At 35.9% G+C, this 131,230-nt stretch overlaps 9 protein-coding genes across 10 annotated transcripts; 5 read left to right on the forward strand and 4 right to left on the reverse strand.

Moving 5' to 3' along the window:
* Positions 1–6,251: 6,251 nt before the first annotated feature.
* LOC136820360 (glycerophosphodiester phosphodiesterase 1-like) lies at positions 6,252–7,553 on the forward strand. Its single transcript, XM_067076547.1, has one exon. It carries the CDS (start codon positions 6,603–6,605, stop codon positions 7,551–7,553), a length of 951 nt encoding a protein of 316 aa, XP_066932648.1. The 5' UTR covers positions 6,252–6,602.
* A 1,255-nt stretch (positions 7,554–8,808) lies between these two features.
* On the forward strand, positions 8,809–100,555 carry LOC136820361 (mediator of RNA polymerase II transcription subunit 23-like). Its single transcript, XM_067076548.1, has 39 exons — positions 8,809–8,967; positions 9,630–9,661; positions 10,260–10,350; positions 10,944–11,071; positions 16,534–16,645; positions 18,200–18,301; positions 19,089–19,151; positions 19,643–19,684; positions 20,127–20,306; positions 22,542–22,637; positions 23,407–23,589; positions 24,123–24,209; positions 24,517–24,573; positions 24,753–24,836; positions 25,430–25,473; positions 25,983–26,068; positions 26,811–26,982; positions 27,784–27,944; positions 28,810–28,984; positions 29,492–29,588; positions 37,328–37,400; positions 38,146–38,215; positions 44,108–44,247; positions 45,612–45,681; positions 46,244–46,297; positions 48,742–48,859; positions 49,399–49,470; positions 50,086–50,196; positions 51,025–51,084; positions 65,319–65,438; positions 66,420–66,516; positions 74,726–74,855; positions 86,390–86,487; positions 94,427–94,592; positions 95,753–95,837; positions 96,609–96,823; positions 97,714–97,840; positions 99,201–99,289; positions 99,635–100,555. The coding sequence occupies exons 1-39, from the start codon at positions 8,902–8,904 to the stop codon at positions 100,098–100,100; spliced, it is 4,419 nt and encodes a 1,472-aa protein (XP_066932649.1). The 5' UTR covers positions 8,809–8,901; the 3' UTR covers positions 100,101–100,555.
* On the reverse strand, positions 39,831–42,254 carry LOC136820363 (uncharacterized). The gene is made up of 4 exons (XM_067076550.1): positions 41,907–42,254; positions 41,305–41,353; positions 40,247–40,694; positions 39,831–39,887 (listed from the first exon to the last, which is right to left on the reverse strand). The coding sequence occupies exons 1-3, from the start codon at positions 42,204–42,206 to the stop codon at positions 40,291–40,293; spliced, it is 753 nt and encodes a 250-aa protein (XP_066932651.1). The 5' UTR covers positions 42,207–42,254; the 3' UTR covers positions 39,831–39,887; positions 40,247–40,290.
* LOC136820364 (alpha-1B adrenergic receptor-like) lies at positions 56,593–58,220 on the reverse strand. The gene is made up of 2 exons (XM_067076551.1): positions 58,010–58,220; positions 56,593–57,053 (listed from the first exon to the last, which is right to left on the reverse strand). Exons 1-2 carry the CDS (start codon positions 58,185–58,187, stop codon positions 56,629–56,631), a joined length of 603 nt encoding a protein of 200 aa, XP_066932652.1. The 5' UTR covers positions 58,188–58,220; the 3' UTR covers positions 56,593–56,628.
* Positions 75,208–78,088, reverse strand: LOC136820362 (uncharacterized). The gene is made up of 2 exons (XM_067076549.1): positions 77,456–78,088; positions 75,208–77,302 (listed from the first exon to the last, which is right to left on the reverse strand). The coding sequence occupies exons 1-2, from the start codon at positions 78,063–78,065 to the stop codon at positions 75,624–75,626; spliced, it is 2,289 nt and encodes a 762-aa protein (XP_066932650.1). The 5' UTR covers positions 78,066–78,088; the 3' UTR covers positions 75,208–75,623.
* On the forward strand, positions 91,812–92,608 carry LOC136820365 (lactosylceramide 1,3-N-acetyl-beta-D-glucosaminyltransferase A-like). The gene has a single exon (XM_067076552.1). It carries the CDS (start codon positions 91,883–91,885, stop codon positions 92,507–92,509), a length of 627 nt encoding a protein of 208 aa, XP_066932653.1. The 5' UTR covers positions 91,812–91,882; the 3' UTR covers positions 92,510–92,608.
* Positions 100,556–103,784: 3,229 nt separating the features above from the next.
* LOC136820359 (uncharacterized) lies at positions 103,785–109,033 on the forward strand. The gene is made up of 4 exons (XM_067076545.1): positions 103,785–104,039; positions 104,989–106,263; positions 106,815–106,865; positions 107,840–109,033. The coding sequence occupies exons 1-4, from the start codon at positions 103,811–103,813 to the stop codon at positions 107,938–107,940; spliced, it is 1,656 nt and encodes a 551-aa protein (XP_066932646.1). The 5' UTR covers positions 103,785–103,810; the 3' UTR covers positions 107,941–109,033.
* Positions 109,034–109,323: 290 nt separating this feature from the next.
* On the forward strand, positions 109,324–116,107 carry LOC136820358 (uncharacterized). 2 transcript variants are annotated; one of them, XM_067076544.1, is made up of 4 exons: positions 109,324–110,336; positions 111,036–112,682; positions 113,899–113,967; positions 115,062–116,107. In XM_067076544.1, exons 2-4 carry the CDS (start codon positions 111,071–111,073, stop codon positions 115,163–115,165), a joined length of 1,785 nt encoding a protein of 594 aa, XP_066932645.1. In that variant the 5' UTR covers positions 109,324–110,336; positions 111,036–111,070; the 3' UTR covers positions 115,166–116,107. The 2 variants fall into 2 exon arrangements, with proteins under 2 accessions (XP_066932645.1, XP_066932644.1); XM_067076543.1 differs by having other exon boundaries at positions 109,325–112,682.
* A 1,678-nt stretch (positions 116,108–117,785) lies between these two features.
* On the reverse strand, positions 117,786–121,389 carry LOC136820343 (steroid 17-alpha-hydroxylase/17,20 lyase-like). The gene is made up of 4 exons (XM_067076532.1): positions 120,737–121,389; positions 120,003–120,292; positions 118,606–119,056; positions 117,786–118,371 (listed from the first exon to the last, which is right to left on the reverse strand). Exons 1-4 carry the CDS (start codon positions 121,254–121,256, stop codon positions 118,127–118,129), a joined length of 1,506 nt encoding a protein of 501 aa, XP_066932633.1. The 5' UTR covers positions 121,257–121,389; the 3' UTR covers positions 117,786–118,126.
* Between the last annotated feature and the right edge of the window lie 9,841 nt (positions 121,390–131,230).

Here is a 131,230-nt window from a genome sequence, read left to right on the forward strand (position 1 = left end):
GCAGGTAGAGGAAGGAGAAATTCCTGTAAGGGCGAGGTAAATAAATATTAATATTTTATCTATCTGCAGTGATTTGTTTCAGACTTATCAGTGTGGCTCGGGTTATTATTAAAATTGTTATTTTTGTTATTAAAAAGAATATTACAGGTTGTAGGCACTCAGTGGGCCCCTAAACTGATCTCAATTAAAAAATTTTGTGTATCGAATTTCTTTGGATGGTTTTTCCATGCTCCTTTCAACTTTTCTTTGAAGCTTTTGATGGACAGCAATTTATTCCAGGAAAAAATTTTACCGGGTGTCTCAGAAAAAAGTTCCCCTCTTTGAAGTGAATTTTCTCGAGTTCCATAAACGGTTAAAGAATCAACCCTTTTGCATTTGAAGGAGGAAGGTTAAACTTAAATTTTGAGGGGTTGTTTGTCAAATTTATTCACCTAAATCAAAAGTTATAGTCTAAATATTAAAAAACATTACTTTTCAAAAAAGTTGAAAAGAGGTGAAAGATGAGGGTCAATACCCTCATATTTACAAAGTACTATTGTTTTTTATTCATCAGGAAATGTATTTAAATTTTCACCAAAATCACTTACTTACACAATTAACCATTCCTGCAAATTCGAATTATTTCTTTGAGGGTCGAGATATTAGCTGCAACATTTCTGATTGAACCTTTCAATTGATCAAGGGCCTGGGATTGCAAATTTCTGAGTTGTTCCCAGATTTCTTGTTTCGTGTAACCCCACAAAAAGAAAAAACATACTGTGAGATCAGGCGATCTTAGGGGCACTCAACAGCTTGATTGTTGGCCATTTTTTTGGAAACTGGCCACAAAGAAGACACAGCGACTTTGATCGTTAATATATTAGTAAAAGAAGAATTTCTTTTTGATGATTAAATCAGATTTAATACCCTCGTACTTGGCTTTTTTAAAACTTTTTTGAAAAGTAATGTTTTAGCATTTAGGCCATGGCTTTTTATCTAGTTAAGACCAAATTTAACAAATGACCCCTGAAAATCTGACTTTATCTTCCGTCTTTCCAATGTCAATGGATTGATTCTTTTTAACCAGTTCATAGAATGCAAGAAAATTCACTTCAAATAAGTTTTATATTTACAATTAATTTAAAGTGTTTGAAGTGTTTCCTGTTTAAAACCTTTATTATTATTATCAGGTTTCAAGTCTGTTTTTGTTTCTGTAAAGGGCTACATACACTACACAAAATATTGTCAGGCAATATATCGATAATATATGCTGAGTGTCGGAAATATATTGAAAAGGTGTCCGCAATATATTGTCAGCTCGATTTACAATATTCCAACAATATAGGGGGATTGTTTACAGAAAGAAAATTCCTTTTTAAAGGAATTCCTTTTGTTACGATCCGCAAAAATTGTCCAATATTGCTCACCAAGATATTGTGTAGTCTAAGTAGTCCTTAATAATTTACCCTGCTTTATGAAGAGTTGAAAAGAAAACATGTCTGAAATAAATAAATTGAATCCTATGTGGCAAGAATCTTGGGACACAAATGATACTGGTTGGCAGTTCCCCGAGGTTAACGTGTCATTGCAGAAGCACTTCTCTGTATTTGAGTCTCCATCCTTTGAATCAAAAAGGATTTTTGTGCCCTTATGTGGAAAAACTCTTGACATGAAATGGCTATATGATAAAGGTTTTAAAGTGGTTGGTGTGGAGGCCATTGAGAAGGCAATATTGGAATTCTTTGAAGAACAAAAAATGGAGTATTCAGTTCAACAAATGGAAGGGTACAAGGTATATTCTTCAAAAGATTCCAAATTGAAGATCTTTCAAGGAAATCTATTTGATTTCAATGCTGACATGCTTGGAGGCCGTTTTGAGTTCTTCTGGGATCGTGGAAGTCTTGTGGCAATGGAAAAAGAAGATCAGCAAAAGTATGTTGATTTCATGGCTGGCTTATTGCATACAGGAGGATTAGGTCTTCTGGAGGTTATGGAGTATGATTCTGGTACTGAGCCTCGTCAACCATTTCCATTATATAAAGATGATGTTTCAAAGTTGTTTAAAAAGGACTTTGTACAAAAAGAAATTGATCGACATACGGCAACTCTTAATTATGTAATGACATTTGTTATTTATGAAATTCAGAAAATTTGTTCCAACAGTAAACATTAAAGCAAATAAGAATCAGTTTGTTATTCAGATGTAATTGCAATGACAATTTGTAATTCAGGTTTAGTGTACTGCTTTTGTGTAATCATTACTATATGCTTATTTTTCAAATTTTGGCCGAAAGTTCTTTCAACTCAAAGAAGTTGATCTGTATACCCAATTTGCTTTTAAAAAAGTAAAATCATTTAATTTATTTTAGTAATTTATATCATTTTGCTGTTATTATTGATTTTGGGCCTTGTTATATAAGCAGGAGAAAGTTTTGGTACATAAATTCTCCCACTTTTCCCATCAAAAACCCAAAGGTTTGGTCTAAAAAAGTTGTAAAAACCATAAAAGTTGTAAAATATCTTAATATTTTTCCCACCTCAAAAGAGGTTCCTTGAAAGTTGTGAAGATGTGAAAAATAGGACTTTTCCAAACTTTCCTAGCCAACAACAGTAATCATTTGGATTTGCAAAGTTTTGGTAATTTGGTGGGAAAATGGGATCTATATGATGTCATAATTATTCCAGACTCGGCCGAAAATTATGCGTATCATCCTCCAATAGCAATTGAATAAAGAACTTTCACTTTCGATTTCATGAAAGAATAGATTATAGCGCCATAAATTACGATTTTCCAAGGTCACCTTTACTTGAAAAAAACTATGGAAATATTTTTTATTTCATGCTACTATGTTGCAACCATGGGAAATCCCCCATTTTTACAAACATTTACAAAGTCTTGGTTAGGAAAGTTGTAAAAGTGTGAAAGATTGGAAAAGTGGTAAACTTTTTTTCCCAAAACTTTCTCCTGAAGTTTGAGTAGTGAAGTTTGTAGGGCTTGTATTGCTTTTGATTTCAAATTATTTATTATTGCTTTTCGTATATTTTAGTATTTTATAGCACAACACCATTTTGTATGATTTGTTTATTAAATAAAAATTAGATTCTATCACAAACAAAATTATAAAATTTTGCAACTGATGAAAATAAATTTTTGCTGTAATTTGCTTTTCAGTTGTTCCCAAGAACCAATTAGGTGCATTTGTGTATTCTCTAAATTGATATTATACTGTATCACAACATTCGTTTTTTGTAATGATTTACCCTGTTTTACTAAAGGGATTTAAACGGAAAATAATTATGTCTAATGGAAATAAGTTAAATCCTGTTTGGCAAGAATCTTGGGACACAAATGACACTATTTGGCAATTACCTGAGGTTAACGTGTCTTTACAAAAGCACTTCTCAGTATTTGAGTCTGCATCCTTTGAATCAAAAAGGATTTTTGTGCCTTTATGTGGAAAAACAGTTGACATGAAATGGCTGTATGATAAAGGTTTTATAGTGGTTGGTGTAGAGGCCATTGGGAAGGCAATAGTGGAATTCTTTGAAGAAAAAAAAATGGAGTATTCAGTTCAACAAATGGAAGGGTACAAGGTATATTCTTCAAAAGATTCCAAATTGAAGGTCTTCCAAGGAAATCTTTTTGATTTCAATGCTGACATGCTTGGAGGCCGTTTTGAGTTTTTCTGGGATCGTGGAAGTCTTGTGGCAATGGAAAAAGAAGATCAGCAAAAGTATGTTGATTTCATGGCTGGCGTACTGTGTACTGGTGCCATCGGTCTTCTTGAAGTCATGGAGTATGAGTCTATTGAGCCTCAACAGCCATTCCCGTTAAATCAAAAAGACCTTAACAAGTTATTTAGAAAGGACTTTGTCCAAAAAGAAATTGACCGATATGAGGCAACTTTTGATTTTGTCATGACTTTGGTCATTTATAAAGTTCAGAAAATGTGTTTCAAAGGTAAACAATGAAATAGTAATAATTCATTATTACCTAATTATTTGGTTTGTGTAACTCAAAGAAAATGATCTTTAGTATTAACGTCGCTTTAGTATCACCCATTGACGTAATTTATCTACTTATCTATTATCATCCCAATGTCATATTATTTATTTGTAATTTTTGTAGATTCTAGTATTAACTGCTCAAAGCACTGGTTTTGATTAAAAATTAGATTATAATTTAAATATTAATTATTGCAAACTCCATGCATCATAATTATAGGGACATCTGGATAGATTTTTTAGCGTTTCTGAAAACTTTATTACAAAGAGATAAAAATACTTCAAAAGTTCAAGAATACATCAGAAATGTGCATGGCTTTAAAGGGGAATTAAAATTTGAAATTTGGCTTTCAAATTTTTTTGCCTTGGTTGAAAGAAGATCAAAAATGGAATTTAAAGAAAAAAGAACTAATTAAAATTCTTGTATATTTTACTAAATTATTTTGCTCTTTTTCAGGCAAAAAAATACACCCTCCCATTTTGTGACGTAGGTTACGCGGATGAGTATACAAAATGTTTTAAGTCTGCAGTAGTAAAACAAGAAGAATCTTGAATAAATGGTATATTTTACAATATTAAAACATATTGACTCAAGGGCTATCCTTTAACATGGCTACCCTTTAACATGGCTACCCTTTAACATGGCTATATTATCTTATCTTCAAAGCTTTTATTTTACGAGACAATGAAGAAAAACCTTCAAATTTGAGCCCTCGAGCCTTAGCAACCTGGTTGCCTTTAAAAATCGTTTATTCTCTTTCATTTCTCTCTCTTTTTTATAAGTTTTGAAAATCCCTCCTGGCCTACATCATGTGCCGCGCTTAAGGGTGGGGTTTTTCTACATCCCAAAATGCACTGTAAGGGTGTGTATCTGTGAGATTGCAAATTCAAAATAAAAAGAAAGGTTTTTACTTCTCGTTTGTTTGAAAAAGTTTCTATTGTCTGATAATTACAGCTGACAAGAATAATTTTCTCAGTTTTTCTTTGAAACAGAAAATATCTGAAGCTCCTTCTCTTCATGCAGATTTATAGCTGAGAAATATAGTGCACTATAAGGGTTGGGTAAATCAAGAGAAAATGCACTGAAAGGGTACCTTTTCAGCCATATTGAACTGCACTGTAAGGGTACCATTTTGAAAAGCAGATTTTGCGCGGCACATACCGTCGTTTCAAAATCAAATGGCCCCCCCGGGAATGTAACACCCAGCATTTCTAGACCATGATTTTTGATGTAGTTGACCAAATTTGACAAATGACCTTTTATAATTTTAAGTTTATCTTCCCTCTTCCCAATGCATTAAGATTGATTGTTTAACAGTAATAGAACTCGACAAAATTCACTTTAAAGAGGGGGACTTTTTTCTGGGCCACTGGTATGATTTGTAAATTAAATTTAAATCTAATATATATTACCCTATTAAGTCTCTATTACTACACTATCACGTTTATACAACATGGCAGTATTTTTATTTAAAAAAAATGGACATCCTTATTTTTGAGGTGATTGAATCTACTAATCTACTTTATATCCTTGAACCTTGTTCAGAAAATCATTAGGATTTGTTTCTTTTTTTCTCTAGGTGCTAATAAGAATACATTTTATAAAGAATACGCAATGGGTGACCAGCCAGCAGTGAATGAAAGATGGCAAGGAAAATGGGACCGTGATGAAATTCGTTGGCATATGGATTATGTCAATGCTAATCTTCAAAAGTTTATGCCTGATTTGATAGAAGAAGGAGCCAGAGTCTTTGTACCATTGTGTGGTAAAACATTGGATATGAAATGGTTCTATGATAAAGGCTGTACTGTGGTTGGAGTAGAGGCTGTAGAAAAAGCTGTTGTTGAATATTTTGCAGAACAGCAAATAGAGTATGAAACAACCAATATTGAAGGGTTTCAGGTGTATACATCCAAAGACTCGAGAATGCAAATCTTCAAAGGCAATTTGTTCAATTTTAATGAGATCATTGCCGGTGGAAAATTTGATCACTTTTGGGACAAAAGTAGTTTAGTTGCTATTGATAAAGATACACGTGAGAAGTATGTTGATTTGTTTTCAAGAGTTATGAAATCGGGTTGCACTGGACTCCTTGAAGTATTTGAGTACGATACATCCTTTCATTCAGAGCAACCTTTTCCAATTTTTCCTGAAGATATGAATACAATGTATTCTGATTTGTTTACTTATAAGGAAATTTCTCGATTAGAAGATACCACTTGGGCGTATCCTAGAAGCACAGTGGCTTACACTGTCACTAGAAAGTGAATTGAACAATAATAATTGTCATTTTTTGTTTTGTTTGAGTTTTATTTTGTTTAGGTTACCTTTCTCATAGAGAGAATATTTTTTTTGCTTTATACCTGTTTATACTAGTTATTTTGTAAAGAACTGAAATGTCATAAAATGACCTTTATATCTATAATTTTGATATTGCTGATTTAATATAAAAACATCAATAAATGGATTTGAATTTGCCTTATATAAAATGTAATTGCGAAAATATTTTTTGTCACACTTACAACTCTTTGAAGGATAAGAATCATCCCTTTAAGCTAACTTTTACAATGCTTTGCTGTTATGTTAACGTACCATTTGATACACTTTTTATTTTTAGATGAAGTTCTTTAAGATAATTTCAGCAGTAACAGTGGCATCTGCAGCAGTGGGTTACCAATGGTTCAAGCTACCACAACAAGACATTACAAAAGTACGAAAAATGCTTTTCAAAAATGGAAAACCTGTGGTATTTGCCCACAGAGCTGGACAATTCGAGGCACCTGAAAACACATTGATTGCTATTGAAACTGCTCACAAGAATGGGGCAACTGCTGTTGAAATTGATCTTGACTTCACAAAAGATGACATTCCAGTCATCATACATGATGATACAGTGGATCGAACAACAAATGGTACTGGGCCACTTAATATGTTTAATTTTGAAGAATTGCGTAGTTTGAATGCTGCTCAAGACCACCCATTTATTATTGTTCCAAACAAAAAGATTCCACACCAATACGAACAGATTCCAACTTTAGAGGAAGCAGTTAAATCATGTATTGACAAAGGCTTAACCATTGACCTTGACGTCAAATCCAGTCCACAAAAAGTTGCAAAAGCTTTGAAAGATGTGTTACAGAAGTATCCGAATGCTCATGAAAATATTTTTGTTACGTCTTTTTATCCACAATACTTGTACACATTGCGTAGAGAATGTCCTGACTTTGCTTTTGGTATTATCTGGCGACCCCATTATTTGGCGAAAACAATATCAGGGGAACCAAGATATTCACCTTTCCATATGTTTTACATGTCGTTTTTAGATGCTGTTTTACAGTATTTGGTCCATAATTGGGCTTCACGTTTTCTTGGAATTTCAATGGCTGTCACTAACAAAAATGTTTTATCTGAATATTATTTGAAATGCTGGAGGGATCAGAATGTCGAGTTAATTGTTTGGACTGTTAATAGCCCAACACAAAAGGAATATTTTTTAAATCACCTTGGAGTGCCTATCATCACTGATTCTGTTCTGGATGATGCTAAATGCAAAGAACAAACAACTTGATTTGGCAAGAATTGTTAGAAAATAGAATTTTAGAATGCACACATACACACAATCAGTTAATTTTTGAATAATATTTAGATAATAATAGAAAACTCTACCTCTAGCTAGTGTTAAGCCATGGCTGCAACATAATGTGTTCAAGTGGCGGATCAGACAAAATGCCACATCTGACCATTATTTCACTCTCATTGGTTTGGCTCACAAAAAGCATGTTATGATATTTGCTTCAGCTTTTTGCTTTAGTTACTTGTAATTATATTTTCAAGGATAATTTTCAGATTCCAAATTCTCAGATATTAGGCTTTATGTCTAACTTAATTGAAGCTGCTCTACCAGGCTCTACTCATCTTTGAAGACCAAAAAAAAAAGTGATATAAAATTTTTTTTTCTTCATTTTTATGTTTTTTTTTTAACGAAGGGAATATTTTCTGTTATTTGTATATTTTCATAAGATAACTTTACATGCTGACACAAATTTTGTTCATTATACTCACAAATTCATAACATTCCATTTCATTGTAATTTTTTACGTAAAAGCATTTTTGCATCAGGGATCGAATTAGCGTATCGCATTTCGCAATTCGCGATGCGTTTTTGGATTACTTACAAGCTAAAAATTGAAAATTGATCCATTTTAGGATGCACAATCATGCTTATCAAAAAATTGCAATGCACTTTCTATCCCTTATTTCGATGCCTGTGCATTTGGATTTACTATATATTTCTACATGTAAATAATTAAAAAGTAAATAAATAAATAAATAAATAAAGTAAAAAAATAATTAAAACAATATTAAGTCACCAGAGTGTATTATTTATTCACTCAATTTTTCATCTCTTTCTGAATGCATCAAAATTGTTTTCTCAAACAACTCCTAGTCATTCTAGATAATACACTCTTATGTAAAAAACATTGATTAGACACATGTTTAATTTTTTTTAATTTTCCACTGACTGCCAACTAAGTTTTATTGACCGTCAATAGTTATTGACTGTAAATTTTCAAACTATTGACAGCAAATTGTTTGCATTTACAATCAATATTTCCTTTTCCACAGTCAATGTTTTTTATTGACTGTCAATTATTTTCTTGACAATAATTATAGGCAATGGACATTCGATAGAGAAAAGTGACTTTAAATCTGTTTAAATCAGAAAATATTGACGGTCAATATTATTCTTTTAGTTTACAAGAAGTTCGGTTGACAGTCGATGCAATTGTATTAATGTAATTTTATTTTTTTATTTTTTTCTTAGTACTTTTAAAAAAAAAAGAGCAACAAAATGTAACCAATAAAAAGACAAAATAAAGTTCTAACATCCCTGTATCAACCAGTGCAACCAAGATATGTTGTACAACATGACCACACTTGACCACAAATCAAACCTTCGCAAAATACTTTCAAATTCTCTGGTAAGTATCATCAACTCAAAATCTTAAGTTAGCTCTGAGGCTGGACTTGGTTTGCCATCACCCGACCGACCTTATAGTACCTTGAAACCTGCCAACCCCAAAATTTTATTGTCATTTTAAAGGAGATTTTGTTTTTGTTTTTTACTTCAAACAATGAAATTAAAACTCGTATCTTGTCTGGCTCAAGCATAAGAATTGTGAATTCTCTGCTATAATCTTTCCATTTAAAATTACCTAAATGTGAACAGACTGATTTTCATTTTCAGATAGAGCGTTTCTCTAATTATAATCTACCAGTTTGACTCTTAAAAAGTTGAATACGTCAAAAAAAACAACAACCCTTCCAAAATCTAGGGCTGGGTGAAGGCAAACCAGCATTTTTTTAAGTCCGGCCTAAATGAACCATCAGAATCAGGAATATTTACTCGTAACTAACTTATTTTGATCTATGATGCTAAGTGTTTAAACATGATTAGTAGTTTCTTTAAAGCTTGCGTAATATTCAAGCAGGTTTTTTATCCTTGAAATTGTCCGATTTCATTGAAGATAGTTGCTTTTTGATCACTGCACCCAAAGTTTAATGATCTTTTTGATAAATTTCCAAGTATACCAAAGTTAGTTGAGCATTGATGTGTTAATCATCTTTTTCTTTATCTCTACAGGTGTTCCAGTCAGTTGGTTATGCATTCTATGGGTAAAAATATTCTTTTTGTTTTTCAAGCTGGACCAGAAAAGTGTATAATTTGTATGGAGATGTGTGTTAGTAATCATATGATTTTGGGAAAATAAAATTTTGAGAATTTGGGAAAAATATCCTAAGCCTAAGGTTTATTTTGACGTTTTTTTTTTCTCAAAATGAACCAAGGGTCTATTTTTCCAAAATTACAAGAGAAAGTTATACAATTTCGTATTAATGGTATAAACATGGTGTAAGAAAGCTGCAATGGTATAAAACATGCAGCCACTCAATTTCTCAATATGTTCTTTACCGAGAAGTTTAAACCTGTTATTCTCCATCCAGTTTCGCTATTTTTACGTGTTGTAGTAGTCGAAAAAAGTTGAACCTTCAAATACATTCAAAAAATTTAAAAACATTCAGTAATCCTAAAAAAAAATCGAATCTGTGCTAAGACCTTGTTTTTTACATTGTAACAATGTAGGCCAATTTCAAATGAGCAGGCAATTACCAATTAGTGGTTGATCCGGCCTGCTGAACTCGGCGAACTTTTACACTAAGTGGAAATCAGTCATGGCGGGATTATATCAAAAAATTACTTCATTTTCTTTTTAAGACACCTGGTTGAAGATGAGGAAGAAAGTAAAGATCGAGTTGGCCAGTTCATCACTTCTTTCACTAATTTCTGGTCCCATTTGACAAGAGAGGTACCATATAGAGTTTTTTCAAAAAAGCGAAACAAATTTTTTAAATAAAGTGAAATCCTCAAAATTCATCATATTAACTGGGCTGAGAATGATTGACATATGATTAAAATTCTCTGTTTCAATCAACGGATATTCTATTCCCAAGGATGATTGAAAAGGTTTTTGAGATCAAAATATTTAGTACACATATCATGAAATTTGACAAAAGTTATGATCATTTTTTAGAATTTTCTTTATTTAAAAATTTGGCCACTTTTTTGGGGACACACTGTAGAAGTGTCTCATATTTTGTTTAGTTACGTAACTGTCATTATGGAAGCGAATGTTCGATTTGTATAAAGGATCGGCTCTACAGATTCGAACCTTTGCGTCTGTAATGGCCAAAATTACTTAACTTAACAAGGCATTACTAACCTCAATACACAAAATCTAGACTCTTGCTTTCTATAAATTGGAATTATTACCAACCTCCGTCAAGGAGAAACACTTTTTTAATTCGAATCTCTCTGTAATTCGAACAAATAAGATTCCCCGTTCGAGTTCGAATCAGAAAGAGTCAAGAGTATTTGTTTCATCTGAATTTTGTATTATAGCAACAAGAAGACGAATCAATGATAGTTGAATTTGTGGAGTTTGCAAACCAACAACGCCATCACATGAGAATCAGTTACCTCTATGAACTGTTGACCGCTACTGTTCAAAATGGCATCGTGTCTGCAAGGTATTTCAAGTTTAGACTTCTAAATTCTATCAGTTAGAGAATGATTGACGTCAAATTTAGTATACTGCAAGAAGTCTTATTTATATTAAAACACACAAAAATATATGACGTTACGTTTTAAACCAGATTTCACAGGATTTCGAACTTTAAATCGTCATATATTTTTGTGTGTTTTAGTATAAGACTTGTTGCAGTATACCTTTTTGCTCAGATTGTCATACTCCATTCGATGATAACAATCATTGAATTCGACTTTTAAAAATTGTCAGTTTTTTACTCATTTTGGGGGTTAGGAGTTTTACCTACATCGTCAGTTTTTTTGGCTATAAAAACTTTTGCCAGGCCTAATAGACCTTTTCATAAATTACTTCACGAACATCACTTGGCTCGTTTTAAAATTATTACCGAGTGATTAACTCCCAGCGGATTTTATTGAAACTACTTTATATTCAAAAACAAGAAAAGCCCGTTGGGCCCAGCAAAAGCGAAAAGTAACGTGTTGAAAACGAGCGTGCAAAACAGCAAATGTATGACCCCGTTGACATGGATCAAAGTGAAGACAGGAAAATTTTTTTCAAAACCACCGCAGTACTTCTCATTGCTTAGATGCTTGAAATTTTATTGAATGGTCTCCTACCAACCGGGCCTACAGGCGCAGGTTCACCCGGTTGAATACGAGTTTCAAAATTCGTCAATTTTTTACCCATTTTTTACCTTTACATTTTTTCCTGTAACGTCAGTCTTTGGCCAACCAATAAAATATTTTACCAGGCCTTAGCAGCGGACCCCCTTGCAAAAATGTCTTCAACTACATTCAACTTTCCAATAAAATTATAGCCTGGGTATCCAGACTCAAAATTTCAGAAAAAAATCTTACCTCACTCAACATACAAAGTCCGGTGTAACTAAAAAAGTCGGGTACAGTTTGTTTGATACTGCCTGTGAGTGAACCCTTGTTGACAGACTATCAAAACTTTGAAAACCCAAGCAGACACACATAATTAACTTACCATAAAAACTCTTTTACAAACTCAAAAAACTTTCAAAACTACTTTAAACTACATCAAAGCATCAGCCACATTTTATAAAGGCTCCTTTCCAGCGGCCATTTTGTTTAGAAATGAACCTGTGTTTTCATTTTCATTTGTTTATCTTTTTTCACAAGGTCAGCTTTTTCCATAAATTATGCGCGCCCATAGAAAAATATAAAAAAATCCCGCGAATATTCTGCTTAGTGAGTGGGCGCTTTTTAACCAATTAGGTGCACTCACATAATGCAGGGAGAAATATCCCTGCAGGCATGTTAGTTGGACCAGACCGTAAACCAGAAAAATAATCTTAAAAAAACTAGACGGTGAAATAGTTTACGTTCTGAATATCCAGGCTAATAAAATTCATGTGGTTAATGTGAGTTAACAGTTAATGTGACAGATCCAGAAATGACCATTTTCACCGTTCTTGCATTACAACCATGAAAAATGTTTCAATCTAGTTCACATTTACCCATGAGCTGCATTTTAGTGTCCATTAACAGATTCCTCGAGTTTGAAAAACCAAGCCACCAACCGTTTAATGCGACAGATCCAGAAATGACCATTTTGTTGCGTAGAATCATGAAAATGGTTCCAATCTTGTTCCAATTTACACATGAGCTCCATTTTAGTGTCCATTAACAAATTCCAGAATCAGTTTACTTGAAATAATTATGTGTCGAGTTTGAAAATCACCACATCCCACCATACCACTGTGACCGTTGTTAACAGCGACAGATCCAGAAGTGACTGTTTTCTTGTGTAGCATCATGAACATATAAACGACTGGACATCCATCTTTTATTGTCTGTTTGAAGCGAGCTTCGTTGCCGTCTGTATTTTAAAGTTGGTATGGAAGATCCGACAACATTCCGTCATAATTTTATTTTTTTGAATTATTTAGGTAAAATGATTGATAGTGCTTAAACATTACTCATAATGCACAAAATTAAATGCATTAAATTATTCTCCAATTTTTTCACAAGTTTGCAATATATTTTATCAACATTTTTCAACTCTGAAATGCAGATCTTCAACTGCGTGTATACTTTTGAATCCCTTTTGTCACTCCAATGATTTTTTTATGACTTGAAAAAATAAGTTGCCAAAGTTGAGAGCCTGTGTCATAAGAATATCAAAATTAGAATGTGACACTCTCTAAAATTATTTAAGTCAAAATTTAGAAATATTAGTCGGAGTTTTGACAAGCTGACGATGATTTTGCCTTTGTTATCTTTGTTATGATATAGATAAAAGACTTGAGAAGAGCAATTTTACAATCTATGGTGGACTGAAAAACACTTCGAAAAATACTTCACTAATACACGTATTCAAGTAATGTTACATTTGTCACGAATGATGACATGTGACTTTCCCTATCTACTTCGTGCTATACAAAGCGTAACAAGCGACGACTTACACATTCCATACTACACTTCCATGACTATTTCAAACATAATCTCACTTTATTATGAATGCGTGTCATACTATTATACTAAACTTACACATCACCCTCATGATAACACAATATAAAGTTAGTATACAATGTACCCCTCAGGCAATGGTAATTGCAGTAATTTCGGTAATCACGGTAATCACACCCTTACGCCACAATATATCGCCCTTTATAGCGCCACACCACAATAAGACAATGTATACAATGTACTCCTCAGGTAATGGTTATTACAGCAATTTCGGTAATCACGGTAATCACGCCCTTACGCCACAACATATCGCCCTTTATAGCGCCACACCATAATAAGACAATGTATACAATATACCCCTCAGGTAATGGTAATTGCAATAATTTCGGTAATCACGGTAATCACGCCCTTGTGCCACAATATATAGCCCTTTATAGCGCCACACCATAATAAGACAATGTATATAATATACCCCTCAGGTAATGGTAATTGCAGTAATTTCGGTAATCACGGTAATCACACCCTTACGCCATAACATATCGCCCTTTATAGCGCCACACCATAATAAGACAATGTATACAATATACCCCTCAGGTAATGGTAATTGCAGTAATTTCGGTAATCACGGTAATTGCGCCCTTACGCCACAATATATCGCCCTTTATAGCGCCACACCATAATAAGACAATGTATACAATATACCCCTCAGGTAATGGTAATTGCAGTAATTTCGGTAATCACGGTAATCACGCCCTTACGCCACAATATATCGCCCTTTATAGCGCCACACCACAATAAGACAATGTATACAATATACCCCTCAGGTAATGGTAATTGCAGTAATTTCGGTAATCACGGTAATCACGCCCTTAAGCCACAATATATCGCCCTTTATAGCGCCACACCACAATAAGACAATGTATACAATATACCCCTCAGGTAATGGTAATTGCAGTAATTTCGGTAATCACGGTAATCACGCCCTTAAGCCACAACATATCGCCCTTTATAGCGCCATATATGTTGTGGCGTAAGAAGGGTGTGATTACCGTGATTACCGAAATTACTGCAATTACCATTACCTGAGGGGTACATTGTATACTTTCTCTTATTGTGGCGTTATAAAGGGCGATATGTTGTGGTGTAAGGGTGTGATCACCGTGATTACCGAAATTACTGTAATTACCATTGCCTGAGGAGTACATTGTATACATTGTCTTATTATGATGTGGCGTTATAAAGGGCGATATATTGTGGCATAAGGGCGTGATTACCGTGATTACCGAAATTACTGCAATTACCATTACCTGAGGGGTATATTGTATACATTGTCTTATTATGGTGTGGCGCGTTAAAGGGCGATATATTGTGGCTTAAGGGCGTGATTACCGTGATTACCGAAATTACTGCAATTACCATTACCTGAGGAGTATATTGTATACATTGTCTTATTATGGTGTGGCGCGTTAAAGGGCGATATATTGTGGCTTAAGGGCGTGATTACCGTGATTACCGAAATTACTGCTATTACCATTACCTGAGGAGTATATTGTATACATTGTCTTATTATGATGTGGCGTTATAAAGGGCGATATGTTGTGGCGTAAGGGCGTGATTACCGTGATTACCGAAATTACTGCAATTACCCTTACCTGAGGGGTATATTGTATACATTGTCTTATTGTGGTGTGGCGCTATAAAGGGCGATATGTTGTGGCGTAAGGGTGTGATTACCGTGATTACCGAAATTACTGCAATTACCATTGCCTGAGGGGTACATTGTATACTAACTTTGTATTGTGTTATCATGGTAGAGGGTGATGTGTAAGTTTTGTATGATAGTATGACACGCATTCATAATAAAGTGAGGTATGTTTCAAATTGTCATGGAAGTGTAGTATGAAATGTGTAAGTCGTCGCTTGTTACGCTTTGTATAGCACGAAGTAGATAGGGAAAGCCACATGTCATCATTCGTGACAAATGTAACATTACTTGAATACGTGTATTAGTGAAGTATTTTTCGAAGTGTTTTTCAGTCCACCATAGATTGTAGACTTCCCAGTAGAACAACAGAGATTTTTGTCAAAGTTTTGACGTTGTTAGCAAGGTATTCCCAAGTAGTATATCATCAACAATTATTGTTTCATTTTATGCTTTTAACAAGGTGGCAACGAAGCTAGCAGCCCTTTCTACAAAAAGACAAAGGAGATGGATGTCCAGTCGTTTATATGTTCATGGTAGCATCAAGAAAAAAGTTCCAATCTTATTCAAATTTACACATAAGCTGCATTTCAGTTTATTCATTTCTATATCAGAAGCCATTATTTCCTAAAAATAAAGTCTTTTTGAAAACAAGAAACTAAAAATGAAAGTGATTGATTTAAGGTAGAATTTTCACTCATAAAACTTTATGAAAACTTGAGCAAAGACTATAAAGATATGGCAGAATGTTGAAAAAGGTTTATGAAGAAAAATCACTACAAAATTTCTTTGGTTTGAAAGTCTCTTGACCACTAAAGCAAAGAAAATGTTCAAGAAAGTATGAATCAACCTCCTCGCTTCGACCGCCATCTTGTTTTGTTTTGAAAATTGTCTTGAAGGGGCGCGGAATCAGAAAATATATCTTTTATAGCCAGTATCCGACTTTAGCAAGCTTTTCCCTCTCCAGACGGCAAAATTAAAAAGTGTTACTGGTTTTAAGCGCCGTTTCTACCAAAACGGACACACAGACGGAATCCACCCGCGGACAGACAGAAAATTGCAAATGAAAGGCCTACCGCTTAGCGCTTGGCCAAAAAATTATTTAATGTCTCAAGGGACATAATTACCATGGTAATTGTTTGAATATGAGGCAAGTGATGTTCGAGACGCAATATATGAAAATTCCTCGGAGATTTTACTTTTGAAAAAGAACTGATAACCCTCTGAAAGCAGAAACTACTGATAATCTATAATCTATAATTTCTTGAATATGAAACTGTATAATTCCTTCTTTTTATTTGTTAGGATTGCATCGGAAGCCATTTTATCATCTGAATACTTGACACTTGAGAATAGTTTGATTTGGAAGTTGAGTTTTGCATTTGTTGCCACTTTTCTACCACAAATGGATTACAAGGTAAGCTATTCCATGTTTTTGATTAAAACTGTTGTACAGTGTGTCCCAAAAAGGCGAACAAATTTTTATATATGATAAAATCCTTATGATTTATGCCAAATTTTATGACTTGAATACTAATATTTCAATCTCAAAAAAAACCCATTCAATCATCTTGGGAATTGAATATCTACATTGATTGAATAGAGAATTTGTAATCCTCTTTAAATCCCAGTTTAGATGACAAGTTTAGAAGATTTTACTTTAAATATGTATTTTCCAAAAATCAAAATGTTAAAAAACATAACTAAAAGTTTCATGCACTTACTCTCGGGTACCTAATAGCCGGGGGGGTTGGAATAAGCGGGGGGTTGGAAAAAATCTCAAAACTTAATAAGCAGGGGGGGGGTTGGAATAAAAATGTCCTGGGTGGAAAATTTTTGAAAAGGAGGCTAATACAGCTGAACAAGGACAAAAAAGGGAACTTTCAAAAACATTTTCCCAAAAATTAATAAGCGGGGGGGGGGGGGGGGTTGGAATAAGAATGTCCTGGGTGGAAAATTTTCCAAAAATTAATTAGCGGGGGGGACGGCTATTAAGTACCCAAGAGTACGTACAATCATCAGGATTTTACTTTATATAAAAATTTGTCCGCTTTCTCTGGGACACACTGTGCAATCATTCGTTTGTCACTATGGGATTGTGAAGGGTTGTCTTGAGTTCCACCAATTTCTTCTTCTCTTTGGTAATGCCCACAGATATCTTATGAAAATATCTTGATAGGGCTATTCTGTCCCTTACTGAAGCAAAATAATGTGCCATCTTTTAGAGAAGATACAGTTCGGTGCTGGTAATTTGATCAATCAAGACTATTCCGTCGCCTCCTTGTTTCCCACTCTATTTGTTGTTTGTTATGATTGAACAAATCGAAGGAATCAGAACTATAAGGTCTACTACCCAGCAAAGGTGGCGCATTAATTTGCTTCAGCCGCTGTGGCTTGAGAAAAAACAGAGTACATGTTTTTTTGTTTATAAGAACAAACTATATAAGAACATAAGGCTTCGAGGCCCAAAATTTTAAGAACATTCTAAGAACATTCTAAGGCTTTGGAGAATTAAAAACATGCATTTTCTTAAGAAATTACATCAAAATGCTCAAAAAATGCTGAAAATAAGAACATTTTTAAGAACATTTTTAGGCTTCAAATCCAAAAAACTAAGAACATCCGAAGGCTTCGAAAATTTTTGACGTTCTTATAAAAAAATAACGTGTAGCTTTATCTAGTGTTTTATATAACATGTCAGTGTCCTATAATATAGTGTAGTCCCTCTAACTCGAACCTTTACTGACAACTCGAATGTCTCCTTAACTCGAACAAGTTTTCTGTTAACAATGCCCTATGAATTACTCCAATTCTCGAAATTTCCTTAACTCGAACATATTTTTGTTTCCCGTGCGTGTTCGATTTATGGAGACTCTACTGTACATAAAAAACAAAATGGGTGAAGCAAAAGAAAGAAGTTGCAAATTATCAATTTTTAAAAGTTCTTACTTTGAGAATTATTCTATTATAGAGCGTGAGGTCAGTGTATTCAAAGTTGTTGACCAAAGTGAAAAACGAGTTGCCAGAATCGTTGTCTAATTCACAAATTGAGCTACTTCAGGATGTGAAAAAGGTAGGATATAATACAAATTTTCAAGTACCCATTTGATTTGCATTATAAATGAAACTATTCAAAATTAACTTGATGTTTTTGTGATATGTTTAATATCAAAATTTATTTTCGTCGAAAATCAAAACATACTATTATCTGGTACTCGATGTAGAAATTTTCTTCCGACACGCTAAAGCTCTGAAGGTCGGGAAGATTTTAACATCTGGAACCTTTGGGTTACCATTTTTCTTTTTTTCTGTAAGGTTTCTCAGGCAGCAGAGATTTTCATGCTAAATTCAGTCGGGTGCAACCGATAGTCAAGCAAAAAGTGTAAGGACAGCTAGACACGACTGTGATGCGGTACATCAAACGATGACTACTATAGGTCTCCGATGGTATATTGGCCCGCTCCTTCAGAGCTTTAGCGTGTACGTCATCGGAATATCAGATAAAACATACTACAGACTGTTTCAAGCTTACGCGATTTTCCAGTAAAACAACACATTCAAGTTAAATTTTGAATATAATTTTATTTAACGCAACCGAGTGCTTTTTGACAATTTTTGTTCAATTGATTGATTGCAGTGTTGGTAAATTTTTGCCTGTAGCTGTAGTCGAAGGCGACCCTTTTCTTTAATTGTCTACGCGACAGGTTGGAGATATATGGGATGAGGGAAGGCGGTACTTCTCTCCAAAGGTATCTTAACAAACAGAATGGCTTCAAATACAAACTATCATCTGGCTATGATAATAGCTAGATAGTAATATCCTGAAACATCTTGCTATCATTTTCAACATTTTATTTCAGGTTGTCCTTCTGGGTTTGAATCGTGAATCTTCTATCTTACCAAGTTATCTTGTTATTAATGATGTAAGCAATTAGTATTTTTACTTTACTTTTAAGAGCACCTGTTCGCTAATTGTTTTTCAGTCTCACTTGTTTTATTATAATTCCGATAAGTTATAAAAAACCTCTATCGATTATGTTCGCTCTATCGCCAATAAAAACAAAAGATAATTTCAGACATGTGTCTGTATTTATTTTTTTGCGAGGAACAAATTCGCGCCAAATTATATCACTTATTTTCAATTACATAAAATTTCAAAAGCTTAGGGCTATAATTGTAAAATTTGTAAAAGTCGCTATGGTAAAATTGTACTGTTATATATGCGAACCAATTCTATGCCCAATTTCTATTCTTTATGTATAGATTAAGATAAAGTTGAAGATATTAAAAGGGATTTTTTTTCAGTCCGGTAAAATAACTCATCATATTGGCCATTTTTCTTGCATCATCAGACTCGTTGTCATTACCGGCCAACCTTTGATAAACTTACATTTCTTTTAAACTCCCTTTTTAGATTTACAAACTTTATCCAGTATCCAATTTTCAACCACATTGGGTAAGAACATGCCGTCCAGGATTGCAATCTCTAGTGAAATAAACGTTCTCTATAAAAATCTACACGTCAGTTTATATCAACACTATCATTACATTGAAGCACCATTTGTGTTTTGGTTGGCAACTCATTGCCATACCAAAAAAATAAATCGGTGTCTAAAATTATTCTGTCTTACTAGGTTTCTGTCTCAGTTAAGTATAGGAGAGGCTTTTCAAGGTTCTAGTTTTATTGTGTATGGACCTTTTCCCGTCTGAGGCGAAAAACTCCGACCACTGAAAAGTATCGCACTTGCGGACTGTAGTTCTTTGAGCTGTTTGAAAGATTGTTCTGAGAAAAATAACTTGGTTTTAAACTCGGTCTTCAATTATTATAATCTCAATCGTACATAGGTTGAGAAAATGTTTTCTAACACTTTTTTTACCAAATATTTTTCATTATTTAGGTATTTGGTGAAGAATTCACAACTTTCGTCAACACGTTCCGTCCGCTAGCTCAAATGGTTTCCATAACCGGACATTCTTCTTTAGTTCCGGTGGTTGGCCATTCCGGATCATCAAATGTGTGGAACCTTGAACCGGCTACTTTGAAATTCCCATTGAAAGGACCCTTACCGTATAAAAAGGTTGAAAAACTAAATTTATCTCCTTTGAACAATAATATTTTCTTGGATGGTTAAAAAGACATCATTAAAATGTATCTCCTCATGTTTGCTCAGGGGGGCACATGTTCAGTGTAGTGACCCATGGCCGGTGGGGTGGTGGTTTTTCGAAGTTATTTCCATTTAGTACATGGTAGTAAAAAGGGTGGTCTCCTAAAAAAAATCCCAGAAAAAATTACTACCATGTACTAAATTGGGTGGTACCAAAGTAAACTTTAATTTTAAAGGATATTACAATGTAGTATATTCATAGTGTCCTCCAGGGTTTGTCCCCCCCACCAAATTCTTGATTTTTTAAAATCTCCCCCCCTCTTTTTTCCCCTATGACTTTTCATTTTTTTAGTTTCCTCCCTCTTTTTTGCTTTCCCCCCAGAAAATTCTGAAAATATCAGTTCCCCCCATGTACCCGTATTAATTTCTCAAACTTCAACCTGACAGAAAAGTAAAATTTTGCTGCAAAAGGAATACTAGACAAAATAGAACGAAAATCGGTTAATTTTTCAATCATGATCTAATCACATGATATCATGTGGACTGGCCTTGGTTGCTGAGATAAAATTGAAGTGATTTCACACTCCCCCCCACCAAATTTGCCAACTATCGATGTTTCCTCCCTCTCCCCCCCCTTTACTATTCAAATTTTCATTTTCCCCTCACCCATTCAAAATTGGAAAATTGGCCCCCCCCCTTTAGAAAGGGAGGACACTATGATATTCAGCTAGATTTGATCAAACCAAATCGAAAAACTGCCAGTTGTATTATCGTACTGCACTGTACTGCATGTGCCATAACTAAAATCTTTATTTCTTCTTTAATTTCTTTGTTTTTATTTCTCTTTCTTTCTTTCTTTTTGTTAGAAATTTCAATTTCGAAGGTTTGAAATATTCGAATTTCGAATGTTTACATAAATCAGTGCTGATTTCACCGTGACATTTAATGTTATTGAAGGACTCACTTATTCAAAACGTGAAATAGTCATTAACTCAAGAAATGATTTTCAATAGGTTTACCGTATTACTTCGAATAAACGCCCCTTAAGAATAAACGCCTCTCCTAAAAGAAAAATTATTTAATAAACGCAACCTAAAATAAACGCCCCCTTCGAATGAACGCCCTCTCTAGTAAAAGGTTGTTTATTAGGAACTTGTGACTTTAATACAGATTTTAGTCATTTCTTTTAACCAGAGCAGTTTTCGATGCAATTTTAATCGTTGAACCAAAGAAGTTTTGCACTAAAATCCTGATAAAGAACTAAAACAAAGAAAGGGCATAGTTGCTCTAAATATTAGACTTTAGACTAAAATAATAAAAAAAAAAACGCCCCCTTCTTTTAAACGCCCCCCCCCCCTGCGGTGACTGTGCTAGGTATCGATTCCACAATCCATCGTGGATGAGGTGAGAGTGCGCTGGCCTTGTTCCCTAGTGGTTCGCGCTGGACTTAACGCACTCGATCCAATAACTGTGTGTCAGTGTCTCGCAAGCTGGTCGCAGTATAAACCATCGCGTAGACGGTTCTAACGAGACGACTCCTAGACCGCTCAATACGGAACCGGGTGTCCTCTGCAAAGAGCAGCCAGTCATCATCATTTGTTATTGCTTTTCAGTACTTTTTCAAAAGAACCAGAAAGAATGGTTATTTATATTAAAAATAAAGACAAAGTAAATGGTACAGGTGTGGTTAGTTTCCTTCAGCGTATTAAAAGGGTGTTGTAATGATTCAAAATAGGTGATGCTAGCCACTACAGGGTATTAAATTTAAAAGGGTGGTATGAGGATTGAAATGGGTGGTGCTAGCTACTACAGGTTACTACAGGCGGTATAAGGGTTCGAATTGGTGGTAATAGCTACTACATGGTAGTAAAAGGGGTGGTCCCCTAAAAAGTCACAGAAAAAACTAGTACCATGTACTAAAAAAGGGTGGTGGCCCCAATTTTTTTTTAAATTACCGAAAATCAGGTTATTACCCCATAGGTTACTACACTGAACATGTACCCCCCCCTGGTTTGCTTTATACATAGCATTTTAAACAAAAGAAATTAAAGAAAATCTTTTTTTCCATGCCTGTGCCGCGCGAGCACAAATTTTGAAAAATTCTTTCCTGAGAATTTCGCCTTCCCCCTCTGCCTTGAAAACTTTAGTTACTCTTTGTAAAATTTATTTATTTAAGACCTCTTATAAATTTTCTTCTTTTATCCTTAGAACCTGATCAAGCCTCAGAAAGATCTTTTGCGTCACGTGATAGCACAGACGTATTCACGTGACATGGTTTGTTCCATGCTTGGCCTCAAAAAACAGGTAAACCACAAGATTTATTTAGCAAATTCAATATCATAAGTAGCAGATTATCTTCCAAAATAGATTTCAAAATTCAAGCGTATGTATAATTTAATTTTTTTAAAGATTTTAAATTTGATTGGTTTAACCAAGTTCATAAAGAATACACTAATTGTCTTAATCTAACCAATCGAAACAGTTTTTTTAAAGTCATTTGTCAACCTTGATGCTTACCGATAGGGCTAGATAATACCCTGGGATTGGCTGGTTTTCGAATGCTTAAAGATTACGTAATTCAAAAATAAAACGTTAGATTTCATTTGTTCCTGGATTTGAAACCATTGCATTGCAGTGTAGTTTTGTAACGTCATATTTTTTATGACGTATTGTTTTGAGAATGGGGAACTCGCATCAGCCAATACCAGGGTATTCTCTGGCGTCAGTCAGTAACGTAAATAAAGCCTGGGATGGGGGACGAGGTTAATCATTTGTAGTAAACTTGATCGAAATTTCTTCCGACTTTTCATTTATTTTAAGGATAATTGATTCTCGAATGAGTCCCTTTTTGCACATTAACCTAATTAAGTAAGTCTGCGACCGCAGTCGAATGCGACCCGAAGGTTTATCTTTCAATAGCTATATGTACATATTATTAAGTAAAGTAAAGAGATTATTATTGCTTCTCATTCTGCTGATAAAAACACCCCATAAAGTTTAGTATTTTTATGTAACCCATACTATTAAAAGCCTTGAGTTTGCATTTATATATTTTACTCCAACTTTTACCTAGCAACGTCAAAGATGTGAAGCATTGGAAGGCTTGTTGGTCGAACTCATCATTGTTGCCATGGAGAAAACAGAGAACGGAGAATCTCATCACTTGCTATGGCAACATTTGTCAAGTCAACTCATCTTTTTCATACTGTTCCAGTTTGCCAGCTTTCCACACATGGTGTTAGCTTTACATGAAAAGGTCTTACTTCAAGTCTCTTCAAATCTTTGTTTCGCCATTCGCCAGATATAAACACCCTTGATTCTATATTTAGCTTTGAGCCTCGTCTTTTTTTTTTTTCATGTGATTTAAGAATATAGCTTGCAATCTAAACTGAGAATAATGTACTTCTACTGGGTACAGTGTAAAAAACAAGAAGAAGTTAAAAAAAAATCTGGTAAAAATTCGATAGGTTACTCGATATTCAACGTTTTTGAGCAATTTTAATTTCAATCCAAATCTCAATAATCGTTTTCTCTCTTCAATGCGGAAAAAAGAATTATTCTTTATAATACACACAGAATTCCAGTAAAAGAAAAAATCTTAACGTTAAACCTGAGTGCACTTTTTACTGTACTATATTCAAATAACAGGCACAGTGTGCACTGGATACGGCAGACTTTTCACAACAACCCCAAATACTTAGCTTGGTCGGTAAAATTGTTGTTAATTTCTTAATTTTCCCTTCCGTCGTGTTTGAATTAGCTAACCTATACTTTTCTTTTCATTACCAGCTTTCCAAACGCAATTTGAATAAAGGTCGTGATCATCTGATGTGGGTGCTCCTGCAATTTATCTCTGGAAGTATTCAAAAAGGACCTGTAAGTCAAAATACTCAATATAATTTTAGTTTTTATACTTTCAGGCTATATTCTGGGCCTTATTGGACCATTTTGAACAGTTGGCTTTTGAAATACTACGGTCGTCTTAAGTCTAACATTAAAACTCTAACATTCTACCCTAAGTCAGAGCACTTACAATTCGTTTGTGGTTATAAAACTTCGTGGGGAATTTCCCTTTTTGTCTCAAATGAAAAGGATTGGCTTTTATGGACTATCTATACTGGATACAATTTCTGACACAATTTTTTTCACAGTTTTTTACTTTCACTGTTTCCTTTCATTTTAGTTATCGGCATTTTCACCAGTGATGAAGTTGTTTGAACTGCTCTACCCAGAAAAAGAGGTTTGTGGTTTACTTTACTCATGCCCCCTTCTTTGTACCCCTATGAACAAACTCTCAAATGAATAGAACTTGAATGCTATGGTGATAAATATCTTTCATTTATAACAATTATCGCTTTAAAAGTTTCCTCTTTTTCTAGTATAAAAGCTCACTCAAAAATATCTTTTTTAATTTTTCAGCCAATCAAAAGCGTGACAGAAGTTGAAAGTGATTCAAATATTTCTTTTGCAATGGCTTGTATTTGGGTACACCTCTCCAAAAAGGTATTTTTTATGCCTTCAACATATTGGTCTTCGTTTATGCATCTGTATTGGTGGATGTTATGTGGAAAGCATACTCTGGAACTGTCTTTGAGAGTCACTGTCAGTGAGGAAATATCGTTAAGAATTCACTATGCAAAGGTCCGTTTAGAGGATAAATTCATTGTGACACACCCGGTATTTTTTTGTGGGTGGTGTTGATGCCGTTGTACACAGGGTAGGATGAACATGATTCCAAATAACTGTGAGTATAGTCTGACTCCTCGCGCCACGGTGATTGAAACCTTCCGAAAAACCCAAATGAGGAGAGTTGAAGATGGGATCACTTTGTAAGAGGGAGAGTTGGGTCAATATGAATCCTACCCTGTTAGAAAATTTGTATTTTAAAGGTAAAGTTTGACCAAATTCAAAGCAATTTTAGTGTGGTTTGTGAGTGGAAAAGCGGCGTTGATTGATCATTTTCTAAACTCGAAATGCGAAAAAAAACTTTTAGGGTCGGTTTTTTAAGATTAGGGGATACCACTTTGTTGAGTTGATACCAATGTTGAATTTCAATGTTTTGTTATTTCAAATTTCAATGTTTCTTCATCTTGCAGGCAGAAACGGATAATGTTCCCGTAGCACTCAGATCACAAATTGAGTAAGTGGTTCAATCATCATTTTATGTATTGTGTAACTATATACCCTCTACACGTTTTTTTATAAGAGCAAACTATATAAGAACATAAAGGCTTCGATGGCCAAAGTTTAGTTTAGGCTTTAAATCCGTAGGCTTCAAAAATTTTGGATGTTCTTATAAAGAAAACGTGTATATAAGACCTTTCAGTCTTTTCATCAAATCGCATGCTCTTTCTCTTCTTCGCACACGTTTTTATAGCAACATCTTTTTACAATAAGATGAGCCTCAATTTTTTTGTCAAAACCTTAGAAAGAACAAATTAAGCACAATATCAGTTTCAGATCTCAAAGAGATATCACAACTAAGAAAAAGCTGATTTTAAGCCTATTTTAAGCTAATAGTTCAATGAAGTAAGCGTGTAAGAACACTTTAGGAACCTTTAAGCCTGAGAATCACAAATAAGGAATACAGCCGAGGCTCAGCCAAAATTTTTCTGTATTTCATAAAAAAAGTCGATATTTGTCTTCCAGGATGCTTGGAACAACCATAAAACAAAAAGTGGAGGAAGGCAGCTATGCATGCCCTGGTTTTGAAGTATCCTTACTATGTAACGCATGTAAGTTATATCCACTTGCCTTTGTAAACCCTGGACTTAGACCATGTTCAGACGTTACGGTTCCAAAACGAAACGGTTCCGAAGCAAGTGTGAACGTCAAAATTCGAAACGTCAAAAAAGAAGACGTTACAAAGTAAAACAGATCGAAACGATTTCGCTCCACTTTTTTCATCAGAACGGAACTGCTCCGTTTTCTTGCTCCGAAACGTTCCGAAACCAATATGAACACATTCGACCCGTAACAAAAATCATACCGGAACGAAACGGAACAGTAACGTGTGAACATGGACTTAGCTTTACCCGCAAAGAAGCCAATGCAGTGTAACAATGCCTGGTATCAAACAATGCTATTTTACTTATATTAGAACTCCGATAGCAGATTTGGAAACTGTTTCTAGGGCTTTAAATGAAGCTCAGTGAATGTACCACAATGATTTCATCATTTTAAACTTTCCCTAACTTTATCCTTTCATTGTAAGCTTAGAAGTGCGGGAGTGTAGCTAAGGAAGTGTTCTATCTGTAAATATTATATTATGTATCAATTAAGTTTTGGCGATAGCTATTTTTAAAATGTTACTTATGTCATGATTCCTTCGCATTAAGTAAAAAAAGTACGAAAAGAAGCAAGAATTATCATCTCAAATTTAGAAACAAACAACCGCGTTTTTTTACAGCAAAAATAGAGTGCTAGATTGATACAAAACTGTATACTACAAATTCTACTCTTCCATCTACTATTTAGACAGCACAAATCAAGAATCGTTCCAGATGCCCTTAAATCGTCTGTTATCCCGTTTGTATGGTGCAGGACAGAGTAATACAAAGTTAGGACCTAATGGGGTTTTAGTTGCCACAAATACAAGCCCTTTGGAAATGAAGCTACTTGATTCACTGACCATTCATGCAAAAATGAGGTATATGATCAACGCTTCACAAAGGGAACAATCAAATTTGTTTGAATAAACAAGCCCGGTCTTTGCGAGCGTCCACATGCGTGCATCGCCTTGCGGGGTGCTCAACCGATGATATTTTCTCAACCTCCTTCCCTGCGTATTATCGGCTATTTGATACTGACTGCTGATGGCGCAAGAAATATATTCTCTGACATCCTTCAGTTGCGTAAAGGAGCAATAGCAAAGTGGTCTAGCGCGTCAGCTTCTCGACCCAGGGGTTCGCGGTTCGAATCCCCGCTCCTTTCAATGTTCCGTTAAGTTCATATAGCCAAGATAGTTTAGATAGCCAAGCCGGCTGGCCATGGACCCCTTGAAACAATCGAAAGACTGTCTAAAAGTCCTAGATTACTGGGCTTTCCACGTAAAATATCGACTCTATCAGAGCCTGGGATACACGGAGATGAGGTTGTACTTGCGGTTATACTCCATATACTTGTGTCTTCCTAATGATTGGTTTCCAATAAAATACGCTCTTCTCGAAAAACAATTGCGACCTTTTCAAAGTATTGTTGCCAAGATCTTTCAAGTTTAGTGTTTGCAAGCAAAGCTGAATGACTCAAAAACAATTTTGAACGTTTGTTGAATTCCGTTCAAGTCGAAATAGACTTTCAGTTCATGATATGTCTTTTAAAACCCTCTGAATACCATAAGAATACCATAATAATGAGAAAGAATTTTAACTCTGAATACCATAAGAATGATTTTTACCACATATCAGTAGAGTATCACAGTATCACAATTATATCATCTTTTCTTTCTCAGTCTCATTCAAGGTGTAGTGAGGCGCATCATCCAAATTGCGCATGCGTATGCCAGCCAACAACCGCAAAATTCCATCCCTCTGACACCTGCACTGGTGGAAACATACAGCCGGCTGTTGGTGTACAATGAGATCGAATTGCTTGGAATCAAAGGATTTTTAAGTAAGTCTTTTTCATCATATTTACTTGATGAATTTTATTTAGGGCGAGTAGAATCCACCATCACATTTTTAAGAGAAATCCATAGTGGGCAGAGGGGTATCAAGCCTCCCTTAAAAATGGCAACCCCCTCTTTTAGCTCAACCCCCCTCTTAAAAATGAAAATTCCTCGACCCCCCTCTTTTTATTCAACCCCTTTCTTTTTCCCAGTTCAACCCCCTCTTTTTTTGACCATTTATGAAACCTTTTACAAAAGCAGCTGTCTTGCGAAGAAAAGGCAACATACTTCATCAAGAGTTGTAGAAACAGTGCTTCATTCAAATGAATGGAAATATAATAATTGTTCAGAAATTAAAAAAAAGAAGTCCCCCCCCCTTAAAAAATCAACCCCCTCATTTTGTCCAAGCCACCCCTTTTATTTGAAATTTTCACAACCCCCCCCCTTTTCAGGGGGGGGGGGTGGTGCCCACCATGAAATCCGGATTGTGGTGATGGTGCCAGACATTTTTAAGACCTAAGTTTTTGGGTAATGAATTTTAGCATTCCTCGGGAACTGTCTTACGAAGGTAAAATACAATCTTTTTCCAAGTGAGCCGACTTTCTTCCCTCTTTTGTATATGCTTGATCAGATAAAGCAAATACATTCTAAATTACAAACAGACTGTAGTCACAAAATCGAAACAAAAAATATTATCTCGTAGGAATTATGGAGGCGTAGGAAACCCGAGTTAAAAACCCGAGTTAATAAAGGTGCATAACTCTGGTTTTTCATCACGCCTTATCATGTAGCACATAATATATTACTATATTACACTCATAAAACGACTCCAGTCTAATGTATTTATGTCTGTATGACTGATTTCCCTAGGTCAACTTTTACCGATGGTTTTGAAGAGCAAAGCTTGGGGAATCTTACACACACTGGCAGAAATGTTTAGTTACCGTTTGCACCACATACAATCACACTATCGTGTTCACTTGCTGACTAACTTATATCCACTCATTGTGGTCCCTTTTACTGGCAAGCACCAGCTTTACCTTTGGTAAGTCTCTACCATCGTTTTGCATAAAATTCCACTTCCTGTGCTAAGATTCCAGTGTCACTTTTCTAGTAGAAAAAGGCCAGGACTTATGGTAGTTGAAAAATGAGCTTTGGAATTAAGGGAGTTTACTAAAATCAGTACTTTCAGAAAAAACTCTTTCCAATCTATGCCGGCTATCCCAGAAAAAAATGGTGAAAATTTCCCGGAAAAGTCAGCGGGATCTTAATCTTGAATGTGTATTATTGCCCCCAAACGAGCTTAAAATGCTATCACGACGTAACTTCGTACACACCCAAACTAAGAAAACAAATGTCAATCTCGACTTTTTGTTTTTGATTCGAGCGGGGTAAAAAAGCAGGGTGGTTCTGGGTTGTGGCCTACTGATACAAGGACCGGAAAATCGAATGATCTCATGATGTAGGTGTGACGTATTTTATGAAAAGGTCTATTAATGGGTTGATAAGAGTCATTCTCTAGATTAATATAATTTTTTTGTTGTCTTTTTAGCATTCAACATGCAGCTATTCGTTTGATGATGGGATTTGAGAATTCCGAAATCCAAATGCATTTGTCAACACAACGATATCAACAAGAACCAAAGTTGGTAAGTTACCCTGTTACAGTGTTGCAACTTTTCCGTCTGCAGGTGGAAATCCGTCCAGTTGAGATACAAGTACACCATTTCCGTCTTGTCTTTAAGGGGGTTTTGGGTGAAATGACCCACTAATTCAAAGTTTTCTTCAAGTTTTCCGTCCATGTTCGCAAAAGCTAGTTGCAACACTGCTGTTATGTTATTACACACCACATGATGATGATGTTGACTGATAGCCCAGTTAACCCAGTTATTCAACACCCCCTTCTCACAGACCCACTTGGACCCCTACCCACTGGAAAAATTGGTCAAAGTATCATCCCCGTTGGAAAGTTGTACTGAAAATAATCAAATAAAACAATTTTCACTGCAAAATATTATGCTATTTTCCCCGTTCCCACTTAATTTTCTGGCTTAAAAAGAAAACAATTGAAATCCCCAGCCATAAAAAATATAGGAATGTTAGTTTTTTCCTCACTGGCTGAAAAAATCCTACCGGGTCTGTGAGAAAGGGTTGTTATTCACTAGGCAATGTAGCGTTTTCAGTGCTTTAAAGATATTTTTTATATTTACGGATTTTAAGTTTGCCTTGGAATACTTATCTATTCAGTCATCACTTACCATCAGATTTATCCTAGTGACTGAATCAAACTAGCTTTGATTTTTAGGGTTGATAACTGGCTTCTCTTTACATAAGATGCCCGATGATTTTGTATTGAGTGGTCTAGGAGGCGTTTCGTTGGAACCGTCTTACGCTGTAGTTTATACTGCACGTCAGCCTGCGAGACGCCGCACACACCACATATAGATACGTGTAAACTGTGAATTACGCTAAGTAACGGGAGCTTATTTTCGGAAACCTCCAAACTACCTAAAAACTTTAAAACCACGGAAAGCAATCCTCAGACGCGGACAAGAATTCCCTCTCAGGATTTTGACAACATTTCTTGGCATTGGCATTCTTAGGTTTTGTTGCCAAATATGTGATTAGTTTACACGTGGTTTTTGAGAGACTCGTTTTTGATTAATGGTTGAAATGACATTGTTAGAAAAATTTTTTTGATTGAAATGTGGCACACAAGATCCTTTGTTTTTCATTGTGAGATAACATTTAACAAAAAAAATATTTTTTATGACGATTTTCATCATGACATAAGTAGTGAGCGAAAATTTTTCTTTGTTCTTTCAAATCGCTATTGTATTATAACAAAGGCTTTGGAAAAAAGTTCCCTGTTGAGTATACAATACAATACAATACTATACTATACAGTGTTCAATAAATTAAAGTCAAAACGATACAGGGCTCGAAATAGCGGTCGGACATCGGACATTGTCCGACCCAATTTGCCCCGTGTCCGACCCAAAATTGATCATTTCTAGGCCAAAAACAACATTTTGTCCGACCCAGTTGAAATCGTTATTTTGAGCCATGCGATATATTTTACATAAATAAATTCGTACTGAAAATTGTACTGTCAGAGATGTCATCGTGCTGAAGTTGTCTAAAAAATTTTGAAGCTAAGTAAAAGTTATGAATTTACAAGAAATTTCATGCACAAAGCTTTATTATTTCAAGAGCTACTAACATCCCCACGGACAGAAAAGCCTCCCCCCCCAAAAAAAATTAAAAATTCGAATACGAATAAGGTGAGAAAGAGTTCGCAACAGAACAACACACAAAACAAAAACTATTTACAAATCGATGGTAAAAATAAACGATATGAAACTCGATGGAGATTGATATTTAAAATAGCGGAATATCTCAGTGAGGATTGATTTATTTGAAAAATTTGGGAAAAATTGAAATATAATTTTCCACCGGGGATGATATTTTGTTCAATTTTTCCAGTGGGAAGAGGTCTGTGAGAAGGGGGTGTATTCTTAGCTATGTACAAATTATGAAAGAAGATCTTGCAGAATCCTGTTTTGCTCTACCTTTGGTAATACTTTTGACCTTTGCTTTTAAATATGGCTTGTTGTTACAACTCGAACCTCTTTATTCGAATTTCTCTACAATTCGAACGAAAATTTTAGTCCCTGAGCTTGAAAGTCGCATGAAATATTTTCTGTAATTCGGATCTTTCTCTAATTCGAAGAAAATTCTTAAATATCGAATAAGAGAGAGTCAACTGAAAAAACCCGAAGGTTTTACAGAAATATATTGTTTCTTTTTTAACTCAAAATGAAAATCACGGTTTCTTTCTGAACCTCATAGAGGTTGCTTTTAGCGATTCTGATTTGCCTCTGAAATTTTTCCAAAAGATAAATTTCTGATATACACCGCCCACGTTGTTACTATATTGAGCATTGGGTTGAAATCCGCCGCATTTTTCGTACCAAAAGCCGCCATTTTTATAATTGCCCGAGTCTCCTCTAAAAGCACAGTTGAACGATAATGCAAGGTCATTATCATTGTCGTATGTGGTGAATGGAGACTTATTTGTGAGCGATGCCATCGAGCCGTGTGTGAGTGCTCCTACGGATAGGAGATAGTTTGTACTTTCGTTACCAATGGAGAAGTCATCATACCTGAAGAGGGAAGAGAGTATGTTAACTCGTAGCATGAAGGTAGAGCATCCAGCTACGGTTCGCAAGGTTGTTGGTTCAACCCCCAGCCGGGTCATACCAAAGATTCCCAAAATGGTACATGATGCCTCTCTGCTTGATGCTCAGCAATTAAGAGAATAATCAAGGGTAAGTGGAGCAATCCAGGGAGAAAGAGTGGCGCCCTCCCCTACCTTCGGGTAGATAGCTATCGAAAGAGGAACCTTCGGGGCGCCTCCGACTGCGGTCGCAGACTTACTTACTATGTTAACCCAGCCGATAGGAAGAACACTTCTTTATGACTTATGAAGGTAGTGTGCCTTCTCAGTAAAATCTATAATTAACGGTCATTCTAAAAGGCGGACACAATTTTATGGACCGCTTCCTACCCATAGAAAACTTTTCAAATGGCTCTCACTCAATTAGCGGGTTCTCTAATAAGCCGACATGAGCCCTTTCCATTTCTTTGCCGCGGTTCTTTTTTTAAAGTTTATTGAAAGTTCGATTTTGAAAAAATTCAGAAAATAAAGCTAAATGTGATGGTAAACTCTGTGGTCCACATCTGGCAAATAGGTAGCACCTTCATTTTTTCCCGTGGTAAATAGGTCGAACCTTAAAAAACACGCACGGCAGTTTAGGGTTGAATCGCGAAAGTTTGTACGCATAAAGTAATGTGACTAATGTCTGGACCTTAAAAAAGCTTTACCTTGACACTTGGACGGTGCCATCGAAAGCAGTAGCTTTGAAAATCCATTCGTAAGGACCTCCGCTCTTTGTTAATTGATGTAGAGCTTCATTACCCAACCAATATTCTCCACTAGCATCACCAAAACCATTTTTGTACTCTGTCCAAGTTCGATGGAAGTCCACCGATCCGTTAAATTTCTTTTTTTTAGCGAGTTCTTAGCTGTACTAAACCTACAAAGAACTAGTATCGAAGAGTCAAAACACTAAGTTTAATGGTTTTGTTTTTACATAAGTGTTCCCGTTTCATATCAGACACATATTTCATATCAGGGCAGTGTCTGCCTATTGTCATATTGTGCTGATTTAACAAAAAATTGTTTTTTTTCTTCCTCTTTCTGACCATATTGCTTCACATCCGTGTCAATTCCATGTGAAAAAGCTTGTAAATTAAAATTGATGAGTAAGCAAACGATACCACTCTTATTTAAAAACAAAACCTTTAAGGATTTACGCCGCTCTAGGGGAGACAAATTTGATTTGTTGGTCTATGGGCCCGACCGACCCTATTTTTGCTGATATTGAAAAAATAATAATATTGAATTTCCACTGCTGTTAATCTTGCACAAAAACGATGAAAATCGCAAGCATAAAATTACGAATCCCAAGCACTTCAAATGAAAATATGAATTTCATCAAAAGAAGGGTTAAACTTTTGAACAACTGAAGAAAATGTTTTGACACTTTGCTGACCCTCAATTACAAAAAGTATATTTTTATTTTGTCGACCCATATTTTCCCGATAATCTGCCCGTAGAACAACAAATTAATTTGCTCTCGCCTAGCACAAAATCTGAAAAATCTTTTAAAAAAGTATTAAATCGACCTCCTTAACACTGAGGTTTATCAATGGATTTTTAATAACTTTGCCCGCGAAAACTTAATACAGTGGAGTCTCCATAACTCGAACATGCACGGGGGACACGGGTTATGAAAAGGAAATTTTGAGAAATGGAGGTTATAGTTAGATAAACTTGACTTAGGAAGATGTTCGAGTAATAGGGGCTCGAATAATGGAAACTCGACTGTATTGAGAAAATGTATATAATTGTCATTTTCCTATCCCGACCTGGGGACGAGTTTCCTTTTCAAAAGAACTTGGAACTTACCTTTTTTGTATATAAATCCACGAGTTCATTCCGCACCGCACCCTTTTATGACCTATTTCTGGAATGAAAATTTCGTATGCCCTGGCAGTTGTTTGCCCAGCATCTTTCCAGTCTTGACAATTTCGCTTATCGAAGATACATTCTGTTGTTGTTGTTTTTTCACTATCCTCTTCTTCAATATTATATAGGCCGTTCTCGGTATTACCAGCTCGGTAAACATCGTGACAAGATGCGAAGGACGTGAAGGTTTTCATATCTAAAAATAATAAATTTGATACATTGTAAAAAATTCTTCCGTCAAAGCAAAGTATATAAAGCGAGGCAATGTTCATAATTTGACCAAAATTTCAAGAACAACGTGTTGTTCGCTGTAAAAAAAAAACGTTTTCCGTCTCAGAGGAAACCCTTGCTTTGACCGCTGAATTTGATAGCTGAAAATATTTGTTGCAATTAGATAAAGGGGCTCTGAATAGAGATTTGCCCGAATAAAAGCAATTGTATAGCTCAGGGTTGCTATGTCTGCCAGAAATGTCTCAAATTTGGTTAAAGTCTTGAAATGTCTGAAAAGCCTGGGAAAAGTCTGGAATTGGCTTACCAGTCTGGAAAATAGTATATGAATTTGAAGGAAATAGCCCTAAATGAAGTAAACTTTCAGGAAATAGGAAACTTTCATCTCTACTATCGAAATCTTGCTTTGCTCACAACCAACCAAATTAATATGTTGTTATTCTGATATTTCTTAGTCGTTATATCCATCAAATGAAAACTGAAAACTTTCCTAAATGGATAAAATTTCTTGGAAATATTGGGTATTTTGCCAAAATTTCTTGAGAGTTTTCTACATTTTCAGGTTAAATCTGGAAAACTGTGGCTTTTGTGACTAAAAGTCTGGAATTTTTGACTTGGCATAAACCCTGTAGCAGCCCTGATAGCTATCATTGATAAAAAATCGAAGTTTAAATATGGACCTTGCAAAAAATATTGATTTTAAATTCTGAAGAAGGTCTCGTGTAATAAACCATACCGCGATAACGGCAAAATAGATAAAGTGTAGGTCTGATCATTTTTATAAGCAAGAGGAGCTAATGCTGAGCCAAATTTTAATGACTTTTAAACGAAAGGGTGTAGCTATTACTCGGGCTATTACTGATCCAAAATTTACAACACTCTTAAATCCCTCTTTTACGAAAGTTTCTCGCTGACGGTGACTTTCAATACTATAGAATATTGAAGCGTATCGAATAGTAGAATGTCGAATTAGATAGCGTCAAATGTATAACAAGTACCTTATCGGGGAAAACTTCGTCGGGGAAAATTTTCGTCGGTGAAAATTTTCGTCACTTGCTGGTAGTTGGTAAACGCATTAAGGCCGGGGAAAATCTTCGTCGGGGAAAAATATTCGTCACTTGGCCAAAATTTCGTCACTTTTCCCCGACGAAGTTTTCCCCGATAAGGTATTGAAGCGTATCGAATAGTAGAATGTCGAATTAGATAGCGTCAAATGTATAACAAGTAACTCACTTGTCATGTCGACTTTGTTGGCTTCACGTTTCGAATAAAGATATCCGTCTAAACCACTTTCACTTTCAATCTGCCCACTTGTATGCGGGGCGGTCACATTTGTACAAAAACATGAATTGTCCACCGTGTAGAATCCCTTTTTTTGAAATTGATTTTGACATTTCAAAATGCATTCGGTTGGCGATCTTGCATCAATATTTTGTGATTGTCCCTCTAACAATTGAATGCTGCTTAAGGCTTGGTTTACGTAATGCGATGCTTTGGTGCAATCGATGAAATATAAACACCAAAATATGGTGCTGAATTTGCTTTTACAGAACATCATTCATTGTCCAAACACTATTTTGAAAAATATTCTCTCCTCAAATTATCAATAAAATGGATTATATTGATATAAATTTTTCCATTTTTGATTTCTTTTGATTTTTTTTAAGTTTTTGATAATTCAATTGATAATACTTGTAGGGGTCTTAATTTTAAAACATTATTATTAAACATTTTTTTTTTTGACGGATGCCATGAAAGTATTGAATGGAAGAGCTGTCGCATCTCTTTTTTGTATTCCTCCCCAACTGACACACAACGTTGTTTCAACGTTCATCTAACGTTATATGGACGTTGTGAACGTTAGATGAACGTCGGAAAAACGTTGTGTGCCAACTGGGTCAGTCTTAGTAGTATCAAATTATCAAAAAGATACTTTTTCAAATGTTTCATACTGTTTTTAATGAATTATACTTTAGCCCTTTTAGTGTTTAAAGCCCTTTTTACATTAACTTTTAACTACTGGTCCGTCCTTTTTAAGGATTGACCTTTAAAAATTTTCAAAACTTTTGACCAGTAAGTCGTAACTAGTACTCTTGTCTCCCGAATAGACGGGGGGGGTCCCGAATAAGCAGGGGGGGTAGGAAAATTTTCTAATAATTAATTTTCTAGTAATTTGAAGACATAATTTTTTTTAACTGATATCAATATCAACAACAAAAAAAAAACTTTAACAAATAAACACGTAAAATAAGAACCAATACTAACAAAAAGGAAAATTTTAACAAGTTTAAGGTCTATTTACACTAATAAAATATTGAATTATTCGAATTTAATTAGCGGGGGGGGGGGTCTTAATAAGAGGGGGGGGGTGGATTTTTTTCTCTCTTAGCAATTAGCGGGCTGGGGGGTGTCTATTCGGGAGACAAGAGTAAGTCGTCATTAGCGTACAGTGGTCCTGATTACCCATTACGCTTTGCGACTGTGAAATGGACTATATTTAATCACTTTCAGCTTTAACTTTCTGGAGGATATCAGAAATATTTAAAGTTTCCACTATTATGAGTTGAAAAATGTATATTTGAAAAATTTAGATTTTGATCATTTTCATTCTTCAATTTTTCAATTAAGAAATATCTCGTTTAAAGTCTAAATTCCATTCGTGTTGTTTGAAATAGAGTGAAATCTCTCATGCCAGTATTTGCCGTCATTGGGAGGTGTCCATGCCCACATCGGCACTGAAAGTGTTAAAGTGAACAAACTAGTCAGGGTGTCGGGTGGTACACCAAAAATTCTAAAATTCTTCTATTATCAATAGTAGTATAGAGAAGAAAACCTGTGAAATTTTAGTCTTTTAAATCCTTTTCAAAATTTTTCATATTATTTTCAAAGAATGATTTTAGAATTTTCCCTTTCGAAAAAATTCTTTTAGTCCAAACTAGACGGTTCCCGTCATCGCAAACTCCGGTTCAGCTTGCGCATCAAAAGCTCTAAGAATATATAGTAAAGATTTGATAAAGTAGTAAAGTACATTTGATCCTCTCTAATTCTTGTTCTTCTTTTTTACAGCTTTTATCACGTGATTGCGAAGAATTGAATCGCGTTTTCGTATTGAACGTAGCAAGGGCTGTTCAAACTACATGTAAGTGGAAATATTGTAGATTTATCTATTTCTTCTGGCTCCTTTGATAAGAGATAGGGATCCTTGGCGTAGTGATAATTTTTCTGCACAGAATACAAGATAGAAAATTGAAAATATTTGAAAAATATACAAAATAAATTTGTAAAGAATAAGAATTTTTAAATTTCTTTAGAAAGATTTCATATTTTTGTGGGAATAAAAAGTTTAATGCGATAGGTAAATTATCAGACATTCAAAAAAGGCGACACTCTTTAAATAGCGGACATAACTTCTTGTTTCTATTTTAAAATATTATCTAACTCCCTGAAAAAAAATGCAAAAAAAAATTACACTTGACAATTGTTCAGCGTGAAACTGACAGTGTATATTTTTTACTTTGACAAATAGAATTATGAAATTGATTCAGCCCTTCTACATTTTGTTGGTATTGGGCACTCTTAGCAACGGAAATAACTTGCTTTATTATCAACATGAAAAATATGAGTTATCTGATTGACTAAAAAGGCGTATATAAATGCTGCATTTCATATTGTACCGTACAAATAAGCGAGGGATCATATTCACACTCTTACTCGTACAATTATGGATATATTTTTCTCGTTCAGAGTTTTCTTTATTTTTGACACCTACAGGCTCTGAAAATGCACTCGATCGGTACCTTGTGATGACTATTACTTGTTTCAAAAAAAAGAATTTATATATCTAAAATATCTTAATATAGTATTTCTTGAATCTTCTTTCATAGCTGCTGACAGTTTACCATTCGCATGGTGTGAGGCTGTATTGAAAGAAACCATTCAAATGACACCTCACAGGTAAACATGTCAACTTTATTTAACTCCGCCGTTATTCCGCTAGCACAGAAAAGTCATAACAACGCCCATCCAACGTCTTGTAGAACGTCAGATGGACGTTAAGGCAAACAAATTTAATTTATTGTTCTACGGGTAGACCTTCTGAAAAATATGGGTCGGTCGGTCGCCCTCTTACCCTTTCTAACTCTCGCCCTTTCTAACTCTCGCGTGTACCTCATCCTTCAAAGCTCCTCTCCCTGTCTCTTCCTTTCCACTATCACGATCCCCTCTCCGAAAAAATAGCTCTCACCTGCCATGTCTCACATCACTCTAGAGTTACCCATAATCACCCTCTTCCACTATTACCCTTGCTCGCAATCACCTTTTCCCATTATCACTTTCTCCCACAATCACCCTCTCCCACCATCTCCCTCTCCCACAATCACCCTCTCCCACCATCTCCCTCACCCACAATCACCCTCACCCACCATCTCACTCACCCACAATCTCCCTCTCCCACAATCTTCCTCTCCCACAATTACCCTCTCCCACAATCACCTTCTCCCACAAAAACCCTCTCCCATAATCTCCCTCGCCTACCATCTCCCTCTCCCACCATCTTCCTCTCCCACCATCTACCTCTCCCACCATCTCCCTCTCCCACAATCACCCTCTCCCACAATCACCCTCTCCCACCATCTCCCTCACCCACCATCTCCCTCTCCCACCATCTCCCTCTCCCACAATCACCCTCTCCCACAATCACCCTCTCCCACCATCTCCCTCTCCCACAATCACCCACCCTCACCACCACCATCTCCCTCTCCCACCATCTCCCTCTCCCACAATCACCCTCTCCCACAATCACCCTCTCCCCATCACCCTCTCCCACAATCACCCTCTCCCACCATCACCCTCACCCACCATCTCCCTCACCCACAATCACCCTCTCCCACAATCACCTTCTCCCACAATCACCCTCACCCACCATCTCTCTCACCCACCATCTCCCTCTCCAAACATTGGTGACCTTTCACTATGTCTCTTTAACTCACTACATTTCTTTAACTCACTACACCCCCTCCTCTGTCCCCACCCTGTCCCGACAGAAATGATTTTTTTGTGAAGAAGAGCCTTGAGTAATGTTATCAACGTTAATACGGCAACACATACACTGCAGCCAATACATCTTATCATTCTTCAATACCTCCATATAACAGATTGGAAACTTCGAACGCCTTGTCACTTCTATGATTTGTATTAAGGCCACCATAATGATACTCCATGTTGACAAATTCATCTGCTGGTCCAGGAAGCTCCTTGTTAACATGACCTACCCCATTTATCCAGACCAAGAAGTAAAATTTGCCATCCGAAAACAAGCTCAGTTCCATTTCCACGTCATATTTAACACCTTTGGTAACGCCATTTGAGTACGCAACTATATTTGGGGAACTTGGCGGCATGTAGTAGGAGAATTCCAATCTCTTCGTAGATTTATTATATTTAACGCATGGCTGGCGACGACCGTAACTTTTAACGGGTGATTTTGAGAAGCTGAACTGTAAAATACCAGGCCAATTTGCTGTGATTGTTACGTTTTGTAAGATTTTCATGGAAAATTTGATAACCCATGATTTGTGCCACCGAGGAATGATACCTCCAAGAATGGGCCAGTCGAATGTTATGGGAACTGAATGAAAATTGTAAAAATAAAGATTAATAATTGGCAGCAAAGATGCCGAAAAGATGAACAACTGTTATGGATATCATCCTAGCTGGTCTTGAAAAAAAACACATCTAAAAAGGGGTGCTTGGTGCCCCTTGATTCTAAAAAGGAACAAGAGTCGGTAACGAAATTCAGGGAAATGAGTGCCTCCTTCCCCTAACTAGATTAAAAGAAAAGGGAGCCTTCGGGTCCACCAAGATTGCGTTTGAAAACTTTATTAACTTGCATACTTCGTTTCAGGTGATGCCAAAATATTTCTTCAAATCCCAAACTAAAACTTTGTATAATGAGAGATAAACGAAACAGTGAATTTTTTGCTGTACCTGATTTTTGGAAAAGCATGTCTTTGATTTTGCCATGTGTGATTCTACCATCTTTCTTTGGACGCCTCAACTTTCACATCTGTGAAAATGTCCCATCCTTGAACAGTGTGTTCTGTCTGCACAACATCATCTATAGTCCAATATAACATCCATTTCCCAAGAAATGAACATAAACTGACTTTGATCCACATCCATTCTCCAAATCTAACATCTTTCTTTCCTGTCAGACTTTCTCGGCCGAAAGTCGGAGTTGTGATCGAAATGTACAGTTTTCTATGGTGTCGCATCCCGATAGAAAACAAAAAATCGTAGCTACTACTTTCGAAGTGCAGAAGAGGTGACATTTTACTGTAGTCATCATTTTTGACCAACACTTTCAATGACAATTTCCATTCTTTTGGAAAGACGTGTATCTTGTGAATCACCTTTCCTTTGGCTGTATGAAATTCTGAAAAATTACGATATTAATTTTTTTTTAACTTTTTAAGGGTAGCATTTTTACATGTTTATCATTTTGCGTACTTAGTGGATTGGCACCAAAGTTCTAAAGAAGCGGGCTAATTTCCCATCGGCGAAGAATTATAGTCAATATCCCCATGGGATCAACAGGCCTTGTTCTTAAGCCTAAAAATATTAAGGTTGGAACCGAGAAACTTCAAAAACAAGGGCTGTTTTCAGACGGTGTCATGGATTTTGTAGTAGGTGGTCACTGCCAAAATTCCTGACACTGTCTGGCGAAATTCTGTAATTTAAGTTTTCATGATGTTGAAATTTTTCCCGACATTCAGAGCTTTGGCGTTTCGAAAGAGAATTTATACATCGATTGCCGGATAAATGCCCCGCTCGTTTTTTTTTGAATTAGTGCTGGCGGTCAATTGTAATACCAGTAGAGTTTCTTTAACTCGAACCTTTATAACTTGAATGTCTCCTTAACTCGAACAAATGTTTGTTCCCGGTGTGGGTTCGAGTTATGGAGAATCAACTTTAGTCATTTTTGCATAATGTTTGGTATTTCTTGTTGTCAAAATTTCAAAAAAAGTCGACCATTGTTTACTAACCTTCTGTTTTGTTGATATAATCGCCTTCTGGAATGATGGATTGATCGGGCTGGTGTAAAGAAACAATGCTTTGGTAGTTTTCAAATTGAAAATGTTTTGCTCCAGATTCTGGCAAGTGAAATATCAACCGGAGGTATGGGATGGCCCAAGAAAGAAATTTACGAAAAAGGGTCAAAAGAAATATGCCCAAATTCTGGGCCAAAAGGATTTGTAAAAATTTTACGAGAAAGGATTTGATCGTAATCATAGTTCATGATAATATAGTATGTAATAAATGTTGTAGCAAAGGGCTACTTTACTTAGACTACACAATATATTGGTGAGCAATATTCGACAATATAGTTTTCGAATCGTAATGTACGGAGTAAACAACAGGTGATCTATTATAAAGAGGAATTTTCTTTCTGCAAACAGTCCCCCTATATTGTCGGAATATTGCAAATCGAGCTGACAATATATTGCAGACACCTTTTCAATATATTGCCGGCATTCAACAATATACTATCAATATATTGCCTGACAATATATTGTGTAGTGTATGTAGCCCTCGATCATTTAAAATGACCTTACTGGTAATTTTTTGTGACGTATTCTTGCATTACCTTTGATTTCTCGAAATGAATCCATCCTTTTGCTTCCACTATGAGATGTTCACCGTCATTTGAAGAAGACTGCTCAAGAAGTTCACACGTCTGACTTCCTCCATGATAATTTACAGATCTGCATTTTATGCTGGCAGCACAATTGATCACACATTGACTTGCTGATATACCGTTTTTCACTAACAAGATTGAAGAATCATCTAAAAGTTTTCTGTCTTTCAAAGGATCGACAAATTTATAGTCTTCAAGTTTAGTTTGAGCATAGTGAAAGCAATATGCTATCAGAAACAAGAATTTCATGATTGTCCAAAACTGATATTCCAAATAAATTAATCTGTTTTTGACTATACAATTTCCTCAGACAAAGTTCTATAGCTACAACAAATCGTTAATATTTATCCCTTATTTTTAGAATTACATTTCAAAACTGACAGCAAATCTTCAGGAGACCTTGAAATCGTCTTTTTCTCTTTAGTATGTCAATTCATGAAAATGTATTAATACCTTTGTATTAATTAACCTATGTTTCAATTTGTTCGAAATGTAATGGATTGAAATGTCACTATTTCGAGTAAACCGAGTAAACCAAATAATTGACCCGTTTTTGACTATTCAATTTTCTCAGACAAACACCGTTTTGAAAATGAATTCTTATTTTTAAGATTATTTTTCGAAACTGACAACAAAATCTCCAGGAGGCCTTGAGAAATCATCTTTCCTCTTTAGTGTGTCAATTCATGAAATTGATTAATATTTCAACTATACTTAAATTTTTTTGGATTGAAATGTCAGTATTTCGAGAAAACAAAACCTCATGGCGTATACCTTATCGGGGAAAACTTCGTCGGGGAAAATTTTCGTCGGGGAAACATTCGTCACTTGCTGGTAGTTGGTAAACGCATTAAGGCCGGGGAAAATTTTTGTCGGGGAAAATATTCGTCACTTGTCCAAAATTTCGTCACTTTTCCCCGACGAAGTTTTCCCCGATAAGGTATACGTTTTGTATGTACCCAAGTGTCAACTCAATTAACAGTGCATACCGAGTTTAGAGTTCTAAATCTGTAATTTGATATTTACTATGCTCATTTGACGTCCAACGAAAATTCGATCATTAGCCGTTTTGAGAGAGAGCTTGATATATCAGTGAAAATACAGTAGAGAGTCTATCAACGACCCCCTATGCGACCGTATCATAAAGGTTGAGCATCCAGCTACGGTGTGCAAGGTTGTGAGGTTCGACCCCTAGCCGGGTCATACCAAAGATTCCTAAAATGGTACTTGATGCCTCTCTGCTTGATGCTCAGCAATTAAAGAGACGGGTCAAGAGGTAAGTGGAGAAATCCAAGGAAAGGAGTGGCACCCTCCCCTACCCTCGGGTAGACAGCTAGACAGTAGACAGCTAGAGAAAAGGGAGCCTTCGGGTCGCCCTCGACTGCTGTTGCAAACATTACTCTACGACCAACGGTATGGTCCAATCATACACTGGGTCATGTTCCGGCCAAAATAGCAAAACATTCTTTTGCCCGAGCATTATTACAAATTTGGATTTTCACCTCCGAAACCTGACCCACACACCCGGAACATGCACTGGCCAGTTCGGGTCATGTTCTAAAGTTCAAAATCGCTAAGTGACCCGGAAAAGTTCGGGTCGATTCGGTTCGACTCGGTTCGATTCGGTTCGAACATACGTCGCGGTACAAGTCTGTGATCGAAACGTTCAGACTCCAAACTAGCTAACACGCAACAATGTTCTTATTTTTTGAAATTTCCAGGCGTAAATGTTCTTAGAATGTTCTCATTGTAATATGGCTGTAGAACATTCCATTCGTTTTTAGCCGGCAATGTTCTTGCTTCACAATGTTCCATCTGTAATGCTTTCATCAACCTCTGGACTTTTTCGTCAATAAAAATTTTATTTTAACCTGAATCGCAGACCGCTACAAAATCCAGCAATATCAATTCCAGATCAATTCCAGCAATAAAATGTTGTTCATACTCAATGTATAGGTTGATCTGGTTCGGCCCCTGACTAGTAAAATGGTCTATAAATCCTTAAAAGATCCAGCAGCCTAATATCATCTTTTTAAAAGTAGTACTTTGATGAGAAAAAAGAACTTATCTAAAATCTTGTCTAAGTACTGCTTCCTAGCAACAACTCGTGTCTTTAACTTATTGAAGAATATTTTGAACTCTCCTTTCAGATGGTCATCATCGACTTTAGCAGCTTTCCCGTCATCTATACAACGTTTTTACGCTGCAAACACCAACCCACAGCTCATGCAAAACAAAACTGGAAAACCACTTCATGATAAAGTCGAATTGCATTATCGAAAATTAAAAAGTAAGTCGTTTTTCGCAGTGTCATGCCTTATCGGGGAAAAGATTGTACCTTATACATCTAGAAAAGCCGAAAATTACCCATTTTATGGGGTAGTGTACCCGTTTTTTGAGCACTGAGAACAGATACTTCACATTGGAGTAAGTGTTGGTGGTGGTGATGTGACAAAGATTTTTCCGAAATGGCAGTTTCTCATCTTAATATCATGGAGCAACTGCATGAACATCCCCTCCCTCCCTGTCAGCTTTTCACGTCTTTTGTCAATAAACTATTTTGTTTTATCTGTTACCCAAGGCATAAAAATTGAAATTGGAAATTTTCTATCACGAAACATAGAGGCCAGAAAAAGTACAAAGAAAGTCTGATTAAAATTTGAAATGAAGTAAAAATAGCTAAGTTCCGCGAATTGACGAGTTAATAATATACGATTCCTTGAAACGACTTCCAAAGTAATTATCTCATCAAGACCCTAACCCCATCTGTCCCTAGAATACCCTGGAATTTTTAACAAAACTTAAAAACTTAACCAATGGAATTTTGGTGTTTCTTGTATACAGCCCCTATGCTATGATTTACCGTCGCACATAATTGACCAAATTCTTTTGGACGGCTATTTGACGCGGTTCTTTTATCTAACAAAGCGCAAATTTTACATTAATGAAACGCTTAAGTATAAATTGTGACATTAAATTATTATCATAAATCAACTCTCCTCAGGAGTTTTTGGAAATCACAATCATCAAAATTCAATTCAATTTTCCGTACTCGTTGGCCCAGCTAGCTTTAGCGTAGTGGGCCTTTCATTAGCATTCTGCCCGGTGTCAGTGTGTAACAATTTACTAGGCGATACGCGTTTTATTCCAAGCACAGGCTAGAACATATTGTGAAAAATTTGATTGGCTGAAACATGTCTCTTTTAGAACATGATTGGCAGAATAAAAACAATTGCAATCGTCTTTATTGGTTTAAAACATAAAAGGAGAAAATACAATTAACTACTAAAACTATAAGAATATAACAGATGTAGTACGTTTTAAGAAAAACAATGTGATTTACACAGAGTAACAAACCTTCTTCTCTTTAGGAATATGTTCTTTTAAAAAAGTTGTTTTTACATTCTCTATCATGTGAACAGTTCAGTGAACAGTTCAGTTGTTCACGTGCTAGGAACAAAACACTTCTGTATATAAGATTAAATATTTTGATTTATTTCTCATTGTTACTAATAAGAGATAGGCGAGTGGTTTAAGGCGTCTTTGGCTTGTACTAGCGACTTTAGGTTCAAATCCTCTCTGTTACTTAAGTCTTGTTCAGTTCATATTTTTATTCGCTGGGCCTTCATGCCCTCTGGGCTTCTTGTTTTCTAGCATTTGCGAAAGAAGAAGATATGGTAACTTATTGTGCAGAAACTGCCGATGTCCACGAAATCTTCCTATGGTAAGAATCTGTTTCTTCCCTTTTTCTAAATAACTATGCTATTTCGTCTCTGCGAGGTACAAAAAGAGGCTTTTTCATCTCCAAATTCGTCTCCAAATTTAGCGGCATTTGAAGAACCTTGCTTGACATGTGTTTAAAGTTCATTTTCGTCTGAGACAACAGGGCTTCCCCGTATCTTACCCCCATCCCCCCGTTTTTACCTTATCTTTGAGGCTTTCAGAGGTTTCGGACCCCCTTCTATTCGAGACCTTAAGTATGGCAGCGGAATGACAAAGGAACACACCATGCTATACTCTAATACACCTGTCATGCCCAGGCGGTGTTGTCAGCTTTTGAGAAAACTGGTAACGAAAATACATGGAAAACAACTGAATCGATAAATATGTAAATTGAGTGTGATTTAATGAGCAGCAACGGATTTGCCTGGAAAATAATAAGATGTTGAATTCTCGGTGTTGTCGCTTTCTCTTTAGCTTATGCACGGAGTGATCGGGATCTGCTTGTAGATTTAAAGAACATATTTCTCTTTAACCAGAAAATTTGTATTTCTTTAATTTTTTAGTATTATATGGAAAGTGTTGAACGAGCAAAATATGGTCACTGCTTTCTGTCATCAGTAAGTATTATTATACGAGCTTTTGAGATATGCCGGGTGTCCCAAAAAAACTTTACATGATTTCAAACAGGTATGAACTGACGTTTTGACTTCCAATCAACACAATACACCTGAAATTTCACACAAAGATATAAATATGAATTCTTGAGAAACCTTTAAAATTTCGAAGTGTTTTAACAAAAAAAAACGTCAAAATATTAGCATTTAAAGACATGTAAAGTTTTTTTTGGGACACCTAGTACGACACCCATTTCAGGATATCGCAACATTTTCAGCTATGACCGGCCGTAGTGAAAAAGTAGAGTATTCGGCTACAGAGCGCAAGATCATGTGTTCGGTCCCCATTTGGACTATACCAAAGACTTCGTAATTATTATGAAAAGTGGTACATGATGCCTCTCTTCTTGATGTTCAGCGAATGAGAAGGATCAAGGATGAGTAGAGCAATCCAGGGGAAAAGGGCAGCATCTTCTCGTACTTTTGGGAAGACAGTAGCGAGTTTTTGTATTTGCACTTTTGAGAACAGCGGAGTGACTAAACGATTTGGAATAATCCGCATCTTTGACGTGCAAATCAAGGACGGTAAAAGCACTTATTTACCGTCGTCCTCAGTCATTCAGGATCTATTCAAATTAAAATTTTACTGTCTCCACCGCAGAAAAACACATACATAAACTCGCTACAGTATATTATGGCCCCCAAAACGGAGACGGCCCCAAAAACGGAGGTTTTCATTAAAATGAAGATTCTGACTTGTAGATTTATCAGAATTAAACGATTTTTGTTTATTTTGAAAGAATGATGGTTATACTTAAAAATGAGCATGTTTTTGCTGGTTTGAGACGGATTCAAAATAACATATTTGCGTCTAAAGGAAATATTTTAACACCAAAATTAGATAAAAATTGCATATAACTCACTCTAGCTCCTTGGATATTGAAAATAAGTTATGAAAACGGGGTATAGGAAACTTTATACACCTAAATGCCGTTCAGAAAATGCAAATACATCTGTGACTTTAGAGGCTGGGTAAAAGATATAGCTTCTTGAAGGTCAACCAGTATTTTGGAGCCCTAGAAGAGCATTGAAAAACCGAAAATTCTAAATAGAAAAGCAAAAATCTTGGATTCTATTCTAATCCCTTGAGTTTAATTTATAACAAAAAATTAACATTATATATAAAATTTTTCGCTGAATCAGCAAAAACGGCAAGTTCTATCATTTTTTTTCAAAATATAGGAGAAAAATATCTTTAAAGCTTAATATTTTCAGTTTCAGTTAAGCTTTCTTTCTAAAATTTTCACAGCTTATTCCATCCATGAATGGAACTATTTTCAAAAGAGATTCGTTTTCAAAAACTTGATTAAGACGTTGTTAAATCAAAATTGTCATTTTGAAAATTTCTAAATTTTTCAGTTTGGACTTTGCAATATTGAAAATCTTGAAATATTTCAGAAAAATCATAAATTTTACATCGGGTCGTAAATTCAAGGGAAAACACAAATATGTTCATAGTTTTTCCCCCTTTTACCACGGGCTTAAATAATTTGATTTTAGCTACACCTCCGTTTGGGGCCCAAAACCTGCATTTTGACAACAGGGTATACTGTAAAAATTTTATCAAATAAATTTATGCCCAAACCCTCTAAATCATATTTCAAAACTATGGTCAAAATCTTGTATTCATATCTTAAAGATATCTCGAAAAATCGCTAAAATTTCAAACCTCCGTTTTGGGGGCCATTAGAAAAAGCTACCTATCTCTAGGCTGCATGCATCCCCAAATTAGTTTTTGATATAGGGGATGCGAATCGGGCCTGATATCGCTTCCGAGAAATTACCGAATAGCTATGTATTTGTGCAGAATTTTGGCGACTTGTATTTTTCAAAAAACTCGATGTGTATTGTTTTGAGTTACTTGATGACGTAAATAGAATCAAATAAGATTCAATAAAAAACATATGGCTAGAAATCTCTCTTTTTCCTCTATTTTCTTTTGTTTATCGAAATTAATTGAATTAGCAAACAAAACTCTCAAGATAACAAAAGACGACAAACTGTCAATCAAAGTTCTCTATCATTCAACTCTTTTTTTGGTTAGCAGATTTTTTGCTAAGTTCGGAACGGTTTTGTGAGCCTGATTCGCATCCCCTATATCAAAACTTATCAGAGGGGATGTGTGCAGCCTACCTATCTTCAAGCGATTGAAAAATATTGTTGAAATTGAAAATTTTGAAAAAGAACTTCCAGGAAATAAAGTCGAGATGTTAAAGGTTTTCATGCAGCAAAAATTTTTGTAAAATCTCTTTTCCTCTAGATTTGAGAGAAGTTTCAAATTTGATCGCCGTTTTGGGGGCCACATACTGTAGTATCGATAGAGGAGCCTCTGACTGGTCGCAGGATTACTTACTTAACATGATGTTTTGTTTATTATTAATCTCTAGTGTTATCATGCGACTATCGCACAAACCATTGATCAATTATCTTTCCATCTTTTGCGACTACATCATTCACGAATTGAAGTCATGCATGGGAAACATGGGAAATAATCAATTGAAACGGGTAATTATGATTTTCTCCCGTTAGGAATCAAAGCCTGTGCATTCAAGGGGTATACACCTTATCAACCCTTAAAGCTTGAAGGGGTTGGGTTCTACATTACCAAGAAGGAATGACATCAAAATGTCTGCAAATCGCTACATTAACATTTTCATAGACAAAAAGTGTGACGTTTTTTCTTCGTAAATTCATTACCCTCTCAAAAGCCAATCGCGTCGTTAAGGGTTGATAGGCGTAGTCAAACGTCTTCCTGATGTCGTCATTGAAGCTATAGATCAGACTATCACTTGCACTGGTATAAAAAAATGTAGAAAAAGGTCGATAAACTATGAAAATAAAATCTCCGTTTAGATGCCTCCAGAAAATTACGGTTCTCTGACGACCTTCTCGGATTATTATAAATCTCGCTTTCAACGAGGCTCGAAAAAATCAGACTATCTAATAAATTTTAGGTGATTGTTTTTGGTTTGTTTTCAAAACTATGGCTGAAAAGAATTTAACATTTAGCTATTATTAAAAACGTACATCTTTTAACATTTTAGATATTTTCGTTGATCAATGATATGGTTTGGAAATATGATATTCTGCCACTCGACAGATTCCTCCTCAGTTTGGTAAGTCACATCTACTACTACATATAGATCGGTTATGGACGCCCTAGTAAGCAAGTTTGCAATCACATTCTAGGGTAACCCTAAGGCTTCCTTTTTAGCTATCTATGTTTTTCCGTTCGTCTGTTACCAACTTTTCTCGGGATTGAATCATAGGAATTTCGTGATTTACAAAGGTGCAAATACCAAAATGTGAAGGAGCCCGATTTTCGAAAAAAAAAATTTAGGGCTAATTTGGGCCCAAAAAATGTCCCAAAAATAGGGTTTTTTGGACTTTGTTAAAAATCTGTTCGTTAGTTTTTCCTAATTTTTTGTACACAGACGTAGAATTACAGTGTGCTAAATATGAATAAGCTCATTTTTCGAAAAAAAATTCTTGGCCCCAAAAATGCCCAAAAATAGGGTGTTTTTGGACTTAGTGAAAAAATTTTATTAGTTTTTCCTAATTTTTTTGTACACAGACGGGGAATTACAGTGTGCTAAATATGAAAAAGTTCATTTTTCGAATTTTTTTTTAAATTTAAAAAAAGTTTTTATTTCTACATTGCCTTCATTAAACTTTTATTATTCGTTTTATAAACAGGTAGGTCCATAAAAGTATCACTTGTTATTCTTCAGATTCTTCGGCCATTGGAAGACAAAGAAGTCCATTTTGCTCACCTTCTGATCAATTATCTGTTAATCCAACTCCAAGAGTTCAAAACGAGAGTGAATAAATTCGTTTCAGAGGTATAATAGCTACACACTTTTTTTATATAAGAACAAACTATATAAGAACATAAGACTTCAATGGCCGAAATGTTAATGACATGTTAAGAACATTTTTCAGGCTTTGGGGACTATTCGATACGGTACAAAAAAAGAAATAAGTTTATACCTAAACTACGGTACATTACTCGTGAATTTTGAAAGTCACCGTCAACATGAAACTCATTATACGCTCCCTTATTCGATGGAAATTAGATTCCCCTTGAAATTCGAATTAGAGAGCGTCAACTGTAATCATTAAACGACAAAACGATTTGAATCAGTTTTTAAGGCGCACACTTTATTACCTGTCTTTTCATTCGTTTGAGTATATGTTCGAGGAAAGAAGCAAACGTAGGATTATTTGTTTACAACTTTTAAAGCGTAAGATGACGGGACGAGATGGAGTTTTTACAAGCTCTTTTTTGATTTGAACGCGGCATTTTTATTACTTCAAATGACCAATTATTAAAACTCCATCTCATCTGAAGAAGACTGGACTTGATTTTACTAGAAAGAATGACTTCAACATGTTTGAATTTGTTCTCTGTATTTTCTGCGATGGAGATGGTGAGCTTCTGATTTGTCTAAATTCTGATTGACTAAGGATGATGGTTAATTAGCACAGTACAGTCTTCGATTTTCTGGGTCAAAACTGTTGTTTATACCGAATCGATTTCGTCACTCCGCCGTGCGTCCTCAAAAGTGAAATTACGTTAACAGTCCCCTTAGACCCCGACCGCGCAGTTAAGGGTTGATAGGTTTGTTGCACGGATGAATAAGTCACTTTCTTTTGTTTTGTTTTCACAGAATCATTCACAGCATTGGGACCAATCGAATTGGCATGAAAAACACAAACAATACCATGAGGTAATTATCTTCAGGTTAAAACAACTACAACATTCATTTAACTCCCATGACATCTGAAGAGCTCCCCACCTTCCCTAGCGGCATCACTTCGTCACGTCATCGTGTACATTTTATTCCCCGTTACACCTCAGGAAAATCACTATAATTTCTATTCTGATCACTCACAAAATAGCGAAAAATAGTCTAAAACGCCTCAAATTTTTGCTCCATCACCGATCATACGAAAAAATTTCGAATCACACCATCACGCAAACCGCTGGGAGGTTCTTTAAATAACGTCTATTTTCATCTAAATAACGTTCAGCGTTAAAACAAAGTTGTTTGCCAGCTTGGTAGCTGAGCTACACGCTTTTTCTATTATAAGAACGGTGTAAATCCATTTCATCATGGATATTCTTAACTTTTTTGGGAAAATCATCCTTAAACATTCTTACAGCATTCTTAGGTTAGGATCCTAATTCAGACTAGATTTAACATTTAGTACACACGTCTCAAGCATAAAATGGCATTTTTGTGAAAGGAGTGAGCCTTACTTGGGGGTAATTGACAATTTATAATTGAAAATGCTCTAAAAATGGCATTCTTAGCTTGAGTAGCAAAATTCCATGATGGTGATATTCTTAGCATTATTCTCATTTTTTTGGCTATTTTCATCAACTCTTATTTCTGTTCGATGTTGATTTTAGTGTAACGTCAGAAAAAAGGGGATGAATTATTTTTCTAACATAACTTATGAACCGTTTAAAGGTTGCAGACTTTCACTGTACGTGACTTTAGTAGGGTTAGTGAGTTTTTTAGATACCAAAATACACCTGCTTCAATCTTTGTTCAGCTTCAATTTCATATCAATCGATCATTCATAAAATCTTTGTCTGTTATAAGCTGAATAATTATGGATTCCATGATATCAAGTTCTTCAATTTCAATAAAAAAATTTTTTTTCATTTGCATTGGTGTTATCTGACAACTTATCTGATCATGAAACCTATGTATCATAATTGGTATCATGATCTTCATATTTCTATCAAGAATATCTCGTTGCGATTTTTTTTATAATAAAAAACAGACTTTGTTTGGACCTAAACCTTAAAAAGATTTCCTTATAAAAAACTGCCATATGCGGGAGTAAATCTTAGTCCACGGGTTTGATTTGATGCTTGTCAAGTGGCAAAGCATTTATCTATGCGGTGAAAAATCCAAATGTCCAGGGTTAAATCATTGAAAAATCACATATCCTCCATCCCTCCCCCTTCACGAGCAGATTTTTCTGGGGGAGCCTATTTAGGACTTATTTTCAAAGACTTTATCGTCCAAATCTGAAGTCTATGTGATTTGATGCTTGTCCAGGCGTAAAGCACGTGTCTAGTGAGGTGAAAAATCTAAATGTCCAGGAGTAAATTATTGAAAAATAACATATGCTTCACCCCCCCCCCTTTCACGAGCAGATCTTTTCTGGAGGGCTGGATTCGATGCTTGTTCAGGGCTAAAGAAAGCACTTATCTAGGAAGTGCAAAATATAAATGGTCAGGGGGGTAAAAGCAATAAAAATTCTCAAACAATACCTCCCCCCCCCCCACCAACAGGTTTTTTTCTGGAAGGGCACACTTTGGGCTTCGTTCAAAGACATTATCTGGTTCTTATAAAAAATAAAAAACATATTTTAAATAGATATCGCCCTTAGATAACAAATATTTATTGTTTCGATTGATAAGGAACCCCAAAAATTTTTATATTAAATTTTGTTTGACACATAGATTAGACCTGGTTCGACTTGGTTCTAAAAATAGCCTTTCATTTATTCTCAGGTCTCCATTTAATTTGAAAAAAAGTTATCTTTAGTTAGTAAAAGGCTTTTCATAAGTAATCTAAAAGAAGGTTTTCATTTCAATTTCCTATATCCTTCCTAAGAGAAACATATCAACAGTCCTTTTGTATATAGGGCCATTCTAAGAAATTGTCAATCACGATTGCAGAGAGTCTTTGCTGGATTGAACCGCCTCTATGGGTGCTACCAAAATGGTGCAAAATCAAAGCGGTGCCTAATTTTGACTAGACTCAATACAAAAGGGTCCTTAAGTCCCTACTGGTCACGTGGCATAACGAACCCTTTATTTTTGAATGGCCGTTTAATGCAACAACAAAGGGGATTGGTTCGAAGTTACCTACGAGGGTAGAACGAAGTTACTACATTTAAACCGCTCACAAATACAACCTCGGGTCCGATCCCCTCGTGTTAAATCACTGATACTAATGTGAAAATGTTATTTGATCCATTCCTAGCCACTGGATCTGTATTAAAAACCCTGAGCTGTCTCATAATCGCTCCATCTTTGATTGGAGTTTTTTTTAAAGTTTCAGTTTGCATTTAAAGAGTTTTGACCTGCATCAAGACGTGAAATTTTCATTAATCTTCAATCAAGGATTTTGCTATCCATCCATAAACTTTTTCAGTTTTCCTTACTGTAACCTATATATCCTCCAAGAAAAAGACTTCTGATTTATTTCATTTTTCTTCGTTCTATCATATTTACAAGTATTTCACAAAATTGTTTCAAAGGTTTTCAGGGTTTTTCGAATAATTTTCAATTTTGCCGGTAATTTTTTTGCGCAAAATACAAGATGATTGGAAAGTCATTTGTGTGTTTCGGTCTTAGAATCAATTTCGAATTATAGCAAGATTTTTTAATAATAAAAGAGAGTGTGCCATTGTAACATTGTTTGACTCTCAAGCCAATGTATGCCTTTCATCATCCCTTCATTTAAAACTTGTTGTATACATTTCCGTCAACAATCTGTTTCCTGGTCATATTTAAAGAGCCAATGTCCATCATCAAGAAAACCCTTATCCTAGGAATGTTAGTTGACCCAGCTGGTACACAACGTTGTTTCAACGTTTATTTAACATTCATAACGTCAATATAACGTTAGATGAACGTTGAAATAACGTTGTGTGCCAGCTGGGGATTTATTCTCATAATAGTCCGGTGGCGAAATACTACTTGTCAGGGTCAACCAATACCGCTATTGGACTATATTTCTGTATATTTTTGTCCAGCTTTTTTTTGATTTTACGCTTAGTGTATCTTCCCCGCAGGCACAGATTTGACGTCAAATCAGCGTCCATCTAATGTTCATAACATCCGCTAACGTTGAAACGATGTCCGTTAATATATTCCTTATCGTTTTTACATTTATTTGCGTACCATCATTTCTCTTTTACCAAGAAGTGCAAGAGCGAGGTCTGTGACTACTATTCTCATCTTTAATCTCAGCCACATCTTGTTTCTTCAATACTTTCCTCCAAAACTTATCAAACTCCCTCCGAAAGTCATTATGGAAGTAACAGTAAATGATGGGTGTGAAAATCGCATCAAAAAACGTAATAAACTTAATGAAGAACGTTACGTAACTCTCCGCCGGTGACGTGTTATATTCCTCCGTGAAGATTGACGGCGCGACTTTGAGTAATATGTAATAGAAGATGGATGGTGCCCACGTTAAACCGTACGTTAGAATGATCATGAAGGTCAGTTTGGTGACTTTGCGAATGTTTTTTGTACGTTCGCGTTCGGCTTCGCTTTCTTTATCTTTGTGTTTGTTGATGACGAATAAGTTGAAGGTGCTGATAGCTCTGGAACGCTTCTTTACTGGCTTGTTGTCGCCGTCTACTGGATTGTAACTGAAAGTCGTTAATTGATTAAATTGAAAGTTTATCAATTATAAGCATGTTAGCTCTAGTTTAGACGGCCGACTTTCTGCCCTGCCTATTCTAATTTTTTGAGTAGGCCAAAAGTGGGCGCAAAGTAGGTAGGTAAAATTATTGCTTGGAAAAGATTGAAAGAAGACATTCCATTGGCGCCAAAAGAGGGCAAAGCATTGACTTTAGACAACCAACTATCAGTCTACTTTAAATTCACAATTAGAATAGGCAGGGGGGGAGTGGTCCGTCTAAACTAGAGCTTACACAATTGGCACAATGTTCATGTAACCTACATAAAGCATGCATATGATATGATATTAGATGAGTTAAGGAAACTCATTGTGGATAACGCCCCGCAAGGCAAAAACAAGCTTGTAGGGGGTACACGCCTGTAGGGGGACACCTTTTTCCGCCGCAACGATTTTAAGGTCAGAGCCTTTATATCCCACGCAGGTATCATGACCAATGTATGATTACTAAGTTGAAAGGGGTTAATTCAAAATAAATATCTAAATGATTAAAAATAACAGGCAAGGATCAATTATTTTTAGTCTGTCATTGAAGGAAAAGAAAACTGGATGGATAGAGTCGATAATTTACGTGGATAGCCCAGTAATCTATGACTTTCGACTGTTTTTCGATTGTTTTCACGGGATTCACGGCCCGCTGGCTATCTATGAACTGTAGCGGGGGATTCTAACTAGGGACCCCTGTTTTCGGCGCTTGTACTCTGATTACTTGGTCATTGCTCCCTTAAAATGCTAATATAGTTGGCTCTCTCTTATACGAATTCTTCAAAGGAGTAATAAAGATCTTCCGATTATAGAAACATTCGAATTACGGAGAAGAATTTATGGTACTCTTCAGCTGAGAGGTTTTAAATAGTTTACATTTCAATATTTGTTTGGCTTGAATGACAGAAAGATTCAATTAAAGCCAGATTGACATTATGTTTTCTGAGGTCTGGGTCGCTGCTTCAAAAACGCTGAGCTTGCATAAAGATTATCAAACTAATCATCAAAACAAAAGATAGCGCGTGACGTAACTTAATTGTTCGATTCAACACTGCAATGTCTTCATTTTAATATAACATTTTAATGACCAGAGAGTTTGCAATGTTTTGACTGCAAACTGTCGAATAAGAATTGGAATGAATCGTTTGCGTTTTTAATGGAGCTGTGGAATGTTTTTGCAGAATAACAGGAGAAAGTTTTGGTACATAATTCTCCTAATTCTCCCAGTTCTCCCGCTGGGAACTCAAAGTTTTGGCCAGAAAAGTTGGAGAGTTTGTAAAAATTGTAAAATTATACCTTCCCATTTTTCCCATCTCAAAAAAGCATCCTTGAAAGTTGTGAAGATGTGAAAAATAGGACTTTTCCAAACTTTCCCAGCAAACAACAGCAATCATTTGGATTTGCAAAGTTTTGGTATTTTGGTGGTAAAATGGGATCTATGATGTCATAATTATTCCAGACTCGACTGAAAATTATGCATATCATCCTCCAATAGCAATCGAATAAAGAACTTTCACTTTCGATTTCATCAAAGAATAAATTATAGCGGGCATAAATTACGATTTTCCAAGGTCACATTTACTTGAAAAAAATTATGGAAATATTCTCTATTTCGTGCTACCATGTTGCAACCATGGAAAATCCCCCATTTTTATAAACATTTACAAAGTTTTGGTTAGGAAAGTTGTAAAAGTGTGAAAGATTGGAAAAGTGGTAAGTTTTTTTCCCAAAACTTTCTCCTGTAAGCAAACAGACTCATGAATATATATACTGGCTTTAATAGAGGTTCGAATAAGGAATAAGACGAGAGTTGACTGTAAATGGTGAGACTTACGCTTGCGTTTTCTGTTGTATCTCATCCAGTTTGACAGTAATATACATATAGCTGACAATCACAAATATGTACGGTAACAGTGTATTGAAAAACAACATGAACGTCGTCCACTCATCCTGTTGATTGTAACGGCAAAACTTTTCAGACTCTGGTGGTACGAACGGTATTAAACATAAAACCAACACATAAGTCCACAGGCTAATGGTAGCTATTATGGCACGCCGTCTAGTCACTACTAGCTTGTACGACGTCATTAGCCTGATAGCCAGCAAACGATCTCCACCGATGAGAAGGACGTTGATACATGCTCCATAGAAAGTGATCATATAACTGAATCGGAAACCATCGCAAATGAATTTCTTAGATTCAATGCTGTCGATTTTTGATTTCTTGGCAGCGTAGAAAGGGATAACAAAACAGCCTAAAACATTAAAGTACCATAGTTTAACCCTTTCAGTCCAAGAGCTTTGCACATTCAGAATTTCTCTTGCTTTACGAGACATCGCTGAAGGGGAAGGGCCAGCTCAAAACGGGCCAGCTCAAAACGGGCCAGCTCAAAACGGGCCAGCTCAAAACGGGCCGGCTTCTTTCTTGCTCCTTCCAAGAGAAGATACGAAAGCTCAAGAGACTCCTTCATTTAGAAGATGTAGACCGTCAGTGATAGGCCTATCTGGGGACTGCCCCAGCGGAGCTGTAGGGCGAAAAGGGTTAAAGAGGGATAGTTATATAGTACGGAGGTTAATTTTTTGAAGACTAAATAAAATTAAAAAACACAGACAGACATGCTAACTCAAGCATGAGATAAATTCGAATAACGATAGTTTAACCCCTAAAAATCATGAGTACAGTCTGCTCCACGAAACTCCGAGTATCGGAAAATAAATTTGTCTCTATTCTTGACTGATATATCGTATAGAGCACTTTCTTGATTCGCAAGTCAGATTTGCAAATATTTACGCTAATCAATACACTGCTTGCTAAGAATTCGCCGGCCTAGAATCTAGAAATCGCTAGAATTAATTTTTCATTCGCCAGCCTACCAAAAACAAAGCAAAACCCCTGACTCTATCATTTTGAACCTCTATCATTTGAATATCTCTTTAATTCGAACTAAAAGATTGATCCGCTCAACCTTGAAATCGTAAAACTTTTTGTTCTAATCTGTAATCTCCTTCTATAATTCTATAATTGAAGGCCCTTAATCCAATATCGAACTAGAGAAAGTTAACTGTAATTTCTATTGTACTTTATTTCTTTCGTAATTTGACTAATCTATTGACATAATCATTTGTAATCATTTTGGCTGTTTTTCATTTGGCACACTTTGACTGTTTCCACAAAAATATAGATGAAAGTGAGGAAAGGCCCTTTATTTACCTTGCAGTAAATGTAGCGTCAATATACTGTAGACAAAGATACTAGCCGTTTTTTGACGGAGAACTGAAGACCATTGGATGATGTAAATACATCCAGCATTTATAATGATAATGATTGCACTCATTAATGACATTACAACCACCATCGCTTCAGCGAATGTTTCATCTAGACCTCCCATCTTGGTTGTGCTAATATTATTTTTGATTAATTTTTTTTTGTTGTTGATTTTACCTGCAGAAGTAGAAAATAAGAAATAATACAGTAACCTCTCACCCTATTTCTAACTTCTATTATTCGAATCTTTCTATAATTCGAACTTTTCTCCATTTCCCGTCAAGGAGAAACCCTCTTGAAATACCTTCTATAATTCGAATCTCTCTGTAATTCGAACGAATGTGATCCCCTGTTCGAATTCGAGTTAGCGAAAGTCAACTGTGTTGTAATCAATCTTATCACATCCATCCTCCCATCGCCACAGATGCTGGAGATTTGATTTGAGAGTTTATACCACCTTAAAAATCTTTTTTGCACTGTAAGGATCATTAAAAGCACTTTGATTGGCTAAAAGTAAAACAATGGCACCGCAGATTGACCACAAATTAAAAATAACACAGCCAAGTTTTTTTCCCGTTATAACTTAACGTGGCTATTTTCTATTATCTATTATCTCTATTGAATTGTGGGAGACCCTTCTGTGCGAAACTCTGTGAAGCAAGCAGGATTTACTTTAAGATTAGACACATTGAATACACTTTCTCAAAACTAAAATCTGGTTTCCATTTCTTTTTAATATATAAATCTTCGTTTGAAACATGAAACTTCATGTTTATCATAAATATGGAGAAAAAAATCAAAATTATGAATTTATACGATTTCACGTAAAACGATGAAAACACACATCAAACGGTTCGGGTCATTTTTTGTAATCCCTATGTTACAAATGGTGTCAAATTGTCTAGCTCTGAGAATCGAAAAATTTAGCGAAAGATTTTTCATTATGCGATCCTAGGGACTGGACCATATCTGGTCACGTATCAGAATTCGAACCCCTTAATACTGTTTGTTTTACATACTGTAAACTTTCTATCATTCAAATCTCTCTGTAATTCGAATAAATTAAACATTTCTTTCGAGCTCGAATTTGTGAGGGTTAAGTGATCTTTATTAAAATTATAAATTATTCTTCCCAAAACACATGTATTTCAGCCACTCCCACAAAATTCGCTATCCTTGATTAAATCAACTCTCTTGGCTCCGATAAGATGAAATATTCAGCCCCCACGTTGAATGATGAGATTTCAGCTCCCCCATTAGGTCCCCCCAAATATTTGAAACATCTTTAGCCCCCATGGTTTCAGCCCCCCCTTAAAATAAGGGGTGATTTAAAATTTAGAGAAAAACACAAGGGGCAAAAATGTTAAAAACTGAGAAATAAGGGGGGACTTGGTCTCAAGGGTCAAATGGAAGCCCTTTACTTGAGGGGGAGTAATCTTGTTCCTTTCTTGCAATTTTTTTCGATCGCTTCGCTCGCAATACAGTTCATTGGTAACTTCTTTGCAATCTAGCTAATTTAGAAGTTTTTTGTGTACAATATAGCATTATTAAATGAAAATCTAACTGCGCCCCAAGACCAATATGCTGACAACAATATTAAAGACATTCAATTTGGAATATTTTTCTGTTCTGCTTCTATATGGAATAGTTTTGTTCAAATGCTATCAGTTTGAGGAGAAAACGATTCTAGAAAAGTGTATTGTAGGGATTTTTATACCAGGTATATTGTTTATTGCAGTTTATCATTCTCTACTAATATTTTAAATTTGCTGGTTTAGAAAAGTATATAATGATAAAAAACTTTTTCACAAAAGAAAGAAAGAAATATCAGTAGAAGAGCTTAAGGACTAATTTCTCGCTTGTCTCTACACCCCAAAAATTAAGGGCATGTATACATCAGAGTCTTGCAAATTTAAGGGGGCAGTAAGACTTAATGGGCACCTCAAAACCATCTTTAAGCTTTAAGGGGGGATAAATTGATAAGGGGTGATTTGTGTTTTAAGGGGGGACTCAAAATCATGGATGAAACCATCCCCCACCTTTTTTTGGCCTTTTGGAAGGTGTAACCCGGGGGGGGGCTGACGCTATGTATGCCTTGGGCTTATCAACAAATTTTTGTCTTCTCAAATGCACTTACATACTATTACATCAAAAGCCAATAAATTAAAAACATTTCCAAAATCGTCGTTATAGAACTTGTCATAACCTAAAATATTGGGTTCGAAACGGATCTTTGTTTTTTTTGCTATAGAGGTTTTTCATGATTTCTTGAGTTGTGGATTTTCCACCATAATGGTAGCAAAGAGGTGATCCCTTACCCAGATCGAACGCTTTCTTCATAATGGTGGAAGTTACGTAACTTAATAAAATATGAAAGACCTCGATATAGAGAAATGCTATATCCCAGCTGGCACACAACGTTGTTTCGACGTTCACCTAACGTTATATGGACGTCGTGTGCCATCTGGGATGTGTAATATACAGTAATTTGCAATAAAGTGTATCATAGAAAATATAGAATTTTCAAATGAACCAAACGCTGTTTGTTCCTTCGGGTTCCCTTTCCTACTCACACGCACTTGTTTGCTAGCCTTCAACAAAAACATGAAAGTTCTCGTACCATTATGTTGTTATTGATATATAAAAGTCTATTCCAATAATAATTTTCAAAATTTTCGCTTTTCGGATGCTTTTCCATTTTGATAGGAAATCTCTCACGACTATGTTAATAAAATTTGTTTCCTATCTCACTGTACTAATATTATTTTACCAATTTCATACATTTAGGGCCAGAAGCCTTTAATGTATAAGGCCAAGAAATAGCTTTCTCTTTCTCAATATAACTTTACTAAAGCTCTGCAGAGGTTCGAAAATTAAGTCTTTATTAATTGCATAGGAGAAATATATCATTCCCATATAGCCGAAATACGTCTATATTTTTGTTCAAAATAGAAAAAAGTTCCAACGCTTCTTTAAACATCTAAAAACACTGAAAGCCTTTCCTTGTTGTTTTTAGTGCACCAGGGTTATATATGCTCAAAAACTCAAATCGATTCACTCGAAAACTGCTGGAGATTCGAGAGTAAATTAACTTTGTCAATTATACACCCCATTATCAGGAGCATAATATTTAAAAAATTCCCAGATCTAAGCGGTGCTTTTTAAATTCACTAAAGATCTATGACTCTAAAAGCACTATGAAACTCTAAGTTTGAAATCAGAATTTTAGTCAACCTTTACAGTAATATTGTGATGTGTTCGATAAAGATATTCTAAGTTCTTCGAGGTGCCTGAATCTAACTGGAAATATAATCGACTTCGCTTCGCTTCGGACCCCATTTCTATCGAAGATACATTATCCGGACCCAAATAAATGACTACACAAAATTGTCATATACTTCCCTTCCAAACATAAAGGTTCTCTTGTGTTTTAAAGTTTAGTCTATCATTGCTGGTGCTTTAAAGTTTTGTCATTGCTGATTTAATCTTCAAAATACATCTTCTGGACCCAAATAAGTGACTCCAAAAAATCATGGAATTTTTTCAAAATCTCACTTTTTATAGTTTTTGAATCGATATATCTTTCAGACGCCATCTTGAAACTTTTATCAAAAGCTCAATTTCACCAATGTCCCAGATAGATTAGAAAGATGAATATAGGAAAAACTTTATGTTTCAATATTTTTAAACAAACAATGGAAAAAATAATTTCAATAAATTTCATTATTACTTTTCCAATCATTCTTTATAGATTTAGCTCTTCCCCTCTAAAAATTCACCTGTCTTTTAGGATCTCAAGTATTTCCCAATAAATTCCGCTGGAATATTGAATTATCTTTTTAAGAAAAATCTGCCTCTTCACAATGACCTCATATTCTCCTTGTTTTAACGTCACACAGTGTCAAATTACAGTGTCAAAGTTTCAGCTAATAGTTGAATTTCGGAATTCTCTTTCACACCTTTTAATCTGACCTTTATATATCCCTGGACCAAGCTATATCCGCCATCTTTGATCGCAGTTTTTTTGGAATTGGTACCCGAGAAGAAGCCATTGCAATGTTAAAAATTAACGTTTAACGGCGCTACATCATCAACAGTATTCGAGGAAAAGTAGATCTAGCGTTCTCGATGCATTTTCAACAACATTGAGTAGTGCTCCCATTAGGGTACCACTTTTCAAAAAACTCCGATCAAAGATTTTACTTGGCCGGGATTGAGAAACTTGGTCCATGGTAAATATAAAAGTTAGTGTATCAGTCAATAATAGAGACTAGTTTATTTTCTGATATTCGGAGTTTCGTGCCGTTTCAGGCAGTCTTCAGTCAGATTTTAAATGAGAACATAAGATGGCTAAAATGTTAAGAAAACCTCCACCTTAACACTTTAATGCTTTGTGGACTTGCGTAAACATTCCATTCCTTAGCAATATTGCAGAAAAATACTCTCAAAGTGGTTAAGAACATTTTTTAATAACATTTTTAGACTTAAAACACAAAACTTTATCCGAATATCCGAAGACTGAAAATTTTGAATATCCTTATATAAAACGTGTGCTGTATCCTTTCAAGAAGGACTTTAAAAACGGTACTTGATTTTACTTGCTCCAAAAGATCCCCATAGTCTTGTCTTTCATGTCAATTCACTGGCTCTCAGAAAAGATATTCTCTGAAATCGTAACAGACACGGTAAAACTCTCTCTTCCCACGCATTTAGATTGTTTCTAAAGGTTCATATGAGACTTCTTTCTTGCCATTTTACGCCCACCTTTTACCTATGGAACCCCCGGTTTACGAAGTTTTTCTTACTTTGTTGGCTTTACAATACTCCCTTCTTACACCCACCTTGTAAATAGTAACATCCATGTTAAACACAAGAAAAACATGATAACTTATGACGTCACCGAGAGGGATTTTAATTACCGTTTTTTCCACTCTTATCTCCGGTAAATATTAAAACAATCTAGAGTTTTCACAAAATCCCTTGTACCCTTTTGGTTTTAATTGTTAAAAAGGACGCAAATAAGGTCATCATTTTCGAATGATATTTTCGAGAGCTTCTATTTAGTTTTTCCGGCTTTGAATCCTGCTGTTAGCCTCTAATCGGTTTTCTGTCGTCTTTTTTGTTTGAAAAACAGAACTAGCTGATTTCTTGTACTGTACTGATTTCCTGAGCTAATGGGCTTTTCCAGAAATAGTCCTGCCCCCCCTGTTGAGGATATCGGATATCCAGGGGGTTAACGATTTTTGTTCAAAAGTGGATATCCAGGGGGTTAAATATTTACAAGGGAGCGGATATCCAAGGAGTAAAGTGTCTTTTCAAGTAAAAAAATACGATAAGCATCTTTTTAAGAGAGGATATTCAGGGGGTCTTTACTAATAAAGTAGGATATCCAGGGGGTTTGATACTTCGAAAAATCAATATCCTCAACAGTGGGGGTAAAACAATTTTCTGGAAAAGCCCAATCCGTTTTACTACGAAAGTTCCATGAAAGGAACCGGCGGTAACGCTTAAGTCTCACAAAAAACAGTCGCATCAAAAAATACGTCGACCAGAAATCCTTACCATAGAGCCCAGTCGCTAACGTTTCATCGTGTTACGCGAAATCGTACCAATTCATAATTTTGATACATATTTTTTTCCATATGCATTACATTTTCACGTTTTCGCAAGCAGGTTAGATCATCACATTCGTTGAATTGAAACCAAGACAAAAGCATCGCGAGTTGCTTTTTGAACTGGTGATCTGTTACGAGATTAATACTATACTATAAGGGGGGGGCGTACGGGGTTTGTGATTTCCGAAATACCGGACAATTTTGCCAAAATTTCCGAAATTCCGTAAAAAAATACTTGCAATTCCGATACCTATTTTTGGGGTTTTTTCCCCCGTTTTGACTAATTTTTTATTTTTCATGTATGAATTCCGATAAAAGGGGATAAAAACTTCATAATACCGAAATTTCGAAGCAAAAATTCACGGATTTCCGATACCGAAACAATTTCAGAATTCCGAAATACCGAAGGAATTTTGCCTGATTTCCGAAATTCCGAAGAAAAAAGGGTCGATTTCCGCAATTCCGTAAAACCGTACGCCCCCCACCTATAAGGCAACTATCTAAGAACTAAACACTTCTTTTAATTCGAACGTCTGTATTTCGGCTGTGACTTGATGTGCTGATTTTTTTTTGACAATTTTGAGTCCAACATAATTTTATTGGTGTTTCTTGAAATGCAATTCACCTAAATATACAGAATTACCTTAAATTAAAAAAGATTGAAAAAATAATCAAACCTGATTATGATCTTCTTATTTTTTTCTAAATTACAGTCTTGATTTTCTTACAAACTAGCTTCTAACAAAAAAGTGTTTATCAAACTCTTCTAGCATACCATATGGTTCATCTCTCCACCCGTAAACTTTTTCATACACCAACTTAACTTTATGAAGAGCTTCAGAATTTCCTTCGCTGTTTAATTATATACGTTTTTGAACGAATTTTTCACATTTGTAAAATATTTATTCAAGCTTTTCGATATTGTATGTCATAATGTTGACTTTGTTTTTGATTACTATAAACAAGTTTCAAGTGTTCTCAAAATGGCGCAGTTTAAAAAAATCTTGCCTGGCCTTTTTTAAAGGAGAATTTTAGGCCTTTCCCCTTTTGCGAAATTTAAAACTTCTGTTCAATATCATCTCTTTCAACCATTTTCAATCTCTTGTACACGTTTTTTATATGAACAAACTGTATGAGAACATGAAGCTTCGCGGCAGTTTAAATGTAGTAGTTTCGATGCAAGATACTTCCTCATACATAAGAGTATGAGCTAAATTTGGTATTTTACACCAAATCCTATTTGACGCTTTATTGGGTTTTCCAGAAAAAAAGCTTACCCCCACTGTTAAGGATATTAATTTTTCGAAGTATCGAACCCCCTGGATATCCTACTTAATTAGTAAAGACCCCCTAAATATCCTCTCTTAAAAATATGCTCAACCCCTGGATATCCTCTCTTATAAAGATGCTTAACCCCGAATATCGTATTTTTTACTTGAAAAGACACTTTACCCCCTGGATATCCACCCTTTGAACAAAACTCGTCAACCCCCTGGATATCCGATATCCTCAACATGGGGGGGGGGGCACAGACTATTTCTGGAAAAGCCCATTTAGCCATTATGTCTAACTTACGTTACTGTTTTCATTGAGTAAACCTAAATCTGAACATCTCAGTGTTTTTCTTCTTTATTTTGTAGCAATTCCCAGAAAATTTCTTTTACGAAGGCATCTTGAAAGCTAACAACATGACGCCGGCGCCAGGGTCATTAGAATATCTACCGACGTATTTTGGAAACATCTGTCTACGCTTCATACCTGTAAGTACCTGGAAATTTTTGTTAACTGTTTCATTTAGAAATACATTTAACACTCTCAAATTTGACGTTCTACGACGTACTTACTACTAATGCCCTTTCCCTCCAGGGGAGCAGTCACTCTATTAAGATAAGATGTTTCTCAACATCAGAAAAGCGCTCAAGAAAGCCATTTGATACCTTCTGAAAACTAGCAAAACAAAATTAAACAAAACGATTTTAGTAATCTCATTCGCTGCTAACTCTTCCAGTACCGGCGAACGCAAATATGACTTACCTTAAGAGAAGAAATTTTGGCGAATGAGCCCATTCGCCAATTTTGGTGCAATTTGGCGGGATTTATTTTGGCGGTTTAATAAAATTTCTAAATTTGGCAAGAAGAAATTTTGGCGAACGACCCATTTTTGTTCAATATTTTAGCTAAAAAAAGAGGAAAAAAAGGTTTTTTAGGAGAAATAGAGACTAAATAGAAAGATTAAATTTGGCGAGAATTTATTTTGGCAATTGAACTATAAATTTAAATCTGGCGGAAAGAAATTTTGGCGAATCTGGCGAAATTCTTAGACAATTCGCCCAACTGCAACCTCGTTTTCAAAATATTGCTGTATGGTAATTGATTCCAAAAAGAGTTCATAAGAAGTTTACTCTATTTAAAAATTCACATTTGAAGGGATTTAATCACCTCGGTAATGGTTTCAAAACTAGGCAGTCATTGCACTGAAAATAATTTGTGAAAAGGCCTATTAAAAAACGCTTTTCAATACACCTTTTCGACCGTAGCCGCCAATTGCCGCGCGGGCATTTTTTTGTCCGCTTTATCCCACTTAAACCGTCCCAGTCCTTTTTTAGCACCTATAGACAATAGAAAAATGTGTCAAAATAGGATTGGATCGAGTTTAGGGTGATAATTAAGTAATAAAGTGCCACGCGTCTGACCGTGCGACTACGGTCGAAAAGGTGTATATTTTATTTATTGTTTTTCAGGTATTTGGCATCATCATTCACCGGCTGATTGAAACCAAAGACTTGACTTTATTAGAATCATTGCTAAACGAGTATGGCCAACTTTTCAAATTTCATGGTAAGGGAAAAAACCTATTCTTTAGATACGGTTAAGTCTCCCTAAATCGAAGTCGAACGGGAAGTCTAATTTGTTCGAATTACAGAGAGATTTGAATTATAGAAAGCAGTTAACGAGATTCTCCCTTTGATGGGGAATGACTCGAATTATAGGATGATTCGAATAATAGTGGTTCGAACTAGCGAGAGTTCTCTGTACCTATATTATTTGGCAGATTGAAAAATAAATAATGAATATTATTATATACCTGTAGGCAAAAACAGCCATTGAATAATTCCTGATATACCATGGCTATTATATCACGGTAGATTTTTTCTTCTTCAAATTTTGCTATCAAAGTTTGAGTTTTTTTGTCGCTCTTGTTGTTATCAAAGAAATTCATTAAAATAAATTTATTGTCAATTTCATGAACAAATTTTATGACTCAAAGTAATTAAAAAATCATTAAAAAAAGAAAAACATTCGAACGTCCGATTATGGGAGTGTTTTAAGTGAAATGTTTGACTATTGACATAATTAATGTATTGTTTTTGCCTCTAGGTATATAATAAAACATATATTCAATAGGTTTTCGTTGGTTATCTATACAGGGTGTCCCTAATTAAAGTATCGAGTTTGAACATGCGATTGAGTAGAAAGTTTTAAGTGTGTATTCACAAAATTGTATTTTAAGCTCTCCCTCTTTTTTCTTCGTCATTACGATTAATTTATACGTTGTAACTACCTTTTGTAATAAGCCTGTGTGATGGAGAACGTTCTTATGTTTTAGCTATAACACACACAAACTTTTTTACTCAATCGCATGTTCAAACTCGATACTTTAATTAGGGACACCCTGTATATTAATAGCGGTAGTCTGTATGTCGTTTTGTCTGTCTTCTGTCTTTGTTTCTTTCTGTCTGTGCTACTTTCGTTTTCGCACGCAATGTTTTTGTTCTTCCAAAAGATGACTTTTATTTTGTTCTTGCTCCACAAATTTGTTTAACGATATTCGCGCCGTTTTATAAAGACTTTGTTTTGATTGATAGATTAGACTTTTTTATTTTTTTTTCTTTCTCTCTTTTTTTTATGTTTTCGAATGTAATTAACGACCTTATTTGATTTTAGACATTCGAATTCTTTTCAAAACAAAAGAAATCTTTTAAACAGAATCTGTTAAAGAAAAGAACAAATATAAAATAAAACACAATACAAGAATCACATAACAAGTTTGTTAGAACAACAGCAACATTAAAAATACATTCAAAAGGCGGTAAAAACTAGAATTCTTTCTTCGTAAAAAAGGACCTTTAAACATGTATGTCGATAATTATTTTGCTGTAAATCCAAGTCATTGTTGAATTTGAAAAGTTATTGAAGTTATGACGAAGTTATTTTATAAAAAGCAACATAAAATTGCGCTATCTATCACGCTTTTTTGTCTGCGTGTCCTAGCTGCCTTCCGGGGGGACTATGGTTGCGAGCTGACTTTCGGCCCTGCCCCTCGGACCCTTAGCAGAATAAAGAGGAGAAGAAACAAGGGAAATTTAATTTAATTCACTTTTTGGAACTAATTTGACCAAATTTCTATCTTTCTGGGGGCAAAAAGTTGAAATTTTCCTATTTTTCCAATTCTTAGTGGGACTGAAGTTTGATTTTCCTATTTTTCAAACTGCCATGTTTCAAAAAAGACACCCTTAAGGCCGGCACATACCCATACCCATACCCTTCTCTTGCCTAAGTACCCCCTCCCCCGGGCTGCCTTTTTTCGACGAATCGCATGTCATGTCTATTATTTCACTCCGCTTATCTTGACATCAAAGTTTTCCTAAACATCAAGAACTACGGCAAATATAATTGCAGAGCCGTCTCGGACGTCGCTGGTCGCTGGTATTGTGTAATTTGGGAATGACGCCCTTTCTGTTTTCTGATCATTTTTGCCACAAAAATCTTTTTCAAAATATGGTTAAAAGATACATCACCCGGGAGGGATAGAGTCAAACTTTGAAGAGAATTCTTCCCTTTAATTTTGATTTCATCGTGTTTAAGTCACCTTCCCAACATCTCAAAGGACTTTAAATGCGTTCAGCAGACAGCTAAACCGGCGTGCGGCGCCGGGTACCGGCTAGTTTGATTTATTAACCCTCGGTGATGTATATTCAACTCGGCTTCGCCTCGTTGAATATTATTACATCACCTCGGGTTAATAAAACTCCATAACCAACTTTTACCCATTGAATATCTGCTTATAATTAAATTGATTGCTCGATCCTCCTGAATATTTTCAACGTAAAGTTCAAGCACATAAGCGTTTTCATTTTATTTGAATAAAATTTAAAACATATATTTAGACGTTTCGGTGTCATCCGATCACCATCATCAGTAAAAATTGAAATGAAATTCTCTAAGTTAAAATGTTCACAAACTGAAAAAAATTGAGTGCTTAAAAAGAGGAGATAATTGCTTAATCGATGATAAAATTTGCGTAAAAGAATCAATACAATAAAATTAACAATGAAATAGTTAAAAGAAGAAAGTTCTCAAGTAATTTCACTTGAGAGTTTTCTACAGGTCAAATGGGTCATTAAGTACTAATTAATTAAATAATAAAATCGGTTTTGAAATAATGAATATGCTTCTTTTCCGAACAGGATTTTTACTGGCTTTTATACAGGGTGTCCCAAAAAAAAGTATCGAGTTCGAACATGATTCTGAGTAGAAGGTTGTTGCGTGTGTTTGACAAAATGTAAGAAAGTATATACCAACACAATAATTGTTTTTACAACAGTCATTATGATTAAAAAGAACTAGCCGGTACCCGGCGTCGCACGCCGGTTTAGCTGTTTGCTGAACGCATTTAAAGTCCTTTTGGATGTTGGGAAGGTGGCTTAAACACGATGAAATCAAAATTAAAGGAAGGAATTCTCTACGAAGTTTGACTTTATCCCTCCCGGGTGACGTATGTTTTAACCATATTTTGAAAAAGATTTTTGTGGCAAAAATGATCAGAAAGCAGATCTCGCTTCGCTCGCGTTATATTTGCCGTAGTTCTTGATGTTTAGGAAAACTTTGATGTCAAGATAAGCGGAGTGAAATAATAGACATGACACGAGATTCGTCGAAAAAAGGCAGCCCGGGGGGGGGTGGTACTTAAGCAAGAGAAGGGTATGGTATGTGCCGGCCTTAAAGGTGCTTTTTTTGAAACATGGCAGTTTGAAAAATCAGAAAATCAAACTTCAGTCCCACTAAGAATCGGAAAAATAGGAAAATTTCAACTTTTTGCCCCCAGAAAGATAGCAATTTGGTCAAATTAGTTCCAAAAAGTTAATTAAAATTCACACAATTTCCCTTGTTTCTTCTCCTCTTTATTCTGCTAAGGGTCCGAGGGGCAGGGTCGAAAGTCAGCTCTCAACCATAGTCCCCCCGGAAGGCAGCTAGGACACGCAGACAAAAAAGCGTGTTAGCGCAATTTTATGTTGCTTTTTATAAAATAACTTCGTCATAACTTCGATAATTTTTTCAAATCAGCAATGATATAGATTTATAGCAAAATAATTATCGATATAGATGAGATGTTTAAAGGTCCCCTTTTACGAAGAAAGAACTTGAATGTATTTTCAATGTTGCTGTTGTTCTAACAAACTTGTCTTGTGATTCTTATGTTTTATTTTGTATTTGTTCTTTTCTTTAACAGATTCTGTTTAAAAGATTTTCTTTTGTTTTGAAAAGAATTCGAATGTCTCAAATCAAATAAGGTCGTTAATTACATTCGAAAACATAAAACAAAAGAAAAGAAAGAAAGAAAAAAAAAGTCTAATCTATCAATCAAAACAAAGTCTTTATAAAACGGCGCGAATCTGATTTAACACATTTGTGGAGCAAGAAGCAAAAGTCATCTTTTAAAAGAACAAAACATTGCTTGCGAAAACGAAAGTGACACACAAAAAACAAACCAACAAACACACATACAGACTACGGCTATTAATATATAGACTAGCCGGTACCCGGCGTCGCACGCCGGTTTAGCTGTGTTTGCTGAACGCATTTAAAGTCTTTTGATATGTTGGGAAGGTGGCTTAAAACACGATGAAATCAAAATTAAAGGGAATAATTATCTTCAAAGTTTGGACTCTATCCCTCCCGGCTGACGTATCTTTTAACCATATTTTGAAAAAGATTTTTTGTGGTAAAATGAGCAGAAAACAGAAAGGGCGTCATTCCCAAATTACACCGGACCGGCGACCAGCGACGTCCGAGACGGCTCTGTAATTAGATTTTTTTTCTTGCTTCGCTCGCGTTATATTTGCCGTAGTTCTTGATGTTTAAGAAAACTTTGATGTCAAGATAAGCAGAGTGAAATTTGAATAGACATGACACGCGATTCCTCGAAAAAAGGCAGCCCGGGGGGGGGGCAAGAGAAGGCTATGGGTATGGGTATGTGCCGGCCTTAAGGGTGCCTTTTTTGAAACATTGCAGTTTGAAAAATCGGAAAATCAAACTTCAGTCCCACTAAGGATTAGAAAAAATAGGAAAATTTCAACTTTTTGCCCCCAGAAAATAGAAATTTGGTCAAATTAGTTCCAAAAAGTGAATTAAAAAATTCACACAAATTCCCTTGTTTCTTCTCCTCTTTGTTAACTGCTAAGGGTCCGAGGGGCAGGGCCGAAAGTCAGCTCGCAACCATAGTCCCTCCGGAAGGCAGCTAGGACACGCAGACAAAAAAGCGTGATAGCGCAATTTTATGTTGCTTTTTATAAAATAACACCGTCATAACTTCAATAATTTTTCAAATTCAACAATGACTTAGATTTACAGCAAAATAATTATCGACATACATGTTTAAAGGTCCCATTTTACGAAGAAAGAATTCTAGTTTTTACTGCCTTTTGAATATTATCTATATATTAATAGCCGTAGTCTGTATGTGTGTTTGTTTTTTGTGTGTCACTTTCGTTTTCGCAAGCAATGTTTCGTTCTTTTAAAAGATGACTTTTGCTTCTTGCTCCACAAATGTGTTAAATCAGATTCGCTCCGTTTTATAAAGACTTTGTTTTGATTGATAGATTAGACTTTTTTCTTTTTTTTTATTTCTTTTCTTTTGTTTTATGTTTCGAATGTAATTAACGACCTTATTTGATTTGGAGACATTCGAATTCTTTTCAAAACAAAAGAAAATCTTTTAAACAGAATCTGTTAAAGAAAAGAACAAATATAAAATAAAAACATAAGAATCACAAGACAAGTTTGTTAGAACAACAGCAACATTCAATATACATTCAAAAGGCGGTAAAAACTAGAGTTCTTTCTTCGTAAAAGGGACCTTTAAACATCTATGTCGATAATTATTTGCTGTAAATCTAAGTCATTGTTGAATTTGAAAAGTTATCGACGTTATGACGAAGTTATTTTATAAAAAGCACCATAAAATTTCTGCCTTCCGGGGGGACTATGGTTGCGAGCTGACTTTCGGCCCTGCCCCTTGGACCCTTAGCAGAATAAAGAGGAGAAGAAACAAGGAAATTGTGTGAATTTTTAATTCACTTTTTTGGGACTAATTTCAACCAAATTTCTATCTTTCTGGGGGAAAAAAGTTGAAATTTTCCTATTTTTCCGATTCTTAGTGGGACTGAAGTTTGATTTTCCGATTTTTCAAACTGCCATGTTTCAAAAAAGGCACCTTTAAGGCCGGGTACAATACCCCATACCCTTCTCTTGCCTAAGTACCCCCCCCCAGGGCTGCCTTTTTTTCGACGAATCGCGTGTCATGTCTATTATTTCACTCCGCTTATCTTGACATCAAAGTTTTCCTAAACATCAAGAACTACGGCAATATAACGCGAGCGAAGCGAGAAAAAAAATCTAATTGCAGAGCCGTCTCGGACGTCGCTGGTCGCCGGTATGGTGTAATTTGGGAATGGCGCCCTTTCTGCTTTCTGATCATTTTGGCCACAAAAATCTTTTTCAAAATATGGTTAAAAGATACGTCACCCGGGAGGGATAAAGTCAAACTTTGAAGAGAATTCTTCCCTTTAATTTTGATTTCATCGTGTTTAAGGGGTGTTTAAGCCACCTTCCCAACATCCAAAGGACTTTAAATGCGTTCAGCAAACAGCTAAACCGGCGTGCGACGCCGGGTACCGGCTAGTATATTTATAATGTTGCTATTGTTCTAACAAACTTGTTATGTGATTCTTGTGTTTTATTTCAAATTTGTTCTTTTCTTTAATAGATTATGTTTAAAAGATTTCTTTTGTTTTGAAAAGAATTCGAATGTCTCAAATCAAATAGGGTCGTTAATTACATTCGAAAACATAAAACAAAAGAAAAGAAAGAAAAAAAAAGAAAAAGTCTAATCCATCTATCAATCAAAACAAAGTCTTTATAAAACGGCGCGAATATTGTTAAACAAATTTGTGGAGCAAGAACAAAATAAAAGTCATCTTTTAAAAGAACAAAACATTGCTTGCGAAAACGAAAGTGACACACAAAAAACAAACAAACCAACAAACACACATACAGACTACGGCTATTAATATATAGATTAACTCTCTTTACAATTTTCATGACGTTAAAGTTATTGAGAATTACTTTTTGTAAAAGTTATTCATAAAAGATGTCTCATGACAATAGACGATATCGGATTTAGATAAATGCAATGCATTCTGGTTTCTAGGGACTCTCAAAGGAATTATAATCTGTTATAATTGATCTATTATAATTCCTTTGAGAGTCCCTAGAAACCAGAATGCATTGCATTTATCTAAATCCGATATCGTCTATTAATATGACACAGAAAGAAACTTTGATAAACATTGCAAATTTAGTGAAACGTGTGTTTCAAGAACAAGAACTTTCTTTCTATAGAAGTGGTTGGACTGGATACTTTTTTTCGGGACACCCTGTACTTTTATATCGGATACCCTATCAAGGAGTCGTGGGCGAGTGACCAATTCTTTGGGTGCTGACTTGAATTTTCCTTGGTCAATTTGCTGCTCAAAATGACTAAATTATTATCGAACTCTAGAACCAAAAGTTTTCCTGTGTTAAATAGATTCCAGACTCTTTTTCTCCGATAAGGTATGGGTACGTTTTTTTTTCCCGAGAAAAATCCTAAAGCCAATGATTGAAGCTCCAAAGACAGCCTAGAGTTGTGTCTGTTTTTCTTGATGCTATACGAAGTGTTCCTATTTTCGTCATTAAGTATTCTCATTTAATTTCCCTACGGAATTACATGTTTTAGCCTTTGCAAAGTTATGTTCTTACATACTTTTTGGTCCTACCCCGGTAAAGGTCCTATAAATTAACTGTTGTCCGTTCCGTCGTTCGTCCGTCCGTTCGTTATGAGTTTTTCAAATTTGGCCAAAAAATGCCCAATAATATGTGTTTCTCTCGAGGTTTTATCATTATCATTCAAAAAATAATTTCTAGCTATAAAAGAATTACTATTTACAAGCATAGATCAATTAGTAGGGGGAATTTTGTTCGATTTTTTGGAATCGCTTGACTTTTTTGTTAGAAGCACTTGTTATACATTTTTGGAAAGCTAAGGGGTAGGGGAATCGAAATTACTATGTTTCCAATTTTTTTTCGGACACTTTGGTGTGATTTTCGGACAAATATGACGGTCTCAGGCAAAAGTCATATGGTTAAAAATTAATGAAAATTTTAGCTGGAGAAAACGGAGACCTGTTGTATATTTTTGGAAAGCTCTCAAAAAATTAAGATTAGAGATATATTGCAAGTATAGGTGATTTCTGTACCTAACTTGAGATATTAACCCTTGAAAACCGTGTTTAGCCAGAAACAGCTATTTTGTCCAGTTTTTGCGCTTTTTGAAGCTCAATATCTCGAGTTAGGTACTGAAATCACCTATACTTGCAATATATCTCTAATCCTAATTTTTTGAGAGCTTTCCAAAAATATACAACAGGTCTCCGTTTTCTCCAGCTAAAATTTTCATTAATTTTTAACCATATGACTTTTGCCTGAGACCGTCATATTTGTCCGAAAATCACACCAAAGTGTCCGAAAAAAAATTGGAAACATAGTAATTTCGATTCCCCTACCCCTTAGCTTTCCAAAAATGTATAACAAGTGCTTCTAACAAAACAGTCGAGCGATTTTACAAAATGCCCTCTACTAAATTTCTATCTTATATAAATTACCCAAACGCCCAAACAAATTTTTCACTTGTTTCTTTTATAAAATTAATGGTGTGTTAATTTTACAGATCGTCCGATCACATATCTGTACAACACTTTGTATTTCTACGAGAAGCAACTACGCGATCAAAATCACATCAAAAAGTTATTAGCCTCTGTCATCATCAATGCTCAATCGGAAAATCAACCTAAAGACTGGTAAGTTGGTTCGTGTTGCTTTGTTTTGTTTTTATTACAGTTTTTCTTAAAGGCTTAATCACATGAAGAAAAAAAAATCACAAGATATTTGGCTTGCAGTCCCGAGTAAAACCTTCAAGTATTTGTCTCTAACTATTTTCCAAATTCGCGATATCACAATTTCAAATTTCTGAAAACGGATTTTCACACGGTTTTTACGTTGAAATTCTATTGTTTTCTCGCTGAATAAGTAAAAAACTACTAACTTAAAAATCTCGGCTTTGGAGAATAGCTGGAGAATAGATTTTCTGAGATCTTGCTCAGGTCAATAGTCAATAATAATCAATCTGATTACCCCTTCAATAAAGCCGTTGTTTTTCGACTGCTTCTTGTCGTTTTTCAATTGCATCTCGTTGGTTTTCGTCTGCTCCTCGATGCTTTTCATCGGCTGCTCGTTGTTTCTCATCCGCTTCTAGTTGTTTTTCGTTTGCTTCAAGTTGAATTCTATCTGCACAATTTAAACGACCATCAATATTGATTTTGAATGATTCTGGATTTGTATCGTAATTATGTCTCCCGAATCTTATTTGTTCTTCATTTCCACGTCGTCTTTCACAATTTGCCCGACGTTGGCAATCATCAGCCTCCCTTTGAATGCGATCTGCTTCTCTTTGTATTCGACTAACTTCGCGTTGCTTTATGTGCGATTCACTTGTGGTAACATTTGTTTCCTCTTCTTTGTCGGCGTCCTTTTGTTTTTCATCCGCATTCTTTTGTATTGGGTATACGTCACTTTGTTTTTCGTCTGCATGCCGTTGTTTGTCGGTCTGCTTGTTGTTGTCTTATGCGATATTCACGGTCTTTTTTCATACCGTTAAGATTTCTCTCCCAGCTTGTGAACCATTGAAGTGACTTCCAATTTTCCTGGTCATTTATTTCAGATTGTTCCTCCGGAGTCCAATCTTGTTGAATTGCTTCCCAGTGTCTTTGAACGATCTCCCTTTGATTCAGATCAGCCTTTTCTTGTGCAAGGTCTGCTTCGAGTTTTTTTTGGTCAGCTTCTTGTTGCGCCTGGGTTGCCTCGATTTGTTTATCAGATTCCCATGGTCCAATTTCTTCCTCTCTTTTTGCCATGTCAAACATTCGCTGGTCTCGTTGTGACATGCGCTGTATTTTTTCATTGTGGCGTCGTTTTTCATCCATTTCATATTTTTTAGATAGAGCCTCTCGAAACTCTCGATTCTCCTTTTGATACTGTTGTCGTTGATTGAGTTCTGATTTTATTCGTTCATCCTCGCGTAGTTGATTCTGAACCATTTGATTGACACGTTGAATGTGTTGCTTTAAATGTATTTCGTACAGGGTTTGGAAGATTTCGACCGGAGTTCTTATGGTCTTTTCAGTAAAAGTCATCTGTTTTCCAGCATCTGAACAAAGGCAGTTGTACCCACTACGAGTAGCTATATATTCACCGTCGAAGTTGGTTTCATACCGTGCTATATCTTCCTTGATCTCAGAATGGATCTCATTAAATAATTTCGTTATATCGCTATTTTGGAGCTGTTTCATCTCTTCCTGATCGAGTTGCAAATCAACCATAATTTTGGTATTAATTTTTTCATCAGGGCAAGGCATGTTCTGTAAATTCCAAAATCTGTCCAAGTATTCTGCTAAAAGTTTTGATAGCGAAAACACTTTAGATTCTAGACCAACTAGTCCAAATTTCACCATAGCTAGATGATAAAATGACCTGTTTATCGGTTGAATGTTGCACGTTGAAATATAATGCAAACCACGAAACTTAGAGTGAAACAGATCGTTGAAGAATGTCAAAAAGCTATTCATACAATCTTTGAAAAAGGACATCAAGTAGCTACTTCTTGATTCTCCAAAACGATACCCATCTGGAACTTTCTTGAGCATCGAAAGTGCTCCTTCGGAGATTGATAATTTAAAACAGCGCATTTTTACATCATCGCTCTGAGAAAGATCAGGGGGTTCTCTAAGAGTCATTGAAAATGCTTTAAGCATTATTCTAAGTTCATTTATTTGTGTTGAATCAGTCAATGAGTTAATGCTCAAAAGATTCTGCTTTGGAATGAAGTAATTAGGGAGATTTAATTCATCAATAGCTTGCAACAGACGGTCAAAAATTAGTTGCAGTAAACCTATAATATCATTTTGGTCGAAGTCTGGTTGTTCTTCGTTTAACCACATTAAAACAGTTTTAATGTGATAACTCTTCAATAGACTTTCTTTGTATGATTGCTGACCTTTCAATGAAAAATTTCCCATATAATCATTGTAAAATGTACGATATGCACTCTTTGCAATCTGGTAAGCCTTTCGCCAGGATATCGGCAGATTCAAAAGTATTTCTTTTTCAACCAATGAAAATGACAATCGCCATTCAACTTCTGGACTTTTGCTTTCTGGGTGACTTTTTGGTACCAAAAGTAATGGAATTTCTAAAAAAATGATTAAGAAAAGTAATTAACTTTTGTATACGTTGATTACATGGCGTTCTAAATTTAGATCGATTTCATCATTATCATTTGATCGTTCCACTATCAAAAAGAGACGTTTGGAAAAAAGCTTTTTTTAAATAACGGTCACTATACCTGTACAACGTTCGAGATTGGGATTTCTTTGGAGGAAACTTTGTTGGATCTCATCCGGCCACTGGTCCAAGCGTAGAGCAATGACTTTATCTCTTTTTGCCGTACATATAGATGGATTTGGGTTACTTTTTGAATCTACACTAAGGTTATTTTCAAGAACATTAGCTTTCTGTTCCGGATCATTGATTTTTAGTTGATGGTAAAGTGCTCTTTGAATAAGGATCGGGTATAGAAAATCCCCATCTTGATCTTCAATCTGGTAAAACCCCTTATGTTCCGTTTCCACGTAATATAACGCCCTTTTAACAGTGTCCGATTTGCTCTTGACTTTGTTTCGGACAACTCCTGGTCCAATTTCGTATATGTTATCAAGATCTGAATATGTTGTATTCAGTTTCTCAGCCACACTTCCGCTTGTGTATGTTCGCATGATACTCGGGAATAGTGAATGACTCGGTGGGTATCGTTCATCGTAGTGACAGATCATGTCAAGTATATTGCCTTTCTTGACTTCAAGGCCAACAAAATCGAGCTCCGCTTCGGTTATATTTTTTAATATCATTTCCCAATGGTGGTAATCCCGTTTTACTTTATTTATTTCTTCATCCATTGCTTTTTGATTTGTTTTGTATCTGTATAGAATAATAAATATTATTATCATCAACATGAAAAATACAAGCAATCTGATTGGCTAAAAACGCGTACATAAATGCTGTATTTCATATTGTATCGTACAAATACAAGACCGCGTTCAAAAAACTGTTAAGTGAGAGATCATATTTTGCACAATTTTATGATTAGAAAGGTTTTCTTTTTGCTTCCAATACACAACAACATATCAAAAGAGTTCATGAAAAGAATCTTTCGATCTTTTTAATGACCATTCGATAATTTTTTCGAATGTTTTGATGTTAATTTCATCTAAATAAAACTAAAAGAATAAAATATTGGAAGAGAAAAACAAACCAAAGAGAGACACAAATGAAGAGAGAAAAGTTTGTTGATATTTTTCAAGTTGATGATAAGCCAGTTTTCACACTTTCACTCGTACAATATAGGATATATTTTTCTCGTTCAGACACACCCCTGGGTCAGTGGCCCGGTCAGATCAGCCCCGGTGAGTAGCCCGGTGAAAAAAATGCTCAAAAACAGCCCAAAATTAAGCCCCGCTGGAAAATAAGTCAACCCGGGCAAAAAGGCAAAAGGTTTTGGAAACCCAGGCTGAGGCATGAAAGTTTCTGTTTACCCCGCTGGAAATACTGAAAATTTTGATTCCCCCGGTTGAAATCAAGGAAAGCTTGGGTTACCCCGCTGTTGAAATTAAAAAGTAGAAATCTTAAAAAATAGAAAATGTATGAAATAGAAAAGTAAAACTTGAGCTGAAAACTTACTGTGTTCCATCCAGTTCGAAAAAAATGTAAACAAACTATGTAACTGAGCTACCATCTTGCGTGTATTTACCTAAGTTTAATCGCCCTCGATACTATGGCAGCCATTTATTGGAGCATTTTGATTGCGTGCAGTTCGCGCGGCAATGGAATATTCTTACAGGCAAGCTCAAATAAAAAAGAATAACAAAACTCAAAACTCTCTCAACAAAAATATTCTTACACAGGAAAAGTGTATTATGTTCCCGAGCATATTACACATTGGATTCTAAAAAAAGGTTTTTGCTCTCTCTCTTCAATGTTTACTTTAAACATCATGAATAATTTAGTAGTACCTTCCATTATTTAGAAAAAGCGCGGGAAATTTTCATTCTATTTTTTCTGTCTGTTTTTCTCTCTCTTTTATTTTTATTAGAACTTTTTGATGGGTTTTTGATTGAGTTATTCTTTTTCTTTTTTTTACTATCTCGTATTTTCTTATAATAAAACATTAGTAACTTCAGATGGCTAAAAGCGATGCCGGCGGTTGTTTCAGTGTGATTTCCACACTGTGACCTAGTATATATATATACCTTAAGGGAACACTTATTTTGGCGGGAACTAATTTGGGCGTTGCGATTTGAGCTAAAAACCTTCATATTATATACTAATCGATCAGAAACTTTCCCCAAAATCAGGTCTCTAAAATCAGACGCTTACAGTACAAGATAAATTTGGCTGAAAATCGACCCTTACAGTGCAATTTCTCTAAATTTTTTGCCCTTTTCAGGGCAAATTTCTCAAATCTTGCCTGAAAATTTGGAATATATCCAAATTTTACAGCCTTACAGTGCATTTTTTCCCACTTGCTCAAAAATCGACCCTTACAGTGCACTTTCCAAAGTTCAAAAAACTTACCCTTAAAGGGCCGCACGTCCGGTAGGTCACTTACCTGGAGTGCCCCCCCCCCCCGGGAAACTTTATGCTGATTTAAGATTAAGAAAAAGGTCAATATCATGGTTTGAAAATTTTGCTATCTCGAGCTATGAAGCACTTTCGTTTTCAAAACTTAGAAAGCGAAAGTACTTCGTATCTCTTGGTTGCGAAATTTTCAGACCATGGTTTTATTTGTTGTGCGGAATTTTTGGATAATTCATTTTGCCCAGATGCTGCATGACCTCGTGGCCCGCAAAATATAACAGTAGCAGAAGCACATGATATATGGGTTTTCTAGTGACCACTGAAATTGTTGAATCAATTCAAATACAGTATACATGTATAAACAGACTTTCAAGACCATGCAATTAATGAGGCCCCTCCAGCGGCACCCCTAATCACGCCATCACGCCAAAAAATTTTCTCCATCACGCATCACGAAAATCGCTAAAATTTGTCATCACCACGCAAAAAATAGCGAAAAATAGCCCAAATCACGCATCACGCCTCAAATTTTTGCCCTATCACGCATCACGCCAAAATCTTGAACACGCCATCACGCCAAAAAAAAATCTCTTATCACGCCATCACGCAAGAAAAAAGTCCCAATCACGCTATCACGCAAACCGCTGGGGGGGCCTCATTAATGTGATTTTTATTATCAAAATTATGAATCGGTTAATGGTTAGGGATAATTTGATGTGCTTTGCTTCTTCCCAAACTCAGAGCTCAAACGACGTTTCTTGAACTAGCTTGGGAATATATAATGTTTTAAATTCATTTTTGATGGATTATATTCCCAAATTCGGCTATCATCCTGAGCTGACATGCAATGTATGTACGAAGTAAAGATACCAAGAAACCCAAGCTATGATTTAAAACAATGTGACACTGCCAAGAATTCATTTGCTTGATACCCTGGTCAGCCCCCCGACCTAATAATTAATACCCTGGGGAATGTTAAATGTTTCCATCAAAAATGTATATTTCTTCAAAAAATCAAAATCAACACGTTGTTTTATTCTCCCCCTTTGTGAGGCTTGGATGGTTTCATGTTTTTAAAAGAAAAAGTGTGGACATTATTATTGTAGTTAGTAAGATGGATGCCTATTCATTCAAAAAGTTAATAGACTTTAAAAGAAATTGTGGGATCTTTTTAGCCTAGAAATCTAAGCTAGTTTGATTCAGTCACTTGGATAAATCTGATGGTTAAGTTGTGACTGAATAACTAGCTTAGGGACAGTAAACTCGGTAGCTTATCAACTGACAACAACGACAATTCAAATTTTGCGGCGAGGGATAACGTAAACTCACATAATTTGCATAATTCTTCGTCGTTGACTTAATTCGTTTCATATCAAAAATATGAAATCACACTAGCCTAGAAATCTAAGCTAGTTTGATTCAGTCACTTGGATAAATCTGATGGTTAAGTTGTGACTGAATAACTAGCTTAGGGACAGTAAACTCGGTAGCTTATCAACTGACAACAACGACAATTCAAATTTCGCGGCGAGGGATAACGTAAACTCACATAATTTGTATAATTATTCGTCGTTGACTTAATTCGTTTCATATCAAAAATATGAAATCACACCACACACAGAACATAATATCAAAACATTATTTAGAATTTTTTTATTTTGTCTTTTTTTCTATCTTCTGATTGGCTCTTATTGTAAGATTAGATAAACAAACTCTCCGTCTTACAGTTTATGCGCTCCTTTTGTAAAATATTGTTCATTTTTTTCAAAAAGTTATGTTTTATGGAAAAGTCAACAAGAGACAAATTCGTTCCTTGAGTGATAATTTTGTGATTTGACATAAAAGTATTTTGTATGATTTTTACAAAGCTCATCTTAAAAATAACCTTCAACAAAATACTGTAAATAAAAATTACTTTAGACTAGCAGGCTAAAATACCGTATACAAAACAATGTATGTAATCAATCCCCCCCCCCCAAAAAAACATTTTCTTGAGTCTTGAATTCGTATAGCTGTCACTGAAAATAAGCACCGACAGTTTTATGTTCTTCGAAAACAAAAGATGTCATTGTCTGTAAAATCGAGCATAAAGTCTCAAATTCATAAAACAACAAGAAACCACAACCAGTCAAAAACCAAGAACTGTCTATCATCTATCCATTACAGTATGATACAATATCATGTCATGCAATCCAATCAGAATACAGAACTACAGCATAGGATCTGTACAAGTACTCTCTCTTATATATTGCCACATACGATAGTCAATGTTCAATCACAAATCTTTACTTTATTATTTGCCATTCTGGAAACAAGCAACTTTTGCTGTCTTTACGACAAAATAGCATTATTTTTTTCTTCATCAGTTCAATTCTTCCCAAAAACAAGAGGAGCACTATCAGGTCGGGATCAGGTCTTGAAAACTTTTTCTGATACAGTATTCCAAATATCCATCATAATATAATCGAAGAAAGATCTTGCATTCAATGAGTCCCATCCTCTTCTACTTCGTTTTCTGATAAAATAATTATAAAAATTCTATCGCTCACGAAAACTCCCGATTTTTTACCACGTGACCCACTCTGACCAATCAGAAGCTCACCGAATCCTGCGTTCATATTATGAACGCACCCTTTCCCTAAGCCAGTATTCCAAGGCAAACTTAAAATCCGTAAATATAAAAAACGTAATAAATATAATAAAAACGCTATATTGCCATAAGCCGTGTGTCCTAGCCTTGTGAATACGGGCTTAGTTAACTAGGCTAAAATCACACGACACACAGAACACAATATTATTTAGAATTTTTTTATTTTGTCTTTTTTTCTATCTTCTGATTGGCTCTTATTGTAAGATTAGATAAACAAACTCTCTGTCTTACAGTTTATGCGCTCCTTTTGTAAAATATAAAATGAAATTCTATTGTAAAGTGTGCCGATGGAGAGTGAAGGAAAAATTTGTTCACTTTTTTCAAAAAGTTATGTTCGTATTTTATGGAAAAGTCAACAAGAGACAAATTCGTTTCTTGAGTGATAATTTTGTGATTTGACATAAAAGTATTTTGTATGATTTTTACAAAGCTCATCATAAAAATAACCTTCAACAAAATAAATAAAAATTACTTTAGAATAGCAGGCTAAAATACCGTATACAAAACAATGTAATCAATCCCCCCCAAAAAAATTTTCTTGAGTCTTGAATTCGTATAGCTGTCACTGAAAATAAGCACCGACAATTTTATGATCTTCGAAAATGAAAAATGTCATTGTCTGTAAAATCGAGCATAAAGTCTCAATTCATAAAACAACAAGAAACCACAACCAGTCAAAGACCAAGAACTGTCTATCATCTATCCATTACAGTATAATAAAATATCATATCATGCAATCCAATCAGAATACAGAACTACAGCATAGGATCTGTACAAGTACTCTCTCTTATTTATTGCCACATACGATAGTCAATGTTCAATCACAAATCTTTACTTTATTATTTACCTTTCTGGAAATCAGAAGCTCACCGAATCCTGCGTTCATATTATGAACGTGCCCTTTCCCTAAGCCAGTATTCCAAGGCAAACTTAAAATCCGTAAATATAAAAAAATCTTCAAGCGCCGAAAACGCTATATCGCCATAAGCCGTGTGTCCTAGCCTTGTGAATACGGGCTTAGTTAACTAGGCTAGGATCTTTTCTTCTTCTATCATAGCTTTTTAGCTTCACACTTTTTATACGCAGCGCAGTGAAGGGCTCAGGCCTCAAAATGGCCAAAAAAGCAAGTTGGCTTAGGCCCTTAGGAACCCTAAACCTATAAGGATGAAAAAAATTTTAAATAAGGAAACCCATTTTTTTCTTTTTCCACTCTGAAAAGAATGAAATTTTGCTATATTACGACCAAAAAAACTGCTGTTTTACTTTCAACAATTTGAAATTTGAGGCCGTTTTTAGCCCATCTAGAGGGTCCTATTTTCAAAAATTTTCTTAACCGTCGGCGCCAACCATGGTGGCGCCTCCTCACACACTGATGTAGCCGTTACGTCATAATAGCAAATATACACGTTTTTCTTTTTTTAAGAGACTAGTTTTATCAAGCAGCCTCAATGTTTCTTAAGAAATCGGCCTTTTGAGCCTTAAATGTTTCTTACATGTTTCTAAACTTTTTGACATAATCAGCCTTATAAAGGCTGGATTGGAAGGTTCTTAAAAGAAACCGAATTTAAAAATGTTATTTTCTCATTCTCAGCCTCAGTCAAAATTACTCAAAAATATACTAAAGTTGTTTTTTTTCACATAATTCTCTTTTTGTTAAATTTGGCGGGGATTTAATTTGGCGAATTGCCGAATTTGGAAATTTTGGCGAGGGCTTGATTTGGCTAATTTTGGCAAAATTCGCCAAATTCGCCAATTTTAATCCCCGCCAAAATTTATCCACTTAAGGTATTCGGTACCGTGTGATACAACTACCCGATAACTATTACATATATTCAATAGGTTTTCGTTTAACTTTTATCTATTGAATATCTGCTTAGTTTTTTAAGAAAACCTCAAACTAACCCTCGTCTATTTGCGACATTGGAATAAGGGTACTATGTTTGCCGAATGACGGATGGGTTCCGCCCGACTTTGGGTAAAGAAAAACGAGGAAAAAAAGCCTAAAATATGGGAATTCTTGAACCCTATAATATATGCTATAATGATTTTACAGTTTTAAAAGCCTGATGTTGCGATCATGGCCGGCCTAGGTCTAGTTAGGCCATATATTTTCACGGAAGAAAAAATCACTGTTTTCGTCGGATATCAGACAAGAAATCTGGCGTAAAGTTCAGACTGAATTATAGTCTAGCAAGCTAGACGACTAATTCAGACATATTAGAAATAAAGCAAAAAAGTAAATTTTAGTCGTCTAGAAACCTTTGTGCACTAACTCCAAACAAAAAAAAAGGTGTCAATATCGCAATTAAATTCTTGAAAGTAAGATGTGTGTGGATTTGTGTGTTAAAAATGTTTCATTTGAGTTGATTTTATTTTGAGAGTTTGTTGTTGCTTAATAAATTGTTTTCTCGCTACGCAAGTTTCTGCGTAGCTAGGCCCGGTATCTATAAGGCTGGAACACCGGATTCTTCCAGTCGTTTATACAAACTAAATCCCGTATCAATATTTGTGTTTATTATTAGTATTACATGCATTATAAACGACTCCAGTCTAACTGAATTATTATTATACGTATTAGACGATGGAAATATTTGAAAAAGTTCCTGCTTTTGAGCCCATCCTAAACTCGAATTGAAATTTAGAAAACATTTTGCAGTTATAAAACCTACGAGTTCTTACCTTCAAAATTCTAAAATCCTCTTTAAAAATAAAAAAACCTACACCAAATGCCACAAGAAAGTCTATACATTATACAAAATACTGTCTATATAGCATAACAGTCATAGATAAATCAACAAAAAGGATATTAAAACTGCTTACTGTTGTTTTTATAGTGCAAAATTTTAAGGTGTCGAAATTCAAAAGAAAAAAAAACTTAACAATTGAGAGAGTTGTTCCAAACTCTCCTTCGTGGGCGTTCGGAGTGGTATTCTTGATATACACCCTAAAAAAGCCAGGATTTGACCTCTCTCTGTTACGAAAAATAGAAACACAGAGGTCAAAAACCGGCTTTTTTGGGTGCTTCCGTTAAAAAATATGACGTCATCTTGACTTACGCATATCAAGAATAGGCTAAAGTGGTTGAGGGATGAAGATTCATTTCCATTGAGTTTAAAGCCCCCCCCCCCTAAAGCAGGGCTAGAGATGAAACTTTCGGGAAGTGAGGGGACTAATTTCCCATCCAAAACGCGTGACCCTTGTGCTTTTCACATAAATGCTGGATTGGAAGTTAACAAGATCATTTTATGAACCTAATGACGATGGTGGCGGTCCGAAACTTAGGGTTTTTTTCTTGCTTGAGAAAGCTTGAAGATTCCTCGCTAGCCCTTCGTGCTTTAAACCCAATATTTATCTCCATCATCACTCAGTATTTCGTGGAAATTTTGAAAATCTTGCTTGCAATTTTAAAGGATTGTTTAAATGAAACTGGCTCAAAACCTTTTAAAAACCGCCAGACCTGTGGAGACGCGTACGAATGATCAGGGCTTTGAATGAGAATCGTCTTGAACAATGGTTTAATTATTCATTACAGTAGACTCGCCGTTATTCTAACCGCCATCTATTCGATGTTTCTTTCTATTTAAAGTAAAATGGATTTCTTAAAATACCTACTAAATCAGACAAAACTTCCCTCAGTTTTCGCGAAGTTCATCTTGATTAGGGACCATTAGGGGACTAAGCCAAATGGGGGGACTTCAACATTTAATGCGAAATGGGGGAAGTGGGAAAGAAAGTGCAAATACTGGGTACAATATTTCAAATAGTGATAAAAATTTCTATATTTGTATGCTCCCTGCAGTGACATGATAGAGGATGCATTGAATTGATTCCTCGAAAAAATTCTTTATCCGCGTAAAATGAGGGTTTTGGGCCCCAGATGAGGGGGGGGGGACTGAAAACCTGCAGGACATCATATTCCTCCTTGTATTATCGAAAAAGTTGAGCTCTTATCTACGTTCTTTTCCTAAACAGTTGTATTTTTTACGTTCATTTCAGGGCATCAAGAGAATTTCAAGAGTACGTCAAAGACACAAACAGTATTTGGTCACCCAACACGCAGTACCTAAGCAACCTGATTGAACGTTTTGTCAACAGTATCCTTTTCTTCACTCTAGTCTTTGACTCTCTAGTTCAAGGAATCTTTTATTATTATTACAGTTGACTCTCTCTAATTCGATCTTCAAGTGACCAAGAAATTTTTTCGACTTTGGGAAAGATTCGAATTACAGCGAGAATTTAACACGACCTTCAAGCTGAGGGGTCCAATAATTTATTTCGAGCTACATTCTAATTAAAGAGTTTTGGATAGAGACAGTTGACTGTATATAATTATACATTGGGTTTAGCCTGTATCAAACTCTTCTTTGCTGAGTACACGCTTTTGTTTTTATAAGAATACACTTTATAAGAATGTCCATGATGAAAATGGCCAAAAAATTAAGAATATGCTAAGAATATCACCATCATGGAATTTAGCAACTGAACCTAGAAATGCCATTTTTAATGCATTTTAACCTGTAGATTGCCAATTTCGATCTTAACCTAAGAATACCGTAAGAATATTTTTGGATGATTTTCGCCAAAAAGTTAAGAATATCCACGATGGAATGAAAATACACCATTCTTATAAAAAAAAAGCGTATATAATGTGAAGTATGTCATTCAAAAACCGAAAATTGAAATGGTACAGGCTATAATGTATCTTTCAGCTATAAAGCCACGGTCGAATAAAGGATGACGGGTAAAACTTTCAAGGCGTTTTGACTGGCTATAATACAATACATCAATACATGATAGGTCTAGACTGGAGTCGTTTACAATGCGTGTAATACAGTAGTATAGGCCTTATATGATAATACGATTGTTGTTACGGGGTTTAGTTTGTATAAACTAAATTTGTTCCCTCCATTACTTTTTGCTTTGTTTGTACTATGACTGAATTAGTCGTCTAGCTTGCTAAACCAACATAGGTCAGGTCAATAACAACCTTTTACATCTTGTTTACGTTTAATTATAGGAATCTTAATTAAGAGATTAATTAGGTCGGAAATTAATTACAGGAAAACACTCATTTCTTTGTTATGTTTTTGTGTGTATTGATTTTCTTCCTGTATATCAAATTTCCGAACATTTCCTCTTCTCTTTTTGTGGAAACAAGCAAACATCCTAAGCTATAAGCGTATTGACAAATGAGTATGATTTGTAGGTGTGTAATTTTAAAACTTGGGGTTTTCATTTTAATTAAAGTACAGTTGAAGCTCTGTAATTCGATTGTCACGGGAATTTGAATTTGAATTTTCATCGAATAAGGGAGCGTACCGAATAGTAGAACGTCGAAAAAGATAGTTACAACTGTATTTTATGAAGCAAATCTTTGCCGTATGGTCATCGAGATATAGAGATAAAGAAGAGACTTTTATTACTGGTAGAGCGTGTCATTCCCACATAAGCTTTGCTGGCAATGATCAACAGAACTACGGCAGTTCACCATTTGGGACACTCGTACATTTTTTATGTAGCAGAAGAAATAAACTTGGAATTTCCTCAACGAACATTAAGAGATTGATTTTAAAGAAAAATGCTTCTCCAAGGTAAGTTCTTTCAAACTATCTCGATATTATCATTGCTGCCTCTTATGCCTAAATCCCCTCGGAGAGGAATGAGTGCTAGTCGCACTTTGATGCGCCAACAAATCGATAGGCCTTTTCACAAATTATTTTATATGCAACAACTGCCTCATTTTGAAACCATTACCAAGGCGATTGAAAAATCCCTAGAGTCTTTCGTGTTACCTTTTTAAATAGAATAAACTTCTTATGAACTTATTTGGGAATCAATTACCATAGCAATATTTTGAAAACGAGTTAAGCGTTGCTCGTGACGTAATTTATGAAAAGGTTTCGGGCTCATCTTTATCTTTTATTTTCCAAGACCGAATATTCCTAATTACCAGACCCCCTTACAGCTAATTTCGAGTTAAAAAGTGTTGGAAGGAAATCGGATATCATGTAGATAAGTTAACACCCCCTTCTCACAGACCCACTGGAAAAATTTGCTAAAATGTCGTCCCCGGTGGAAAATCCTCCAATTTTTGTCCCCACTGAGAATAATTTGGCCCCACTGGCTGAAAAATGTTTGTGAGAAAGGAATATGTAAGTTAGAAAGTTTGAAAGCTAACGTAGAGGACTTTGATATTTTCTATGATGACCCAAAGGGAAAGAGTGACTTGAGAAGCATGGTTAAAATAAACACGGAGTAAGTAAAACTGTCTCTGATGTTTACTCATTAAATAGCCTTAAAGACGAGAGAGTTAATCTAACGAGAACTCATCAATCATAAATGTCTAGCTGCCTAGCAAAATGAGTTTAGAATAACTGCTTTCCTTTAGTAACTTTGGAGAGTTGTTTGGGAATTTATTCCGTAGTTTTGGTCATGATCATATTTTAATGGAATTAAATGAGTTGTTGGTTTCAAAGTGAGATTTCTTTAATTTGCCAGGGTAGATTCAGAGCAGTTCCAGAGCATATACCAATACCATACACCCTTTTTCATCTTTTTTTTATGAGACTCGGCTGTTCTTATTTTTTTTGGCACTGTACAAGGTTTTTTATACCACAGGCCCGACGGAAGACTTGGGAGACTTCAGCCTCCCCACTTTTAAGCAAATGAGATTTTTTTCTTAAACTCTAGCAAATTTTTATCGCATTTTGAGCCTTCAGCCTCCCCCACTTTAACAGTTATTTCGCCGGGCCTGATACGTGGAGGTTTTAAAATATGTATACAAGAATTGTTGTTTTTGATTGGATCGATTTCCTCTGACTTATATTGTTTCTTATAAGTAAACGAGAAAATTTTGTAATTGCATAGCTTTTAATGTAAAATGTAATAATATGCTTTCTATTGACAAAACTACGCATCGGGGGTATATAAAACAAATCAGAAAAATAGAGAGAGGCTTTCGTTTTCTCTTCATAAGAAATAATACAGTAGCATAAAAACATCATATCATGTAGCTCATAAAAAGCATTAAAAAGTCCCTTGTGTGTGAGCTGATTAGATTTAATAATCGAGCGAGACTGTGTTTTGTATAGGGGTGTAGGAAGGTATTAAAAAAGCGCATTTCGAATTGATTAAAGATTGTAAATAAATGCTCTGATGATAAAAAAGTATGATGTTTTTAGTTTAAGTTAAAGTTTTGTGTATTGTCAAACAGAAAAAGTTGTTGGCTGGTAAGAAGTAGTTATAATGAAGTGGCAAGGAAATGCAATATATCTGCTTGTGTAATATATTTTTACAAACTCTTATCGCAAGTTATATATAAGCTTGGCCTACATTAATGAAAAACAGAGTATTTCTTTAAAGTATTTTTTAAAGCTCTTCACAATCATCAGTTGATTTGAAAATATGACAATACGAAACGAAAATAATCTACAGTTTTTGAAATTCAATATAATGTCTTCATATAAAACTGGACGTCAGAGTCAATCCTTTGAATCGAAAGTTTGATTTATTAGGCATACCGGCATTTTGAGATCTCGAGTTCAATAAATTGTTTTTAACTTAGCCTACAGTATCATTAAGAATTATAGAAGACAGAGTTTCATTGACGAAGTTATGGTGTAATTGAGCGAAATTAACCAATAAGTGGTCAGTAAAGCGATTTGAAAGTTAGAAAGAATCTTTGAAAGTAGAACGCGGTAGCGGTAGTAGGGTTAGAGTAGAATCTCTAAAATTTCCCAGGCAAGAAAAAATGGAGCCACTTATTTCCCATCCAAAACGCGCCTAGAACGCGCTGTAATCATGACGACGGATTGTATCTAGTGGTTCCTTTGTGTTTGAGGACTGCATCTTTTGAAATCTAGCTTTTAGATAGATTTTAGATTCAATCCGGCGTTTGTGTGAAAACAACGCGCGGGCGTTCTGGATGGGCAATAAGTGGTTTTATTTCCCATCCAGGAGTCTCGAGTCTAGCCCTTCGGGCTTGGAAGCCTTGGAAGTCAAAGTACGGTGCCGTGGTTTTGTATAAGATTCCCATTCCCGCACTAACTAAGATTCCACTTTTCCATCGGAAAAAGACCAGGATGAGATTCGGAAAGCTAGGTTAGTTTAACTCAACACAAGATTTTCCGTGCTTTTAGAAAAAATTCTTTCCAATCTCATGCCGGTCCTTCCGGGAAAAATCCCGGAAAAGTCAGGAAAATCTTTGTGTGGGAATGGAAATTTAATGCAAAACGATGGTAGCGGTTCTGCGGTAGTTGATTGATTTCACTCCCAAAAGAATTTTTTGTTTTTTATTTTCACTGTTTTATCCAAGTAAATTCAGTCAGATTCAATCTCAAGTAAAGTCATTGACCGTGTTGTGTGCTTGTGTGCTATGATACTCTGAAGAGCAGGGCGTTTGGAACAACACTAGAAATACTATGTGTCTGCGGGTAATCTTTCCATGCTAACTGACACACGGCGCTGTCTTAAGCTCATCTATTGTTATTTAGATACATTAGAGTCTCTTTAACGTTAAAATAAGGTTTATCTAACGTTCGTGATGGAATGGAGTCTCCATAACTCAAACACTCTAAGGACAAGTTAAGGAGATTTATGGAGTAAGGTTTATAAGGCATTGTTATCTGAAGGGACGAGAAAACTTGATCAAGTTAAGGAGACATTCGTGTTATAACTCAAACAAATTTGTGTTCCCCGTGATTTTTCGAGTTATGGAGACTCCACTGTATCAAGAACGTTAGGTGAACCTTATTCTGACGCTTTGTGCAAACCGGATCCCATAATAGATATTTCAATAAAGGCTGGCGTAATAATGCAAGTTTTTCATATTTTTCATGTATTTTTTCTCAGAAGATGGAAGAATAAAACCAAGACCACCCGGCAAAACACAAACACACCACCCACAACTTTACTGACCATCAACCTGAAGAAAAGTATTTTTTATACAACAGTACCATCACACGACGTTCTTCAATGAAAAATAATAGAGAAAATAGAGTCATGCGTACAAGCTACATTAAAGTGATATTCGCTTTCTTGTTTCCTTTTCTCATCATTTTCACCGTCTTACAGCACATCGGTCCTTTCAAATTCTCTTCTTACAAAGAAATCACGTACGATGAGAAGAATCGTGAAATCGATGCATGGAGTCTTGAACGAGGTGACGTCATCGATCGGTTGGACACCATCTCGGAGAATATACACAAAGATCGAACTGAGTTTAATAAGACACTAAAATTAATACATTCGAAATTAACAGATTTAATGAAATCAGAGAAAAATAGTGTTCTTCAAAATGTTGCACCTAGAGTTGACGGGAAGAAAAAGACACGAGTACGTTGCCCGAAAACGTATAAAAATCCTAGCGGTTACGTTATCAAAGACTCCGTTAGGGCGCCGTGCATCCACACGCTTATCTCCTTGTTATTTTAATTTCAACTCACGTATCACATTACGATCGACGTGGCACGATACGGGAGACGTGGGCCGATGCTTCACGTTGGAACATACGAGGTGATTTACCGTGGACAGGTAGTTTTCAACGTAGGATACGTGAACAAAACGCATAAAATATCTCACAAGTTACGTGAAGAGATGAAACATCACGGTGATCTGATTGTTGGTGACGTCAAAGAAAGTTTTTATACGCTGTCAAAAAAATTATCGATTGGAATCGATTGGCTACATCGAAATCTGGTCTTCGATTTTGTTCTAAAAACGGACGATGACGTTTTTATAAACATTCCTAAGGTTTTGAAAGCGTTAAATACGTTACCCAGTCACATTCAATATTTCGGCCACGTAATGTGGCGTCAACCTGTTGAACGCAAGGGGCGTTATAAACTCACGCCCGATGAATTCAAACACGACCGATTCGACCCGTACTGTTCTGGGGGTGGATTCATAGTCAGACAGGGCGTTATCGAGAAAATTGCTTGGTACCTTGTCTTTAATAGACCTTTGAAATACGAGGACGCCTATTTCGGATCGTTGGCGTTTAAAGCGGGCGTTGTACCATCCAAGGCGTATGATAAATATTTTTTGATGAGGAACCATAAATGCATCTATCACGGAAGAGATGTTTCTATCGCACAGGAGTGGACCCTCGGTGTATGAAGTCTTTAATGATCAGATCAAGCACTCAAATAGATCACTTTTGATTTTGAAAATACCTTGAGTGGGAACCAGAAACATTTATGTGTACCGTATTACTTCGAACAAACCCCCTCGAATAAACACCTCCCTCTACTTTCACTTTCCTGAAATGACACAGTTGTACGAAACGGCAAAACAAGGTTCCCATTCATTTTATTAAAGTGACCTTGGTTAAAAATTATTTGATAAACGCCCACTTCTTTTAACCTCCCCCCTCCCCCCTTGAATAAACACCCCTCTCAAAATCCAAGAGATTTAGACCACGTTCACACGCTACGGTTCCGTTTCGCTCGAAAACGAAATGAAGCCATTCTATTGGTTTAATTCGAGTTTTACGTCACTCCTAACCAATAGAATGGCTTCTTTTCGTTCCGTAGCGAAACGAAACCGTAGTGTGCGAACATGGTCTTATTGAACGCCCGGGGTGCTCATTCGAATTAATATGGTAGCCAAAAAAAGCAAACGTAACAGAGTCGGAAGATAATCCCTACTTGGTTTCTAACTTTATTTATCATTTTTCGTGTTATATTATTTATTATATATTTATATACAAGGGAGGAATATTTTTTGATTCCGGAAATAATCAATCGCGTTGAACATTCGTTTGAATTTCGGCTTTTATGTCGCTTTGCAGTGGTAAGTAGCACTGAGTTTATTCGAAATACCACCATAGTAGTCTACACAATGAACAGCTCCAGGCTTTTAGCCCTTAGTAGGAGTAGGAATTCTACGCTCTGAGGAAGATATGACATAACCTAAAACAATGGGGAATTCAAAATAACCAATTTCAGCCAACAAATTTCACGTTGACACTTAATTAAAGTCCTGAAGTTTTCTGAATGTGTATCGGATACCGTAAACTGTATTCACAACATCGAGTTTATGTATGTGTGTTTTTCTGCGACGGAGACGGTAAGGTTCTAATTTTTCTAGATCCTGACCAACTGAGGACGACGGTAAATCAGCACTTTTACTGTCCTCGATTTTGCGGTCAAAAGCGCAAATACATAACCTCGCTAACGTTGAAGCCGGACGAACAAACATGACATCGCACTTACGGGGAGTAGTCCAAAAGGTCAGACTCGTTGTTGGAGACCCACAATAGGTGAGTGTTGAATTCCCGGGGGGTGGGGGGGTACTAGGGTTGCGAGCTGACGGGGGGGGGGTGCAGCGCCCGACTTTCGAACTTTGGACCTTTACCGGAACTAAAAAGGAGAAAACAAAGGAAAATTTTTGGAATTTAACGACCCTTAGCGGGACAAATTTGACCAATTTTGACCAAATTTCGATCTTTCAGGGGGTAAAAAGTTGAAATTTTCCTAGTTTTCCGACCCTTAGTGGGACTGAAATTTGATTTTCTGATTTTTCCGACCCTTAGCGGGACTTTGGAAGTTCAAAAAAGGTACCCTTAAGGGCGGCACATACCGTACCCTCCATTTGCCTAAGTACCCCCCCCCCCGGGTTGAAATCTCCTCTCGGACCAACTGCGTGTTTTAACTACATACTTAAAATTTAAACTTTGGAAGTGTAGATCAGTCGGTAGAGCATTTACCTTACAATCTAAGGGTTTGTAGGTTAGATCTCCGGTCACCGCCAACTCAGCAAATTAGTAATTCCGATTAGGTGATCTGGTCTAAGCGGTAACTTAGTGAGAGCTGAGCATTCGACCTCCCAGGTCTAGTTAAAGTAGAAAAGGGGATGTACTCCCTCACTCTCAACTCAGCTGACAGCTACCAGATGAATATAATTCTTATTTACTTTAAAACATTTGAATTCAAATCTACTTTTAAATTGTTTTCTGTTTTTATTCTGTGTAAAACGTATTTTATAAGGATCTATAGTTTCCTTAACCTGCACAAATTATCAACATAATAACAGCAATTTTAGATCGCAATCCGCCACAATTTGCATCATGTGATTGGAGGTTCAACGAGTTTTCAAACCCGTCATCTCACGTGTTGCACGCGACGTGCGTCGAATTAATGACGTTACCGATGCACGGCGACGCCATCGGAAAGTCACTTATCGAAGTCATCTGCAAAAGGTTGGAGTTTCTAAACATGATTTCATTTCTCTTCGCTTTTGAACTCTCGTTCTTAAAAACCTACATGCGTGGATACAAATCCCAACCCATTAGGGCCAGGGCAAACCAGTCCAACATTTCATCCAACATGATTTTCCAATATTGGATTAAATGTTTGATGGAAAAACTTGCGTTGGATGAAGCGAAATCAAGGCCGGGGCAAACCGATCCAACATTTCATCCGACATTACTTGGAAAACAATGAAAATTCAAAAAAATAAAGAAAAAAGTACCACCAAACCAATCCAACACGAAAAATTACACAATTCAATGAGAGAACTTCTTTGATCTCGCCGCAAATGTTGGATGAAATGTTTGATGGCGATCAAACTTCATCCAACACCGTCCAACACGATTTTTTTTTTCTTTTTTTGAATTTTCATCTTTTTCCAAAAATTTGAATTGACGCAAACCGGTCCAACATTTCATCCAACATCAGAAAAAAGGCATGTTGGATGAAATGTTGGATCGGTTTGCCCTGGCCTTTAGGGAGCAAAAACCTCCGCACACTTTTCAGCCAAATAACGACATCTAGCCCTTCGGGATTTATAAAACTATGCTATCAACCCTTAAAGCATGATTGTATCATGCTAGAGTCCAGTTTACCAGTCAGGAATGACGTCAAAATATTTAAACTCATTTCCTTGTAAGTTTATTACCAGTCCCTTTAGAAGCCGACTGTGCTGCTAAAGGGTTTGACTTCTTCAAATGGTGAAGGGGATTACGTAACGGTAGTGGGTTTACTTCTGCTATAATAGCACCGGAAGATATCCTAAATCATAATCTGAACTATGCCTTTGACTAATTGACCAGCAAAGTTTCTCCAGTGCGGGTAAGCTTCGGAGTCTGTTGTCTAGATTTTGTTAGCAAAGACTATAACTACGATGGTAAGTTCTTGAGGAACAAAAAGAGTCTTTTCCGTCTCCAAATCCAACAAATTCTGAAAAGTTCGAAGAAATCCTAATCGATATTTATAATTAATATATTATAATTATGATTAATATATTATAATTATGATTACTAATTATAATCGAAATTATTATTCGAAATAATTTTCAACTGAGATTAAAAAACTTTGCTCCGACCACTGGACTTAACATTTTCTTTTATTTACTTCGCAGCGGTAATGCCAACAACTCCACATTTCTTCATTCGGACATCATGTCATGGATCAACGCTACAGCTCTCATACTCACATCCTTACCGGTAAGTCGGAAATTTTACAATTCTTGATATTCATCACCAGCCTGGGTATCCATGCTTAGAATTTTAGAAAAAAAATTCTTTCTCATGATTCTGATCAGCGATTGGATGTGCATTGGCCAGTAAGATACACTTGCATATACAGGGACAAATTTCCCTGCAGTTGGACCAGTGATCAGAGTATAAAAATCTAGACGGGGAAATCGTTTACAATCTGAATATCAAGGTTGTTTCACAACGGCTCCTTGTTCGAAAGCTATCTACCCGAAGGTAGGGGAGGGTGCTACTGTTTTTTCTAGATTGGTTCACTTACCCTTGAATATTCCCTTTAATTGCCGAGCGTCAAATAGAGAAGCACTAAGTATCATTTTGTACTAAGTACGAATTCTTTAGTATGACCCGGCCGGGGATTAAGCCATTGACTTCCAAGCAACGAAGGGCTAGAAACTTAGATGAGAAATGAAGCCACTTACTTCCCATCCAGAACGCCCACGCGTAGTTTTTACACAAACGCCGGATTGAAAGAAAAATCTGCATTCCTCAAAAACAAAGGAACCCCAATTCGTCGTCATGATTGCGGCGCGTTCTGGATGGGAAATAAGTGACTTCGTTTGTTTTTTCCTGGGAAAGGTAAGAGATTCTACTCTAGTCCTTTGGGCTTTAAACTCAATGGATTGAACCTGCGACATTACGAACGAATGGTAGCTGAACGCACCACCTTTGCACTACAGTTTATAGAACACTGGGCAATTTTTTCTTTACTTTACTTTATAGCAATCATACCTTTTCACCATCAACCAGTGCGTTTCTGACGTTCTACAAAACCACTTGTCGAAGTTCGTTCTCACATCCACAACTAGTCTACCATCTTTCTTTGACTTTTGTTCGAATTACTCTATGAATTGTGCAACATACCCTGATTTCATCGTCGCTTTGTTCCATGCTACTTGGCTACATGCAGGAGTTGGCCAATTTGTTCAATTATACAGGTAAGAAATACGATTTAATCAAGGAAGGATGTTGCTACTACGGAAAGGGAGCTTGATAGACAAAGCGAAATGTTTTATAATTGGGTGGCTTATGCAAATGACTCCTTGGCTTTGAGATTATGCACACTTATATCATATTAACTTTTGGCCGGGAGAGGCAAAATTCACATGGCCTTGGTTACGCTTAGCAACGGTAATAAAATCATATTTATAGCTTTAATATAAAGATACTCTGATCAAAGTTTTTTTTTTGAGTTGAGAGACTGGCCAGAGCTCCAGTGCATGTAACTTTTGAGACTAATGGGGAATAGATGTAATTCTTATGAAAATGGATAATGTGTTAAGTTCTTAATAATCCTCTTATTCATATAAAAAGCTGGTCGAACATGATAGTACTCTCTAAGGTACATACATCTCCGATCAAGAATTTCAACTAGCCGTGGATCGAGAGTCACGAAGGGTTTATTTAAAACTCAATGATTGTAACTCTTGATGAAATTGTCAATAGGGATTTTCCCGCGCCAGTCAACACTCGCTCGCTTTTAAACATGTTGAATATTTTTATTAATTTACTCGAGATTCTGTGAATGATTGCAGTAAAACCCCCAACCTAAACCCAATGGGCACAAACGTCTTTTGGACTTCCAAATGTACGTTTCTAGGACGTCCAAAGGTCTTAAAGCCGTCCATTGAATGTCCATAAGGCGTTGCGTGCCCATAGGGAAGGACGCTTTCAAAGGGGGACTTTTTCTTTTAAGATTAGCCCCTAAACCAGGAAATTTTGAAAGTCTCCGGGTTTTTTTCAATCAAATCCTCATAAAAAAAGTTTCCAAAGACAGACACACTGGTGCCCGCTAATTAGTGGTTACACTGTATTTTGCTCTTTTCAGTTTCCTGCGAGACACGTTGAAACCATTGATCGAAACAGAGACACAACTCTTATACGTATTATGTTTGTATGGACCCTTCATTCAACGTTTCCAATCGGAGAATCAACAACATCGATGTCTATTTGAGGTAATTATGGTGAAAAACTTGTACAGTTGACGCTCTCTAATTCGATTTTCAAGGGTAACTGGGATTTTCATTGAATAAGGGGATACCGATTAGTAGAGCATCGTTTATGAGACTTTCTTGTTTTGACGGTGACTTTCAGTATTATCATGTAAAGGAGCGTATCGAATAGAGAAGCGTCGTTTTTGAGAGTTTCTTGTTGACGGTGACTTTCAATATAATCGAATGTTGAATTAGAGAGCGTCAACTATATTATGATGCCGTTTGAGTGGGTCATTTCCGAAAGAGAATCTATTTCTTTTGTTTTAGAGGTCATATTTTCCGTTCCGGGGAATGCTTGAGCGGGTCCCCCTAAAATAAGCAAACATCCAGGGAGTATCTAAAATCTTAGTAATTATACCACATTTCTACAAGAAATTGATTTTTTTTCTTCTTCATTTTTCATTTTCATTTTCGTTTTTTTTCCAAATTTTTACTTGATAACATTCCACTCACGAATATCTTTTTTAACGAGCACAAAATCGCAACTTGATTCGAATTCTATCAAAAGTTACAGCCACTTTTGTATCCAGCTGCAAATTATTTTGAGACAGACTTTATAAACCCTCGAATGTGACGGAGCCCGATTTTCGAAAGAAAATTTTTTTGGGCAAATTTGGGCCAAAAAACGGCTAAAAAACGGGTTTTTTTGGACTTAATGAAAAAATGGATCATTAACTTTTTCTGATTTTTTAAACGAAAGTAGGGTACCCTCATAGGCAAAAGATAGCTCAAGTAGATTTTTTCAAAAAAATTTTGTTGGCTCAAAAAACGCATGTTTATCTATAAGAATCACTATTAACAAGCATACATCAATGTTCTTTGCCAAATTACTCAATATTTTGATGAGATAGATGTATTTTTCCTCACAAAGTCTTGAATATGAAAGAATATTTCAAGAGCATGAAACTTTGGTTTCTAAACGTTTTTTTTTATAAGAAACAAACGACTAATTTTAATAGATCGTAACTATTTGTGTTCTGAATGATTGTTTAATGGTCACGCTCACGTAGATATCAATTATATACGTGTTAAATGCATAACCAGGTAGGTCCATAAAAGTATCACTTGTTCGATAGTTTAACTACTCGATGGCTCCCTGGATTGCTCCACTAACTATTGATCCTTTTCTTAATTGCTGAGTATCAAGTAGAGAAGCATAAATTACCTATTTTGTACTAATAAGTACGGACGAGTATGACCCGACCAGAAATCGAACCCATGAACTTCGTCGTCACTGAAGGGATATGTTGATCGAGCAGAAAATTAACTGACTATCCCTTTCTTCACAGCTATTACTGTTATTTTCTTTTCATTTCATTAGATTTGCAGTGAATTTTACTTGATCATTGAGCAAGTATCAAGAAATTGTCAAACACCTTTGGTTTTCGTGGATGTCATGAGTGACTTTCTGTATGTTATTATAATTTCTCTGTATTTTCTAGTTTGTTTTACGTCTTTTTGTCCAGTGTCGTAGACGAAATCCATAGTAGAACTACGCAAATGTCAAACATCCCCCGTCAAGAAAAACCAGGGAAATGCTTGATAAAAATTATATGGATATTTAATCTTATTCCGGGGTTCGCCTCTCTCTCAGTAGCAGAATTTCATCTGCTGATGTTCCTATACTTATTACTATTTCAAGGGCTAAGAGATTTTGGGATGAATTGGTTTGTTAACTAAAAGGGTTAACTATCTTCCAAAAAGTTTGTAAATTGAAATTCGAAGTACGAATAATTTTACACTCGCTATTTATAGATATCACATCAAATATATGTTTGTCGGTGACAATCTACGTGGAGTCATCTCAAATACTATGGACAATTTCCACGAGTCGCTTCAAAAGAAACTCAAATTCATGGTCTCACCTGCAACCACCACACCTCTGGCAGCCAGTGGCGCCGCTTCAATAAAAATGGAGAATTTTGGTGGTCCACAACAACCGCTGGCAGCCACTATGACTCCGCAACAACAGCAGAGTGCGCAACATCAACAGCAATTGATTCAACAACAACTTTTGTTGAAACTGCAACAACAGAAACACCTGCAACAACAACAACTTCAAGCACAACAACAAGCTCAGCAACAAGCTCAACAACAACAAGTTCAGCAACAAGCACAACAACAACAAGCTCAACAGCAACAAGCTCAACAGCAACAACAGCTGAAACAACAAAACACTCAACAAAATACAACTCTACAATCACCCATCGATTTGACATGAACCATTGGTGATAATGGAAAAGGAATTCATTGTTTTCTGCTTGCATCTTTTAAAAGATTCCTTTTTTACTACAACAGCATAAAGACATACTTCCTGACAGGTCTACAGCTTGATTTTGACCCATCATTTAAAATACTTCTATATTTACCATAGAATCAGAGAAAATTCTACAAGACAAGACAAGAATGTACAAAGAAAAGACAATTGTAATACTGCTGAAAAAGAACAATGGAAAAACTACTGAAAAAGAACAATGGAAAAACTAAATGATAAGGGCACAATAGAATCTTACATATCCTTCTGAACTGAACAATTTGATATCATTTTGGAAAACGGTTTTACTTTTAACTTGATTTGGGGGGTGTAGGGTGTAGAGCTTTTACAACAAACACCCAACTTAATGAACCATGGAGATCATTTTATTTTTTTTAAAGACAAAATCTTTTTTTAACAAACGCGTGTCAAACTATTTAGTTTGTAAGAGGTCGTGGACATTATCCAATTATCGGTCTGAGTCTTCCTATTCGATAGCTGTCTAATGAAATGTAGTGCTGCATCCCATTTCTTGTACCTTCCCTCTTACCTTCGAACAGTCTCTATAATTTTAAAACATAAGATAACAATTTCAAAACCTTGGTAGAACCATAGTTAGCCCCCTTTTAATAGGGATGGATGCCAAATCTTTTGGCGGCCTTTGTAGGGGGTACCAAGATTTGCCTAAAACACTTTAGAAATAACACACGTAGAAATTTAGGAGGAGATCAAAATAAGAAAGAGGAAATTTCCTGTTTGGAAATTTCGTGCAAAGGTCACATTTTTCATCACTAAAATAACATGTTAGGGACTCTCTTTACTTAATTTTGAGATTAATTTAAACGCCCCCCCCCCCCAACCTGAGGAGGGGAGCGTTCATTTGAAACAAGTAAGTATGTATACAGAAATATAATATGAAGCTACTTTTTTGGTGGTTGTTCACTTGATTGCGTGATTTCCTAGAGCTTCTAATGCCTTACTTTTTTGTAGAGAGCACTCTGATTTCAGGCTGTGTATGTTTTTTATCAAGTTGACATATTTGTACTCAAATGATAATAAAAAGGAAAAATGAGGCCCTCATCTTTCACTGATATTGATATTGATAGATTATTTAAATAACCCCACACCCTTCCTTTAAAGTAAGCTGGGTATTTCCTTGTAAGGAAAGGGAGCAACCGAATTATTCATAGAATTTCATTGCTTTGTACCCCAACTTTCGTTTCATTACCACTCCTTTAACGTTTCAGCATAAAAAACTAACGCCAGTAAGTCAAGACTAAAATTCTAAGAAATACGCAAACATCTGAGTTAGAAGCATTCTTAAAAAGTATTGTTGTATGACTTTAGAAGTGACATTATTTGAGTGATATAACATTAGTTTTGATAGGATCATTTCTCATTTCATCAATAACGATTTAAACATCTCTTATCAAAACTTTCTGCGTCATTTAAGGCAATTTATCAAAAAAACTTGTATTAACAAGAATCTTTCTAATCTTTATGGTTTTGTTGTATATTGTTGTATGTTATGTAGAGAGTATAATTTGATGACATTGATATTTTAAGAGGCCCCTTAGCGGTTTTCGTGATGGCGTGATTGGCGTTTTTCAAGTTCGTGATTTAAGATTTTAAAGTGCAACATTGCGTGATCGGAGGAACCAACGGGGGGGGGGCTCTTTTAGCATGACATTGATATTTTAACATGGCATGACATGGTTGGTTGAAGTTATGTTATGCTTTTGGTAGGATTTTCATATGCGAAGTATATGTACCAAGCATATGCCTTTCAGAAGGCAATTTTGACGTTCATGCCTTATTGATGCGGTGAGAATTTATTAACTAAACAAACATTGAAGGGGCGAAATGTCAATTTTGGTTTAATGTTTAGAGTTCAAGCTGATATTAAGGTCCTTTAACCTTAAATTCTTTTTGAAAAATGCTTAAAATTCTCAACTTAATTTTTGAAATCCAAAACTTCTAACTGGCATAAGCGTGTAACTTGAGAGTTAGACAATGGTTTTGGTACCATTATATCCTTTCTAAAAGCATTCTGTTTATTTCCTTTTAAATCAAGTGGTCAGGAGTTATAGCCTTAAGTCTGGGACTCTGTATTTTGGCAAATTAGAACGTTTACAAGTTTTTTTATAAGAATAACTATATAAGAACATAAGGCTTCGATGGCCAAAATGTTAAGAACATTTTAGGGATTTGCGGACTTTAAATCACCGAATTTCTTAGGAAAATGGACAAAGTTACTAACAAAATGGCGAAAATAAGGACATGTTAAAAATGTTCTTATAGAAAAACGTGTATAAACGTCACTCGGGTTTTAAGAGTTAAGACAATAAAATAAATGTATCAAGATCATTTTAATAACATTTTAACTCAGAAAATAACGATGATGTAAGAACAGCCAGGGTCATCTAAAATTGACTGATTCTTATATAAAAAAGGTTGCACTGCAGTTTCGAAAGGAAAAGTACCTTGTGTCTGTTTTATAGATACAATGTTGACATGACTATGGTTGTTGAGTTTGACATAACTATTGTATAGTTTATTTTCTAGATCAACTAAAATTGCTTTTATAACATTTTTCTAGCAATATTAACTGATTAAAGGTTTGCATGTTTCCAAGAGGTGATGTATTTATTGTATCTAATGGTAGTTCACTGGCAGATTTAAGACAATAGGCACTTTCCGCAATCACAACGAGTACGACAACGAGAACGTGAAAACATCAAATTCACACCTTTGAGCTGTCAAAACTTGTCAAAACTCTGAGTAAACCCCAATTTCTCGTTGTCTCTTCTCGTGCCCGACGGCAAATCACTCATTTTGGCGTTGTCAGACAACGTGAGATTTCTAACATAAAAATCAATATCAAGCAAAAAGTAAGACAATTTTGAAAATTATTTTTCAGAATCTTTAAACTTTTTATCATTTTTTAGCTTTTTTTCTTGTGCTAGATGTGTAAGTTTCAAGTATTGAATTTTTGAAATCCTGATTTAAAATTTGTTCAGTTTGTTAATTTCGTTACTAATAACATTACAAAATAATTCTGATCATTACAGTATTTTTAGTTTGCATTGAAAAAGAAAAGCTTCGAGATTTTCTGCAGGATTTTGCGTTTTTTGTTACTTTAAAAAAATGATAGACGTTGTCGTTGTGAAAAATAATTGCGGAATCAAAAATGAGCCACAACGGCAACTTCTCTATTTTTTCACACCTATATGTTATTTCACAAGTTTTGCCGTTGTCGTTGCCGTTCTCGTTGTGACTGCGGAAAGTCTCTAATAGAGAAAGTACGCCGGAAACATGCGAAGGAGTGCAATGCTCGTTAAAAGACAATGAATTTCCAATTACAAATCTTTTCCCCTGATAAGTTCGAAACAAGGGGGTTTTTGACAACGGAGGTGGAGGTAATTGTTGACACTAAATACCCCCCCACCACCACAAATTAAGGTAATTATAGTATAAAACTATAAAACCTAAAATCTCCATTGACAGTTGGAAATATTTACAAAGAATCTTAATGGTTCCTCCGGGATCCTGATCCCCAATATAAGTTGGCAGAAAATTTCGCGAATTTGTGGAATGGACAAAAATAATCTAATCACATTAAATTATCCTTTAATTGTTTTCTATACTAGAAATAACAATTCCAAATTCACCGAGGCATGAGAGTCAACATCAATTTATATTTGATTCTTGTATCTTATTTCATTATTATAAATTCCATAAATTGCAAGAGGAAAGATTGTCCTTTGCTTGGTACACAGCTGGTTAATACGTCACATGGTATAAAACAACCTGTTTGCAAGTGCAAACATAACAAGAGGAGTCATCACCATAACTATTTCTACTGCAGAGATACCAGGAAAGGTCCAAAGGTTTATATCCTTAAAGGTATTTTTATACGGAAACACTCGGAAAAATTCCAGACTTTTTATTTGACTGACTTACCCTTTAACGACTGCGTAAATTACCGCGGCTTTTTTAAGAGCCGTGCCAAAAAGACTGAATGGGCTCTTCCAGAAAAAATCCGTTCATGGGGGGGGTGGAGGATGAATTGTCAAGGGGTATTGAAAAAATTGCAATGTCCAGGGGGTAAATTCCAATGTCCAGGGGTAATTTTTTGTGTCCACGGGGTTGATTTGGTGTTTGTCCAGGGGTATAACCCGTGTCCAGGGGGTTAAAAATCAAAACGTCCAGGGGTAATTCATGAAATAAATAATATATCCTCCACCCCCCCATGAACGGATTTTTTCTGGAAGAGCCCAATGATAGAATAACGCGTCAGAAAACACCCCTTTCTCACAGACCCGATTGGACCTTTTCCCATTAGTCATAATATCTTCCCCAGTGGAAAATATTCATCAGTTTTTGTCATCGCTGAAAAGGTTCAAATAAACAAAGCCTCAATTCCAAATAATTCTCCATCACCGTTGATTTTTCTGACTTAAAAACAGTGGAATTCAATCCCCAATCCATGGAAAACACATGGTGCCTAACCCGAGAGTCGTCTCCCCTATTACCACGAGCATGGTTGAAATATATTGAGAATTTTGGTTATTTCAACGTTTTTCAAGATTTAAAGTTCCGGCGAGAAAGTCGATTTTGGGCTATCTCTTTATATCGAATATTTCAATTTGGGAGGGGTTGGCATAGACTTCCAGGCTATATTCTGAGCCTTATTGGACTATTTTTGTCTTAAGTCTTAAGTCTCATGTTGAAACTCAGAGTTAAAACTCTACCCTTCCAACCTACTTTAGAGCACTTACAAATCGATTGTGGTTTCAAAACTTCCCGGTGGATTACCTTGATTGCATTGATCAACCTTTATTTTTCTTAACAGGTCGTTGGTGGAACGAATCTCTCGGTAGCAAAACACTTCCATGCCCCTTCGGCTATTGTCGAAATGACTCTACAAAAGGAGAAAGCGATTACCGCCTGTTAGATGTTAACAACCAATGTGCCGAAGGTCGAGAAGGCAGACTTTGTAGTCAGTGTAAAAAGGGACTTAGTGTTATGTTCTTGAGTGAAGATTGTGAAAAATGCACCAATTATTTCATCCTTATCATCCCAGGATTTTTAATCTTGCTTTCTTTGCTCATTCTGGTCATCATATATTTCAACGTAAACGCATTTTCAGGATATTTTAACGCGTGTTTATATTCATATCAAGTAATGGGAGTTTTTATACCCAAGTACGTAGTTCTAAAGCTAGATAAAGTCACTCTTTTTATCTTATTCGGACCTGGTTTACAAGGAACTGGTGGTAATATTAAATTTTGTTTATTCGACGGTATGGACAATTTGGATAAGATTGGATTGGTGTATCTTTTTCCTGTATGGATGATTTTATTTACTGTTTTCATTAATTACCTACCCGACAGCTTCTGGAAACGTATTACCAAGCGGCAAACATTTGGACATCGGAATACGTCGATTTGCCGTGCCTTGAGTTTTATTGCCGTTCTCTGTTACTCTCTTATAACAACGGTTACTTTAGATTTACTTGATCGAGTGACAGTTGAAAATAATAAAGATTTCGTATATCGTGCAGCATTTGTTGAATATTTGCATGGAAGCAAGCATATGGGATTATTTGCTTTTGCATTAGTTATTGGCTTTGTTTTTGTGGTAGGATTCCCCGTCCTGCTTCTGGTCACGCCGTTCGTGGAGAACTGTTTTTCACGTCATATGAAAGTACGTCTACAACCTACGTTGGACATTTTAAAATTCTGCTTTAAACGTAAAATGATGGTGTTCTCTGCTTTCTATTTTATTTGTCGACTCAGCATTCTTTTGATAACTGTTTCTGTGAAAAATGATATGCCGAAAGCATTTTTATTGGCAATGGTATCGTGTTTATTTTTGGTCATTTTTGCTATATGCAAACCGTATCATAGATGGAATTTTAACTTTTGGGATTTAATACAACTTGGGAATATCTGCTTAATCAGCATTATTGGTTTGTTACTTCAAGTTCAATCTGCCATGAGGAGAGAGCTTCGTAACCGCTCCATAGTTTTGTTGACGGTTTTGATTTATGTTCCGTTGGCAATCGCATTTTCAAGGATTATATCGTTTATGGTTGTGAAAAAAATGAAAGACAATACGTGGTGTTGTAAGTGAAACAAAGCTTCTGTTTTTTTTGCCAGTTAATGGCCGGTCTCCACTTGCGCGCGCTGCGATCGCTCTTTTTGGCTTTAATCCTTTTTGCTTGGAAACAAAGATTACGTCATAAAAATGTAGCGCGCGCTCGAAAAAAAAGTTGAACACGTTTCAACTATTTTCAACCGTTACGTCAGATCGCGCCAATGGAGTTGCTTCATTTTTCTTTTGACCAATAGCGTGAAAGCTTTGCTCGAAAAAGTGCGATCGAAGCGCGCGCAAGTGGAGACCGGCCTTAAGTCCTTAAGTAAGAGGTAAAGAAATGGCGTGTTTTGCGTTAAAAGCGCGTACACTAAAAACTTCTTTGCCATTTTTATATTGTTCCTTAAGCACGCTGTTTTATCTTTTTACACTTATTTCAATTTTTTTAAAGAACACGGCAAGGGGCTCAAGTTTTTACCAAGACATAATATGAGGTGCAAATTTTTTCAAAATTTTGAAAAACTAACTTACTTCAAGAAAAGCTTGCATCTTCATTTTTTTTCGCTTTCCCTTTGATTTTAGGTTATCAAAAATGGAATAATTTGCGAAAAGATGCTTTGTTTGGAAATGAAGGTACCTTTTGTTTTCTAATCATTTTTTCTGATATCTACCGAGTTATAAAGTTACCGCTCTATATAAAATAGGTAATATTCAGTCAAATTTTCAACCCCGGGGGTACTACCCTTGTCGACCGACTGGGGTTTTCCGCTGGGGCTCATAAAATAGACGCTACGTGGGATTCATATTTTAAGTGTTCTCAATTATCACAAAATGTTTCCTAATCTCCCCGAAAAGGTACCTTATGAGTAGCCGATTTTGCGACCCTAGGGACTTGAAGAGGTGAAAAAAGACCCAGATCAGCCGACTGGCCTGACCTTTTTGCCCAAGTACCCACCCCGGGATTTAGTCTAATTCCTACCCTGTCACTGAAGTTTTTTTTTCACCTAACAACCCTTAAAGCTTGAAGGGAGTAGTTTAGAAAGAGGAGTGACATCAAAATTATTTGGCCATCAGAATATCAATTCCAGACATTTTGACGTCAATTCTTCGTGGTAAACTTTTCAAAGACCAGTCCCATTGCGCTTTAATGGTAGGCTGCTGGCATCCACTAATGGATTCGTGCTCCTTATAGTCCTATACTACCTGGAGTTTTGTAGAGGTCTGCGATTCAGACTACTTTAATGGTTGATAGATGTTGAGACTGACACACCCCCTTCTCACAGACCCACTGGGACCTCTTTCCACTGGAAATTGGCCAAAATATCTGAAAATATCGTCCCCAGTGGGAAATTAAACTCTCATTTTTGTCCCCGTTGAAAATAATCAGATAAGCAAATCCTCACTGCAAATCATTATGCTATTTCTTACCATCCCCACTGAATTTTTTGCCTCGAAAACAATCAAATATAAATCCCCATTTTAATCCCTATCGAGTTTTGGTCCGTTATTTTTACCACCACTGGCTGACAAAATCCCACCGGGGTCTATGAGAAGGGGTGTACTTATTCCTTTGTGGATGAATTGTACTATCCATTTAATATTTTTAGGTGCGAACATTGGACATCCAGTACCACAGCGAGTGAGGGATTCTAACGAAAATGAAACATTTCAAAACTCTCTTCTGAGATTGGGTCATTCCATTTTATAACCATACAATGGGGTGGACGAACTTTCCCTGGGAATAAACTGAGAAGATTTTCCAAGAGGTCTAAGGAAGTGTTTTTTCATGTTTCCAGGGGGTAAAAAGCTATTCTTAAACTTCCAGGGAGTTAACGACTGATATTAGTTCGTCCACCCTCACTTTAACAGATGAAAATAATTTTTTCATTTTTTTGCAGATTTTTCTATTTTCCAGGGGGTATCCACACATTTCCAAGAAATGTGTTTTGACTTGAAAAGGTTCGTCCACCCCCAGTATGGAAATATTTTAGAACAGCCCTAATTTTTCGAAGCCTAGAAATACTTATTATTTTACTTCAACTTTAGCGCCAATTCTATGCTGATTCTTCTAAAACTGATCTTAGAAATTTATTGTATTAATATTTTTCTTATTATTATTATCAATATTGACTTATTTAGGTTCAATCTTTTCGTAGGATTTTTAGCGTTCGTTCCAACTGGTACTTGGCTTCTTTCAGGCGAATTCCCAGTGGAGTTTTGGTCAAGTTTTTTTGAGAATTCTTCTTTATATAGATTCTTTACCGCCTTTTTCTGAGCACGCTGTACAGTCAACAAGGATTATTTTCCTTTTTCTATAATGGATAGAAAACATTTCTTGGTGGCACACCATTTTGTCACATTATATGAAATTGGTTACTTCCTCGTTTGAAATTGATTGAAGTATGTTTTCTATAAGAACTCATAAACTTTTTTCGTTTTTTGGTCCGCACATTCTTATCTAAATTTGTCTTGGGGAAACGAGAAGTTTTTTTCGCTTTGGTGCAATGCAACACGCTCCATCACACCAACAGAAGAAAAAAAATGCGTGTCCCGTGGTTTCTTTTTTTGTTTCATGGGACAAAAAGTGAGGGAAATACTCAAAAGAAACGCTGATTTTGTCCCAGGGAAAAAAGTGAGATTTCACTTTTATTGGTAGAAAGAAAAATGGAGTGGAGACATGAGAAAACGTTTCAGGTTGGTGGGGTGGAGCATGTTGCATTGCACTAACGCAGAAAAAACTTCTCGTGCCTCCAAGCCTTGACTCATACACTGGTTTTTTTGCGTTCTTTGATTCAAGTTGAGAAAATATCGACATAAGTCAACATATTTATGCGGATTTAACCATTCTTTCTGACTTAGGTGTGTACCGTTTGTTGTTATAAATCATCTGAAAGGGAAATGTTTTGATGTCAGCATTTCGAAAATGAAAGTGTTAATCTAAATTAGAATTTTATATTTAAGTTTCGAAATGAAAAACATTACCTTTTATCCTCCACTAGAGCAGTAGCATAGACAGGGATGGCGCAAAATTTGTGTAGGAGAGCAGGTTTTTATGACACTGTAATTATCTATTCATGGTATTAAAAGATAATTAGTGTCATAAAAAATCTGCTCTCCTACACAAATCTTGCACCCCTATTGTCTTACGCTACTGTAGAGGGTCTGGGGTGAGACATGGCTGGGTTCGAAGCTTATGACAGGGAGTGTTGATTTTCCCCATCAGTAATTCAAAAGAACGCACTCAGTCACAAGCATTAAACTTTTCCTACCTGTCCGGCATATGTCTACCGAACAACACCTTTAAAGAAATAAGCATCGTACTTATTCTAACTCGGTAAAACATTTTAATCACCCTATTTTCAATGAGTTTGGGGCGGAGGCGTCAAATTGAAATAGCAATTATTTTCATGTTCTGACTTTGAGACCTCGAAACAGCACTTATGAATTTGTTTTAAATCTTACACAAGAATAATGACCTAACTACCACAACGACAGCTTTTATATAATCTCTTACCTACTTACTTCAATTTTTTGTACACGCTTTTTTATAAGAATGGTGTAAATCCATTTCATCATGGATATTCTTAACTGTTTTGGGAAAATCATTTTAAAATATTCAAACAGCATTCTTAGGTTAGGATCCTAATTTAGACTAGATCTAACATTTAGTACATACGTCTCAAATGGCACCCCCTTACTTGGGGGTAATTGACAATTTATAAAAAAATACTCTAAAAATGGCATTCTTAGCTTGAGCAGCAAAATTCCATGATGGTGGATATTCTTAGCATTATTCTTAATTTTTTTGGCCATTTTCATCATGGACATTCATATAAAGTATATTCTTATAAAAAAAAAGTGTACTTACATCATTTTTTTGTATTGTGTTTTTTTTTCTCGTTATAGGCTCATAATTGAATAACAACACAAAATAGATTAAACATCGGACGGACAGAATGGAAAATTGCTTTGCTTGCAAATCATCACAGATTGACTGCTGTCATCTAAGACACGTTCTTTTTATCATAATATATGGTAATTGAGAGTATTTGAGAAAATGATTAAGGAAGTACTAACTACACGCATATTATCATATTACGTACGGTAAAGAGACATTGTTGTTGATAGTCTATGTTGTGGAAAAACTTGATGTTATTTTTGGAAAAATGTTTGCGTTTGTTTTACTTTACTCTGGAGAATATTTGATACAATATTCTTGCACCTTGAATCAATTGAAACATGGTGTAGTCAATGTAGCATAATATCGATATGGGAAAGTCTTTTCCTAACTTGAGACCTTTCATTTTGATAGAAAATTATTATATTTAAGATTTGACATACTGAGAAAAGAGACTAGAATAAACTGAACCTGAGTTCAGATTGTGGATGTTTTCTGCACACCACGCTGAAGCTCTAAAGGGATGGGTGAAAACAAACAATCTGACGAATATGCAATCTCGAGGACCGCGTTCGCGTAAAAGTACTAGGAATGACAACAAAGTTGCGTGATTGTGTTTATGAATAGGGCGCCGTATCAGTTTTTGACTTTCCGGCGCACAACAAGATTCTTGTTGTAGAATTTTCCGCGGGAGGACTATTTTCCACAGATGTTTAATTTTCAAGCGCCTTCAGAGGTTTACCGTGCGCGTAAGAAAATTATGAACAGCTGTATCAGGTTAAATAAACTGAAATGATCGCGTTTTCCACGCTCTTACTAGCTTACTTTATCTTTCTGAGGGATTCGAACCAGGTTTTGACACTTGGGTGCAAAAATACATCTTTTTCGTCACTTCTATTTTACAGATAACAGAAAACTAGACTCATAAATCGTGCTTACCATGAACAAACAACACCTCTTCCATGGAATTACCATAATATTGTATGTTTGGTATATCAGTGATGTTACAGCCACAGATTGTGGTCTTGGTAGAAAACTTACCCAATGTACTGGCTTAACCAAAATTGCACCTGCTTCTAAAAAAATAAATAACAGAAGAAAACGTTCTTCGTCCCCAATGCGGTCGCAGTCATTTAATGAAACATCATCGACGGAAACATGCAAATGTTTAGAGGGGCCGTCTCACCATCAAGCGTATTACGACTGTGAAAATCAAAATGGCGAATGCGTAGAATCAAAAGTATACATTTTGAAAGGACGTTGGTGGGATGAGTCGGATAGTCAAAAGACATACGCATGCCCGTTCGGTTATTGTAACTTGGGTGAAGGCAGATGTATTGGGAGAAACGATAGTGAAAGTTATTGTCTATTTGATAAGACGAGTCAATGTTCTAAGGGCCGAGAGGGTCGTCTATGTGGAAAATGCGCACAAAATTTGAGCGTCGCATTTGGGAGTGAAGACTGTAAACAGTGTAAAGACACCAATATACTTATCCTGTTGATTTTCTTCGCCATTTTATCGATCCTAATTCTAGCGATTATCTATTTCAACGTGAACGCATTTTCAGGATATTTTAACGCGTTTTTATATTCATATCAAGTAATGGGGGTTTTTATACCCAAATATGTGGAACTAGACTTGGATCGTGTTTCGTTGTTTTTCATTTACGCGTTGGGGCTACAAGGAACTGGTAGTAATCTTGGTGTATGTTTTTACGATGGAATGGATAATCTTGATAAAATTGGACTTAATTTCGTCATTCCAGCATACATGATAGTTTTCACTGCAATAATTGGACGTTTTTTACCGAACCGTGCTTGGCAATTTTTGCTGACTCATCAAACGGAAGGTTCGGCACCACGACGCGTGTCAATCGGCCGCGCGTTCAGTTTTGTAGCTGTAATATGTTATTCACTTATCACAACCATTACGTTAGACTTAATTGACCGTATCACGATTGATGGGAAGGAGTACGTTTACAAAGCAGCGTTTGTTGAATATCTCGGAACACCTAAACATGAAGTACTTTTCGCTATGGCTATAATTAGTCTTATTCTTTTTGTGCTTGGATTCCCAGCTTTATTATTCGGTTCATTTTGGTTTGCAAGGATATTTCGAGACTGGATACAAATGCACAGGCTAGAACCCGTATTAAATAGCCTCAAGAATTGTTTCAAACCCAAAATGACTTGGTTTGCTTCATTTTATTTCTTATGTCGATTGACTATTCTTTTATTCACTGTTTTCATTAATGCAGATATTGTGAGAGCTTTTTGCCTGGCTATGTCGTGTGGACTATTTCTCTTCATTTTTGCTGTCTGCCAACCGTATAAAAGATGGCGGTTTAATTTTTGGGACTTGGTCCAAATGACGAACATGTTATTTATAAGTATAACCGGACTGTTATTGCAGCATCAATCTTCGATGAGACGGAAAATCAGAGATAGATTAATAGTCTTGTTGCGTGTGTTGATTTATGTACCGCTGGTGATCGCATTTTCGAGGACTATCTTCTTTTACACTTTGACGAGAATCAATAGAAGTCCTTGGTGTAAGTTTGAAATTCTTTTAGAGTTGGTATAAGTGCAAGTTTGAATAACTGGGAGTTTACTGTACATGTTTTTTTCTATTTATGATATGCACCACTGGAGAGTCTTCGGAGAACTTTAAAAAATTTTTTAAACATTTTTAGAGCCTGATATAGGAAAAACTATTTCTTAAACATGTGTAGCGTTTCCAGATAAAGAGAACTTCAGGGTTTATTATCCGACGCGCGTAAATAGCGACATTTGATTGACTTCTTTGCTGTCCAATATTTTCGAATATACAGGGTGTCCCTAATTAAAGTATCGAGTCGAAACACAACTATGAGTAGAAAGTTTTATGTGCGTGTTCACAAAATTGTATTTTAAGCTCTCCCTCTTTTTTCTTTGTCATTACGATTAATTTATACGTTGTAACTACCTTTTGTAATAAGCCTGTGTGATGGAGAACGTTCTTATATTTTAGCGATAACACACACAAACTTTTCTACTCAATCGCATGTTCAAACTCGATACTTTAATTAGGGACACCCTGTACAGCTATCATGGAGGCTACATATTTCAAAAATTGACGTTACACAACAAGTTCAATGACAATTGAGCATCTTCTTTTTGACGTTACGTCACAAAATAAAAATAAGACTACCAAGAAAGCAAATTTACGAGCTTATAAATTGGAATTATGTTTGAAAACAAGAAATCTTTTAGCGATGAACGGATAATAAACCATTTATTTGGACGCAGTCGAATCCAATATGAAAAATATTGGGCTACGAGAAAAGATATTGGACTCGGCGAAGCCTCGTCCAATATTTTTTCTCGCACGCCCAATATTTTTGCATATTGGATTCGATTTGTCCAATAACTGCTTAATATTGCCATAATTTTTACGAGATCTGATTTTAACAGAATAGTTCACCTAGGACGCCTTTTTGTGCACTAATTTTTTCTTCTGCCATTTTATTCCGTCGAAAAGTCTTTTTGAGAAAAATATACCAAAAATTGATTTTAAGATGAACAAGAATCCTTATTTCAGCCATAAAATTATTTTTCACATGGAATATTAGTAAAAAAAAGCATTTTTCTACTGCACCGAGCTAACTTTTATAGTCTCATAATTTCTTATGATTTTCTTAAGCCAATTCTCTTGTTGATCATAAACACCCTCATTATTTTTAAAGGTACAGATATCACAAACTTAAAACATTTTCTTCATATTTTCAGGTCGAATGCGGATTTTGAACCGGGTGGAATTACGGTACGCAAGTGTCATCGGACATAGCCCAAATAACAGTAAGTAACTAATCCAAATTTTGCATCCTTCTTTTCATCTAGTATAGCATACTCGAGTGACTTAGGGCAAGTCTCAAAAACCTAACAGTTTACCCTAAGTTTTCGCTACCAATAGCAGCCAGATTCAGAGATCCACTTAGGGCTCTAAAGTATCTCTATACCTTAAGGTTTCAGGATCCGGTGTTACGTAATTAAATATTAACCTAAAAATTAATTATTAAAGAAATTGTAATCATGACGTCATAATTTGATCGAATTTGGTGACGTCATAAATCGTATAATCGCTATAATATAAAAAATACATGTCAAATCAAATCTATCCCAAATTTGAACCAAAGATGCATGTAACTGAAATGTAACTTTTTGAAAAAAAATTTGATGACGTCAGCAAAAAATTGCATTTTTGTATTTTTTGTATTTTTTGCTGACGTCATCAAAATCTTCAAAAAAATTTTCATTGAAAAGTTCGGCACCATTAAGTTGCGTCTTTGGTCCAAATTTGACAAAGATTTGACATGTACTTATAGAGTTAGAGCTAATTTACGATTTATGACGTCATAATTTGATGACGTCACAATTCACACTTTCTTTAATAATTAATTTTTAGGTTAATATTTAATTACGTAACACCGGATCCTGAAACTTTAAGGTATAGGTCATCTAAAAATCCATAAGTGAATCCCTGAGAATGGGTGCTATTGGTCGCGGATTCGGGATTTGTGATTCTTAAAAATCTAGACACGCCCTAACTCACCCGAGTACTGATCAACTAGATCCAAGAGCAAGAAGGTTATGTCAGTGCACGAAGTATTTTCGGTATTTGTGATTTTTTGACGAATACCACCCCCCCATGGATACTCTTAAGAATTGGCTTGAATTTTTTATTACCTTGGATATACGGCGCTTTTTATGTTCATGAATGAAAAGCACCGTACACCCAGTGACAGTCAAAAGTTATTTTCTGATATCCTCAAATAGTAGTGTCTGGAAAAAACCAGAGTGTATTAATCTTAAGTTTGTTGTTTGTTAAAATCGTTCTTTACTCAAAAACACGAATTTTTATAATTATTTTATTTGTTTCTTTTATCGTGTAGATGGGCGAGCAGGTCATCCTCCTACACCCCAACGTGTGATGGATTCTTTTGAAAGGAGTTCCTACCAAAACTCACAAGCTTCAATCGCAAGCTCAGGACTTTGAATTTATGAGAAGCAAAATCAAAACTGAATACGCATAGACACTAACTTGAGTACTGGGCGCAAACTTGTTCGTTACTGGATCCTTTACTTTCGTTAAGAGGAGCAACTTCAACTTCTGCACCTATATAAACGAAATAATTATCTGTATCTAATCTTTTGAGAATGGCTGAGTGATTGAGAGTGATTGAAACGATTTGGAGCAAACCGCAGTTTTGATCTGCAAAAACGAGGCTGGTAAAAGTGCTTGTTAACCGTTGTCCTCATTTGATCAGGATCTAGGCAAATCTAAAACTAACCTTCCCCATCGCAGGAAAAGCACCCACATAAACTCGCTATTGAATTTTCCAACAGCTTAAAATGATTGAAATACACAATGAAGTTAGTGTGAAATAATGTTTATTCTTGTGCTTTGGATGCCTTGGTCAACTGTTGAACGCTTATATGAGAACGGAATTGATATCAAATTTTATGTAAACGTAGACTTGGATAATCGAATTATATCCTCTCTGTGGCTGTAAATCCATTGATAATCGTATCGTTTGTTGTGTTTGACATCGTTTAGGAGGATGAGTATACTTTCCTTACTGAACTTTAACTGACTGAAACAAAATGCTAATGCTGCATGGATGTGTAATTCACGAAATTTGATCTTCTGAATTTGATGGTTGTTAGTAGAAAAAATTATTAGACTCATTAAAATAGAAGGTTTATTAAAGACCATTAAAGTAAAACTTCGACAATTTGAAACTTTGTTTGTTGACCTAAAGATAGACAATCCACGTTCCTTAGAGGAACCACCCTGCCATTCAGGTCAAATTGATTTATCCCGGCAAATATGGAAATATTTAAAATAATCAAAAATAGCATGTAATTATTTAAATAATTTATTTGAATATTTTACCCTGAAAACATTTTCCCAAATCAAACTAGCAATACAAACTTTGATAAATGCTTTGGTTTTTTAATCATATTTTACTAAAGAAATAATGGTTTATAGGGTTTACATGGCTAGATCATGTGACGTTGGAGTTTAAAGTCTTGCTTTCTCGAAAATATCGTAAAATCTTAAACCCATATATCTTGTGATCTAGAATTATAATCCTGGAGATCAAACTATTTTGAATTAGTGCGTTTCGTGACCAATTGTTAATAATTGGATATCAGATGACGTCACTTTGAAATATGACAGTAGTCTTAAGTTTTATTTTAGAGGTTTTCCATGTTTGGTTAGTTCACTGACCTTTATATACCCTTGACCAAGCTTCTCAATCCCAGCCAAGCAAAATCTTTGATCGGAGTTTTTTGAAAAGTGATACCCTAATGGTGGCACTACTCGATAGCGGTGAAAATGCATCGAGAGCGCTAGGTCCACTTTTCCTCAAATTCTTTTGATGATGTAGCGACGATAGAAGTTAATTTTTAGCATTGCAATGGCTTCTTTACGGGTACCAATTCCAAAAAAACTCCAATCAAAGATGGCGGGATATTGCTTGGTCCACGGATATATAAAGGTCAGTGGGTTAGTTACGCATTTTACGCCATTATGGGAATGAATTTGCGATCCCTTACACTCGCCTTACTCAAATCGAACGTTCGCTTCCATAATGGCGGAAATTTTGAATATTTTAATACTTTTACATTTAGGCTAGATATCAACTAAATAACAAATAAAGCTGTTGTTGGAGGAGATTGACGTTTTTTTACCAGTGGCTCATCATGCATTGACATTGTTTTATGGTTTTGTCAGCTGTTGTTATTGGTATTGTTGTTTTTGTTACAAATGAATGAATGAATGAATGAATGAATGAAGGAATGAATGAATGAATGAATGACCAAACAATAAATAACATCACAGGATAACTGGATAATAATTTAAAGGTAACTTATCTTCATTAAAAGTTTCGAATTTTCATTTTTGAAAAGGTTTTAAGAGTCTTGTTTTGTAGGGGTTCGTACTGGCAATTGACGTGATCATCAAATGCCCCGACAAGGTTGACAAATTTTTCGAACCGATTGCAATTTCTTTTGCTTGTTTTGGGTTAGACCCACGAAAGAACCTCTGTACGGAAAGGTTAGGTCCTAATCCTGCCAGATTATAGAGATGACTTTCTGGCATTAATTTCCTTATTAAAAAATATCTAATGTGAAATGTATAGAATGTAGCTGTGCTTAAGATAACAGTCCTCAAGGGTAGCTAATGCCTTGTTACTCCTAAGGGTAGTGCCCCAACCTCGTCCCCGTGTATTTCAGGTTTTATCTACGCTACTGATGGACTCCAGAGAATATTTTATCTGATGCTATCAGCAAGCACCAAAAAGCTGATAATACGCAAGGCAGGTTGGTAGTACCCTAGGTATAAGAAGTACAATCTGGTCATAGTCCCAGGGTAATTATGGTTGACAAGGACGCTCCGCTGCTGTTTGAACAATGAAATGAAAAAAAGTCGAGCTTTTCATATAAGATTCAAGATTCAGTAATTTTGCGACCCTGTCAGATAATTTCTGAGCTGGAGAAAGTGACCCGAACCAGCGACTTGTAACCTATTTTGCTTAAGTCCCCCCCCACGACGGTTTTAAGTTCCAAATTTTACTGCATAAAATTTTAAAATATGGTACATGATATAAATTAAATCAATTTATTTTTAAGCTAGGTACATTTCTAGCAAAACGTATCTTTATTTTGTCCAGAATTTTTCGAAAATCTGATGATATTAAAATGATGTTAAAGTAAGGTCCATCTAGCCTCATACTTGTCACTTCAGATGACCGTTGAGACAGTTGTTAGTTGACCTGAATGAATCTTTTAAAACATAAATCACATTTTCAATGTTCTATGGTACAAAAACCCTTGAAGACGTTTTTTGAGTCAATATGATGACTCCAATTCACACTTTTTTCCGAAGTACAACACAGCTTCGAATGATTTCAAAGAATGCAAAGTACCAGCTACCAAAAACATCGAATTATACTTCATTTTTGTTGTTTCGTGGTACAAAAACAGCCTTGAACGGTTTCGGAGTCAACGTCACACCCAGGGTCCCTTCAAAACTAGGCAACGGATTACAAGGGCTGACCTTGACCGTAAAATCTGTGATCCATCTTGTTAGAATAATGAATAGTTGAGTCTTTGCCAGTGCTTCACCAAAACATTGTCGTTTTCCAGCTCCAAATCCCATGAAACTTTCGTTCATACCAGGTATAAAATGACCTAAAAAAAGAACAAATAAAGTCTCGCTTTTAACCTTCATAAATACCAGACAGGGTTGCAAAAACACCAAAAATAGAAAATCAATCTTTCGCAGGGTGTATTTTGAAGGAAAATGGAACTTTCAGATCTATTCAGTGGACCATTATGCTGGCTAGGTTTTATTCAACGTTCATTCGTCGCAAAAGAATGCGAATCTAACTTTCAAATGACGTCATATGAACCCTCTGTTCTTACCTTCTTCATCTAAGAATCTGTCTGGATTAAACAGCTCTGGTTCTTTCCAATGTTTTTCATCATGATGTATAGCCCATCCATTCAAAATGACTTGTGTATCTTTTGGTATCTGATATCCTCCAACTTCAGTATCTCTTACTGTCATTCTTGGAAACAGGAATGGTGCCAAAGATGAGAATCTCAATGTCTCATATAAGGTTGCTCTGAAATAATGTAAATTTGGTCGATCTGAGATTTCTGGGTATCTATCTTGTCCACAGACTTTGATGATTTCGTTGTAGCATTTTTGGAGTACGTGAGGCCAGTGTATAAAATAAATCATGATCCATTGTAAAGTGCTGTTGGTGGTTTCAGTTCCACCAAGGTAGATATCATTGACCAGCATTTCCACATGATCTTCAGTGATCTCAGTGATTCCAGCTTTTTCTTTTGTTTCGTCATCGTTTAAAACCTGATTGAGTGAGAGACAATTTAGAGGCAAAGGTCTCCAAAATCCGATAATTGTGACGTTTATAAATCTTACAAAACACGAAGCGTGTTCGACTCTACCTTGGTTATGCCAAAAGTCATACCGAAAGAATATTCATTTTACTCACATATTCATTATTTAATGGGCTTCAGAGCTCACAATCGGGCATCGTAAGTCAAAAACACCCCTGTCTCTGCCCCGGTGAAAATTTCTCCCACAGTGGAGATAAACATTCTGTCAAAATCCCGATGGGATAATAATTCCATTGTTCCAAGTTCAAAAGACCAGTGGGGGCGCTTTCGTAGTGCAAATTTTGTACATTGAACTTTCGAATGAAGATAAAACCAATGTCAATTTCCATGTCGGGCTGAAATTTTAGGGTACAATGCCGGACAAAAGGTTGTAGACAAATGGAATTTCAGTAAAAAATGATGAGAAATAGAGCAAAATGACTCTTCAATGTGTCTGAAAGGGGATGGAAGTTAAGAAAAACACTTTTGAAGTCGTTGCATTGCTTTTGAATTGCTTTTGAGGGAACCACAAGCAAAAAATCAGCGTTTTGATACTGGTGTAAGCCAGTTAATCAAGCCCTTGTGGTTTGCCCTTGCGGTTAGACTGCAGTGGGTGACTTTCAAAGACAGCTTTGGATAGGTTTGGAAAGCACCCAGAGCCTCTTGGGAACTTGTTTTTGGTCGATATTGAAGTATTTTGCAAATATTGCAGAAGTCTACAAACCTTTTGTCCAGCATTGTATTTTTCCCACCGGGGACCAAATTTTAACCAAATTTTCCAGTGGGTTGGGGGCCCAACTGAGTCCGTGAGACAGGGGTGTTCATCTTTCTAAAAGTTTGGCCCTCTATTCACTTCAAAACAGATATGAGATAACTAGGTTTAGAACCAAAAAGGGATTTTCATCTTCATATCATACCTTTATGATACCATCCATGACATCTCTCAAATTTTCTTCATCAAAGGTCTCCTTGTGTCTTTTGTACTGATCTCTATACAGCACATCTCTCATCCCAATCCCCTTCTTTAAACACGAGTATCCTTCGAGTGGAAGGAACCTTAACCAAGGCCAAATGTTGACGACATCGCATGCTGATATCCCTGTGACAATGTTATTGCTCATGTCAATGATATTGTTTGCTTCCTCGTCGTTGTGTTTGAAAACAATACCGAACATCAATTCACTCATCACGTTTAATACTGAAACACCTGGAAAAAGTTCAAGAACAATACGGTCTTACAGGAAGAAATGGTATCATATTTTACCCCCGCCCCTACCTCCAAAGAGAGAAAACACCAATCATTATGAACAGCATTAAACCCTACTACAGTTTCATAATTGAGGTTAATTTTATCCTTCGCTTCAAAAAGTAAATGATACGTCGAATTCGATTCTAACTGTATTTAGACGGTGTGTGGGTTTTCAGTTCACCGTTCAAAGTTTTCACGATTTCACTTAGGTGAGGGGTGCTAGAGAAGCAAATTCAGGAGTAACTCCTATTTTTAAAGATTCAAAGTCAATTCAAAGTTACCATCAAAAGTTTTGAGATTAAACACCCGAAAAGCATATTTCATTAGACTAAAAGCAATTCACATGCTCCATAAGTTTATAATAATGCCATATAAATAATATTTGCTGCAATTTATACTTACCAAATTTATAGTTGACTTGGACCGGCTTTTCTTCACTTTCCAGCATAATATCTCTCAAAGATTTGCTTTCACGAATACAAATCTTTTCAATTTTCTTATTGCCTTCTCCAAAAGCTCTCAGCGAAGAATGTCCAATTTTCTTGATTGTTTTATAAAAGGGTCCATAGCCACTCATGGAAATGTTCTTATAGCCCCTTGACAGCACTTCAAAAGATAAATTTCGAGGTCTGTTAGCAAAATCATCCCCACGTTTAAACATGGCTTCTTTAGCTGGTTCAATTGTATTGATGAAGACGACCCTCTCGATTCCAAAACTCAGGGAAAATACAGAACCATAAGTCTCGGATATCTTCTTAGATTCTTTGTAAGGTGTTTTGGCAATATGGTGTAAATTTCCAATAATTGGTAGAGGAAAAGGTCCTGGTGGATAACGGTGTAAATTCCAAATGTGTTTCAGGTAGTTGTATACAACGGATATTACCAGAGGTAGGATAACAGCTAGAATAATTTCCAAAAACATCTTGTTGTAATTTTCTGCCTCTTCCCTTCTGTGTTTCTTAATATTTCTTTAGCTTAATCTGCGATACAATTCGTCCAAAATCTGACTTCTGCATTTTCAGAATCAAGTCCTTTTGTAGTTTGAGTCTTTCAATTTTCTTTATTTAAAAAAAATATGGATATAATTAGCTCCCAAAAGACTCAACTTGAAATGATTAATTAAAATTAAATTGTAAATCCAGTCAGGGTTGGTCTAAAAAACAGGGTAGCTAATTTGGGAAGCCAATTGGGCTAGGTAGTGGAGTAGCCATGTATTTCACAGACTAGAGTAAAAAAATAAAAACTTTTTAGATGATAATCCTAATTTGAGCCAAGGGGTAAAACTTTGAAAAAATATTCTAATTATTAATTTATGGTCAGAGCTTGTTTTCTGACTGTTTGAAATTAAACCTGATTACATAAAATTATCAAATGTAATTTTCTTACAAGTTGTTTATCCCTAAGTTAACATAGGTGTAAGATAAATCATCCTTTGATGTTATGAGATTACCCATTGTTGGGTTGGTCTAAAAAGCAGGGTAGCCAATGGGGTAGCCAATTGGGCTAGGTTATGGGGTACCTCTTTTTGCCTAAACTTTTAAAATCTGAAACCTGTTTTCATGTGGAAATAACTATTACAACATCTTGTTAATGATTCCATGTAATAAAATTTAAGTTTCCTTTCGAACTTCAGCCACAATAGCCTTTTTTCAAAAGGTACTGAACTTTGTTACTTCTCAAGAGACCTGGCAAAATTTACAGACCCGAATAAAAAATATTTACAAAAAAGTTTTTAATATTTTAGATTTAGATTTTATTTATGTTTTTAATTTGTTATTTCTGTGAAGCTGTAATTCGATGATAATAGCTTTGGAATCGCCTTTAGGCCATATGATCTCTAATCTTGTCATATCTTAACAATCCTTTGTTATTGAATCTATTGTTTAATTTAAATCATGTTTAGATGTTAATTCCTTTCAAAAATTTTAAATATGGCAGGTACAAAAAGTCTTTTGAATTAGCTCTATTATGATGAAGCTCTATTTCTTACTCCTCGTGCATTAACACATGGTAATTTTTATGATTTTTATCTTTGTTTATATTTGGAATCATACATGATCAATCTAAGTATCGATCAGATTCATGCTCCCTGGTCAGTAAAATGTGGTTCTATGCATTCATTTTCGGTATTTCTATTCTGGTCTGTAAAATATTTAGGTACCCCACAACCTAGCCCTATTGGCTACCCCAATTGGCTACCCTGCTTTTTAGACCAACCCCCCATTGTTTTGATTTTCATTGTGAATCTCTTGTTAGAATGTTGGGGATCTAAAGATTTTGTGTACTTTTATGTAAAAAATGTTCTGGTCTGTAATTTTTCAAAGTGCAAGAGAAAGAAAGACAAGATGGCGACCACACTCAGAAAACAGATGTAGATTTTAGCATTTTTTACAAAAATGACAAAAAGTTATGGAGCAAATCTAAACCTGATTTTTTTGAATAACTGTTAAAGGTTCTAGTATTGTATTTTGTTAATTCAAAGCACAGGGCATCAAAATTTTGGGTAAAAAAGGGGTACCCCATAACCTTGCTTTTTAAACCAACCCATCTAGTCACGGTAAGGTTTACTTCTTTTTCTATCAAAAATCCCTGTAGATTTTGTGGTACAAAATAATTTGAGCTCGATGATTTTCTGTCGTTAAGTCAAAGCTACACTGATCCTAAATTAAGACTTTGACGGTGACTGCAATCAGTGGCGTTGTGGGAAAAATTTTCTGGAGGGGCCAAAGTCAAATTAAAAAAAATGGCGCCCCCAATTTTCCAAAGTGGCGTCCCACCCACCAGTTTTTAAACTTTTACTAATTCATTTGCCTAGGCATAATGAGGAAGGAAATATTTAGTGGATAAGAATAGATGTATCTTTGATGAATGGAAAAAGGAAAAACAGGCCCCACCATGGTTGGGGCCGACTAGAAAAGTTTTGAAAATCGACTGCCAAGATACCCTAAATATCTAAATGAAAATAGACAAATTTGACACTTGCTAGAGTGAAAAGAAACAATGTGTAATGAGAGCAAAGCGAGCAAAAGAATTGATGTTTTATGATGTCAATATTGTTGTCAGCAAATTGGTCTTGGGGCGCAGTTAGATTTTCATTTAATAATACCATATTGTACACACAAAAACTTGTAAATTAGCTAGATTGCAAAGAAGTTACCAATAAACTTTATTGCGAGCGAAGCGAGCGAAAAAAATTGCAAGGTATTTAAAACTATCTCAGTAAAATTGGTCTTGGGGCGCAATTTATAGCGCACAAAGTGTGATTTTTAAGATTGGGGCGTTTAAAAGAATTTCTTTTGGGGCCTCTTGCTCTTCGGCGCCACTTCAAAAAAGCTCCGCTGGGGGGGCCATGGCCCCCGGCCCCCCCCTGCGACAACGCCACTGACTGCAATACAATTTTCATTGCGTTGCAAGCACGTTAGAAAGTGTAACACGTCAAATCCCTATGTGATCTTTCTGGAACTCAATAAAAATGTCAAAAGTCAAAAAAATACAAGTGCCTACAACCCCAACAACAAAAAAGTTAAAACTGATTCAAACTTAAAACGATCTACAAAATTTCTCAGGTGAAAGCTATGCAACTGTAGAAGTATGAAAGACTGAATAGTAACACTGAAATTTTTCATTACTCTTGAATGTGTTTTAAAGTAATAATATGCAGTTATTATTGAGCAAGGATTTCCAAAATAATTATTTTCTTTTTCACACTTGAGTGTTAGTTTATGGTGCGATGTTATGACCTTTCTTTTTCATTTTCAGTTTTTCTATCGATTTATTGCAATTTATTGTATTCTTTTTTATAAGAACATCTTTATAAGAACTACTATGTTAAAAACGCCGAAAAGTATGTAAGAACATTGCTGAGCTTGAAATTGTCTTTTATAACTTGCGAAATACGATGAGACTTGTCATTTTCATGAGAATTGCCCGCTGTGCTCAGGAAATTTCTTCTCTCGCTATAAAGATTCATAGCTGCTCGGTATAAAATTTCACCCCTGTGTCATAGACCCTGTTGACAAAATTTCTTCCCTATTAGGAAAGATTCCCTACAATTTCAGTCCCACAAGGAAACTGACTTTGTTTTCATTCCTATTTTAAACTGAATTGAAAAAGATTGCATTTTTTGAGATGAGAACAATAAATTTTCATCCCTACACTTTTTTTTATACAAGAACAATTTTTAAGAACAATGAGGCTCAAAATCGCCAAAAAGTAAGAACAATTTAAGAACAATGCTGAGCCCAAATTTACTCAATTTCAAGCAATGTAGGGGTCAAAATAGTAAAAGTTGGGTATAACGCCTAAATTACCTCAATTACATCATATAAATCCCCACTCGATTCGTTACCTTTGAGAAAACTGGGAAGTACATTAGTGCAGGATCCGTTGATTCATTACCCATAAGTAATACGCACTTGATTTCACATCATATAAATAAGAACAGGATAAGAACAATTTGAGTCTCAAAGTGCCAAAAAGATAAGAAAGCCTCAGAAAAAATTTGACTGGTTCTTATAAAAAAAGTGTACTGTGGGAAGAAGATCCATCGGGGCTTTAAGACAGGGTGACAATATCTAGAAGCTTTGGTTCTTTTATGCTTGGATGCTGACCTAGGCGCAAGAAAAACATCTACGAATACTAACTTTCAATAAAAGCTGATGAAGACCCGTTTTGAGTTAAATCCAACCTCGATCCCTGTGTATTATCAGCTTTTTGATTCTTACAGATAGCGCTAGATAATATTCTCTGGCGTCAATCAGTAACGTAAATAAAGCCTGGGATACACGGGGACGAGGTTGAGTTAAATCTTATACCAGGAAAAATTGTTTGTCTAAAAATCTATCAAGGAAATTGTATTAATGTACTCGCATATCGCTATTATTTTACCGTCATTGTAACAATTGTGTCCTTGTCAGCTTGGTACCAAGCCTACGAGGGGGTTTACTTAGGCGCAAATGGAAGGTACGGGTATGCCTTTTTTCAAAGTCCTCTAAGGTTCGAAAAATCACCACATCTAATTTTAGTTCGACTAAGGATTACAAATAAAAACAAAAACTCCAATATTTATCCCTACGCTAGTACCCCCTCCCCACGGGAATCCAGCCCTCGTGTGGTATCTGATTTTCCTAGGTGTTCATTAACTGACCCAAATATATTCCACAACATATTATTCAACATAGTTACATAAAATCTCGTCATTTCATAAGAAAGAAAAAAGTGACTTATGTCATATTTGATTTTTACATGAATCTTTTAGTTTATTGGAGTGATATTTTTCTAAAGTATATTAAGATACGCGTGGATAGGACAAAGATATAAAAAGCCTCAAAGAAATTGTTTTGTCAATGAGACTTATAGGGGGAGCCTTAGAATCCATTGTGGTTAGGTTTTATTTAATATTTTTGCAAGATCAGATCAAAATAAAACTTGTCGTCTTCTTGTAAAGTTTGTTAATCATTGACAAAAAGAAAGTCAAAAAATATATATTTTGTCAACACTATTCGATTCCTGACTGGGGTTTTCTGATTTCTTATTCCAAAATTTAATTAAAATTCTATTTTATTTACTAAATTAAAAACCGTCTTGACGGCTTTGTCTGTGTGTTACGTTTTTGAAATTGAAATTGTTTTGATTTGGAACTGTTAATATTTTCATTCCATTTTTCCAGATTTTTGTAGTCTCCCGCCGACCTTGTTTTATTAGAACAATGTTAAAACCTATATTTAATATTGAAAGAACTTCTTCGTCCTTTTGAAAACTCACTTAAAGGAATAGAGAGATTATGGATCTCTTCATCACCTACGACCATGGTAAATTCTTCGGAGAGTTGTGTACTAAGAAAAATTGGTTAACAATTAAAATTAATAAACTTTCCCCTTTTTGGCTAAACACTACTAGGTGTGTAGTGTAAGACAGCAAAAGGACCAAAAAGCAATAAAGAGCTCCATTATATTTCAGTACCTCCCAAAAATGTCAAATAACTTTATTTTCAGCTTCAGTTGAGCTAGAATCTGAGAATGTCTGTCTGTCTGTCTGTCTGTCTGTCTGTCTGTCTGTCTGTCTGTCTGTCTGTCTGTCTGTCTGTCTGTCTGTCTGTCTGTCTGTCTGTCTGTCTGTCTGTCTGTCTGTCTGTCTGTCTGTCTGTCTGTCTGTCTGTCTGTCTGTCTGTCTGTCTGTCTGTCTGTCTGTCTGTCTGTCTGTCTGTCTGTCTGTCTGTCTGTCTGTCTGTCTGTCTGTCTGTCTGTCTGTCTGTCTGTCTGTCTGTCTGTCTGTCTGTCTGTCTGTCTGTCTGTCTGTCTGTCTGTCTGTCTGTCTGTCTGTCTGTCTGTCTGTCTGTCTGTCTGTCTGTCTGTCTGTCTGTCTGTCTGTCTGTCTGTCTGTCTGTCTGTCTGTCTGTCTGTCTGTCTGTCTGTCTGTCTGTCTGTCTGTCTGTCTGTCTGTCTGTCTGTCTGTCTGTCTGTCTGTCTGTCTGTCTGTCTGTCTGTCTGTCTGTCTGTCTGTCTGTCTGTCTGTCTGTCTGTCTGTCTGTCTGTCTGTCTGTCTGTCTGTCTGTCTGTCTGTCTGTCTGTCTGTCTGTCTGTCTGTCTGTCTGTCTGTCTGTCTGTCTGTCTGTCTGTCTGTCTGTCTGTCTGTCTGTCTGTCTGTCTGTCTGTCTGTCTGTCTGTCTGTCTGTCTGTCTGTCTGTCTGTCTGTCTGTCTGTCTGTCTGTCTGTCTGTCTGTCTGTCTGTCCCAAAACTTTGGAGCAGCCTACATGGCCTCAAAAACTGGTGGATTTGGCTGAAATTTGGCACATTTGTTCCTTGGGTGAATATCTAGGGGTATTTTTTTCATTTTTCCAAAATTTGGATTTTTGGGGCCTGGGGACGAGTTTTTTGCCAAAACGAGGCTAAAACATTGGAGCAGCCTACATGCCTCAAAATTGGCGGATTTGGCTGAAATTTGGCACACTTGTTCCTTGGGTGAATATTTTGGGGTCTACAATTGAGCTTATGAATAATTTGAAGCCACTGAAGTTGAGCCCAGTGCGTTGCGCACGTTCGACTATTTTCAATAAAATCATAAAATTATTTTATGTATTTAAAAGGAAAATCATTCCCCAAACGAATGAAATTTGACAATCATGGATTGCTTTTCTCGTGGTGGTGCTATCTTTGACTATGTTATGGACCAGTATCGGACAGCAAACTGCGACTACCTGGAGACTTGGACGAAATGGACAAAATAATATCCAGATATCTGTGAAGCTGTATAATGGTGCGTAGAATTATATGCTATTTCAGATCAGGAAAATGCACTATGCTATAAAATGACTTTATCGTTACAGCAAATCCACTTAACTTTATCATTTGGTAGAGATCGAGCGAAAAAAATATATTGTTTATAACAAGAAGAATGTTGAAACAAATATGTTTCCTGGAGAACTATTTTGGTTCAGTTTTTTAACTTATGCCAAGAAAATATAATTAGTTTTTATGCGGCTAGTACTCAGGTAAGTTATCGCATGTCCTAAAATTACCATAATTTTTAGATTGCATTAGCCGACAGAAAACGACCAAATAAATGACTGAACATGAAGGGTACTATGACTAAGTTTCTAACCTGATGTGTAACCTAACTGTTTTTTCGCTAATTTTTGCGAAAAACCGCAAAAACTGATTATGACGTCATAATCGATGACGTTATAAAAACTAAAAATTGAATTTCCCAAGAATGGTTTATCCAATTGTCTTCAAACTTTCACCAAAAATGTATGTCACTAAAGTCAATCATTTGAAAAAATAATATTTTCAAAATTAATTACGTCAGCAAAAAATAGCATTTTCCGTTCTTTACGAATTTCCGCTGACGTCATCAAAATTTCGAAAAAATTAGTTTTTAAAATGATCGACTTTAGTGAGATACATCTTTGGTGAAAGTTTGAAGACGATTAGATTAACCATTCTTGAGATATTCCATACTGGTTAACAATCCGGCCGATCTGGTAACCAACTCCTCCCCATACTGGTTAATAATCCTGCCGACCTGGTAAAGAACTCCTCCCCATTCTGGTTAAGAATCCGGCCGATCTGGTAAAGAACTCCTCCCCATACTGGTTAACAATCCGGTCGATCTGTTAAAGAACTCCTCTTCTGGTTAACAATCCGGCCGACCTGGTAAAGAACTCCCCCCATACTGGTTAACAATCCGGCCGATCTGGTAAAGAAATCTCCCCCATACTGGTTAACAATCCGGCCGACCTGGTAAAGAACTCCTCCCCATACTGGTTAACAATCCGGCTGACCTGGTAAAGAACTCCTCCCCATACTGGTTAAGAATCCGGCCGACCTGGTAAAGAACTCCTCCCCATACTGGTTAACAATCCGGCCGACCTGGTAAAGAACTCCTCCCCATACTGGTTAACAATCTGGCCGACCTGGTAAAGAACTCCTCCCCATTCTGGTTAACAATCCGGCCGACCTGGTAAAGAACTCCTCCCCATACTGGTTAACAATCCGGCCGACCTGGTAAAGAACTCTCCCCCATACTGGTTAACAATCCGGCCGATCTGGTAAAGAAATCTCCCCCATACTGGTTAACAATCCGGCCGACCTGGTAAAGAACTCCTCCCCATACTGGTTAACAATCCGACAACCTGGTAAAGAACTCTCCCCCATACTGGTTAACAATCCGGCCGACCTGGTAAAGAACTCCTCCCCATTCTGGTTAACAACCCGGCCGACCTGGTAAAGAACTCTCCCCCATACTGGTTAACAATCCGGCCGACCTGGTAAAGAAATCTCCCCCATACTGGTTAACAATCCAGCCGACCTGGTAAAGAACTCCTCCCCATACTGGTTAACAATCCGACAACCTGGTAAAGAAACTCTCCCCCATACTGGTTAACAATCAGGCCGACCTGGTAAAGAACTCCTCCCCATTCTGGTTAACAACCCGGCCGACCTGGTAAAGAACTCCTCCCCATTCTGGTTAACAATCCGGCCGACCTGGTAAAGAACTCTCCCCCATACTGGCTAACAATCCGGCCGACCTGTTAAAGAACTTCTCCCCATTCTGGTTAACAATCCGGCCGACCTGGTAAAGAACTCCTCCCCATGCTGTTTAACAATCCGGCCGAACTGTGGGTAAACATAGCGTTGTGTGGTATATTAGATAGGTTCGATACATCTTATAGTAAGACCTTATTAATTTTAAATCTTGTAACTTTAGCGTGCGGCCACCTCCTTAGTTTAGCATCATGTCTATGAGTGGGGTCGCTCGTCTCGCTTATTTTGACGAACAAATAATCTACTTACGTACTTACTTACATTTACTCATGAGTAAATAACTCGCTTACTCGCATTTACTCATGGGTAAATTTACTCCTGAATGAGAACTCTCACAATCTAACTACTAACAAATCACGAATCCACCACAAACCACACTTTGATAACCCTGCAGCCGTTGTTTGGAAACTTCTAATGTCTTTTTCTTTTATCTCGGCAGTTTGTTTATCTTTGCCTTGAGTTTGAAATAGGCGGGCGGTCTACCAAAAGAATCAAAGAAAACAACTTTCTTTCCATCAAAAAATATCAACACCCAATGCGTTCCAGCTGCCTCTGACGCTTACTCATTTACGATGAAAACACCACGTTTTCCTTCTCAACTTCTGTATTCTCCACGAATTGATTGAGTGCAAAAACGCCATGATAAAAATGTCTTCTAATTTTCCGGTCCAAACGAAAAGGTGCTCCTAGTTCTGTAGTGTTCATTGCATCAAAAATCCTTGAGAATGTTTATTGCCTTGTTGATTGAAATACTATTATCGAATTCACTATATATATAAAATCACCGTCACAGATTGGGCTCTTCCAGAAAAAAATCCGTTCATGGGGGGGGGGAGGGTTGAGGATATATTATTTTTTTCATGAATTACCCCTGGACATTTTTATTTTTAACCCACTGGACACGGGTTATACCCCTGGACAAACATCAAATCAACCCCGTGGACACAAAAAGTTACCCCTGGACATTGCAATTTTTTGGTACTTTTCAAGAGCTTTTCAAGAGCTTTCGAGAACTCAAAAGAGATCCTTAAACTCCCAGTCTTTTGAACTTCTTGATGACTCCCGCACAAATCGAAAGCGAAAAATAAATAGCCGTTTGGATAGTCATTTCTTTTAATAGCACATCCTTCGTCACGGTATAACTTTTCAGTGATATCAAAAAGACTTCTGTATCCATCTAAAAAATCACTATGTTCAAAGTTTAGTTTCATAGGATTTGCTGGGAGAGATTCACCGTTAAAGTGTTGAAAATCTTAGGGGTTCTTCTTGTAGGAGCTGTTGAATGCGTTGTTCTCTACCTTTCCGATGATAACTCTGTTGGACATTTGTCCCATGATACAATTCTCCCAGTTCATACTTCCCAGTCCGATGGGAATAGAACGTGTCTTAATAGTAACCCGATTTATTGGGTACGCAATCGGTTCTTTTTCAAGGGTTTGTTGTATCTCTCCAAATTTATGAGGTGTAAGCTCAATCTTTTTGATACGGAGAACTATATCGACAATTTTGAACTTATAAGTCAGTGTCTCATCATTTTTCAAAAGAGAAAATGCATCCTTCTGACGGTGAAGCGTAATTTTAATAGATAAACCGTTGACAAGCAGTTCACCTTGATGAGCTTTATCAATATGAGAGCGTCCACATATTGCGTTCATGCTGATCATCGTCAGCTTAACCTAGTTCATTTCACTAATCATTTATTTATTCTGTTTCGTTCATGTCACCGTTCCAACGTTCCGATCAGTCTACTCTGGAGAACAACACAACAAATCCAAACCACTGAAAAAGGTTCAATTTTACGAAGTACAAGACGTTATCCGGAAAACCACCTTCCATTACTGATTATCGGAT

Source organism: Clytia hemisphaerica, unplaced genomic scaffold (assembly GCF_902728285.1).
Source record: "Clytia hemisphaerica strain Z4C2 unplaced genomic scaffold, Clytia hemisphaerica genome assembly, whole genome shotgun sequence".
Taxonomy (NCBI): Eukaryota; Metazoa; Cnidaria; class Hydrozoa; order Leptothecata; family Clytiidae; genus Clytia; species Clytia hemisphaerica.

What these genes read in the sequence shown, in the direction of transcription:
- LOC136820360 (XM_067076547.1), top strand. Translation starts at nt 6,603, where the DNA reads ATGAAGTTCTTTAAGATAATTTCAGCAGTAACAGTGGCATCTGCAGCA.
- LOC136820361 (XM_067076548.1), top strand. Translation starts at nt 8,902, where the DNA reads ATGTTGTACAACATGACCACACTTGACCACAAATCAAACCTTCGCAAA. An exon ending in GAAGTATTCAAAAAGGACCT is followed by an intron (nt 24,210 to 24,516) that starts GTAAGTCAAAAT and finishes CTTTCATTTTAG; the next exon opens with TTATCGGCATTTTCACCAGT. An exon ending in TCATACTCACATCCTTACCG is followed by an intron (nt 95,838 to 96,608) that starts GTAAGTCGGAAA and finishes TTTACTTTATAG; the next exon opens with CAATCATACCTTTTCACCAT.
- LOC136820363 (XM_067076550.1), bottom strand. Translation starts at nt 42,206, where the DNA reads ATGAAATTCTTGTTTCTGATAGCATATTGCTTTCACTATGCTCAAACT. An exon ending in TTCATTTCGAGAAATCAAAG is followed by an intron (nt 41,354 to 41,906) that starts GTAATGCAAGAA and finishes TCTTTACACCAG; the next exon opens with CCCGATCAATCCATCATTCC. An exon ending in TTATATCAACAAAACAGAAG is followed by an intron (nt 40,695 to 41,304) that starts GTTAGTAAACAA and finishes GTAATTTTTCAG; the next exon opens with AATTTCATACAGCCAAAGGA.
- LOC136820364 (XM_067076551.1), bottom strand. Translation starts at nt 58,187, where the DNA reads ATGGGAGGTCTAGATGAAACATTCGCTGAAGCGATGGTGGTTGTAATG. An exon ending in GACGCTACATTTACTGCAAG is followed by an intron (nt 57,054 to 58,009) that starts GTAAATAAAGGG and finishes TTAATGTTTTAG; the next exon opens with GCTGTTTTGTTATCCCTTTC.
- LOC136820362 (XM_067076549.1), bottom strand. Translation starts at nt 78,065, where the DNA reads ATGGATGAAGAAATAAATAAAGTAAAACGGGATTACCACCATTGGGAA. An exon ending in CAATCTCGAACGTTGTACAG is followed by an intron (nt 77,303 to 77,455) that starts GTATAGTGACCG and finishes TCATTTTTTTAG; the next exon opens with AAATTCCATTACTTTTGGTA.
- LOC136820365 (XM_067076552.1), top strand. Translation starts at nt 91,883, where the DNA reads ATGCTTCACGTTGGAACATACGAGGTGATTTACCGTGGACAGGTAGTT.
- LOC136820359 (XM_067076545.1), top strand. Translation starts at nt 103,811, where the DNA reads ATGAGAGTCAACATCAATTTATATTTGATTCTTGTATCTTATTTCATT. An exon ending in GAAAGACAATACGTGGTGTT is followed by an intron (nt 106,264 to 106,814) that starts GTAAGTGAAACA and finishes CTTTGATTTTAG; the next exon opens with GTTATCAAAAATGGAATAAT. An exon ending in TGCTTTGTTTGGAAATGAAG is followed by an intron (nt 106,866 to 107,839) that starts GTACCTTTTGTT and finishes TAATATTTTTAG; the next exon opens with GTGCGAACATTGGACATCCA.
- LOC136820358 (XM_067076544.1), top strand. Translation starts at nt 111,071, where the DNA reads ATGAACAAACAACACCTCTTCCATGGAATTACCATAATATTGTATGTT. An exon ending in AATCAATAGAAGTCCTTGGT is followed by an intron (nt 112,683 to 113,898) that starts GTAAGTTTGAAA and finishes TCATATTTTCAG; the next exon opens with GTCGAATGCGGATTTTGAAC. An exon ending in CGGACATAGCCCAAATAACA is followed by an intron (nt 113,968 to 115,061) that starts GTAAGTAACTAA and finishes TTTATCGTGTAG; the next exon opens with ATGGGCGAGCAGGTCATCCT.
- LOC136820343 (XM_067076532.1), bottom strand. Translation starts at nt 121,256, where the DNA reads ATGTTTTTGGAAATTATTCTAGCTGTTATCCTACCTCTGGTAATATCC. An exon ending in TCATGGATGGTATCATAAAG is followed by an intron (nt 119,057 to 120,002) that starts GTATGATATGAA and finishes TCACTCAATCAG; the next exon opens with GTTTTAAACGATGACGAAAC. An exon ending in CAGATTCTTAGATGAAGAAG is followed by an intron (nt 118,372 to 118,605) that starts GTAAGAACAGAG and finishes TTCTTTTTTTAG; the next exon opens with GTCATTTTATACCTGGTATG.